Source organism: Neophocaena asiaeorientalis, unplaced genomic scaffold, assembly GCF_003031525.2.
Source record: "Neophocaena asiaeorientalis asiaeorientalis breed wild unplaced genomic scaffold, Neophocaena_asiaeorientalis_V1.1 scaffold225, whole genome shotgun sequence".
Lineage (NCBI taxonomy): Eukaryota > Metazoa > Chordata > Mammalia > Artiodactyla > Phocoenidae > Neophocaena > Neophocaena asiaeorientalis.
This window is the reverse complement of record NW_020172364.1, coordinates 4,887,312-5,028,870: the sequence shown is the minus strand read 5'-3', so window position 1 is coordinate 5,028,870 and position 141,559 is coordinate 4,887,312. Positions and strand designations below refer to the sequence as shown.

Here is a 141,559-nt window from a genome sequence, read left to right as displayed (position 1 = left end):
TTTTTTTTTGTTTTCCTTTAAAAAAAAAAAAAAAAAAAAAAAAAAAAACTGGTACCAAGTGGTTACCAGAAAATGGCATGATCTTCAAGAAAAGAAAAATTTTCCTGGTGGATATTTCCTCTCACCCCAACATCCTTGAGGTGAAAAGATTGAGAACTTTTGGTTGGTTGGTTGGCTTTTAACTTAGAGAACCATCCGTGCATGGAAGGTGTTAATGATAGAGGATGTCATTGAATTGCTGTGTGGGGTTTGCTGTCATCACACTGCTACCACCAGGCATTAAGGTAATGATCATAAACTTACGAGGACTAAGCAATTCCCACTCCCATCCACCCCATCAGCCTCCTGGAGCTTCCACCCCCAGTTACATATACTTCCTGGAATTAGACCATCTGGGAATAATTTCTATTATGACAGTTTTCAAACATACAGAAAAGTAGAGCCATACGTATAATGAGAACCCATAGACCCATCACTTAGATTCAACAGTTGTTATCGTTTTGCCATATTTGCTTCATCTTTTCTTCTACTGGAATACTTTAAATTATAGATGTCATGACACCTCACACCAAAATATTACATATACATCATTACGGGGGATCCCTTCTTAAGTGTTAAACGTTGTGTGTATCATCCATGTTGCTGAAGGAAGATTTGAGGGTGTTGTGCATCTGAGCTCAGTCATTTCTCAGCTGACTGAATGCAGTTGTCACAAGTAGATGTTAACCAGGACATTGCTGTGTCACTGATAGGAGAAAGTTTTGGGTGGAACCCAAGGAAGATCTTAGCTGTATTCAAAACATTCCTGATTGATCTGGAAAGAGAAAGGTAAACAGCATGTTAACTACATTCTCAAAAGACACTAAATCGGGGAGTGTTATAAGCACTGATGATGCCAGAGAGGAAACGCAAAGCACTTGAATGTACCTGAAGGATGCGTGTTCTTATTTTTGAAATAAATATTGTTTAAAACAGTAGGAGTGGGCTTCCCTGGTGGCGCAGTGGTTGAGAGTCCGCCTGCCGATGCAGGGGACGCGGGTTTGTGCCCCGGTCCAGGAAGATCCCACATGCCGCGGAGTGGCTGGGCCTGTGAGCCATGGCCGCTGAGCCTGCGTGTCCGGAGCCTGTGTTCCACAAAGGGAGAGGCCACAACAGAGAGACGCCTGCGTACCGCAAAAAACGAAACAAAACAAAAAAACAACAGTAGGAGTTACAGGAAGACTAGGCACAGTACTAGTTGGGACAAATAAAACAGTAACATCATATCTGCAGGTTCGTTTAAAAACCATATAAAACCCGGTTCTGGTTATTGCCCCCACCGCATGAAGACGAGGAAGCTAGACTGGGGGAGCGGACAGCTGCTGAGGTGTACAGACAGGCCCTCCCCCTCCGCTGGGGCAACTGAACTGGAGCTGTGTCAAGCCCCGAGAGACCATCTGGGAGGCCCACTTCGCAGGGCGAGCTATCATTTTCAATGGGCAAAGTGTAAGCGGAGCAGGTAACGTTCCACGTGCTCTGTGCTCGGCTTCTGGGGTCAGGGCAGGCTGACTGCAGACGTTCTGGACAAGATAGTGGGCAAGGTGGTTGGTTGGCTTGCTTTCAAAAGTGACTCTGCCCAACCAAAGGGAGGACCGTAAAATGAATGACAGCAGGTTTCAGAATATTCAGCCCATCTCAGTCAATGAATGAAATGAGTTATTATTTAAGAACAGCCTAGGTGGCAGCAACAACTGGAAAGCAAGGCCTGGTATTCACCCAAGGCCTGATTCCCAGCCTGTGGCCGGTGGACCTAACTGAGCACCCATCCAACTTCCCAAACGTCAGGAAGAAACGCTCTCTCATCTCTACCCCCAGTGCACTGCTGCAGACCTCTGACTCATTAAACACCCCAGCCCACCACACCATCTCCCAACACCATGGGGCTCGTAAGACCAAGTACCACCTTCTCCTTTCCTGACACTGCTGCCATGAGGAGTGAGAGTTGGTGTTGACTAAGACGGGAATGAAGATTGTTTTCATCCTCCTGCTAGTGGGAACATGTTTTCTTCCCGGAGCACCCACTCTTTTGAAGAACACAGTCTCTTCTGAGCTCCTTCATCCAGCCTAACCCCCGGCACCCTGAAGCCCAGGACCCACTGATGGGCGTGAAAACACATGAGCTCCCTGGGGCTTGGAGAAGAGCTCTTGACAGGCCTTCCTGGAGACGACAGCGGGCCGGGTCTGCACACCCCTGCTGCCTCCTCTGGGCAACATGACTTGCCTTTTCTCTGTCTGCGGAACCAGAGGCCTGTCTATACTGCTGTTTGTGAGTCATTTGGTAGCAGGGAAGAGGAAGCACAGGGTCCCATCCTGTATCCCAGTGCTCAAAATGGACACGGTCTCCTGAGGGGGAGTAACAGAGACAAAGTTCACTTGCATATGTTGAGTCCTCTTCCCAGTGGCCGCTGCCCTTTCCTCGGCTCTTTTCCGTGATAAGCCCATCCTGCTTGGGATCTCAACAGAGGAGCAAAGAGAGAAATAAAATGGGATTGGAGGACAGAAGGCTTTTTTTTTTTTTTTAACATCTTTATTGGAGTATAACTGCTTTATACTGTATAACAGTTTCTACTGTATAACAAAGTGAATCAGTTATACATATATCCCCATATCTCTTCCCTCTTGCGTCTCCCTCCCTCCCACCCTCCCTGTCCCACCCCTCTAGGTGGGCACAAAGCACCGAGCTGATCTCCCTGGACGGAAGCCTTCTTGATGACTCGAAGGATGCCAGCTCAAGTGTTCCTTCTGAGATGTTTTTGAGCAGGGTCTGGGGCAGAGGGAGAGAAAATAGATGGGAATTCCTGTCTTCCCCCAAAGGGATGAAAATAAGGGGATTTATGGAAATCTGTCAGATGTCCCCAGAGGCAGGCCGTCTGCAGGAAATTGCTTATGCCTCCACATGGCTTGGGAAGAACTCCCATCCTTGCCCAGCCTCCATGTTCTTGAGGGAGGAGAGAAACTTTTGGGAACTGCACTCTGGAGACTCAGAGACACGAGAGGAGACAGAGAAAGCAAGGGAGGGCCAGGAGCCCAACCTCCAAATCCAGTGGATGTTTCACATGGCTCCCACGAGGAGGAGGGAAGATTTTAGGTCAGGGTTTGGTTCTTCTGTGGCCATCAAGGAAAAGAAAGGGACGGGGAGGGCCTCCAGCAGTAACGCGTTCCACGGGGCTGCCTCAGTTACTCCAGGCCGTCCAGGCCCGGTTAGCCGGAGGCAAAGCCAGAGAAGGCCGGGGCCTCAGCCTGTCTCCTTCAGAGCTTCACAGGCCACGACCCAAGGGCATCTCCTCCCCACGCAGCCTCAGGCGGGGAAGAGCGCTCTCCTACCTCTGCTCAGCTCTGCACTGCTCCTCTCGTGGGCCAGCTCCCTTTCCTACCCCGACACCAGTTAGCAGCAGGGACTTGGGCAAGTCAAATTATATCTCAGGTTTTCCACCTGTAAAATGGGGCTAGAGGACTCCCCTGGTGGCGCAGTGATTGGGAGTCTGCCTGCCGATGCAGGGGACACGGGTTCGTGCCCCGGTCTGGGAAGATCCCACATGCCACGCAGCGGCTGGGCCCGTGAGCCATGGCCGCTGGGCCTGCGCGTCCAGAGCCTGTGTTCCGCAACGGGAGAGGCCACAGCAGTGAGAGGCCTGCGTATCACAAAAAAAAAAAAAAAAAATGGGGCTAGAGAGGATGGTTAATGCATCTATTCATGTATTCATCAATAAGAAGTTTGTGATTAAATAATGTCTATTTGCTAAGCAGGTACATTAACCTCTTAACATGCTTCAGTGCAGTTCTCTTATTTTTCTCCACTTTTTCCCATCACATTCTGCTTTTCTCAACCTCCACCCACCCCCAGGGTCCGCTGCTTCTACTTTTGCTTCTTCCTTTTATCCTCATGATGTTTCTCTTCATTTTTCCCCCCGTGATTCTATTTTTAGAGTGTTTCTACATGAAATTGGAGGGTCAGAGGGATCATAGGAGATACCTACCTGCTTTGTTATCTCCAGGCAAGTCTGTGCTTAAAAGATCAAAGGACATAGTCCAGAGCCCAGTCTCAGGATGCATTTCAGTGTCTCACAGCTTCTCTCGTCCTCAGTGTCTCACTTACCCCCTGTTCAACACTACACTCCTTTTCCTCTTTACCTTTTGAGTCACATCTCAGCTGTAAAGCACCTTTGTGGGGACAGAACTGTTGGGACGTTTAACCCAAAATGACATAGTTCAACATCCTAGACCATAAGTATATTAGTTTCAGTGTAAAAACAACAGAATCAGGAACAAGAAAGGACAAGAGGCCATGGCAGTTAAGAGGGTTTGAATTCTATTAAAATCAACAAAAAGAGAACAAATAAGCAAAATCCCACAAGCATAACCCTTCTGGAGTCACAATTTGATAGACTATCTCAATTGATCTGAAAAGTCCATTGAGCGGGGAGTTGTGGAATCATAGGCCCCTCTTGCTGGAAAAGCCCTTCCTTAGATATCGTTGAGTCCAACCTTTCACACCAAGTTGGTAGCTCGCGTGGCATAATGTCTGTGCTCTGCTGATGGTCGTTGAATAATAGGTGGTGGTCATTCAGCCTTGGTTCCTACGTCACCATATACAGAATTCCTCTCCAAAGCCATTTCCCCAGGCCCTTAGGTAGGGAGCAGGCCAGGTCAATGCTTGGACAGGGCCTGGTGCCCCAGAATGTGCCCCTTTTGATCTATTTGAACCTGCCAAGGTAGCTTCTGGTCTTGATAGAGGCCATGTGCTCTAACGGGCAGGTCACCTGACAAGGAAGCAGATTTCAAAACCTGCAGCATCTTTTTTTTTTCCTTCTCCAGATGGCAAGAGGCAGGAGATTCAACTAAAGAGAGAAGAGGATCTGACAGCAGGTTGCTGACCCAGCGTACAGCACAGCTGCCCTCTCCTGTAGAATGGGAAGAAGTCACCTTGTGTGCCACTCTGTACCGTCATCCTCAATGCTCGGTAGAGACCTCAGAGGAAGGATTATTGTTAGCAAGTAACCATAATTCCAAGAAGCCACCACCTGTTAAGGAGGTTCTGATGGATGCTTTTCTCTCTCTGCAGAAAACAAGACCCTTCTATCTTGGAAAAATCTGGCAAATGTTCCATCGAGGCTGCTGAGGAAGGAAGCTATGGTGGTTTGAAGGAAGAAACCCTGCCTGGAAAACAAGAGCAACACGGGGAGGGGGCTGCAGTCCTGTCTCAGCCATGTGGCCTTGGACATGTCCTGTAGCATTCTGGGACCTCTCTTTCTCCATCTATCACACAAGGGGGGCTCTGAAGACCTTCCCATTTCACCAAACTTGCCTTCACCTGGAGTAAACGCTGCCATCCTTGTTCTCGTGGGTCTTCCACCGGCCCCAAGGCTCCCCTCAGCCCTGCTGACCCCAGAGGGCTACTCCTAGCCCCTCAGCCGAGAATCTACTTTCCTTCCCTTTTGAGGATTGATAGTGCTCAGAAATCAGCTGATTTGGGGGACCAACATGGAAAAGAAACACTACAAGGAAACTCTTTGATAAGCCCTCCACGTATACAGACATCTACGCACACACACACACAAATACAGACACACATACCCAATCGGTGAAGTGTAAACCTTTTCCCTTCTGTGTATCAGACCTCTTTTACCCTTTCTAACTGCCAGTGTATTCGGAGAAAATTCAGTTCCACCAACAGAAAAGCACTGCTTCCTCTTAGGGAACTTAGCCAAACCTCCGTGTTTGGGGGTGACTCTGGGCTCAGGTTGAATGAAGCTATAGGTTCTAACACCCCTCAACTGCAGCCCCTAAATGCAGACTCTACCAGCTGAGACTGAGGCAGCAACGAGCTAGACAGTGCCAGGGCCCAGATCCCTCCCTCCAGGCTCGTCCACCTCCACTGCCCACACGCCCACCCATAGATATGTTGTTCTGTAATGGTGGGTGCCTGCTCCAGCCTGCCTGTCTGCCTGCCTAGAGTGCCGTGGACTTGTTCTGTAACGTACGGTGTGTGTGTATGTCTGACTCTGTGGTTTACTGCAAATAAAAATGGTAGCAGATGGCTGGCCTCTGACCTCCTGGTGGGTTGTTTTTCATGCCGTGGCTTGAGAAATCAGGATTGTCTGGTCAGCCAAGAGCACTGGAGCTGTGCATGTTTCTCTAGACTATTCTGTAGCCTCTCCACAGTTGCCCACTGCTGGGGGAGCCGGGTACCACTGATATGCCAAGACAGGGAAGAAGGGAAACTCTATTGCCACTTTCCTGAGATTGAAGGAGGGGGAGAGGAAGCCAGAAATTCTATTAAAGAAGCACCTGCTAAACGTTTTATGTCACAATGTCACTGACATCTGAAGAGTCCCTTACGAAGTGGTTAGCATTTTATAGATTAGGAAACGATGCAGAAAAAGGGATGCACTTGCTCAACAAGTAACACAATAAGTATCCTAGTTCTGTCTCTCTCATACCCCCAGATTCAGGTTCTTGCCTCTAAACTAGTGTTTCTCCAAGTGTGGCCCATGGACTGCTTACCATCAGAAACGTTTGGGAGTCCAGATTCCTGCACCCCACTCAGATCTCCTGAATCACAATCTCTGAGAGTAGGACCCTGAGACTTGACATTTATAACCTGGGACTCTTGATAGATCCCTGTGCCTCCGAAAGCTGGAGAACCATTGTACCACACCTGCTAGAGGGCAGGACCACTCTGGGAGGAGCCTGCAGAAGAGCACACTTAGACAGAAGAGACCAGGAGAGGAAGCTGGTCTGCAATGAAAGGGCGAAGGGGAAGCGAGGCCGTGGACTCCACATCAGAGTTGGCTGCCCCTCGCCCCAGAACTCAGACCCCAAGAACAAGTCCCTCAGCTGGTCTCCAGGTGGAGGCTGTCCTGAGCCAAGGGTCCAAGGTCACACCTGGATGCGGCTGGGCAAGGAGGTGCAGGTCCAACACAGCAGCCTCGGGGACTGGGCGCTGCCCGGGGCAGCAGCCCCCGAGGATGGAGCCGAGGACGCTTGTCAGCTGCTCACCACAGGCTCCTGCTGCCTTCTCAGCCCCCATCTCCCCGCCCAGCCTGGCCTCACTGGCCACTCCCCAGGGTTTGAAGAGCCATTGCTGTCTGCTCTCCAGGCTCTTCCTGCCACGAAAGCCCTGGAACTCACACCTGGAACCCTCAGTCTTCTCCATGTCCCTGCTGTCATCCTCGGGGCTGGGCATGGACTCCAACCTCAGGGAACCTACGCAAAATGTTACTCACTCCTACCCATTCCCTCCCCCTTCCACCTGGATCTACGGAGTTCTATTTTGTGCCTCTGAGTCTAGATGGAGGTTTCTGAAATGTTGGTTAGGATGTTTGAGGCAGGGCCACTGTGAGACAGATGCATAATTGCTACTTGGGGGCAGAAGGAAATGCTGGAAATAGCTTAGCTGCCCACTCAGCTGGGGAGATTCAGCTATCACCCTCCCAGCTGAAACACTAACTATGCATGAAAAATATTTTCCTCAAGAAAACGGCTTTTCTAGAGGCAAGAATTCAAGAAAACCCCTCTTGGACAGAATTTCATGTTACCAAATCAGCAAAACACTGAAATTATGAATCTGGAAAGTTGTTTATGATACTGAATTCTTATAGTGAGAGTTTTCTTGAATCTCTGTAGCTAACAAAAGAATTGGGTAAAGGAGGAAAATGCTGGTGCATTCAAGAACAAAGGCCTTAAGCAGTTGTGTTTGTGTTTTAAACAATAGTGAAGAATGAGCCATTTGCTTTTAACATTTACAAGATTTTCTAACACAGGGGACCATGTTCCTGCTCCTTCCCCCACGTAACAGGTTACTGTGTGCCCTTAAAAGTAACAAAACTGACTTTGTTTTTAGGTGTTCTTCCCTCCTACTTTCCATTAAACCAGACTATCACATATTATTCAGAAATATTTCTGAATCTAAAACTCTAAAGCCATTCACAGGGCGGGGGACAAAAAGTCAAAAGGCAGCAAAAAGTGGTGATGGAAGCAGCAAAGAAAGATCCGCGAGATCAGAAGGACATGGTCATGGTTTCAGAACGGGAGGGCTCCCAGAGGGCACTTAGCCCTTCCTCCAGCCAGAGCCAGATTCCCCAGCACCGCATCTGTCTGTGCACACCCACATCTGCTTGAAGATTTCCGCTGATGGGCAGCCCACCACCTTCCCAGGAAGCCCATTTGGGAGTGGTTTTCTGAGCCTTAGATAGGCTCCTCTTGCACCCAAATCCGCCGGCCATTCACTCCCATCGTTGGGCCCTGACTTGGCCACTAGCGACACAAAACAAATCTCTCCTCTCTTCTCCAGGACAGCTTTCAGATATTTGGAAACAGCTCCCTTGTCCTAACTCTTTATTTTTTTTCCCTCCAGACTAAACATCCTCTAAATCCTTGAATCATCCCTTATATGTCATGACTCCCAGACCCTAAGCTATTCTTGCAACTTTCTGTGGAGCGACTGACAACAGTTCGCCAAGGTCCCTCTTAAACTGTGATTCCCAGGACTGAACACAGCACAGAAACAGGTGGACAAGTGCAGAGCTGCATCCTCGCTCTGGATGCCATGTTAGCTTTCTTTGGCACCTGTATCACCCTGCTAATTCATCCTGCTCTCACAGCAGACATCTCCTATCCTCTAATGAGTGCTAATAACGACCATGGGTGTGGTGCTTCACAGATCACAAAGTCCTTTCAGAAACATGGTCTCTTTTACTCCTCACTACAGCCCAGTGAAGTTGATTAAAGATGAGGAAACTAAGGTTTTTCCAAAGCCATATGGCCAGGCTCAAGCCAAATCCAGGCTCCTCTAAACACACCCATGTTGTCTTCTCTCTTGAACCTCTGTTAAGGCCAAGAAAGTCTCCCTGGCTTCATTTGTTAATGTCTATTCAAAATCTCTCTTCTTTTTTTTTTTTCTGTTCCACTTTGTCCTGTTAATTTCTTCCCTTCCTTTATCCTATCTCCATCTTTTGACTCCCATTTCTGCCACCCCTGACATTAAAGGGAAGACACCAAGTCAGAGAGAGAAGGCAGCAGAAGAGGACGAAGTGTCAAACAGGGAGAGCCTTTGGGAGGGAGGAGCTGGAAGGGAGCATCTCAGAGAAGAATGGGTAATGTGGGGTGGCAGATGCATGTTGAACAGGGATATTGGGAGAGTGGGTTCCCGGTCCCACCCAGCTTGGCTGGCTCTGTTACCCAAGGCCAGCCACCTAGCCTCTCAAAGCCTCACTTTCTGAGAAGCAAGCATCTCCGTGAGACTAGTCAATTCCCAAGACCTTTCCTGGTTTTATGACTCTAATAGGTAAAAAAGACCTTATCGTTAATCCAACAGTTCCTCTTTTCTTTCAACTCAATGAAGATATTGAACATCAGACCCAACGTACTGCACATGACTTTCCTCTGCTAAAATAAAGGAAAGCAAAGATGGCTTGGGGTCATGGCAATAAGCAACATTTATTTCATCTGATTGCCAGCCCTGGTTTTTACTGGGGGGAGGGGAGAGAAGGATTACAACAGCTACCTCTCAAGAAGTAGGACCCAAAGACTAAGGAATCCTCAGGGGGGCTGAACTAGAGGCTCTGGAGCTGTCGCCTGACACCCTCCACATCAGAGGACTGAGGGTCCCACAATGAACATCCCTCTCCACAGTGGCCACTTAGATGATGTGGAAAAGGAAAGAAACTCCTACTTGGTAAGCAACTCTTGTGTGCCTTCCTGGGGCAGTCACGTGGTAAGTGTTCTTAGATTGTTGCACTAAGGAAATATCATCCCATGTCTTTATTCTTCCAGAGTGGAGCCGTTCAATCGAAATATAATGTGAGCCACATCTGTAAGTTTAAATTTCCTAATAGGCACGTAAGAGGAGTAAAGAGGAACAGGTGAAATTCACTTTAATCAAATATTTTATTTAGCTCAGCATATCCCAAATATTGGGTTGGCCAAAAAGTTTGTTCGGGTTTTTCATGTTACAGAAAACCTGAACGGACTTTTTGGCCAGCCCAATATTATCATTTCAACCTGTACTCAATACAAAAATTATTCATGAGTTACTTAACATTATTTTTTTCATACTAAGTCTTCAAAATCCAGTATTTATTTTACATTGGCAGCACTAGCCTGGGGTCAGTGGCTACCAGGTTGGACAGAGAAGCTCCCATAGCATCTGGTGCCTCCCCATCACAGCACTTCTCAAACTACATCGCAATTGCCTGTTTCATGGTCTGCACTATCCATCAGACTGGAACTCTGAGAGGCCAGGGATTGTGAAGTTAACTGATATGTTCCCAGCTCAGTGCTTAACATGAATATAACAGGCCCTTGAATATTTGCCAAGGAAGGAAGGAATACAAGCTCACATACCCAATCAGTACAGGGAAGAGCTTGGGTCTGAAACCATGTCCATCTGATGACAAAATGCACCATCACCTCACTATATCATGCTGCCACCTAAACTTCAGGAAGCATTATAAAAAGAGTGTGGTCTTTTATGCCAAACAGACAGGTTCAAGCTTCAGCTAGGAGACCAGTGATGGGGAACTCACTACAGAAGTTATCAGAGTGATTTTGCGCTAGTGACCTTAGTTCTCTTAGCCCTAATTTTCTCATCTCTAAAATGAGGATGATGGTATTTACCTCTCAGAGAACTATGAAGAGGACATGTATCTTGCAAATATTAGACTTTCTATAAATGTTAGTATCTTTTCCTTGTCTAATTAAATGGAAATAAAACATTTAAACCTGGCCAAGGTTTAATCATGCAGCAGCTTTGACCCTATCTAGAAAGGGGAAAGTAATGAAAAGCAAACCAAAATTTGAGAAAGGGAGCCAGCTCCTACCATCTGCCTCCTTGTTTGTTCTTTAAAAAGCTCCACAAAATGCAGATCCTAGCCCAGGCAGCCCGTGAATTGTGAGGGTGCTGGAGATCCCCTTGCTCTGCTGGCAGGTAGCTACACACTGCCTGATTTCTAACCTTTGCCTCCGGGATCCTAGCATTTAACTCTCCTCTGCCCCGAGCCCAGTAGAATCCACCTTCGCTATCCTGAGGTCTCGCGAGACTGGAAACCGTAAGAAGCACCCGCGGTGCAGCAGTGCAGGTTGAGAAGGGGCCCGGTGAACGCTCGGAGATTCAGTCAGGAGGCCTGACTTCTAGCTGGGGTCCGACCTTCAGGGAAGGAAAAGACTCCTTTAACCCAAGATCCTAGCAGGAGCTTAGGACGAGGGACAGTTGGTGTGTGCCAACTGATCATTGTCTTGATCAGAAAGCATTTATCAAAACTAAACCCTCCCTCCTAGCGTAGTTCCTACCACCCACCCTCCCCTGGCACATGCCCCCCAGAGCTGTCCCATCTCCGTGGCTCCGTCCTCTGCCTGCCGGGCCCTCCTCCTTCTCCCCGTCTGCACTTGCCAGTAGACCTTCCCTCTCTCAGCCCTACCAAGACCGAGGACAACGCACGCACATGCGCGCGCGCGCACACACACACACCTTACCATACACATATACCCCACCCATCTTTTTTCTACCCACCCCACTTTGCCTAAGTCTTTCCTACCTCATTTCTACCACCAGCATGATCAACATGCACACATGCACACACGCATACATAGCACCTCCACTACCACACACTCACACCCACGTTCACTACCACCACTTACTACGGACATAGGCTTACTCCCGTTAACATGCGCGCACACACACACACACACACACACACACACAGAGGCACATACACATCACAACCTTCCGCTTGTCCTCCCACCCTTACACATATACACACAGAATAATCACCCACCTCAGAGCATTTGATCTCCTGAGTTCTGAAGACTTTTATCTTTCTCACCTAGATTAGAGTCATTCATATACAAACACCTCTTATCTCCTCTACTTGACTATGAGCCCTTGAGGACAGAATCTGTTTCTCTTTTTATTTCTGTAACCAGCACAGTGCTTGGTTCATGGGTGGGACTCACTGATTATTTCTGAATGAATCGAGGAATCAATATGGGTCTCTATGGCCTAAGTGAGCCAATAGGGGAGAACCAACTGTGTAGGCCCTGGGGGCTGGGGGGGGCTGTCTTTGGTGGCCGGTCCTGCCTGATCCTGTTCCACTGCTTCAATTTCATTCCAAGGGAAATATTTGCTCTGGGAACAAATAAAATGTGAATATGTTCTAATCTGTTGCAAAGATACACAGAGCCTTCAGCCTGACGCTTAGCTCTCTGAGGGCACTTCATAGAACTGTGAAAATAAAATGTCCAGGGTGGGAGCAGGAAAAGCGTAACTCTTTCCTCCTGAGAGAGAAGAGCAGATGAAGCCAGGATGGTAAGTTGCCCCTGGAATATCTCTAAATAAAACCTCCTGGGGCCTGTCAGCATCCCATACATGACAGGTGATCAAGATTTTCTGTCCTATCATTCTGCAGATTCAGAAGTGCCTGGGATCTGAAAACACACCAACACACTCCCATCAGAAATCTTTTCTTGATGTCCATGGTGAGCTAATGGAGAAATCTACCTCCCAGGAATGCGTGGGAGTTGAACCAAACTTTCTCCAGCTCCCTGGCCCACTGAAGCTAGCCTTCCGCCCACCCAAGCATCACATGCCCTGTATCTGTGTGCCTACGTTTTAGCAAACATGCAGCACTGTTGGAGAAGTCAGAAATATAAAAATTCCTAGTGGCAGAAAATTCGGAAGAGATCTTTGTATTTTGTTTGTTTCCTACTAAGGAATTCTTAGAAGTTCAGAACCTTCCATAATAAGCTGTCATCAGATACAGTTGTTTCCGAATAAGGCCTCAGCTTTGATTGCAGGGTTTTAAAGTGTCTGAGGGAGGAACGCAATGTTTCAGCCTTCTCTTAGCCCAGCCCTGTCCCCCACCAGGCTGGGGGGTGCGGGCGTGGGAAGCACAGCGTTGAACTATCAGTTATGAAAACCCAGTATGAAAACCCAGTGTGTGCAAATTAAACCATTTATTAAATGCCTGAAGAGAGATCGCTTAAGATCCCTGCAGTGGATTCTGAAAATATAACCCAGGACTCCCCCTTCATTTCCGTATCCTGTTAAGCGTGAGTCTTCTGGGTTGGGCTGTCCTGAGGACAGGCACATCTATTTAGAATTCTGGGTCAAGAACATGCCTTAGCAACTCCTCAGGGCTCAGCCTCAGCCACTACTTCCTTCCCCTTACTTGGTGTTCAGTTCCTCTCAACAAACTGCAGGTGAGCCATGACGGTGTCCTCATCCACCTCAGTTTGTAAGTGAGGAATCTGAGACTCAGAGAGGCCAAGCAACTTGCCCTGAGAGAGCTCAGCTCGAGTCAGAATTCTGATTTGCTGACCCCAAAGCTCCTTCCCCGGGGACCGCTTCACCAAGGGAACTGGCCTGCACAGAAGACAATGTCTGCCTATTCCTACCAGTTTTTATTCAAAGCAACTGCTACTCTCTACTCATTAGATCCTCTATCTTTTAACACATGTAATTTAAAAGCCAAGCAATACTAACCCAATCAATTCAAATGACTTTTTGAAAACCTCTATGTTTCCTTTGAAATCTGTCTTTTAGATTCCCCCATTACCAAGTGGAACTGCAAGACCTCCCTGATGTTGATAACACCCCTGTGCTCTGAGTTTTATTGCCTCTCCCAGGAGCCAGATGGATGCCTCTGGCCCAGCCCTTCCTTTGCCTGACAGCTGTCATTCACAATGGGAGGGAGCCTTTGACCCTCATCTGAGATAGGCAACAAAGTATGGCCAGATTTCCAACAGTCACACCTATACTCACACACACACACACACACACACACACACACACACACACACAATGTTCATGGTAGTGTTGTTTCTAACCTCAAAAAATTGGAAACAGCCTAATATCCAACAGCAGGGAAACAAGTAAATGATGTTATAGCCATAAGAAGGTACATTAGGCAAAACTTAAAAATGGAATTTATGAAGAATGTTTAATGCCCTGGGGGACATGTCTATGATATCATGCTAGGTAAAATGCAAAGTTATGTTAAAAAAAAATCTCCATTATGAAAAACAGTGCCCCCCCCCCACCAAAAAAAGACAGGGAAAAAATATGTTTAAATGTCAACAGTATTCATTTCTAGAATTATGGGTATCTGTTCATTTATTTATTTATTTATTTTTGGCGGTACGCGGGCCTCTCACTGCTGTGGTCTCTCCAGACACACAGGCTCAGCGGCCATGGCTCACGGGCCCAGCCGCTCCGCGGCATGTGGGATCTTCCCGGACCGGGGCACGAACCCACGTCCCCTGCATTAGCAGGCAGACTCTCAATCACTGCGCCACCAGGGAAGCCCTGTTCATTTATTTTTAATTGTCTTTTGTATTTTCCTAATTGTACACAATGGGTATATAATGATTTTATAATCTGTAATGTTTTAAAAACTTTTCAAAGATGAAATTCCCAGTTTGGGTGAATTAAGAAAACGCATTTAAAAAATTAAAAACAATTTGAGGGAAACTACTAAGAAGGCGAGTATTAAATATCCAAAATTCCTCTGATTGGAATTAGGCCATAAATTTAAAAAAAATTTAAGTATCATGATAGATACGCATGACTGCCTGTTGAAAAGAACAAATTCTACTTCTGATCCCCACTCCCTTAACAAGTAATAATGTACCAAGTCTTTAAAAATAACAAATGTAACAGTGTGCAGGATTCTGTTACATGTCAACGGTGGACTTGGGTGGAAAACAGCTTGAATTGACCTCTACAATTCATGGTCAGGCTTGATGAAGGGCCCCTGGAAGAAATACCTGGTGTGGGGGTGTGGGGGCAGGGAGGCAGGGGGAGGAGCAAACACGAGCCTCCTCCCCAACCTGGCGTGTGCTTAATCACTTACTCACTGAAGGGATTTAGACCTCCTTTCTTCCTCCTCTCTGCCAGCCAGCAGAGGCAGAAAGCAGCAGCAGAAGGGTGTGCTGGGCTGATGCCAGTCATTCTGAGGCACTCAGCACCAGCAGCCCATAGACAGCCTTCCCCATCCTTCCTGTGGACTCCGTCCTGTTTATTTGCACTTTGGAGTGATCTGGCCCTGGACAAGAAGGCATCTAACAGATGCTTTTCTGATCCCCCTATCTCTTCATCTGAAAGCTGCATGATTTTCCTCTCACCTCTCTGCTCTGATGGCTTCAAGCCACCCTTCACCCATTTGATTTGTCTTCTGCAGATTTCCCCTCTCCACTTGCCCCTCCCCTACTCCAGAACTACATACCTTGGCTCCCTCTTGCTCAAGGAATCAGATCCAGATTCCTCAGATCACCAACACACAGTCCCTACCCAACTCCCTCCAAACCCTCCTCTGCCCTCCACCTCCCCCACCCTCCCTACCACCCACCCCTGCATCCAGCCCAGCCCTCCAGTACGGCAGGCTGCATTTCAGTGGCCCTCAGAAGTCCCATCCAATGGAAAGAAATGTTCCTTTACTAAAATGGAATAATGGAGTCTTGTCCAAATTGTGCTCAAAGATACAATTTTCCCCAACGTTAAGTTTTCTCCCATCAACTTTTGTTAAACCTTTGGCACCAGCAGCTCTGCCTAGCGCTAGTGAGAGCCTACAGATGGCAAAGCAAAAAAACAAGTCCCTGGTGAAAATTCATGGAAAAGCCTCAGGAAGAGCCCATCACATGTCTTCAACAGCTTGTTTATTTCACAGACATGTGCTCATGCTTGTGGTTTTATACGTACATGTAAAATAAATTACCATTTTCTACTAATAAAATTGTTATTGGTTCATGTGATAGAATTATATACCACATGATTTTGTGGTAGTATTTTTAATGATTATTTTTTGAATTTTTTTATTTATTTTTTTATACAGCAGGTTCTTATTAGTTATCCATTTTATACACATCAGTGTATACATGTCAATCCCAATCACCCAATTCATCACACCACCACCACCCCTGCCCCCACCGTTTTCCCCCTTTGGTGTCCGTACGTTTGTTCTCTACATCTGTGTCTCAGTTTCTGCCCTGCAAACCGGTTCATCTGTACCATTTTTCTAGGTGTGGTAGTCTTTAAAAAAAAAATCTTCGTGGTCTGCTAAGAAAATTATGATTGCTATGAGCCAGGACACCTGGGTGACTTTACAAACCATTGCTTCAGACACATGACACCCGTTTTCCGCCAACATATCACACACTCAGGCACATTTGTGCCTTTATCACCCTGTTCCGCCTATGATCTCTAAACCCCTCTGCATTCCGCAAGGTCCCATTCAAACAGCACAGCCTTCATGAAGGCTTTCTGCCCTCTGTCCTGCGATACAACCCGGCTCCCATAGTTCCTCCAGAAATCAATGAAGAAGGAACACTAGACATCAGAGAAAAGTAGTTAAGAAGAAAGCGCTAAGTGAAATCTACAAGGGAGGAAATAATACATTGAGAAGTAAAATGTTGGGAACTCTTTAATTTACCAGGGTTGGTGGAGGCGGATACTGAAAGAATCAGTAGGGGTCATGAAAGGTTAGCACCTAGTGGCTGCAGTCATACAGAGAAGAGGGGAGGGAGAAGATGTATTATGTTTTTACTCTATGCCAGACATTCCGTTATGTGCTTTTTGAATATTGTATTTATTCCTCCTCAGAAACCTTAAGGTTTGCATTATCTCTATTCTACAAATGATAAGACTGAGTCTCAGAGAGATTGAATTTGCCCAAATTCACCCACTGAGCAAGTGGCAGCGCCATAAGGGAAATCCAGGTTCACTGACCACACCTACTAGGCACTGGATATCGTCACTCAGGCTGTCACTGAACAATCCAGCAGCTCTGTGAGGCAGGAGTTGTGATTCCCGTTTTTCGAGTAGGAGACTGATGTGCAGAGAAGTGAAATGGGCTGCCAACAGTCACGTAGTTATGATACCGACCAGGGTTCTTGGCCTTCGGCAATCAAGAGAAATTGACTAGAGTCCTTCCGCAATCAAGAGAAATTGACTAGAGTCCGGACAAGAAATTCCGGCAAGGCTCTATTGGGGTCCCTGCTGCAGCAGACGGGAAGCAAAAACAAGTAATCGGTTCCCTTGCTCACTCCCCAAGGGGGTTGGCGAGCTGGTCCCTTATATGGGGCAAGGGTAGGGGTGGGTCCCGGGGTCGGGCCAGAGGGGGAGCTTAGGTGATCTGCCCACACCTTTGGTGGTGTTGAGTGCAGGGGGCATGCACAGTATGCTGCTTTTGCTCCTGACACCCTGTTTTTGCTTCCAGATCTACAGAAGCAGCAGTTGGGGTCTTTTTGGTCTTTTTGTATCTTGTGTGAAGAATTTGCCCCAACTGTGTGTGCACGCTGTTATCTTTAGTCCCTTATGGTTTCTTTGTATTTTGTTGCTCGAGGAGACATTTGTCCAGGTGCAAGCACTGCAGCAGAGGGTCCCAGATCCCAGCCTGTGTCAGTTAGTAGTGATGGAGGTGAGCTAAGAAGTGGGTGTTTGGCTTCATGTTCAACCTTGATTCACCACACAAGGAGTGCAGATGTAACTTAGTAACTGCAAGAGAAGGCTGTGAATCTGGGAAGCAGGGGGAGGTAGTTTAACCCACTGAAGATCTTTGAATAAATCAAGAACTGGTTCCAGAAGGGAGGCTATAGAGCTATTACCATATTACCATATGGATTACCTCGTTACCATTTACATTTGCAAGGTGTACACATAGTTGTAAATGAATGCTGCCTGCATTCCTGTCAGGATGCGTGGGTTGGAAAGGATAAAACATGGATCCCGTAATGAGAAAGTACATCTTGTCATTGAAGCCAGTTTAACATATAGGGAGGAAGAGGAAGGCCATATTTAGCTTTTATATTCTATTGTGGCTGAGACAACCTTGTCAGGACAAACCCTGAGGTCAGTTTCTTGGTTCAAGATGAACATTCCTAGGTGGGAAGGTCCAGCTGAAACCCAGATAAATATCCGAAGCAATTAGGTTATGGAGAAAGGAGGAACAAGAGTGAAGAAAGGTGCTTCCCTGGTGGCGCAGTGGTTGGGAGTCCGCCTGCCGATGCAGGGGACACGGGTTCGTGCCCCGGTCCGGGAAGATCCCACATGCTGCGGAGCAGCTGGGCCCGTGAGCCATGGCCGCTGAGCCTGCGCGTCCGGAGCCTGTGCTCCGCAACGGGAGAGGCCACAACAGTGAGCAGCCTGCGTACCGCAAAAAAAAAAAAAAAAAAAAAAAAAAGTGAGGAAAGATTTCAAAGGTAGTTCAAGTCAAAGGGCACATGAAATCCTCCCAACCAGGATGCTACATGATGAAGAAAATTCCTCAGTGGTCAGACTGAAATGTTGATCTTTCTTGCCTGCTTGAAGGATATGGTCTGGGTGCCCTGGAGTCTATCCCAGAAAGCTGGCCACACTTAGGAGGAGCGGGCAGGCCCAAGGAGAAACAGAAAGCTGTTCAAGATTGCCAGCCCAATGGGCAAGGGGGCACCTGTCGGGGAGGATGTGGGTTGAACAAGTCGATGAGGAGGCTGATCCCCTCCTTCTGAACAAGGCCTGGATTTCCAAAATGCAAATGGGAGATTGGGGTGTTCTGGTGCAGTATGAATTGCTCTGGGTTGCTAAGGGCCGTGATGAGGCTGTAGGGTCCCACCAAGTTCCATGCCACCCCAGATCTGGCTGAAATGAAAGGCAGTGTCCCAGGGCCCAGGTGTTGCTGCTAAGAAAATGCAGCACCTCTCTCAGCCCACAACCTGAGCTATGGCAGAGCCCAGGTCACATGCTTCTCAGTCCTCGCCTACCAGGCGGGCAGGCCGAAGCAGGCCATACATAAAAACAAATCCACCAAGAAAGGGTAACCCAGCCACCCCCTTTCTCGAGCAGAGGGTTTGCTCTTCAGTAGAAATCACTTGCATACTCACATGTTCATTCATCCTTTGGTGACCTCTTGCTAAGTGCCAGGTGCTATGTTTGGGGCTGGGTAATTCAGACAGGCGTCCAAAGGGTCCCTATTAGAGGAATTTGTCCCATGGGTGACCCGACACATGAACAATGTGATATATGCTGTAATGGAGGGCAATACAGAGGTATGATGTTGGAAGCAGTCTTCGTGTGCCTTTTGGTTGATATCTGTAAGCATCTATGAGGTGTATCCCATGATTCTAAAGTGTGAATGATCGCCCCTCGAATGACTATATAAGACGCCTGACACCCTGTCCCCAAGTATCCATTCTAGCCCCCTCTCAGTCACATCTTCCGGCCTGACCCTCCAGGGACCGCAAGGCCTCGGTGTGTGTGAACACTGTTCTCTCTGCCTGGAAGGCCCTTCCCTCCTCACTCTGCCCAGCAAAGTCCTAGTAATTAATCACTCAAGGGTTGGCCCAAATGTCAAGCCTCTTTGGTGCCTTCCTTGACCCGAACAGGATGTACTCACTGCTCCTTCGTTTGTACTCCCAGAACCCATTTACAGGCCTCGGTTACGACACCTGTAAACATTGTATAATAGCTATTTGTTCCTGTGCCTTTCACCCACCTCCCACCAGACAGGGAGCTCTTCTCGGACAAGCCCCACGCGGAGGACACCGGCCACTCAACAAATGTTTTTGGACGTGGAAATGAAATTTACGGCTGTGTAAACTCCCGTGCGTCTTACCTTAATGAGGTAAGGGCCTATTAAAAGTGATAGCCCAGCCTAGTCTAACAGGTGGGAAGGGCCGTTTGCCTTTCGTGGCCAAACACTCTCATCCACTTATTACCTGGCCTCTACAGTGCTATGGGTGGCGGGAGCAAGGGCAGGGGGCAGAAAAACAGTGTGGTAAAGTCCAATTCGTGTTTTTTTAAAGGCTATAATGCATGTACTTAGATATGATTGTCTAGGCAGTAGAACATATTGAGAAACTGTTAATAGTGCATGATTCTGAAGAATGGGTAGGGCTAGGAGGTGATGTGGGGTGTTTATTTTCCATTCTGTACCTTTCTGTGATCTTGAGATTTTTGTCATGAGTCTCTGCCACTTTTCAAAGAAATAAGACAAGAAAATGAATTCTGTGACTATATCTTAAGTGAACAATGAAAATCAGGTTGCAGTTTACCAAAGGACATATACTAGAGTCTCACTAGAGTGTTCAAAGCAACGTCATTAATAATAGCAAAAAAATGGAAACTGCCCAAATGTCCATTAACAATTAAATGGAAAAATCAGTTGTAATATATTCATACAGTGGGACACTGTACAGCGAAGAGAATAAACAAAACACAAGTACACACTACAAAATGGATGTCTTCCAAACATAATGTTGAAGAAGCCAGTTACAAAAGAGTATGTACTGTATGCTTCCATCTGTATAATATACAAAACCAGGCAAAATTGATCTGTGATGCTGGAAGCCCAGATGGTGACTGCCCTTGTAGAGCAGGGGGAGGGGCAGTCACTAGACTAGAGGAGGGGATGAGGGGTCCTTTGAGGGCGTGAGCTGAAAATGTTCTGTAATCTGGATGCTAGATGCACAGAGGAGCTTGCTTTGTGAGAATTCATCAAGCTCCACACTTATGATTTGTTTACTTTCCAGTATGTATGTTGTTCTTCAGTAAAAAGTAAACAAACACGCGAAATAAGCCACAAATTAGATGCCTGAGCATTCGCTTACATCAAGCGGATAATCCCTCTTAAGAGTCAGATGCCGAACTTCTAGCCTTCCTAGATACCCAGCGATGGCCCAGCAGCGGGAGATGGCCTCTAAACCATGGTCCCTGATGGTTTTAGGAGCACCTGCGTCCCGCCAGAGGCAGAGCCTGACTGCAGAGCACCTGGCACCTCTGTGCTGCCGAGCAGCCAGAGCTTTCCTGGGACGAGATGCTGTGCTCAAAGTCTACCTTTCCGGCCAAGTAGTTTGGCTTTTTAATGGGCGAGAAGGCAAAAAAGGGAGAGGAACAGGGGTGCGGAGAGGTTTTCAGGTGGGCTCTGGTTTAAATGGAAGCTGCCCTATGTCCCAGAGGTTGGGGGCCAGAGACAGACTATTCGCAAGAATCTAGGTGGGGAAAGGTCGGCAGAAGCCACCTACTTGTGTTAAACACACTGATTGTTTGGCTTCAGGTGGCAATAGGCGGGAAGACTGCCGCAGGGTGAACGGGCGGGCTGGACGCCCCATCTGAAGCCTTGTGATAGAATCCACACGGGTGGAGCATTTCACCTGAGGGCTCTATTACCAGTTGGGCAGAGTTGATCTTCCCTTTGTCCAACTCCAAATAAATACAGCCCCCTTCACAGGCCTGACAGAGCCCGAGCCGGGGTGGGCACTCAAAAACCAAGCCAATAGCTGAAAAAGCCACCACCCGCTCTCCAGCTGCCACCATGAAGCGGGCCCGTGAGAGAACGCACCTCCCAGCCCTACCATCCCCTCAGCCTGCTCGCCCAGTAGGATGGTGGGGCAACGCCACAAGCCTTTCACAGCTGGAGGAGGGCAAGTTCTAGGTTACCCTGCTACTCAGATTTCAGGGGCTCAAATCTGAGCACATCCAAGCAAGGGTTAACCCCTGGCCATAGGAAACTCTCCACTAATGGCACAGAAGGAAGCAAAAAGAGGACTCCGAAAGGTCAAAATAGATTTTGTCAAGTCTACACATTCAAGTTCATCCACTTCCTCATCGGAGGGGCCCTTTAGCTCTCACTCAGAACCCGTGAACGCCCGTTTCAAACTCCCTTGGTTTGTTGATTTCCAAGCACGTGGTACTCGGAGGCAGAAAATCCCAGCGAACATGAGGGGCTGCTGGAAAAGCATGTTCTTAATGTATTGAGAAGCTCCGCTTGACAACCTACTATGGAAAAGGAGCCGGAAAACTCTAAAGATCAGACATGGGATCCCCCAGAAGCCCAGCAACCTGAGGCTCTTTCATGCAGGGACCCTTCACGGGCCTCAGAGGTAGAGCAGTATGCTGATGGGTGACGTGCTCAAGGAACAGGCAGCTCTGTCCTGCATGGCCGGACCCAAGGTCTAGAAGGCTCGGGAGAGGCTGCAGAGTCACCAGGGAGCAGTAAAGATCCTGTTCTGGAGCTGGACTCCTTTCTGAAGGCAATAAGAAGCCATGGGAAGTTTCCAAAGATTTTCACCCTACGGTTCTGGTAAGTGTTGGGGCTTAAGGAAGAAATTCCTCAGCAGTCAGGAATCTAAATATAACATGTGCCCCCAAGTTTTCTTGATAGTGGATGTTTTATAAAATCTAAGAATTGAGAATTAGGAGAAAGAGGTAGGAGAGAGGGTGTCCTCAAGCTCAGGAAATGAGCCGGGAAAGAATGAGGCCCCACTAGGCCAGTGGGTCACAGGGTCAACCTATTGGATCAGAGGCTTGGCTTCTTCCTTCCTGACTGTGAAGCCTCAGACATGGTTTTTTAAATCTCACTTTGACCCTCTGTTTTCACATCTGCAAAGTGGGTATTATCACCACCTCCAAGAAGGAATGGGAGCACTAAATGACAATGTATGTGAAGTATATTAGCACAGAGCCTGGCATCTAGGGGATGCTCAGTACAGGTCATTTCTAGTCTCTTTCTGACATGGCTCTAATGAAGACAAATTCGAGCTGGCCCAAGATAATAATTCAGAAATCTGCCTGGATTTGCTGGAGCACGTTCCCAAGGAAGCCCAGTGACTCTCAGGGGAATGGCAAGGAAGCAGCCAGAGCCCCAAAGGCAAGATGAGGGAAACCGACAGAGTTGGAAGATGGCTGGAGCTAAGACTTCATAGTAAAGTGTTTCGGAGCAAGGACTCTGTACAAGATCTGCGATGGGCTCCTGACTCCAACTCTTACTGGCTATGCGATCTTCAGCAAGTTACTTAACTTCTCTGTGCCTCATTTTCATCATGCATGAAATAGGGATAATAATGGTACCTACATCACAGGGTTGTTAGGAGAATCAAGGGGGTTAGTATAGGCAAAGCCCCTAAATGGCCTGGTACAGCAACATGACTTTTTGGTGTCAGCTACTGTCACTAAGCACACACACCTTCTCTGGAGCTGAGACAGCCCAGCAGAGTGGTTACTGGCAGGACTCTGGAGGGGGTCCCGGGGGTACAGTCTCCCTCTGACTGTGTGCTAGCCATGTAGCTATTTATGTAACCTCCCTGCACCTAACCTTCCTCATCTGTGAGAAGTGTAGGTGATAATAATAGTACCTCCCTCAGAGGGCTGTTGTTGGGACTAAACGTGCTAATACATGTGAAGTGTTTGGAAAAGCGTCTGGCTCATATTAAGCACTCAGTAAATGTCAGCTATTATTACTCCCTGACTACAAAGAACCCTGAAGACAATATGGCACCTATTCGTTTAAAGAGACGTTGAATCGAAAAGATTTTCTTTTCTTGCCTCAGTTTTTAGGGTATTTATATCTGAATTTTACAAAGGAAGGTGTGCCAACCAGATAGAATCCTTTATCCCTTGAAGACAAGAAAAACGCTGCTGCGCCTCTTTGAAGCAGTCCTCGAGTCCCTTCCCCTGTATTATACAAGAATGGGAAAGGACCACCCCCGCCAGGGTCATGTAGCCCACACCCTCACCTCCAGACAGGGCCACACTCCCTGCAGCATTTCGATCAGAGGAAGGGGAGGCACTGTCCCACTGTGAGAGAGACCAAGATCACCATGCTGCCACATTTCCCACTGCCATCTTGGTGATAGCTCAAGGCAGGGTTACCTGAGTTATACTTTAACTTGCTTTTGGGGTTTTAGGGGGAGACTTTAAAAGCAGTCCTCTAAAGGGAAACAGAAGCTTTCAGGTTGGGGGCAAGGGACTTGTTTTTCTATCCTTCTGTGTTATTCCTCTGAAAACACATTGCAAATCGAAGAACAAGGAGCTAGTTATCCTACTGTGATTGAGTTTTGCTGTTGCCAGAGAACAAAGGCTAGATTGACACGAGATGAACGTTCCAGAGGGCTGGTCTCTCTTTTTGTTATCTTTTCCAGTCCCGTTTCTCTCCTGAAGGAGAGGGAATGGTACATCAGAACAGAGGCTGGACAAATCCTCCAATGTCAGTAATGTTCTTAGGAGGAAAGACTCGGTGTACTAAACAAAGAACTTCTAAATACCGACCCTTAACTCTTTTTAAAGGCAAAGATAATTCAAGAAGACGGGGAGTGGGATGGGGATGGGAGCGGGGGAGGTAAGTCACTAAGAAGGAGAAGCAGAAGAAAAGAAGGAAGAGGTGTAGAAAAAAAAACACATCATAAACACTTAACAGTAAGGAACAAACTCTGGGCCCAGGCATCAGTCTGGCAAGGTAGTTCATCATGAGTTACACCCTCACATTTCACAGCAGAGGCAAGGTGCCTGGGCCCAGGGCCTGAACCCCTGTCCAACACGAGTCATATTCTCAGAGCTGGAGCAATCCTCTGAGTTCATCTACGCCACCCAGTGCAGTAGTATCTCTGCACTAAATCTTTCTGCATAAATGCTTCTTGTGACAGGAGGCTCATTACTAGCAGCAGTATTCCTTTTGGGGCCACTCCAAACATTCCAAAGTTCTTCCGAACCTGATACTGAGCTAAAAATCTGCCTCCCTGTGACTTCAACCAGTTCTGCCCTCTACCATCTGGGGTTCAAATGATATTTCCTGGTGGTTTCCTGAGCAACAAAGGCACATGCTAAGTCAGCCACTTATGGGCTCTGGAGCCTGCCTGCCTTAGTGCTTATCCAGGTTCAGAAACCTACAAGCTGTGCAACTATTGGCAAGTTACTTAATCTCTCTGTGCCTCTGTTTCTTGTCTATAAAGTGCAGATATTAACAGTAGAGACCACTTCAGTTCTATTCTTATGAGGACTAGATGAGATAATCTGTAGAGAATTGTACCTGGCATGAACAGGTTATACATTAAGTAAACTTCAGCCGTTGAAATGGTACAATAGATGGTGGGCTCCTCCAAGACAAAGACTGGATCTTACTCATCTCTGTAACTTTTTTGCTGAGCACAGGGTTTGGCCGAGTATTGAGCACAAAATAAAACATTTATTTTACTGAATGACTAAATAAATAAATGACTAAAGTACTAAATGACTAAATAACATTACCGAATGACTAAATAATTAATTGGCAAGAGCTTTACTCTGATGTAAATCCCTCTATGATCTGGTGTCTGTGACAATCTTCTCATAAAAACCCCTCCCTCAACTCCTCCCCTCCCCCCAACTAAGCTGCTATTTATTACTACTTAATCCAGAAATATCAGCTTTTCTTCCCAAGGTGGGATGGAGAGCCTTGGCTCAAGGCAAAGGTCATCCAAGTCACACTCCAGGCCTCAAGTTCAACCCCATGGAGGAAGTCGCTGTGACGTGTCCTGCACTGTTTCCCTATAGCCAGTGTGATGATGCACCAGGGTTTATGTGGCCCCATGGGCTGCAGGCCTACCAGGCTGAGGCCTGAAGACAGATTGAAGCGAAGAGGAATTCAAAACCTCTTCTGGGAAACTAGATCAGAGAGCAGGATGAGATGGGATGAGGTGGGGTAGGATGGGGGCAGACAAGCTGGGGAGGAGGAGGACTGGGGAGCTAATCTGGGCCCTGAGTCTAGCCCGGGAGACAGCCCTCAGCAACACACTGGGAGCACAACTGGGCTAGGGCTGTACTCTAGCCACCAAACAGAAGTAAGTGGCACTACCTGGAGAGGCACTAAGGGAAAACTCCACTGGAGCTGGGGTAGGTAGCAAATTGCTCTCCTAGGAAATTAAATATCATGGAACTGCTTGTTAAAAGTTCAGAGCGCTTTCCCACCCACCCGCTCATGCCCACCCCACTCTCTTGCAAAGTCTCATGCGTGGTCAGCACTGGGCCTCCGAACTCCCGGTTTCCTTTGGTGAATTCCAAAATTTCTTGGCTATAAACGACACACCAAGAACCCATAAGTGGAAGCAGAAAAGAAAGTGGGCAAATTTTTCCTTAAAAATTTTTTCCCAGAAAGCCACACTGCATTCCCCATGGTGGTGGTGTGAGGCAGCCCCAGAGTTGCCTGGGGCTCCCTTTTCTAGGCGCACTCCCCTGATACTTGGCGTCTTTCTTCCCCACCGCCGGCACACGGGGGTGAACGGCAGGGCACACGAACAGAACGAGAACATAAGAGCTCCCTCACAAGCCCCAGCATCCCGGGGGAGAGCACAGAGCTGCCCCACGGCCTTGCAGGAGGGGGCAGAGGGGGCGGAGAGGGGAGAGGACTGCTTATTTGTTTCCTGGAACACCCTGTTAAGAATCTCAGCAATTGCAGTTAGTGCCCGGTCGTTTGGCAAGCGGAGTAGCTTCTCGTCGTTCCCAGCTGCACGGGATCTAATTCGCAAACACACCATCTTGCATTCAACACTTAAATGGAAAACAGCAGCCCCGGGAGGGAGGCAGGCGATCTAACTCTGCAAGCCCGTTTCGGAGGGCTTTATGTTTCTATTTCTAGGTCTGCGGACTGGTTGGTGCAGTCCTCGGAGAGGATTTCTTTGAGCGCCGACCCTCCCTCTTCTCGGATCCAAAACCCACTCTGGCGGTTATAAACCGCAATTAGACGTGGGGAGAAAACGGGATTTGGTTGGGCCTTGGCCGGCCAGTATAAAATAGTAACTAAAATCTGTTTGAGAGCTCAGATTCTAAAGGGAGATGCTGCTAATTCTTCCCCCACTGGAAACCTAGTTAAAGGAAATTAAGGCCTCTCTTAAAGGTATCTAAGATTAGAGCGCTTGGTTTCCGTTTTCTGTGTTTCTATGGGCCGAACGCCCAGGTCGGTCAGCGAGTTTCTCTCCGGGTGGAATGACGGATTCCTGTCGCCCGAATTCTAAAATGATAAATTCGCTTGGTGCTGCAGCTGCAAACGACTGGCGCCCAGCGGCCCAGTCCTGGCAGTGGTGTTGCTGGGGCGGGGGGGCGGGGAGAGAAGTAGGGGTGAATGGGGAAGGGAAAAGAGCCAAGCCTCGGTAAAAAGTTGGGAGAGCTGCAGGGAAGGAAGGAACTGCGGCTCCTCGAGGCCCTCGGCCCCTTTAAGTTCTTCACTGACTCAGCTAAGCTTCCCCCTCAGGTCGCGTTTTTTATGAATGAAAAACGTCCTTACATTCATTATATAAACAAGCCTGTGCTGATTGGCCAATGGGCCCCGGTGCATAAATTATGTAAAACAGACCCCTGAGAGGTGGGGAAGGACGCGCTGTTGACCAATGGGGACCGGAGTTGATGGGGCGGCTTGGCTGGATTTGCCCGCAGACAGGGTAAACAAGAGGTGATGGACAGCCGCTGGAGCGGCCTCGGGCCAATGGGAACGCTACTGGGCTATAGCCGCGGGCCAATAGCAGAGGGCGGAGCGGCAGGCCGCTGGGGGCCGGGCCAGCGCTCCAGCCTGGTTGGCAGCTGCGGCGCAGAGTCCAGCGGCTGGTGCGCGGAGCAGTTCAACGTCCCCGTAGCGGTTCGGCCCAGCCATTAGCCTAGGCGCCCAGGCCCGGTGCGCGCGTGCGTGAGCGCGCCTGCGCCCCGGGGCCGCTGCAAGGGGAGGAGAGCCGCTGCCTCAGGTGAGGGGGCGTCGAGGAGACAAGGGGGCTTAGGAGGGGGTGTCCAGGAAGGGCCCAGCCGTCGAGAGTTCACTGGCTGATTCAGAATCCTCAGAGTCTGGGTGCACTTTCCATTGGGGTTGGGTCCCCTTCCCTCCCGAGGCTGACCACCCCCTCCTCCCGCGGCCAGGTCCGGTTCGGTTCCTGGGAGGCGTCGGGCGGGGGCGGCTAACGGTTCCGGAGCTAGCGGAGAGCGGGTTTCCGCACGTCGCGGGGGAGGCGAGCGGGAGCGCGAGGTGCGGAGGCTCCCGGGTGGAGATGGAGGGGCGGGGAGTTGCGGGCTTTAGTCTCTGGAGACCTGAGAGCCCCGAGGGGACTTGGAGGCTCGCGAGAAGAGGCACTCGGCAGATCTTTGCTGGGGGGAGGAGGGGGGCTGAAGCAGCGTAGGGGGAACGTTTGAGAGTGATGCACCCCCACCCCAGCACCTGGAGGGGTTAAGTGACATAGGCATGTGCAGCCTCCGGGGTTGGGGGTCGGCCAGGAACTTATGAAGGCCTTGCAAGTTTCAGGATGTGGAAAGCGGACACCCAATCCCCCCACTCCCACCCGCAGCAGACTGAGGGCGTCAGGCTGCATGGCGATTCTCGAGAAATAGGAGAGCATCAGAACCGCGGCCTGGGGATGGTGGAAAAGAAAAAAAATGGGTGCGGAGGGCGGGGGATGGAGAGATGCTGGAGCCTCGCGCTGGATTTGGGATCTGACCGCATTTTCAGAGGGGAGGGGACCTCTGGGGGAGCCGAAATCCTGATTGTGGAGGGGTGCCAAAGAGAGATGTTTGGAAGGGTGTTTTTTTTGGGGGGGGGGGGCCGATTGGAGGCGGTTGGTAGCGCCTGGCGCCGCAGCTCGTTTTTATGAATGTGGGTGACTTTATGAATGAAGTGGGTTTCTTGCGTTGGCTCGCCGCTCCCTGCGGCTTTTTTTTCTTTCCCTTTTTGTGAATGAAGCATTGAGCTTTCTTCCTAGGACGCTGGGGTGAGGGGCCTGCGTCGGAGGCTGGGCGAGCTTTGGGAGTGGGGGCGGGGGCGCATCTGAAGGAGTTTTCTTGAATGGAGAAGGCTGGGAATTGGGTGGAAGTGTGTCTTGTTTTGTGAATGGGGCCCAGTGAGAGGGATCCAGTTACAGCCTTTACCTGATGTGGCGGCCGCGGCTCTCTCTCATTCATAAAACCGGGCCCGCTGCGCGCCGCGGGGGAGGGGCCTCGATCGCGCCGCTGCGCTGTGTTAAAGTTTTTCCTGGGGGCCCCGGGAAGGGGGGGGGCACAAAGGAAGTGGTTTAAACTCCTGGATGAACTCGAGCCTTCCCTTCAGGCTTTAAAAAAAATTACACTTTGAACACGATTTTTCTAGCCCTTGAACTTTGAGAGCTGCGTTAAAGATCCTTGATCCCTCTTTTGGGTTCGCTCCTTTCTTTCATTTAATTTTTTTAAAGGTATTTTTGCTTTTCATGGTGAAGTATTTTTGCAACGTATTTCATCATGAGACTCTGAAAATATCTCCCCCTCCGATCTCCTACCCGTTGTCCCCTTCTCCCAATAGACATTTACAGAATTTCTAAGGCCACGATTTATTTTATCTGACAGATTTTTGAAGGCTGCAGAGAACTCATTTTCTTGCCCCTCAGCTCACTGCTGATGCGCCTCAGGTTTTGTTTACCGTTTGGTGACATTTGGGAAGGAAGCTTTATTCTGAACGTTTTAGCGCTGTTTGGAAGGCACGCAGGCAGGCTAGCCGAAGTGTTTTTCTAGGAAGTTATGAAGTGTGCAGTTTTGTCCCTCTCCCTCTTTCTCTTTGACTTGGGAAATATCTTATTACTTGGACCGAAGTGCTGAGAGGAGGCTGGCCGTGAAGGGTTTCCTCGTATCCTGCTAACTTACAAAAATTGGATATGTTTCACACAGTGTGAAAAACAAATTGGATGGAATTGCCCACTGAGAAAAAGTTCCCTATCTAAAATTTGTATACAAGTTAAAGAAAAGATTTATCCTGAAGTGTTTCGCATTGCTTAGAGCTGGGATGAGTGAAATGAATGTTTCCCCCATTTTGTTGACTTAACTGCGTTTTTGTTTGAAGAATAAAACAGTGTTCGGGAAAATGGCACTTTAATAAAATTGTTAGTTTATACCTCTCAAATTAGAAAAAGTTCCTCCTCTCCATTCTGACCCCCAACCTCCCTTCCTAGCCCCAACACTTGACAGTGCTGAAACAAGTTTAATTTTATTTTTTGGTCATATTTGAGAAAAAATGATTTCATTATAATAAACTCATTTTTCTTTCCATGGATCTTTTGCTTTTAATGCTTTTTAAAGATCTGTGGTAGAGATGCATTTAAAATATGTGCAGTGGAATTTAGTTAACTTTATGCATTACTTTTCATAGCTACTTTATTCTTTAAGAAGTTGGAGATATCACAGACATCTCTGTAAGTTGCCACGGAGTCGGTGACATTTACAGACACTCCAGCTGTTTGGACAGAAGGTTTAAGTTTTAATAAAAAGCTGTGTGTGAAGTTAGGTATACCACCACTGATGGTTGTATTCCTGGAACTATTTTTAGTGTTTTACCACTGACCTACAAAATACTTTTAGAAACAGTATGTATGTCAGATTCTTAATTGCAAATAATTTGGAATGCTTAAACGCAGTTTTTCTCCTTCCTGTCACTGTACTGTCAAAAATTAAATTATGTCTAAAAAAAAAAAACCCTAACACTACAAACGCCCTGGGGAATATTCTTATGGAGAGAATCTTGAAATCGCCCTTTTTAATGAAAATAAGGTTGTTTTTTTTTTTTTTGGTAGGGGACAGGTAGTAGTAAACCTATAATTTTAATGATTAAATAAAAAGAGAGAGAAAAAGATTAAAAGACTGACTAGGTGAATGGATTTGGCACTAAGTACACCATGAATCTTTGATGCCCTTAATCAAGCCCAGCGTTAGTCTGTAAAGCTTACACCTTGAAGTGGGCTTTAATTACCTCAGAGAAAGATAGTGATTTTGCACAGGCCCTAAAAGGACAAGCAATATAAAATTACTTCATTTCTCTTTCTTCCCCCCTCTCGGTTAAAATCTCCCAAATTCGTATTACAGGAGGACCCCTTTCCCCCCAGAAATTACTCAATGCTGAGACCTTCCAAAGTGACATTAGAGACATTGGAAGCACCATGGATGGTTTTTATGATCAACAAGTCCCTTTTATGGTCCCAGGGGTAAGTTTATGTGGCTTTTGGTTTGTTTTGTCTTCCCTCTTCGAACATGAGTCTTCTCCTTATTGGTTTATGGCACAACCCCCTTTGGACCCCTTTCTTACACTTGAGTCTTCACTGTCTGTTGGCCTCTTTCAGAAATCTCGGTCAGAGGAGAGTAGAGGGCGGCCTGTGATTGACAGAAAGAGGAAGTTTTTGGACACAGATCTGGCTCATGATTCTGAAGGTAGTGAAGCTTTCCCCTCTGTTGTGGCTTGTTCACATGGCCCCCTGCAAAAGCTGCATGCAGCCAGCTCTTCCCTCTTCTCCCTAGCAGAAGAATTCTCCTCATTCTGGTGTCTTCTGTTTTCAATTCCAGAGTTGTTTCAGGATCTCAGTCAACTTCAAGAGGCTTGGTTAGCTGAAGGCAAGTTTCTTGGCTGTCCTATTTTCCACATAAAACATTTTACTGTGCTTTTTAATAAAACTTAAAGGTCTAAAATAAAAATCTCTTTTCCAGCACAAGTTCCTGATGACGAACAGTTTGTCCCAGATTTTCAGTCTGATAACTGTAAGTACCTTTCTGGTGGTGGCACATGTGTTCTAAAATTTTTTGGTCTTGGATCATCCAAGTCTAGAATACTCTTTCCAGTTGTAGCCAGCATATTTGGACAGTGGAATGTGTTTGGTTTCTTTTAATAATTCAAAGTTAATCCCCCTCCAAATTTGTTTCATTCCTTATGGAAATTATTTCTAAAGTGCTTTTACTGTATTGCAGGTGAGATTTACTGAACATGATTTTATCTTAAAATGTCTTTTTGCCTAAGAATTTTGCAAGGCTTCAAGATCCAAATGATAAATTAATTGAAATATATAAGTTGTTGGACCAAGCATCCATAAATCAGTCATCCTTTTACAGTGGTTTTTTGGGGTTTGTTTTATAAATTAAATCCTTGATGCAAATCATGAGCCTGACTTTTTTTTTCTTTTAAAGGTGCAGAAAATAGTTAATGGAAGATTCCAGTTAATTGTTGCTTCACCAAACATGTTGTCAATTTTGTTTCTAGTTCAAAGTTGACAAAAGGTGGTCACAGAGTGACCTGATTTACACTTATTTTTCATGTAGTTGTCAGGACTTTATCATTCAGAGAAGAGTAAAAACTTTCTTAAAATGGTCTTTAAGCGCTCATATCACTGAGATAACAAATGCAGTGGGAGCTCAAAAGGCGGCTCTTGGTGCTGGCACAGGCACAGTTCGCATTACACTGATCTTTTGGGGCTGTCCTCAACAGGTCTGGGAGATTTTATGGTCCAGGAAGCGCTATCAAGGACAAAGCTGGCTGATGAAATTTGAGCAGCACAGGGCAGCTCTAGAGAGCATTAGTTACTGGCGAATGAGCAGGTTTAAGAGAGGCCTGGAGAAAAATGCTGCCTCTCTTGAGAGTTGCATCATAGAGAAATTCGTGTCTTAGTCATAGTTTATAATAGCAAGCACCTGAGCCAGGCAAGGATTCGATTTCTCATTTTGCACCAACACATTCTTCCCAGCTTTGTTTTATCTCGTGTGTGTGTGTGTAAAATGCCACTGGGAGAGAGCATATCCTTTGGTGTAAGTAAAAGTTGGGTGTTCTAAATCAATAAATGAAAGACCAGAGGTACCAGCTAATCTTTAATGATAGGCCTCGTATTCAAGGTACAGTGCTGGGAAACTTTGAAAGGGAACAAACTGTAACCCACAGATGCATGGTTACCTTAGCTTTGTCACAGCTTGCTGTGAATGCTTTCGATAGGAGAGTAAATGCGTGTTAATTATTGCCCTCTGATTGCTTTCAAGTGATTGGGAAGCTTGCCACTAAAAGACTAAATAAAGATAACCTAAATTGTGTGTGTGTGTGTGTGTGTGTGTGTGTGTGTTTGCAAGATAAAAGACAGGATTTGTAATCCTACTTTGTTCCGTGCTGACAATTTGGCCCAGCCTTTCCGGTTCTTGCTCAGAGCAGCATAAACTGCAGTCTGGGAGGTGGCTTTCTTGGCAGAGGTAATGCTTTTATGACACTTGTTTCTCTGTAACCCAAAAGAGTTAAAAGGAGGGTGAGATGACTGCATTCAGGTTGATTTCATGTGCTGAATCAAAGGTATGTTCTTTAGAGAAAGATGTCAGCAAACAGGATTTATATTTGGAGAGATATTTATCTGCAGGAAGAAGCTAAAGTGAAGGAATCAATAAATGTGTTTTGGCTCCTTAGAAATAATTCCTGCTCAGCAAATAGAATGTGCTAACTTCTTTAATTAAAGTGCCATACCTAAAATGGAGCTGCTTTGGGAGATGTTTCTGCTTACCAAGTGTGATGTGTTTCTTACTTTGTTTGCTTTTTGCTTTAACTTCTTAAGGTTGAGCTTTTCTGTCTTTTAAGGATAAAGCAGATGGTTGAGCAGCCTCAAAAAGTCTCTTAATAATTCTTTCCCCCTCTCTGACTCTTATTTCTGGAGGTGGAGCTTCAAGAAGGATAGATTCAAATAGAGGTTAGGCAGGAACACAAATGTGGGGAGGTGTATCCTTGAGCCATTTATCCTTGCTGTTACATGTGTAACTGCTTTGACTGCAGTTGAGACAGGCAGTGTGGACTCATGGGAGCTGGCAGAGCCCAGGGCTGGGCAGACTCTATGTGAGTGCATCTCACAACCTCCTGCTGAGGATCAGCTTCCACTCCAGTCACCTTCTGGAAGAGCCCATGATTGTTCCAGGGGAGGGGGGAGAATCTCATTTAAATTTAATGAAATCTTATGAACTGGTTTGAATCACCCGATCAATGAACTATAAACCAAACTCACACTTGCTAGGTAAAGCAAACCTCTTCCTTAGGGTAGCAGAAACGTTTGTGTCTTCAGATATTCTTCTGTGGCCTGCCACAAGTAGTAGTCTACCTTTCCTGTTGCTGATGATTTAATTTTCCATCTTGTATGTGTGAGAGTTTTTGTGTGTGTGAGAGAAAAAGAAATACCAAGTAATGTGGGCAACGCTTTATTTTAGAACGTCAGGTTTGAAGATTATGGCTTACCTTTTTTTGATAAACACTGTAAGCTCAACTTCTAAAGAGATTATATTTTGTAAATTTTCTAGATTTGGGTTCCTATCCATAGACATCCATCTATAAGTGTGATTTAAAGAAATGAAACCACTGTTCTTATAAGTCTTATAGAAATGCCCAGCCTACTTCTGGTTGTATAGATTTCCCCTTAACGTCACAAATTCAGACATTAGTAAAGTATCCCCCACCTGGAAACTCCTAAAGGTCACATTCAAGGGAATAGAAGGTTTAACCTGTAGACATAGGGGTTCTGCCAATGCTGTCCATCGTCCCTTGATCCTGATGAATAATCCTGAAGATCCCAGATTGTTTGAGCTAGAGGTCCCTTGTAGAGATGGTCTTGCCTAACCCTTTCATTTTACTAAAGGGTCTTGCCTAACCCTTTCATTTTACTTATGACAAGGTCCGGATAGCTGGGGAGACTGACTAGTGATTGGGGGCAAGTGGGAGGGGTTAAGTGAAATGAGGGGGGAAAATGTATAAAATCATATCCTTGAAGAAGCTCTCACAAAGCTGCAGAGCCAGGGAGCACTGTCACGCTCAGGGCTGCTCAGGGCTCCCCCTCATTATTCCAAATACCTGGAGCTGGCCCTCAAGAAGGCCTGGGAGAGTGCTGGCTGCCCAGTCTAACCCACAGTTCTCTCCATTCTACAATCCCAAGAAACCAATTCAATATCTTGGTGCTTTGAGTTTTTTCATGTAGGATTTGGAAGAAAGAGAAGTTATAAAACGGAAAAATTATGAAACACATGTTTTCTAGAAGACATTAGTGTGTATACAGATAAAACTACGAATATATATCCTGTATATTATAAATGTGTGTATAGCTACATGTGCCTTAACACACAGAACTACCAAACCACAGAATCTGGGTCAGCAGATAGATGTGTACTACACATTTTTACTACACATTTTCACAGAATTAGCTGCAAATCAAAACCATGGATAAGAATGGAACTCAAAGTGCTTAGATTTGGGGCAGGGGTGGGTAGTCGACATTCATTTTTCTGAGCTGACTGTTTGGGCACCTTAGGGTAATTACTAGATTTTAGCATATATAAATGGGTTTTTTTTAATGCAGATTTCAGTTCTGATTTTTAAAAATCTCACTCATTTGTTTGAATTGTGACTGTTTTATCTGTCGGCATTTTGAATAACTAAAATATTTTATGCTGGGGAGAAGGTGTGGTAAAATCTTATTTTAAAAGATGGTCTCTGTACCAAATATAATTTGAAGAATTGTTTTAAAATCTGAATGACCTTATTTTCCCCTGGAAGTGTTCTTTTTAGATCTGTGCTTCAAAAAGAATGGACCGACTGGAGGAAGTAAGGGTAATTTCCTAAGGACTGGCTAATTAACTGATAAAAATCGACATTTCATAAATACATTGCAATAGATGACTGGGGAAATAGGATTAACTGTTATGGCAGCCCTTGAGCCTAAAATACATTGATCTTAATCCTGTTTCTATATGACATTATTCATCTGGTTTTTTTGTTTGTTTGTTTACTGCATAGGAGGTTGATATGGGAGAGGGAGTGCTTTCCTTTGGGAGAGGGCACGTGATTTTGGCCCCAGACATGATGTAGCAAAACTGTACATTTACTTGCTCTGTGTCCTTGGGCCATTTCTATATGAAAGGAGCATCCTAAAGTCTTTTTGTTATAGAAGGTAAGAGAGAAAACAGTAGGCACTTTAAAAATAAGAGGCTTGAGGGAATCAAGACTATCATTTTATCCTTATCCAGAGCCGGTAGCTCTGAAGGTAGGGAGAAGAAACAAGCATGCTAAAGCGAGAGGATGAAAACTGGAGGTTATTTGACTCCAAGTTTTACAAACTTTTCAAAGTCTTTGTTAGCTATCCCACTCACCCTTACCACTGAGAAGGGACTAAATGATTTGAAATCCTTCCTGTTTTGATAGCCTCCAAGATCCCTAAGATGCTGGACTCCTAAGGACCCAAGACGTAGTGTTCCCATTTATCAAACAGAGCCATATGTTTACACGAAATCTCTTTTCATCTGACTTTAATTCAGTTAGGCTTATTAAAAACAATAGATTTTTTTCCTCTTCCTCTTCTATGTCTCTCTGCTCTCAGTCCTCTAATAAAACCCAGTATCCTTTCCAATCATTTGTGTTTGGCGCAAAAGACTTGGAATGGGGAATTACATCTGCATCTGCCGGGTACTGGGCAGATCACTTTTGTAGATTCCAGAGGTAACAAAATCCTGGCATCAATCAAGAAATTACAGTCTATCCCTTGTTTTTCAGCGTTCTTCGGCTTTATAAGATGAAGACATGGGTAGACTGGTAAAGCTGAGGATTTGTACTATCTACCATTTCAACCATCTAGTAGTATCATTGTTTTAATTTCAATCCTAGAAAAAAATACGACCTGGTGGGGTAGGTGGGGTGTGTAATTCTCTACCCAGAGACTCTTCCCTCCACGTGTTTCTGCAGTTTTCATGGTGGTAAAGCACATCCGGGCCCAGAGGCTGACAGCCCCCTCTCGGGCACATGGCTGCCCTTGAGGCAGCTTGGGCCCCATCTGTGCCCTGGCACACAGTGCTTCTCCGCTTGGAATCCAGGGAGCTCAGAGTCTTGTCATGTTGCAGCTCCCAGCTCTTGGACAAGTGCCAGGCATGTTGATGCCAGTACCGGATTAGGTTTCTTTTTTAAAAATTCATTTTGTGAACTCATCAAGCTCATTTAACAGAGGCTTTGGTCGTCAGTTTCTATCATTGTCCCATCCCTCTAAGAGGCTCAGCTTAAAATAAAGGAGAGACAAGACACTAAGCCCCGAGTGTGTCAGTGGGTGGATGCCCGCACAGGGGTGTGTGTGTGTGTAATCACAAGGTAAGTACACCTTTGGGCTTGGCAGGTAAATGACAGATGTTAGCAACTCAGATGTTAGAGCCCCCTCATGAAGGAGGCTCCCCTGCCTAACAGAAAGAAACATCTAGAGGAAAGTTGTAGCCAAGGGTGAAGATTCCAGGGAGCAGGATAAGGTCTAGCTGTTAAAAGGCCAGGAGTTTTGAGTCTGATCTGCAGAGCACTCCAGGCGTTGAATGGAGAGTCTGTAGTTAGAAAGATGCAGAGAAGTGCTTCCGGTGTCACTATCTCAGTTCACTGGCTGTGGGAATGGGGGCAGGCAGTGAGAAGAGGTCCACATAAGACATTTGAAAATAGTCCAATATGTTTCGAAAAAGAAGGAAAACCCATGTGCTAAAATTTATCTTTCCTAAAGTAGTATATTCTTCCTTGAAATAAAGTCTAGTTGTCACACTGGCTTCATAAGATCTCCCTTAGGGTGATATTGAAGGCCTGAGAAGAATAGAAACCCAACCAGTTTTTAGCCTTGTACTTTGCGTTGTCCTTGGAGTAGATTTCACTCCCACCCCCGCCCCCAGATCTCCTGCCCTTCGCTTTTGATGTCTCCTGAGCATGCCCGGTGGGTATTATAAACTTTTCAGGCCGGATGCAAAGCCAGGAAAAGGAACTGTGAAACTGTTCATAATAGGTAGCTCGACCCCTCCCCCTCTGCAGCCAGAATCTAGTAGTGGGTGTCTCCAGAGACCCACACCCTTGGGGAGGAAGCCAGGTGGCTCCCGATACAGCTATTGGCAGTGAATGGAAAAGCAAGGAGTCTGGAAAGGCTGGCTTCCATAGGGAGCTGTCCTCTAATGCAAACCAGTTCGTCCCTGAGGGCAGGAGAAATACCGCTGAAGTCTGTTTCTCTCAGCTGGTAGCTACAGTCAGAGTCTGAAGTGGGCCGCACAAGACAGATTTCTTTTGCCAGAGGGCACTTGCCGACCTCACTTGGAGCTGACTTGCACACCCTTGCGGATTTCAGCCAGCGTCTTGGCCATCTGAATCTTAGGGAGTTGCAGAGCACGCCTGCAGGGTCTGAATTTCTTACATAAACACAGCGCGCTGGGCGAGCAGGCGTCCCTGCGGCGACAGCTGGTCTCTGCTCCGTCGGCCCTAGCGAGCCGAGCGGCTGAGTCCCCCCCACCCCCACCCCGGCCTGAATGGAGCATTCCAAATTGGTTGTGAATGGAGGGCCGGGCTCCCTTGCAGACTTTTTCAATGAATAACCAGACCCCATTGTGCAGGCTGTGGAAAAACAACCAACTCAAACAACACTGGGACTGTTAGAAATATGCTGGTGATTGGCAGTTTGGAGAACCTCCAAAATTAGTTTCCTTTGGCTTCCCTGTTGCTCCCTGTTCTCCAAGCCTGGGCTTAATGGGGTTTGAGTTTTCTTTTAAGTGCTGACTTTAACCCTCCAACTGCCAGGCTGGGGGGCCTGGGCTTAGGCAAAGGGCTGCTACTGACCCATGGGCCCGCCCCCTCCCCTTGCTTAGTCTCCCATTTTAGACTGTAGCTGTCTAAAGGGAGTGATAATAGGAGAGGGTGGTTTAGCTTCCCTGGAGAGAGAGGTGTTGAGACTTGATCTGAGGATATTACCCTTTTATCTCTTGGTTCCCGTGGAGCTGTGGCTTTATCTCCCCACTGAAGAGTCCTGCCTGCTCTTCTACTCCAGTCTTTACTCCAGGCCTGAAGAACGGGTGTTTTTCTGTTATAGCACTTTTACTTAACATTTTAACATGGGAGGGACCTAGCTGTAATTTCTCGACTCCTTGGCCTTCTCTCTCCCGTTTAATTTCCCACTGTAGTCAGATACCTGTCATTTTAAAATGACCCTTCCCAGACTGGTCCTCAGCTATGGGGGAGCCTCACTATGGCAGCAACCCTCCCATGGGGTACTCATCAAATGCCTTTTCTCCTTAACATCCCAGGAAGTACCAGAAAGAACCCAGCCTCTGAGGAACCCCAACACCAGAGTGGCCTCCTCACCCCCAAACTAGGCCAGGTTCTAGGGGTACCCTTGCCTCAGTATCGCCCACCCTAAACATCTTCCAGCCTCTTGGCTAACAGCTCACAGCCATACCCCCCTCCTTCCCCACCTCAAAGGGCTGTGTGGGCTAGACCAGGGCCGTATGATAAGCATAAAAAGGACAATCCGTTAAAAAAACAAAACTTAATAGTAATGATCTGGTGCCATTTCCTCAGGGTTTTAAATTAAGAGTTCTTCTTAGTCCCTGCTCGTCATCCTCACCACCTAACAAGGCTGTTTGCATTTGTCCTTTTGCTGTAAGGATTTTTTTTTTTCCTGTAATGTTTCCTTTGCTGTAAATTGGTCTTGCAAGAGTGTCTTCCCTTCCCTATTAAAAAAAGAACAGGCCTGGGCAGATTGTCCTTTTGTGAGAGAGTTTGAAACCTCTCAGGAGGTAACCCTAGATATGGGCTGTGTAAGAGGATGCTGGTAGTTGTGCTTCTCCAGAGGGGCTGAGGAGGACTTGGCTTACATAAACACTTCTCAGCTGAGTGCCTGGAAATGCTTTGTAATTGCCTGAAAGGGCACTTAACGAGGGTCTTTTATACTTTTCCCATAGAAAAGGTAGAATAGAAGAGGGGGGATGTCTCTTCTACTTGGCTGCCCACAGTAAAGATCAGATCCTGGAAGTCCTACCCCAAGTTTCCTATCTGAATTTTAATAGAGAATAATTCAGTAGGGATAATGTCACTGTGCTGAGGGTACCTCAGCAGAGTCAGAACATTTCTGCTTCTCCTCAGCTTCGTTCTCTTTTCTTTCCTTCCCCACCAGCCTGGGATCTTATTTCTTGGGGAATAAAGAGAAAACAGCAGCGTAGGGCTTTAATGTATTCTGTATTTTGACATATTAAACAAGGTCCCTGCTTTCCAATTTCCATTCCTGTCGAAACAAGAAGCAAACAGTTTCTCTTAGGCTCTAAGTGTGTCCAAAAGCAGAGAACCCCTGTCACGTGTTTCTTCACGTCTGCCTGAGCTGTAGCATGGTGCTCTGTGTGCAGCCGACACTTGGGGAGTGTGTTTTGCACACCACGGCTCTCTGTTCTGTTCCCTCCCCGCCCTGTTGCTCAGCAGGCCCCAACGCCAGCCTCCAGCCTGCAGGGAAGTAAGTTTGTAATGTGAGTTCTGAAAGCCCCTGGGATGACCTTAGTGATAGATAGAAAAATACTAGCTAGGGCTATTTCTCATTTTCTGATTCCTCTCTTAAACACATACACTAGCCAGGTCTACCCAGGCTGCATCTAGACTTTGTGTGGCTAATGCTGTTCTCCAGTAAAACTGTATGTGTGAGGGGACAAGTCACAGTTTAGGTACCCTTGACACACTTGGTGCGTTTCTGCTCTTAGGAACGTTGGGGTTATAAATAGAAGGGAATGGTTCTCTCCTACGAGAAGCCTATTTCTCTAGGGTTTGAGTTTTCTCCCGTCAGACTTTTAAGATGAACTTTAAACTTGAAGGTAAAATTTTCCACCGTGATTAAATCCCACTTCAAATATTCTTGTTGCTTTAATGCCAGTTTAGATGAAAATCAAATAAACTGGGAATAAATTATAGAAGGGGTGTAAGGTTTGGTCTTGCATTTTTTTCCATTCAGGACGAATGTGCTGTTTCCCCCTTTCCTGATGGTGTGTTCCGCTGTGAGCAGCCCTTCGTGGTAGAATTTGCTGTGGCTGACGGAAAGCCCACAGTGGGGGGAGCCAGCCTTTCACCTCTAACCGAACCCGAGTTGGGAGAACAGGGCCCTGTTTAGGCCTCTCTCTCAATGGTAAAAGTTAAGCAAGTAAGTTGTCTATCATATTAGTTTCTCTGTGGCCTAGAGTTTTGGGATGTGACACTGATGCAATTAGAAATATTCATTCTGTATAAAATATTTTCATGGCAGAGCCCCGTATTATAATACACAAGCCCTACCTCAGAGTTGGGCCAGATCTTTTCTAAGCTCCTTTTTCTCCCTTTCATTTCTAACTCTTATATTCAAGGCCTCTGGGTTTCCATTTTTGGAATTCTAAAATAACAATCCTAAATTGTTAGGATGAATGAGTCCCTGAAAGAAAATGAACTGCACAAATCCAAGCTGTTTCAAGAATAATACTAAAGTGTGAAGAGAGTGTGAACTTGAAGTAAATCTGAAACTAGTTCATCTGGGTCAAAAAAAAAACAAACCCAAAACCTCTCTACTACCATTGGCATTAAATTATCTTCCTTATTTGAGAAACCAGTTTTCTATTTAGAAATGACTATTTGAAAGATGCAGTTTCAATAAGAGGTAGCTGTTCCGTGATAGGCCCTCTTTCTGACCTGCAGTTCCCCTCTGAGTCAGGACATTCCTGATTTAGTACATTCAGCCAAGGTGGGTTCCTCTTACTAACATGACCACTTCTTTTGGGAGGAGAAAGAAAGCATTAATACAAAGAATCTTTTTCCTTCTAATTTAGCCAGACTTAGAATAGAGGCCCTTAAAAAAATCGCCTGTCATTATTGTTAGTACTGGTAGAGGTGAAGAAAGGATAAGGCCAATGTCCTATAAATTCCATTTAGCAACTGCTCTTCCTAGTTGATGACCAAGGACATGACCAGCCAACCTCTTTACCCTGGCAAACTTGCCACTGGGCCATAGGTCCCCCTTGAGGACTCTTTGGCCCCTAAGCCCTCCCTGTGTATAGGCCCATCACCCTGACCTCTTCCCAGCACCTGCCCAGCCTTTCCAGCCCCTTGTTGCAGAAGAGGCAAATAGATGGCCTTGAGGACCACTTCTCTTCCTAGCCAAAGCTATCCTTGCTCTGTCTGCGCTTTAGGACCTGGGCATCACCCTTGTCTCGGGTCACGTTTTCTCCTCTCCGGAGGCAGAGTAAAGAGGTAGGGGAAGCCTGGAGCACCCCCTGGAGGCTAGAGTGCCGCCCGCATTTTGAGTGGTCAGCCTGGGTGGTACTGTTCTACCTTTTGGGTTGCAAGTGTACATTATACACTGACCTGCCAAACTGATTTCCATGGGCAAAATTTAGTTTTTCATCTTCTGCCCAATAATATTTCAGCTGGTGATTTGATTTTGAGATACCGTGTCCTGGTTGTGCCACCAGTGGCTGCCATTGCTGGAAGAGGCAGTGGAAGAGGGGGCAGGGGAGGGAGGAAACTTTTTGTGGGATGATACCATGGAGCTGGGCCTAGCAGAAGCAAACCTCCAAATCACCCACCTCCCCTCCCCATTCTATGAAGTTACTAGGTAATATAAACATTCTAGTTCATATAAGGCCCCAGCAGTGTAAGAATGCCCCCAATAAAGCCCTTTCCTATAAAGTATAACCCCCTTGTCCAGTCAGTCCCTCTTTTCCACAGAGAAATTTAAATCCCTTTTTAAGTGTAAAACCACCATTTTCATCTCTTCCTGCTTTTACCCTAGCCAGAAGGGCTTTGTTTGGGGGTCTAAAGAAAGCTACAACCTCGGGGCCCCTTAAGCTGGAGCTTTGGCTTCTTCGGAGCTGGATTTCTCCATTGTTGAATCTATCTTGTGTCATATATTCCACATTCCAGGGAGCAGTAAGAGCATAAAATACCATAACACCAGGCCCATCCAAACAAAATTTAGCAACATTTCACTTTCCAGAGCCAGTGTGAACACTGCAGCTTCTTGTCATCGAAGCACCAACCTCACATACAGCCAGCCTTTCCCCCCTGAGAAAGCAGCATTCTACAAGCCCAATACTTGATCTGGGGCACAACCTAGACCCATGTTGCTCTTGTCAGCTCGAGTCCATAACAGAGATTTAGGGTCATCCTAGGTAAACAAAATGGAAGAGAGGCCTACAGAGCATGGCCTCATGGTTTTAACTTCTTCATGGTATCAATTCTGTTGTCTAATTTACAACCCAGGTGGGAGACATTCTATCAATAACTCTAATTCCTGTCTCCTGGGAGAAATTCCACTGCCTTTGCAGGTGACCTCTCAGAAGTTTCAGATACCACTCTCTACTAATGCTATTTATACCTTTTCAAAGTTGGGCCAGTTTTTTTTTAAGCTCCTTTCCTCCCTTTAATTTCTAAACTCTTGTATTCAAGACCTCTTGGTTTCCATTTTCAGAATTCTGAAGTGATCTTCTCATGTCCCTGCTAACAGTTTGTCTGCCACTCCATTTGTGCATTGAGAGGGGTCTCTCTGGAAACAGTCTCCATACCACCTTTTTAAAAATTTTTAAATTTTATATTGGAGCATAGTTGATTAACAGTGTTGTATTAGTTTCAGGTATACAGCAGAGTGATTCAGTTGTACATATACATGCATCTATTCTCTTTCAAATTCTTTTCCCATTTAGGCTGTTACGGAGTATTGAGCAGAGTTCCCTGTGCTATATAGTAGGTCCTTATTGGTTATCCATTTTAAATATAGCAGTGTGTACATGTCAATCCCAATCTCCCAATCCACATCATCTTTCAAGTAAGTGCCTATCATTTTTTATAGGAACTCGCCAAAAAATATTCCTGGGCTTGCATCCCCCAAAGTTTCCAGCTGTAGAATTCCAAATACTTGATATAACCTCATTTACTCTTATGAGTAAGAAAGGTGTTTTCTTCCCTCACCTCTTTTCCCACTGTAGCAAGACTCTAGTTTGGCTCTAGTTTTGTAGGTTATTATTTCACTCTGGTATTACCCAGCCATCTTCATGCAGGGTCATCAAGATTTGAATCTCGCTCTTGGGCTGGTCCTGTTCCAATACCAATGTAATTATAACCCTATTTGTTGGATCTGACGGTCTTTTCCCATAGTCCATGTCATGATAAGTTCAAAGGCTTTTTTCTTGAGCTGATTATGTTACCCCAAGTTTCTAGCTCTAAATCATGAAAAACAGAGTGGGTTTTTTTGTCCACACACCAATTCCTGAAGCCTCTCTTCTGCTGACTGTAGGTTTTTCCCGCTGCTTGGGAGAAATCTGATTCCTGGAGCCAGATGTTCCAGGAACTAGTTTTATCAGTTCCTAATTTGGCTCCTACGTTATTTATTGTACGGAAGATGATATTGGCCATCCATATAGAGAAGACTTCTTTAATTGTTAATTGATGAATTCTGCTACTTCCTGGTTGATCTTACGTCCTGGGGCCCTGAAATATATCACCAGGGTGATAGTCAGTCCTTTGGTCCTTACTGAGAAACAGGACAAGTAAGGAAAGAATAAGCTGGAAAAATCAACATATCCCCCCACCACCATGATTAGTCTCCAATCTAAAACCCTGAATACTATCCCTGTTACTCATCATCATAAACCTTGTAGTTCTATTTGATTTCTTAAACTATGTGAATTTATTAGTGTGATGAAAACAAGTTACTTTAAATAAATAAAATCTTGAATACTGCCACTGTGACAATTGTGAAGAGATCTTTCCCTATACCTACTGATACCAGATCTATCCCAGAACAGAAGCCTTGCTTTCTCCACGTAGGACTTTGCCCAGGACAAATGCAGCTATTCTTGCCATTTGAGATTCAGAATGAACCTGCCCTGAAATCTCAGCCCCTGTATGTGGTATGCTCACCCAGATGTTGGCTGTACCAGATGTTTATCATATTTCCCATGAGTTATGTGGAAAGCCTGTTTCCGTACCAGAGTCCTGCTGCCATTCTTGATTCCCAAAATGTAAATGCACAGGGGATTCTCCAAACCAACAAACTTGAACACAATTTAGGTCTCCAGCTCCACACTCCTTTCTGATCTCTTAGCCTAATAAGCTAGGTTGGACCAGTTGTAGCTCCCAGAAACTCTTGTGCCTTTTTCCTCAAGGCTCAGGGCACCAAAAGTCCAGGCAACCCATTTCAAGCTTCCTCTCCTGGCCCTGGCCCTGCTCAGGCTTTATGGGCAGAAGGAGCCAAACCAGCTACTTGGAGGGAAGAATGAAGGAGAACCTCGAGGAAGAGAACTTTAATTCCTTTTAATTCTGCCAGCCTTCACAGCTTGATGATGGCTGCATTGTGCCCTTCTGAGGACTCGGGATGAAATCTAATGAGTTGTTCATCTGTTCCGGTAGTGTTCTAAATCTGTTGTGCATATACATTCACAAGGAGTGGACAGTCTCCATTTTTTTTCTTCCAAAAATGCTTTGTGATCTTGAGTTGAGCTTATGTTTTAGTTCCTGTTATATGTGTATTAATATGTATATGGAACTACTGATCAATTCTACTTTTGTTAATATTTTGTACTTGTGTAATTGCTGTCTTTTTACCCAGGCCATAGTAGAGGTGGCACTGGGCAGTAGTCATGGTGATAGCAGTGGCAGTTTTAATTTTGCCCTCTCTTGGGTGTTCCCTTCTCCTTTCTAAGTGGGCCAGGGCCAAAAACATATTTGAGAATCACTGGCTTAGATGTTAAGAGTATGACAACATTTGTCCTTGTGTAATTTTAGATTCCCAGGGCTATATTATCCAAACATGGTAAAGGTACGGTATAAACAGGGCAGTCTCCTTCCAGTTTCGTAATAGGCTAGGGGTGACTTCTGTCGTGTGTAAATGCATGGTTTTGAAGTTCTTAGCACGTCTACTGACCTGTTAGTCAACCATAAGATAATTTTTTTCTCCAAGTATCTTGGAGGAGATGAGATATAATAGCTGTTTTATCGATTTATTTTTAAAACATATTGCTACATTTACTTCATTTCTCTGTGTATAGATATTTTTTTTTCCAAGTTATTGGAAAGTAAGTTGCAGGCATTATGACATTTCACCCCCAGATACTTTAGCGTGCATCTCCGAAGGACATTCTTCTACATAGTCAAGAAAATTAACTTTTATTCAGTAATATTCCCCAGCTGTCTTTTATAACTGATATTGACATTGTTATTGATACAGGATTTGATTAAGAATCATACATTATGTTTATTGTTATGCCTCTTTTATCTTCAATCTATAACAATCTGCCTACCTTGCCGCCTCCCCCCAATAACACTGACCTTTTTTAAGAAATGAAATTGAGTTATTTGTAATGAGGTGGATGGACCTAGAGTCTGTTATACAGAGTGAAGTAAGTCAGAAAGAGAAAAACAAATACCGTATGCTAACGCATATATATGGAATCTAAAAAAAGAAAAAAACAAAACAGTACTGGGCTTCCCTGGTGGCGCAGTGGTTGAGAGTCCGCCTGCCGATGCAGGGGACACGGGTTCATGCCCCGGTCCGGGAAGATCCCACATGCCACGGAGCGGCTAGGCCCGTGAGCCATGGCCACTGAGCCTGCGTGTCCGAAGCCTGTGCTCCGCAATGGGAGAGGCCACAACACTGAGAGGCCCGCGTACAAAAAAAAAAAAAAAAACGGTACTGATGAACCTAGTTGCAGGGCAGGAATAAAGAGGTAGACATAGAAAATGGACTTGACATGGGGTGGGAGGGCAAAGCTGGGGCGAAGTGAGAGTAGCATCGACATATATACACTACTGAATGTAAAATAGTTGGCTGGTGGGAAGCAGCAGCATAGCACGGGGAGATCTGCTCCGTGCTTTGCGATGACCTAGAGGCGGGTAGGATAGGGAGGATGGGAGGGGAGGCTCAAGAGGAAGGGGATATGGGGACGTGTATGCCTATGCCTGATTCGCTTTGTTGTGCAACAGAAACTAACACAGTACTGTGAAGCAATTCTACTCCAATACAGATTAAAAAATAAAAACGGACTTTTTTTGAAGGGTCCTGGCCAGTTGTTTCGTAGTTGTTGACTTTTTTAGGGTACATTTTTAAAGGATATGTAGAAATGCAAACAACATACAGAAATGCTGACCTTAGGCCTGGAAATTCCCTGTGTTTTCTCACCTCTCATATCCATGTTATAATGTTGACATCTAAACACTGGTAGAAGAACAGAGTGAGTCAGATGGAGAGAGACTGTGCATGTTTACTTAGTTACATGCATGTTTAGTTCCTGGAGAGAACTAAACATGCATGTAACTAAGTAAATGAATCCCTCAAAAGGAGAGGGCTTTTGAGGGATTCATTACAATTTTTTAGCAAAGCTTACTAAATAGTTGATTTTACTATTTATGGATGATTTTTTGCTGTATTCAATTTTTGAATTTATGTTTACAAAGGTTAGCTGTATCAGATATTAAAGAAGATGGCACCGTCCCCCAGATCTCCACCAATTCTGCTTTGAGTACTTGTGCCCCTTAACTAAATTTGATAACATTTCAAATTTTTATTTTTGGAAACTGTCTCCAGGCAAAATCAATGTTAACCATCCATTCAAACGGGTTTGAGCATGTCTCTTATTTGGTTTAGAAATCTAAAAGGCATCTCCTTTTCCAGATACTTTTTTTATGTGCCAGAACATGTCCACTTATCTCATCTCCCTTAAACCTCTTTGGTTCCCAGAACAGGGTATTATCTCCTGTCCTTGTCATTTGCTATAGCAATTGCAAAGAATATTGAGATTAGGAATATATTTTATGCTTGAAATGAATTTCTAATCTACTCAGGCCTAAAATAAAGACATATTTCTGACCCCTTCTAGTAGTATGGTAGAACTTAAAGTAAGCCTCAGCCTGCCTACCCCTTTTTTCTTACTCACTAGCTATCTATGCTTTGTCTCAGAATTTGTCCAAAACAGGCCTGCACTAAGGAAAGGTAGCAGTATGTTGGAAAGTAAGCCTTTTGGTTTCGTTGTGCACAGAACTCGAGGGACACTGCACCTGCTGACTTAAAGCCCTCTGGTCTTTGCCAACTGGGTACCCTGACAAGTTAAGAGTCATCAGGGGAGAAGAGGCCACACCTGCTCCTTCCAGACGGCTTTTGCATTTCTGTTTTGCCAGTGTCATTTTTAAGTTCATATGTCCCTCTGCCCTCTTTCCTTGAGTTCTACTGACAGCCACAGTCAAAGAGCAGTACAGGCAGGTGTCTCGGGCTTCCCCCCACCATCATTCTTTTTTTTTTTTTTTGCGGTACGCGGGCCTCTCACTGCCATGGCCTCTCCCGTTGCGGAGCACAGGCTCCAGACGCGCAGGCTCAGTGGCCATGGCTCACGGGCCCAGCCACTCCGCGGCATATGGGATCTTCCCGGACCGGGGCACGAATCTGCGTCCCCTGCATCAGCAGGCAGACTCTCAACCACTGCGCCACCAGGGAAACCCCACCACCATCATTCTTGAACTAAACAGTATGTATTCCATACTATGGAGGGAAATGAAGCAGGATGGTAGTGGCCTAAGACAGGAACAGTGACCCAAAGCTGGTGGCACAGGGAGTAGTAAGCTTAGGAATGGACCTTCCCTTTAGGATTATGGCTCTGGAATCCTGAGAAGTCTCTCAGCCATGACTGTGTACATCCACACCACATTTGTTCACGAGTGCTGTGAGCGGCTCTGGATACACGGGCTGGCCACCTGGAACATAGCCTCATGGACATGCCATTTGGAGGCAGGTGTTGGTGTTCTGGTCAACCTTCCATGTATGGTAAGAAGATCGTCCCTGTCAGTCGTGACCAAATAAGGTCCTATCCTGAGGTCATGCCTGCACAGCTGATTTGGGAAAGATGAGTCTGTTCCAGATGCAAGTAATGAAACTGAAGAAGGTGGAGAGGAAAACCCCAAAACAAAATCAGAACCGCGGCACCTAACAGAAAGCAGGCAGAGCCTGTGTGTGATGCAGGAGAAGTAGGATGGTCTTAGTCTCTCTCCCGCGCAGACCGCAGTATAACTGACTGGCAATTTCTTTAACACTCAGTGACTACATAAACGCTGTATGTATTCACAACAAAGGCTGTGGCGAATTGAAATTTTGATGATCACGAAACACCAAAGGAAAGGCTTATTATTAGACAAGGTGGTTTTTGTCTTTCTGAAAAAAATTCCTTTTGACTCAAACTGTCGTGCATGATAACATTCAACAAAAGTGTTTTCCTTTGTTTTGATCCTCTGTGCTGTAATAGTGAAGTTCACTGCCAGCACTGGCATGGGGTAGCTGCCTTGGACAGAATCCACAGGCCTGTACTTGTGGGCAGGAAACAGATTTTGTCAGCAGAGGGAATTATTATTTCTCTTGAATAGACTAGTTTGTCTATTTTTTTTTTCTATTTTGAAACAGTGGGGTTATATCTTTTTGAAAGACTGCTTCTACACCATCACAGAAGGAAGATTTTCTAAAGTTTGAGAAATCTTAGTATTAACTCAGTGATGCTATTTGACCAGGACAGGGCTCTGTTTTTTTTTTTTTTTAAATAGGAACAATTGAAATAACACATAGCAATCATAAGAGTACAGCTTGATACATTTTTATACTGTATAAGCCTTTAGATCAAGACCTAGAACTTATCAAAATACAAGGAGACTCCATGTGCTCCCTGAACAGGCACCACCCCCAGACTCAGGAGTAACCTCCATCCTGACTTTAAACACTGTAGAGTAATTTTGTTTCCTTCTGAATGTTATTGTAAATGGGCTTATGTAGTGTCTGGCTTTTTTTGTTGTGTCTGGCTTTTATTTATGAGCCTGTGTTGTTAAGTGTGATTGTAATTTCTTCATTCTTATTTCTGTGTAGTATTGAAATTTTGTTTGAGATTACATTGAGCCTATACATAAATTTGGGAAGAACTGATATCTTTACAGTATCAACCTTCCAACCTATGAACATAATATATTCTTCATTTATTGAGAGTTCTTTGATTTTCCTCAGGGTTTTATAGTTTTCAGTTTAGATATCTTGCATGTCTTTTATTAGGTGTGTTCCTAGGTATTTGATGTTATCTGTTGCTATTGTAAATGTATTTTTTGAATGTCACATTGTTTTAGTTACTGTGTATATAAATCGTTCTTTTTATGTATTGGTCTTATAGCCAATGATCTTGGTAAATTAGCTTATTGATTATTATACTTTGTGGATTCTTTAACATTTTCTGTGTACCCAACCAGGCCATCTGTGAATAATGAGAGTTATATTTTTCTTTCTACTCTTTTTGCCTTTTATTCATTTTTCTTAACTTACTGCACTGGCTAGGATCAGGCTTGATTTTTGATCACTGTGTCAGATAGAAAAATATTCCAAGGAGTTCCCTAGTAAGAAAAGCAACTGTGAAGTTAAGTTGGTTGATCTGTGAACATCGTATCTAAATTTTAGATGGTATTATGATGGTCTACAAAGCAGCACATTGTACTTTGTAATGCATGCCCACAGATACGGACTTAGATCTTGTCAGCCAGCCACCTTGTCTTTCCTACCCTTGACAAGCAGAGACTCTCATATATTTGTGCATGGATCCTTAACAAAGTTCTTATAGTCAAATAGGGGTCCAGACAGCTCACTCAAAGTGTTCTTGCCTCAGAGGTGGCATTAAGAGGGAATGTCAAGAAGCAGTTTCAGGAGGGGTGGGGCATTTGGGGTGCGAGATGGTATCCATGGCAACAGTGTGGCATCTGGCTGATCAGTGACTGACTGTAGAAGATGCCAGGCCTTCCAAAGTGCCTGCAGCTATCTGAATGAGAAGATTTTGATCAGCAGGATATAGAAGGGAGAATGAGATCTTCTAGATGAAATACTAGGTTGGGAGGCAAGGACTGTAAGAAGTAGAGGCCACTGGAGTCAAGAGATGTTAGTTGCCAGTAGGAGTGAGGCAGGGATCCTGGGTATTTTGGTGGCCTAGAGATGGGGAAGGTGTAAGCCCTTGAGTGGATTCAGGTGTATCAGGTGTGCCTCCAGCTGGCGAGTGCAGAGTAAACATGAGGACACAGACCCTGATAATTGGCAAATAGTATTCCTTCATCTTCTTCTCTGGTGTTGTCTTCTTTCTCGACCTCTTTCTGTATTTCTTTTAATCCCTTTTTTTTTTTTTTTTAATCCCTTTTTGATGTAATCTTTTTCTCTCAGATTCCCTCTGGGAAGCAATGTGATGGAATGACTAGCAACTGTTTGGGACAGTATCCTGATCACTTATAGCTGTGAGACTGTGGCGGATTACTTACCTTTTGATTCTTGATCTTCTCATCTCTAAAATGGAGACAGTGAAAGTAGCTTTCTCACTGGGCTGGGAAGATTGAATAAAATAATGTATATAAACAAACTGGCCAAAGCCAATGATAAGGGATCTGTCTGGCTCCCTCTCTCTTGGTCTACCTGGTTCTTTTCCAGAGGTGTTAGTTCTTATCCATTGTTCCTTTGTTCTAGAGCACTTTCTCTCAACCAGATGTAATGTGGTATTTTTGTTGTTTTCATTGAAAACAAAGTCTATGTCCTCTATTTTTGATGTACAAAGTGGGTGAGTGCAGTATCTCCCATTGCTGTCAAAGTGGTAGATCACTGAAATGACAGTGGGGGGCTCTTGCCTCCTTTCCCCTCCAATATCAGAAGCTCCAAGACCTTGAGCAATTCCTTTAACTCCTCTGGGCCTCAGGGTCCTTATCGCTAAATGTAAGGGCCTGAATTAAGTGGATCGTGAGGCCCCAGTCCAACTCTAATTACACCTGTGGGAAGATGCTAAAAGTCAGACCTCTCACTAAATTATGCATGCCCTGAAGAAAGGACTGCCATGTCTGTTTTGTTTACTGTCGTATCCCCAACACCTTCAGGATGCCTGACCCATGGAAGATGTTCAATAAATGAATGATTGGATGAATGAATGAAAGAAATGTTTACAAGGAAGGCGGCCCACGTTTGTCAGGAATTGTTCTCAGGGCACTGTTGGCTTTATGGGCCCATCTTCTATAACTGAGCTTAAGCTCAAATTTTCTAACTGTAGAAAATGTTTATCAACTCAAATAGTCAAGTAGCATCTCTTTTCAAACTTCCTAAGGAGTTCATGCTCCTCTTTGTTTTTGTGTGTCGTTTTTTGCGGTATGCGGGCCTCTCACTGTTGTGGCCTCTCCCGTTGCGGAGCACAGGCTCTGGACGCGCAGGCTCAGCGGCCATGGCTCACGGGCCCAGCCGCTCCGCAGCATGTGGGATCTTCCTGGACCGGGGCACGAACCCGTGTCCCCTGCATCGGCAGGCGGACTCTGAACCACTGCGCCACCAGGGAAGCTCTATGCTCCTCTTTTAATTGCAATTCATTGCCGTGATTTATAGTCCTCAGTCTCTGTCATCGTTTAGTAAGTTGCCCACGCGAAGGTAAATACTCTGTTTTTGAAAGCACAGTGTATAATTATACAACATCATAGCACCATCTGCAAGGTGCTGTGCCATTTTCTTTATTTCTGAAGGCAGCATCATATATCTCATTTTACAAAGAGGGAACAGGCTGAAAGCAAGGAGCATTCCTTGGACTTCTAAGTTCCTGCTTAAAATACACGACTAGCTCTGACTAGTGCATACCACCGTCAGGCACCTTCATACATCCTCTGGCCCAGCAGTCCCTTTGGAGACCAAGCCTTCGTCGTAACCCCTCACAGGGCCCCTACTGGCTTTCCTGTCAGTGATCTGTGAAACTTCTAATTCTCGCTCCTGCTCTGTACCACTCTCCTCTCCCTCCTTCGAATGGTTGATTCCTGAGGGAAAGAATATTTATGACTAACATCGTGTCTAGCCTTGAAGGGTAAATGTGGTCCCTGCCTTCAGGGTTAAGAACTAATTGGAAATATAACCCATTCAATCACTTATTATCGTAGTTGATTCAGGCTGCTATAGTACCACAGACTGGGGAGCTAACAAACAACAGAAATTTATTTCTCACTGTTCTGGAGGCTGGAAGTTTGAGATCATGGTGCCAGCATGGTTGGGTGAGGGCTCGCCTCCAGGTCACAGACTTGTGTCCTCAGATAGCTGTGCCCTTGTGACCTAATCACCTCCCCAAAGCCCCTCCCCCTAATATCACATAGGGCATTAGGATTTCAACATATGAATCTTGGGGGTCACAAACATTTGGACCGTAGCACTCATCAGCTATTTCTTGAGCTCCTCCTTTGGTTAGAGAACATAAGATTCCAGGTATAGGACAGTTTGGTGTGGTGGAAGATACCATACAATCAAAAGCCAAAACGGTGTAGTACGCACTAAGATACTGTGTAGATTTGAGGGAATCAGGACATCCAGTTAGCCAAAAGCTTAGATTCTCTTTCCAAATGGGTAAATACTATTCCTGAAGACATTATGAAAGTTTGCTTTCTGGGAAGCTTTGGTTTACCCTCTGGTGTTAGTCCTGTCAGCAGAGCTGGTAACTTTTATAACAATATTGTGAAAATGTCAAAACATTTCTAAAACCTGAAGTGAGAAAATTGAATCATGCCATAACTTGTTTACTCTCCAAACTTCGGTAAAACAGTGATTATAAATGATTTTCTTTAGATAAAGTCAGAAAAGTACTTTCCAGGATATGTAACTTCTGTTTACGCTGGGGCATCATCACTTTCCCTCATTACCTTGCCAAAACTTTTATGGCAGAAGACTGGTAAGAGGAGAAGCAATGACACAGGGGCAGTGCCGTGAACCACCAGAGCATCCACTGCTTTGGAGAAATGGTTTTCTGTGTCAAGTCGTCGATTCTCCCTTCTCGTTTACTAACAACATTCTAACAACAACAAGCTTAGCCATTTTCTGTGTCTGAATGTCTGAAAACATTTGATAGCAATTGAGGGTTGGCTGCCATGATGTCACCATCAAAAAATCACAAGAGAGACTCTAATGACTTCTAAATATAATCTGCCAGTTCTGAACTTACTTTGCATGTTCGGGAAAAGCAGTTGGCATTATGTAGAAAAGGAATAATGAAAACCTGCCCTTGCCAGTCAGTCCCTGGCAGGACTTTGCTTTATAAACTTGTCATCTGTGATCTAGTCCTCAGTCTCATTTGTTCACTTCTGAGTCCAGAATTCAGGGGTTGGAGGAGGCACCTGAGAAACCAGTTGGTGGGAAGATTGTTCAGTCTTACCAGACAGGAAAGGGATGATCCTTTAGCTAATTCTCCCTAATAGAATCACTAAGAAAACCAATCTCCTGGAAGATGGCTTAGAAGTAAAGATTGAATGGAACGGAAAACTTTAGTGGGTCACCAGAGCACTAAGCTCTGTTAGCTATTTAATGAGAATTTGGATCCAGTGGAGAACAGCTGGCAGGAAAGCTTAACTCGTTCCCCTCCCTCTCCTTCCCAGATGCTGGACAGAGAGTAGCAATGCTAGCCCGTAGCTAGAAGACAACCCTTACGATGCAGCATCTTTAGAGTTTGCCCTTCTACTTTGGGTGAAACGCCCTGTCTAAAATGAGTTAGCTCCTAGATACGGCAGAAAAGACAAAACTGGTTGGGTTTTGCCACTGCATGTAGGTCACCTTGGTTTGAAAAACTCTTACTCCTCTGCCCTCTCAGAATCACGTATGGAACGTGCAGTCAACTTCTAAACATAAAGCAACAGCTCTGTATGCTATCAATTTAGGAAAAGTAATTGGCACCATCTGTGAAGGATTGGTTATGAGAGCCTGCCCTTCGTGGCCGGGTACTAGGAGACGCATGGAGCTGACACGAGCACAGAGGTTTCCAGGCCTCCTCCTGGAGAAGTACGCAGTTAACCTCTCCTCGGTTGTGGTTTGGTCCATCGTTGTATTCCTTTGCTTTTAAAAATTTTGAAATGCCCCTAAAGTTGCATATTTCTTACTCAGAGCTAATATTTAGTTGCTTGAGGAAGGACTTTGAAAAATCATGTGTTTTTTTGAAAGTCGTATATTTAATTTGTATATATGCCTCTGTATTTTGCCACAGGAATTTTGAGCCTTTGATAAGCTAACGTGTAATGTCTACCAGTATCTTTTGGGTGTTGTTTTGTCCTTTTCAGAAACAAAATTGTTCTTATCTGCAATCCTTGTTATTCTATCACACCTGCATTTTTCTTGAAGAAACATCACCTACAGGTTCTTTAAGGGCCTCAGAGCTGCTAGGAAGCAGACCCAACACCAAAGAAGTTTGGTGAAAACAGACTTGGCTAATGTAAAGTGTCAGATGATGATTTCTGACTTTAAAGAACGTTTCATTGGTTTTAGATGGTAGGCTCTGTGTTAAGGGTTGGGCTTTCTCTGGCATGTGATTTGACACGAGTTTCAAGAACAATCAGCTAGTATAGGGTTTGCAGAAGGAAGCATTGTGCTCCCTGTTAATCAGCTGTCCTCTGTTCCTCCCTCATCCCTCTTCTGATTTTAGTGGTGCTTCATGCCCCACCTCCAACCAAGATCAAACGGGAGCTGCACAGCCCCTCCTCTGAGCTGTCGTCCTGTAGCCATGAACAGGCTCTCGGTGCTAATTATGGAGAAAAGTGCCTCTACAACTATTGGTAAGTGGAGCCAGAGGAAGGCTGGCCAGGAAGTGGCCGGCACGCTGATTGCTTACAGTATTACTCAGCAGATGCTCAGTGTAGCGCACCCCATCTTTCATGGCAATGTAATGATCCTCTAGGTGTAGCCAGTCCAAATGTGGCTTTGTCTGCACGTAAAATGCAGAACTGTTAAATCGGCTCTCGGGGGGGACTGAGTTCATGGGGTACTGAGCCCTCCTAAGGGAAAGAACCTTGAATGCTGGGATATTTGATCTGTGGCTTCGAGGGAGGGAATATATGCTTCTCCATGTCTATCATATGTTAATGTGAACTTTAAGCACCAAAGAAGTAATCTTCAAATCAGAATATATGAAAAAGTCCCCATGCTTGTGCCCTTTACTTAAGAATATCCAGGCCCCAGGAATGAAGCTTTAATTTTAAATCATTCTTTGCTCTGGAAGATAAACACAGGCCTGCCTGAAAGGGGGAGGAGAAGAGTTGTTAAGTGATGTTACAGCAGAAATTCATCTTCAATAAAGAATCTAATTCCTGGGAACCCTGGAATTCTTGGAGAGGGGGGCCAGAAAACTCCTCCCAAGGCATACTTTCTCCCCTCATCTGTCCACCCCTGCCCACGCATACATGGAGAATTCTTTTAGAAAAGGGGAAAAAGGAAACCGGAAGCAGAGGCTAAAATTATCTTTGAGAAGAATCACTAGAAGTGTTAAACAAGTCCCTGTGACGCAGTGTGTTTGTCACTTTGCAGGGGTACAAATATTCCCTCGGGCTGCCAGCAATTTAACTATGTTAATGCTGTCATTTCCTGGCAACCGTGGGCTGCAAGCTGGACCTGGTGACCATGCTAATGGCTTCATTGCAGCTAAATGGTTCCTTCTCTTTTTCTGTTTACAGTGCCTATGATAGGAAGCCTCCCTCTGGGTTCAAGCCATTAACCCCTCCTACCACCCCCCTGTCGCCTACCCATCAGAATTCCCTATTTCCCCCACCTCAGGCAACTCTGCCCACCTCGGCACATGCCCCTGCTGCTGGCCCAGTACCAGGTGTGGGCCCCACCCCCAGCCCTCATTCACTTCCAGAACCTGGACCGCAGCAGCAAACCTTTGCGGTCCCCCGGCCGCCACATCAGCCCCTGCAGATGCCAAAGATGATGCCTGAAAACCAGTATCCATCAGAACAGAGGTGGGTGCCTATCTGGGCTTCCTTTACTGCCTCCTTCCCCCTCCCCTTTACCTCCCAGGAAGCGGGGAAGCAGTTCGTCATATTTACCAGGTACCTATAAAGATCTCATTCCATTGAGGCATCTTGTGATGTTACTACTAATAATATGAATAGGACCTGTTTATATATCACCCTGTACCTGAGGTACTGCACATGGGTTATAGACATTACAGCGTCCTTGTGAGGTAGGTAGGGGAGAGGTAGCTGGTACTCTCCCCATGGCAGAGGCAGAGGAAGAGGGGCCTGCTCAGGATGCACAGTCCGTTGACCATGGCTCCTCATTGGATGCCGCCTGCTAGAATGGCACTTTGGTTTATCCTACCCATAAATATTTTATTACCATTTTACTTACATATTAGGGAAGATTGCTGAGTTATAGGAGGTATTATTACTCATTTGATTTTTAACACATTTTTACAGTAGGGGATTACCCAAGGACCTTATTTATAATTTTTCACTTTTGAGATAGAGATCTCGACTTCACTCCAGGTAGTTCTACATTCTTAATAAGGAAATTGAGGCATCAGGAATAACTTGTCTGAAGTCATTCATTCTCAGAAAAACTAAGATGTAAAAGGAATCTACTCTGCAAACACCAAACTTAACCTCTTAGGTCCCAGCCTTCAAAGTCCATTATCTGCAGTATTCTAGAACTTTGAATGCTTGTCACCTTCCTTTATACAGGATATTCTGCGGACCTGTCTTTTTTTTATTTCAAGTCCCCCTGGGATGAGGAGATAACATAGGGGGTAGTTGTCTGTGGTTACCAAGGGCTGCCAGGTGGTGACCATTGTTTGTCCTTTCTGTCTTTCTTGCTCTGCATAGGTGGGTGTAGGGGAGAGGACAGGAGAGGAAGGATGTATGAGTGTTTCTTCCCCCGGCCTGGTCCAACCCAGATGCCTGCCGGTATTTAATTGGAGGTCTCTTTCTTTATTTCTAGATGAAATGCAGAAAAGCAAGTGCTCTTGTCTGGTTCCAATTCCCTTCCCCCTTTGCTGTGAAAGTCACCATAGAGAACTATATAACTTGTCTGGTTAGTGTTTATTCACCTGCTGAAGCCAGGGGGCCACAAACGCCAGTAATACACGAGGCCTGAGGGGAGAGTGTTGACTGGGGGCTGGCTCGGTGGTGGGCCTTGGTTTCCACAGGGAGCTCATCTAAAGGAGGCAGCTACCATGAAGCTTTTGCTAGTTCTTGCCTTGTATTAATAGTCTTATAGTTTTTCAAAATTTGGATTTTTATGTAGAAATTCCAGGTTTGTTTGAGGTTTTTTTGTTTTGTTTTAAGCTGGCAACTAACTCATTTAAAACAGCAGTAACACTCTGCAGACTAAACAAAACCTCTCTGTGGGCAGAATCACCCTTAGGCCTGCAAGCTTGTGAACTCGAGCCTGGATGCCATTTTTATTTCAATAATTTTTCTGGTTTTATGTTTTTAAACAGTATCTTTCTGATTTTCTGCAGGGATTATTAATTGAAGAGGAGGGTTGGGGTGGGGTATATGTTTGGTATTTGAAATAATTAGCAGACTTTATCTTTATTACACCATATAGAAAGGAAAATTACTTCGTGTTGAGTCTGTTTTATTCCTGTTTCCTCCCAATCTCTGTTTCTTATCCAGGGACCTGTGTAAATAGATGGTGTCAATGGCTAACTAAACTGGGGGAGAAATCCCCTAGTTCTGCTGTGGTTATTCATCCCCTTGCAGCCCTGGCAGGCAGGGAGCCTTAGTCTCAGTGATGAAGTAGGTTTGCCTCCTCCCAAAAGGAGGACATTTGATCCCTGAGATTTGAGTGTCTGTCCTCAGGTGTCCAAAGGCAGGAGCCAGAAAGTAGGTATTTCTTTTGAGGGGTGATTCCTCCCTGAAATCTGCTTGTCCACCTTGCACTCACTTCACCTTACCCTCTGCCTTTAGGAATGGTGGGTCTGAAATAAAAAGACCTCACACACACGGGAGTGATAGAGATCCTTGAGAGAATTGGGGTGAAGGGCAGGCGCCTGGAGAGGTGAAATACAAGCAAGACTGGGCGCTTAGGCTTCTACCCCAGACCACTATAGTCTCCAAGCTGAGGGTGCAGGAGTCCCCATGGGGGGCTATTAATAATGCAGATTTCTTGCTCTACCCCAGAGATGGAGTTGTGGTTCTGGGGCAGGACCTGGAAATATTATTGTCACACTTTGGGACATCATGGTGCCACCCTCTCTTCTACCCCCACACCTACTCCAACACATTTTTTTTTCTTTTTAAGCAGCAAGTACCCAATACTCTGAATTTTGTTCTTCTTGCCCTTGTCTGTTATTAATGAGATTTGATATCTGTGTGATGCAGAATACATCAAAAACATGACAATTGATTTTGCTTGTAGATACTGGATAGCGTGCAGAAAATGAGACAAACTAAAATCCCTAGTCTGATTTTGTAAAAGTAATAGGAGTTGTAGTCATGTATGATTACAAGCTTAATAATTACACATTCAATAACTCATGCCTGCCTGAAAGTGGGGCAGATTAGTTTGTAACTGTAGCTTGTTCTTTGCTGACTTTTAATTTAAATTAGAGGGAATATTGCTTCAAAACTAACCCCATAACAGAAATGTGATATTTTGCAGGACAGAAGGAAATATAGTCTTATTTGAGCTTTTTTTTTTTTTTTAACAGCTCTGTAACCAAGGCAGAGTTAAAAAAAAAAAAAACAACCCATTTTACAGATAAGGAAAAAAAAATCAGACCTCAGAGCATCTAAAGGACTTCCTAAAGGACACATAGCCAAATACAGGGTCCTACATTTAGAAGCCAAAACATTAACATATAAGTACACCATTTTGGTTATGCTTGCGGGAGGGAGGTTGCTAACAATCTACTGAAAGCTGAGTAAGGGACCTTGAGAAATCCATTTCGACCTTGAATTTTATCCATCTCTTTATCTCCTAAACTACCAGAACTTTATCCATCTCTTAAACTACAAAATCCTACTTAATTCCCACATCACTTAGGTAAGCCCACGTTGTAACACCTATATTTTCTGTTTTGCTCACCAAAGTGCCTTATTTCTTCAGTTGAATAGAGCAAACTCTTTCAGGTTTAAAAAATCATGACTTAGACCCCTTTCTTTAGACCGCATTTAGCTCAGTATCTTGTCTTCAATGTTTATTGATAGCGATTGTTTGCTAAGATTATACTTTAAGCAAGTAAAATATAATCCAATCAAGAGTACATTCTTAATGTTTTGTATAATCTTAGTATATAATTCTTTACAACTCAAAATTCGTTTTTAGAAGATAAATACTGTGTTGGAAAGCCGTGATTTATGTTCGTTATTTCCTCCCCTCAAGGAGGAGAAAAAAAAACATGTAATTTGGCATGTTCAGACATGTTCCATTTATCCTTAAAGAGCAGCTGCTCCTTGAAGAGGAGAAGTGCTTCTCATGCAGCTTTTCCACTCTCACAGGAGTTTTCACTGTGCTGTTTACGAGGTTTACATGTGCTGGGTGGAGGAACTTAGAAAATATTCCTATGTTATGCCCATAGTCCTGGCCAGATACGTTTTCATCTTTACTATTCCATTTGTCATTCCATCTCAAGTTGAGTCCCCACAATTCAACTGAAGAGGCTCCACTAAGAAAAGCATCATCTAAGAATTTTGGAATACACTGCTGTCGCACTTAACGTGACATCAAGAAGCAAAAACTCAAGAAAAGACAAAATTTAAGGAGATACCCCTGATGGTGGAAAAATCCTCTGCTTCTTGATGCTTCCTAAGGGCATCAGTATCGCAATAGGCTATCACACTGAAATCGATAGTCAGAACCCAGTCCCCAGAGTCATCAAGAAAGGGTCTGTTGTGTGCCACACAATCTAAAGGAGTGAATGGCCTGGTTGAGAAGGTTCCCTCAGTGGTTATGATCGAAACTTCATAGCTTAAAGGATGAGCCTACATTTTCTAGAATTGTGATTTAATAGAAAACTATTCCCTAAAGATGCTAGATTAAGAGATGTAATATATGCAAGTTTTTCTCTTGCTTCCACTTCCTCTCTTAAAGTCCATCCCTAATAAATTGCTATTCATTTTTGTCCTTCATATTTCATAGTTTTTAGAGAGGGAAGAACTTGACAGTGAGTCACACCTGTAGCCTGGCTGACGCATGCCTCTCCATGCACTCCTGTTAACAGCGTGTTATATGTGGCAGCACAAATTCACTTTAGGATCCAAAACTGAGCTTCATAGGTGCTTAATGGAACCTTCTTTGACGGACTGAATAATGTACTTCTAATGGTTCGAGTATGGGGTGTTTTTTTTGGTTCTGAATCTTAAAAAGGCTTGTTTTCTGCATTTCCCCATGTTTACTATAGGTTTTGGGGGGGGTGGGGGTTGCTTTTGGTTTTGTTTTTTCTTTTTTACCTTTTATCAAGCTGAAGGAAATTTCCTTCTTTCCCTAGTGTACTGACTTGGCCTCTCACCGTTGTGGCCTCTCCCGTTGCGGAGCACAGGCTCTGGACGCGCAGGCTCAGCGGCCATGGCTCACGGGCCCAGCCGCTCTGTGGCATGTGGGACCTTCCCGGACCGGGACATGAACCCGTGTCCCCTGCATCGGCAGGCGGACTCTCAACCACTGTGCCACCAGGGAAGCCCCTGTACTGACATTTTTTAATATGACTACATACTGAGTCTTATCAAACACTTTTTCTGCCTCTATTGAGAGGATCAAACAAATTTTCTCCTTTAATTTTTCAATGTTATGAATTACATTGAGTTATATGAAGCCAACCTCATATACTTGTGATAAGGCAAAATTATTTGTTATATATTATCATTTATACATTGCTGGGCTAGGTTTTCCAGCATATATTTAGGACTTCTGCATTTGTATTTATGATTGAGAATAATGTATACTTTCTCTTTCTTATATTGTCCTTGTTGGGTTTTAGCATTGAGGTTATACTCACCAAATGAGTAGAGGGTATTCTCCTTTCTACATATTCCAGAATAGCTCGTGTGAATTTGGGGGTTTTCATTCCTTGAATTTTTGGAAGAATTTATCAGTAAAACCATTTGGGCCTGATGTTTTCTTTGTGGGAAGATTTTTAAATTACTGGTTGCTTCAGTGTCTTCACCTTTTATGGTCTTGCTCTGGGGATTCCTATTTAATTGAGTGAACTTAATAATTTTTCTAGGAATTTTTCTGTTCTACGAGTTTTAAAATTAATTGGCATAAAGCTGTTAGTAATGTTCTTTTAACAATCTCTATGGCATCTGTTTATCCATTTTTCATTGTTGATGCTATTTATCTAGACCTTCTTAGTCTTAGCAGATTATATCACTCATCTTTTCAACAAATCAACTCTGGCTTTGCTCATTCTTTCTGTTGGACGTTTTCTATTTCATTGATTTGTGCTCCTACTAAAATGTTTTACTCTATTTTCTTTGCTTATTCTGTTTTTTCTAACTTCTTTGGTTGGATGATTTGCTCATTAATTTTTTTAGCTTTCTTTATACTATAACCATATAACCAAATAAAGGTTCTCCTAAGGCTGGGGTGACCATACATTCAGTTTTTCCTGGGTCACTTATGGTTTATGAAAGTAATTGCTAATAGCTTCCCTTTTCACTCCTCAAAATATCATGGTTGGGACAATCAATTATTTGATCTCCCTTTCCAAGTCCTGCTTTAGCTGTATCCCACAGGGTCTGATTTGTGGCATTTAAAAAATTCAGTTCCAAGTGTTTTCTATTATTTCTTCAATCCTGGAGTTCTTAAAATAGATATTTCTTGATTTCTAAACATATGGGAGTTTTCTAGCTGCCTGGACTATATGACTGTTATTTAAATGTCAGAAAGAGGGTATTTAAATACAATTATAGAAACAACTGTACAAATAGTATAGGCCAATGGCTCTGGAGTTGGACAGACTAACAGCCAAAGATTGAATCCCAGCTCTGCTACTTCCTATCTAGGAATTTTGGAATACACTGCTCTCTCACTTACGTCTCTCCTATCTGTGTGACCTCAGGCAGGCATTTAACTTTTCTAAGCTTTGGTTTCTTCATCTGAAAATGGGAAAATACTAGATCATTGGGTGAATTAGATGAAGTCACATTGGCACAGGGAAAGTACTCAATAAATGTTTCCATGACAATTTTATTTCAAAAATCACTTTTATGGGGCTTCCCTGGTGGCACAGTGGTTGAGAGTCCGCCTGCCGATGCAGGGGACACGGGTTCGTGCCCCGGTCCGGGAAGATCCCACATGCCGCGCAGCGGCTGGGCCCGTGAGCCATGGCCGCTGAGCCTGCGCGTCCAGAGCCTGTGCTCCGCAACGGGAGAGGCCACAACAGTGAGAGGCCCACGTACCGCAAAAGAAAAAAAAAAAAAAATCACTTTTATGTTCCATAAAGAAAACTATCCTAAAGGAATCTTCCTTAAATGATGTAGATACTACAACAGAAACTTTAGTTGGTTCACTGTTTCATATTAAGTTTTAAAAATGTAGACCTCCCTGTATCTCTAAATCTTTTCATCATTAGACTTACTAATGTTGTACACGTAAAACTAATACTTTCACCATCTAATCTCCTGGTAACATCTTGTATTTACATCACCTTTTTTCTTCCATGTTAGATCTTGAGAAATCAGACAAATATCTAGGCCTTTAAAGGACATATTTTGTTCGTCATCTCTTTATGTTTTACCGTAGTTTAGATAGGCCAATTTGAGTTTAGGCCAATTTGAGTTTAAGCAATGCCAACAGGCCTCACAGAGTCCTGAGAGCTGTTTCAGAGTTCTTTGGTGGGCTTTTTAGGGACAATGTGTGGGTTTTGTTTTGCAGCAGTACCTGGCTCTTGGTATATGTCAGGAAAATCAATATTATGTGAAGTTAGGTGGTACATTACCACCCGGAATAAAAGTCAGCATTCTCTTTCTGAGACAGGAGAGTGAGTAGGCAGCTAGGAGACTCTTACTTTGTGTGGAGGAAAGTCTTCTCCCAGTTCCTTAAGATCTTCCCTTACATTTGCATACTTTCTGAATTTAGCTTACTGTGGGGGTCAGGGTGGCATGGGGAGTTGATGGGGACATTCGAAGGTAACATAAAATCAAGAACTCGGCAGCGTGCTGGGCCCTGTCTCACACAGTATCTTATGTAATCTTTACGACAGATCTTTGGGACAAGTAACCCGACTGTCCTTATTTTCCTGATGAGCAAACTGAGGCTTAGAGCATTTACATAACTAACCCAAGGTCACACAGCTAGTAAGGGGTAGAGATAGGATTTCAACCCAATGTGTTCTGACTTCGCAGCCAGAGCCTCTTACCCAGCTATGCTGCTTCTCTATTTTCTATCTTCTCTTAGCTTTAACGGAAATATTAAGTACGCGGTGGTGGTTTCTTAGCCAATTTTCTGTATCATCTCCCGGCTAGCCTCTGAACTGTCACTCTACTTCACCTGGCACCCATAGCCAGCCACTGTGTAGCCTTCGTTGAATCCACACTTTTCTCCTTTTTTCTCTAAGGATTGTGTTTACTCTATGTGTTGGCAGCAGAAACCGAAAAGGAAATGCAGAAAAAGCATCTAACGGTTTTCATAATGTAAACCAAATGTTGGTAGCGTGGGTGAGCTCTTGGGAGGAAAGGCGCTATATAAATCTGACAAATAAATAAATAACTGATTCTTTAAATAAACTGGTACTGAAAAAAGCCTTAATCTGTAACCTATTGAATTTAGGCTTGCTCAGTAGTCAGAAGTCTCCTTTTGCTCACCAACTGTGAGCTCACTATGGTCTGAAATCTGTTGGGATCACTGGGTGAGGGGGTGGTGGAAGGGGGGAGTGGTTATCAGGAGGAAGAAAGAGGTCTGTTAGGAACCAAGCCACCCCTCCATTGAAAATGATTGCCTGCCTCAGTAAACAAGAGGCATCTCTGTCATAGCTGTGCTATGTATACAACACATTCTTAGATACTTCAGAAGGATTGCAGAAAGGGGAAGGGGGTTCAAATGAAGGTCAGTGAGTAAAGTTCACAGAATGTATTTGAGGACAAGAACTGAATTACTTTACTAATCTCTGCAAATAAAAGCCATTATCGGCAGCAAGCTCTGAGAGAATCTTTCTTCCAAATATGTTGGTTTTGTGACCTACCCTTAAGCTCCCCTTTGCCACTCCCGCTCCCTCAAAACAAACTAGGACAAAACAATCCCAGTTATAGAATCTGTTCTGCAGATCCCAGGCCTGTAAGCTTCATGCATCCTTAAAGTTATGCTGGGGGAGGGGATGAGGGTTTCTGGCTGGTGCCCACCTGGAAGTACCTTTTCCTGAGGGGGCCATAGCAGGCCAACTCTAGAGTTTCATTCTGGAAAGTGAGAAGATGAGCGCTGAGCGGAAGTGCAGTGATTGGGCCTGCCAGCTGCACAGGCTCTGGTTACAGAACTGAGCGGTTTGGTGCCGTCTCAGAGCCATCAAGGAAGTGATTTGTGGAGGTTGCTTTGGAAGGTGCTAGGAAGGTTGCAGAGCGGGGAAGGGAGAGAACATGGAAAGTGGGTGCCCTCGTTACTGTTCCTGCTAGCATAAACTTTGGGTACTTTATTTTAAAAAGCCCTAAAGAGTATCTTCACTTTCTTTTCTGCCCACTTCTTCAGAATTTGCGTTAAAAAAAAATCAGGTGCAGCATGCTTCTGGTGCCTGTATTCTAAATGTCAAGCCTAAACCCAAGTTTCAAATTTACACTTCAAAGACCACAGAAGGGTTTCCTTAAATAACAGCAACCTTGAAAATTGCGCTCCTGGTGACAATCCACTGTAATGCATTCAGTGCCCACTGAACCTTACAGAGTTCATAAAACTTGTTTAAATAATTGGCCAGGCCGATTCTGATGCTTTTGGTGTCTGGGAGAAAAGGATAAATATATATAAAATAGTTTGGTGATCTTCATGTTATAAAATGGTCTTGTGGTGCTGCTTTTAGTTAAGATAGTAAAGACTCACAGAGTGAGCCATGCTATACCCTGATCTAAACAGTGTTTTATCTGCACACAAATCTCTTCAGTTTAAGATTTTAAGTCTTGTTGTTCTAGGAATCTATTGGCCACCTGTTGTCACAGATTGATTCTGATCAAATTCAAATTATTTGATTAAAACTATTAATAGGATCAAACTAAAAGTAGAGAGTAAGACCTTAATATTAAGGGTTCCATTGTTGACTTTTAAAACTTACTTTTTTGATTACTAATGAAGTTAAACTTTTTGTCTATGACCATTTACATCCCTTCTTTAGTGATTTCCCCGTTTATGTTCTTTACCCATTTTTTCTGTTGGCGTGTCCATCTTTTATTGATTTTTTAAAAGCCCTTTATATCAACAGTGTTAACATTACTGTATCTGTTAGAGATTTTTCCTCAGTTTGTTTAATTTGGGGCCTTGTTTCTGGTATTTTCTGACTATTATAGATTTTTTTTCCCCCAGTTTATCGTTTTTCTTTAGGTTTCTTTTGTTTATTGACTTACAGAAATTTATACAAGGAGATATATCCATATTTATCTTCATGATTTCTGCTGTTGGTATGATGTATTGAAAGGTTTTTCCTCACTCCAAGATATGTTTTCACATATATTTACTATCGTGGTTTCACATTGAAATCTTTATATGAAAATTTTGGCATGTGGTATAAAACAGGGATCTTTTTCCCCTCTTATTTGAAATGCTAACCTTAACAAGTAGCATATTCTGGAATATGCTTGACAGTTTGTGACTTCTCGTTGGATTCCTTAGACATGCCTTTCATTCTTTGTATTTCTATTATTGTGGCTTTATAATATTTGTCAGTCTAATAGATCATTCTTTCTTAATCTTTTAAAGTTTAGAATCATTTTGTCAAGTTGGTTGGGAAGGAATTGCTTTTACAGAATAATTTTCAGTGAGTGAACACCTTCCAGGTTCTAAATATTTTCTTTCATTAGATCGGTTGCTTAGAAAATAGTTTTAAGATTTTATTCTTGTATAGCCTACACATTTCCTGATTTTTCCTAGGGATTTTATGGCTTTGATTGCTATTACATATAGGCTTGTTTTTTTTTTTAACTACGTTTTCTAACTGGTTAACTTCTGGTTAAATACTCCTCTGTCTTTAAAAATTAATTCTGTCTACAGGTTAGAAAATGAATGAACCAGTGAACAAACATAACATGTTAGTGATATTTGCAAATAATTGGTTTTATATATTCAGATACGTAATCTGGCCCAACTATACACATAGACTGTGCATGAAATAAAAATGCATGGAAAATAAGATGCTACCATGTCATTCATTGTTTTATTTATTTATTTTTTTGGCCAGTCCCTGACTCAGGAGGTTTGAAATGTGTGATATAATTTTGGGAAGAGGATAAGGTATCCAGAAATAAGCATTAATAAGTACTTTGCAAATAATTCCATTAATCTGGACTTCTAATCCTCAGTGCTATATCACAGTAGGTATTCATCCTGTTCTTACTTAACAATGTAACTACTACTTTCTTCTTGCAGATTTCAGAGACAACTGTCTGAACCCTGCCACCCCTTCCCTCCTCAGTCAGGAGTTCCTGGAGATAATCGCCCCAATTACCACCGGCAAATGTCAGAACCTATCGTCCCTGCACCCCCCCCACCCCCTCAGGGATTCAAACAAGAATACCATGACCCACTCTATGAACATGGGGTCCCAGGCATGCCGGGCCCCCCAACACATGGATTCCAGTCACCAATGGGAATCAAGCAGGAGCCCCGGGATTACTGCGTTGATTCAGGTAAGCATAAAATCATGCCGTTCCTTTCTTCAGTCTCTCATTCATCTGTCAGGTTGTTACTGTCTTCTATGTGCAGGGCTTTGGGGAGTAGTTTTATAAAATTTGCCCTCAAAGAACTTAGGAGCTAGTAAAGCAAACATGTCTATGCATAACTGAATACAAAACAAAACAGAAAAGCCATGCAAATGGTAGGAAGAGCAGTAGGCATTCAGAAGTGGTGCACAGTACATCTGAGTCCAAGCCTGAAGATTGCCGCCATCCAGTCTTGGTGATGTCCTTTCTTAAGACCGGTTATCTTTCGAGTCACTGGACACAGGGGATATTATTTCTGCATTTTAGGCCTGCCTCTGGTTTTGTGGCTTTCTTTTTGAATACAGTGACCCATTAAACTCCCAATACAAATATAAGAGAGTCCACATGTAGGATGGGATTCTTTCTATTCTTGAAATGAGTGGTGTTCTGAGAAATTGCCTGGTCTGTCGTGGCTGTATAGGATGCTGGGTACGCCATGGAAAAGTTTGTCCTGTTAGTTGCTTCATAGGAGTCGCTGCTCTGTTGCAGTACTTTCATCTGGGAAAATTCCTGTGTCCTTCAGCTGTTGCCAGTGTACAGGGAGAGGTATAACATGTTAGAACACGTATGGTTTGCTTTTGGGTTACCTCTTATCTAGAAACTTAAACGTAAAGAAGTTTAAGCTGGCCTTGGGAGTCCTCTCCACCCTCACCCGAACACTCATTCACTGACTACATATCTTATAGGCCAGGCTTATTAAATGAGATCATTATGGGAAAGGAGAGTGGGAATTTTGCAGCTTGCACATTTAGAAACTCTTTCCTCTTCTTCATTTACCCTTATTTTAAAAATGACACTTTTTTGCTCCTTTTTTTTTGCAGTTGGTGCTAAAGGAATTTGAGGGTGGTGGGTCAGTTATCAACCTTTCCTGTGTGTGCTTTCCTTGAAGATCCTGGGGAGGGGGTGGGGCAGTATGTACTCAGTGGCTTTTGCAAATGGAATAGGATATAGAATTTTCTCTTGGCCTTCCGAGATAATACATAGATTGCTCAATTCAGGCAGAAATTGGTTATGGGAAAGCCTGGGGAGGTAGGCAGAAGGGAGACATCTGTTGGTTTATGATGGAAAAATTACCAAGTATAGGTATCAATAGCTTATAAAATGTCCACTGGCATTCCTCCTGAAGGCTCTGATGTATCTTTCTCAGGAGCAGGCATGACCAGCAGCATTTTCCCTTTGGGACTGACATCTTAATCGGTCCTATGAGTCTTTCACCCCATCCCACTCCCTTAAAGCAAGACACCCAGCAGATGTTACTGTATCTACAGTGCTTTGATCTGAGAGGTGTTCCCAGGGTGAAGCCTCATCCCACATGGGCACAGCTCAGCTCACTGCCTTCTGTCTCGATGGACACCTTGATAACATGGTGTCTGAAGAAGAGATCGCTTCAGCATGGGTTCCATTCTAACAGTAATAACGTGGGAGAAATGTGCTTGCCAAGCTGCAGTTCCTCACTCCTGCCCATTCTTGTCCTAGCTTCATCACTTCCCATCCCCCTCATCTCTTTGACCTAAAAATACCCTCACTTCTTGGAGCAGAAATGGATATGACCATCAGCAGTAAAGGAGAGCAAGCTGGGGAAGCTCTAAAGTGACCTTCCTGCCCCTCCAAACCCCAAAGCCCCTGAGTCAGGACAGGCAGAAGGCCACGCTGGCCTTTTGAAAGCCATTTTCTTTTTCTGCCGTTAACTCTCTCACGAGGTTTGACGTTAACTAGTTTCTAAAATGAGCAAGTTATGAGAGTATTTTTTCCTCCCAGTTCTCTTGATTGCGAGTCGAGTCCTCCGTTCAGATGGTGGTACATAGTGTTTCCCACGCTGCTCACTAGAGTGGTACCCCTTTTCCAAGACAAGGCCAAAAAGACATGACCTTGGAGCAGGAGAAGGTTTAGGGGCTTTCCTGCAGTGCTGCAGTTGGACCGATGTGCTGATTCGGCTGCAGGAGTGTGTGTGTCTGTTTCTCTTTCAGAAGTGCCTAACTGCCAGTCGTCCTACATGAGAGGGGGCTACTTCTCCAGTAGCCATGAAGGTAAGTAGCTCTTTAAAAGATAATAATATTCAAGGAAGCTTAAAGTTGCACAGTTTCCGGGCTAAGATGTGAGATCGTAGTTTAAACCTTCCTTAGCTCGTGAACACGAGAGTTCACTTATCGTGATCCCCAGCTATCTCGCACACAGGGTTTGAGGCATGCTCTTGACCTGTGAGGGCTGCCATCCTTTTCCATAGTAATGACCCTAACTTTTAAGAGGAAAACACGAACCCGTCTGGTTTCCACCCTTCCATACAAGGAGGTTACGTATACATAGCTGTAGATAACACTATCACCTAAACTGGCACTTAGGAACTATGTCACGACTTGAGATGGTACCTTCAAGAGTTCTCTTCTGAACGCTGAAACAGGGAGGGATTTCTCTCTTAGAACACATTCCCCAGAAGGATGTCCTGTTTTCTGTCCTATACATCTCTCCATAAATACCTAGAGCAGTGTGATTCCCCAAACCTACAGCATCAGTCAGCTTCACCTGGGACTTGTTAGAAAAGCAGATTCTCAGGGCCCACCCCAGACCTGCTGAATCAGAGTGTCCAGGGGAGGGGCCCAGCACTGTGTTCCAACAAGCCCTCCAGGCAATTGTGACACGCACTGACCTGAGAACTACGACTGCAGAGTCATGAGGCTCAGCTTAGGCTGAACATTAGAATCCCCTGGGGAACTGTTAAAACTTCTGGTGTCCAGGCTTCACCCAGAGCAATTAAATCAGAGATTCTCAGGTAGGACTCAGGCGTTAGTAGTTTGTAAAGCTTCCTGGGTGATTCTCATGTGTCCCAGGGTGACAACCACTGTTCTAGAGTTTTAGAGAAAGGTTGAAAGAGCCGGTAAGATAGCACTGTGAAGCATTGGCTGGTTATTGTGAGTGATTGTTTCACAAGAGCGGTCTCTATGGGTGGCTGCCTCCCACTGACTTGGTTAGAGGGGAGACCCAGTGTGGCTGCCACGGGCACCCGGGGATATTCCGAGTGTCCAGCCCTGGGAAGGAAGGGCAGTCTACTGGACCTCTGGCCGTGATCGGCACAGCTGTGTGGGGCTCTCTTCCAGGTTCCCGAATGTTTCTATAGCAGCAGTTGATGTCTGCAGCAGGCGAACTAGAAGGGAGTGAGGGAAGAGAGGGAGGAAAACACTTTGCATGATTACATCATTTAGAAAGGAGCATGCTCTTAAAGGAAATATTTTTAGTAAGGCATCGGGCTGCTTGCTACACACAGAATATCTGCGAGCTTGTGTTTTTCCCCCACTTCTTCCCTGACCCCATACACATTGAAGAAATTAGTTTCAAAGAGATCTGCATTCTTAATTGCTCTCAATTACCCTGACATGGTTTTTCTCTCCTCCTTATACGGGCTTGACCACAGATGCCCGTGAAATAGTGAGACAAGTGTTTCTGATTGGCATCTGTGATTACTAAGACAGCCATCCTGCCTTAGCGTTCACCTGGAATCTTTGCATGCTGTTTTGAATCTTTCATTTCCACTTTGTCCCTCAAACAGGTTCTTCCTTCCTGCCACCTTTATTTGAGTGATTAGATGGTTGTGGCCACAACTGATGTAACTGCTGTGCAAATTCAACTGACTTAAATTTCACTTAAACCAACAGCATCTTCCAGATGTTTTAGAGAACCACACGTGGCAATGACTAGAAACCACAAAGTACACCAAAACGAAACTCATGGGCAGGGCTTCATCTGATTAGTTTGAAAAACCAAACCTAGAATTTAATCTAGATTTACATTTTTTTCCCTATATACTGTGAACTGTGAATGTATTTTCTTTACCTTAGAGGAAGAAAAGCTCTAAAAATAAAATGGCAATTTTGACATGTGTGTAAACTTTGTAGTTTATTTATAATGACTTTATAATAAGGCTGTTAAAACATCACTGGAATAGCAAAATCCATGTGGAAAGTCAGGAAATACGTAGCTTCCTGGTAGCCAAGGCAAAAAGCATGAAGCATGATGGATTATGTAATTCTTGTTAATATAAAGTATAATAGTTTGTCATAAGTCAGTTTCCTAGTACCAACTTGGAAAATAAATTATAGGAGTCCCTGAATCCCTAACTTAAAAGTTAGTATTGCGTTCTTAAATCTTTTAATGGAAACTATAGATTCCCTCATATTTATTCAAATATTTATTGAGCACTTATGTACCAGGTGCTATAAGGAGGCTAAGATATTCAGGATATGTCCTTTTACTAAAGGAATTTAGAATCCATGACAGAATATAAGAAAAAGCTCTCATATTATCCAGTTAATCTCTTAATAGCACTTAACACAATGTACAAGTACTTACTGTCTTAATTTCTTACAATTATCATGTATTGCACACTTATGTACCAGGAGCTATTCTTAGCTCTCTATTGTAAAGATAAATCGGTCAGTGGAACAGAATATGTATCAACTCATTAAATTCTCACAAGCCTATAAGGTGGGAATTATTATCTTCCCCAGTCTTCAGATGAGGAAATTAACTTGAGAGAAATTAATTAACTTGTTCAAGGTCACACAGTTAACCTAGGTCTATCAGTCTGGCTCCAGGGCCCACACTTTCCACACTACACCATGTCTCTCTTTTTCCCTACTTTGTTGTCTGTCTCCACCAGTTGGGATGCAGGCTCCACGAGAGCAAGCACGGAGTCTGTATTCTTCTATCTACCCCCTCCTAGCACAGTGCCTGGCATAAATATTTATTGGATTAAATACTAAATAAAATATACTTCCTTTGTAGTTAAGCAGAGAAATAATGCTTGGAGCTGAGGAAACAAAAATGAGTAATACAGAACCTTAAAACAGTCTGTTTCCTCCAGGTTGGGCAGTGTTTTCCCAACCCCGGGCCTCTTTAAAATTGTGCTGATCCTGCCAAGGAGAACTTGACCTGGGCTGATTGTGAAGAAAAAGAACAGATTCTTTCTTGGCACCTTTACCCAGGGATTTTAAGTCAGAGCAAATCCCTCTCAAAATCTAATGCTAGCCCTTCACTGCAGAGCAGCCTCCTCTGCCCTCCCCCTACCACGTACCTGACACTCATACGACTGGACCCCACGCCAGACGAACTGATCAGAGAACCGAGCACAGGGAGTACCACTGAGCAGACAGGAGCTCCTGGTGCTTCCTCTTGAGAAGTGTGCGGGTAGAGGAGAGTATGCCGGAGCACTCGCCCCGTGGAACAGGCTGGACCGCAGGCAAGGGTGTGGTCCCATCACTCCTGTCTACTAACTGGCTTTGGCTTGAGCCGCTGGCCTTGTCAGGGTGCCTGGTGACCTGGTGGTCAGCGTTGAATGCATATTAAGGGTTGGTGGGTTTAGGATGCCAGGCCATCCTTCTTGACACCTTCCACTTTTTGCCCTGCCTTCCTTTCATTTCCACTTACGTGTGTTGTTGGACCAGTCAATTCCCCTTTGTTTCCTTGTCTATACAGTGAATAAGTTTTACTGACAGAAAGTCTCTTCAGATTCCTTCCACAGTGTCTGGAGGTGATAATACCTCCAACTCTTTGAAATTATTGCTTGTCACAATCCTCCACAGGCCCAAGCCTTTACTCACTTGGCATTGTTCTCTACCCTCCAAGCTTTTTCATGACTGAATGAGGTGTGTGGGCAGCCTAGACAAGCAGTAAGAAAGGTTGAAATTAATATTTGCTAAAAGGAAAACGGCTAGACCACATATAGATCAACCAGATCCACCCGGTAAGGCCAACTGAAATAGATGAGATGTCTTTTCAGATACAAAGGCTTAGTCACGGACACACTGATCCATGCAGACCTTGTAAGCAAGATGCAAAGGAACGTACAGGTGACTCAGTGCCTCCCTACAGTCTCAGCTCTGATAGCAGGAACTGAGGCTGTTCTGACTGAAGCGCAGGTGATTGCATCAGAACAGAACGTCTAAGTCCTGGTGAAGTTGAAGTTCCCTCCAAAATTCAGTCTGGCATAGGTAGAGCACTTGATCAGGCTGAGGACCTGAAATGGTAGAATCCTATTTTAGTCCTTAAATCCAGAGTTTTCAGAGAACACAATTTGTTAAGCAACATGTTCTTTCTAAATTCTTCTTCAGGTTTTTCATATGAGAAGGATCCCCGGTTGTACTTTGACGACACCTGTGTTGTTCCTGAGAGACTGGAAGGTAAGTAGCCACATCCAGTTTGTTGGGAAGCTGGAAAGTTCAAGATGTCAGAGTACGTTCATCGGTCTTGATGCCAAATTAGTGTTTGACCAAATCAGCTGTGAGAAGCTTGAGACTAAAGTACCACGTATGTGTCTTTGTCTCAAACAGGCAAAGTCAAACAAGAGCCCACCATGTATCGGGAGGGGCCCCCTTACCAGAGGCGAGGTTCCCTTCAGCTGTGGCAGTTCCTGGTTACCCTTCTTGACGACCCAGCCAATGCCCACTTCATTGCCTGGACAGGCCGAGGCATGGAGTTCAAGCTGATAGAACCAGAGGAGGTAAGCGTTGGAAGCTGGGATCAAGTGATTTGATTTGTTGATGTTTGTTCCTGTTCTCCATTGAGCCTTTTTACGGTGTTAAATATGCTCTTCCTTCTCATTCAGATTCTAGCCTGGCCAATGGGCTTGGCAGTGCCTTTTCTATTAATAGGACAACTTACAATTCACAGACAGGCAGAGTTCTCCGCTGCAGAATATATAAAATGTATTAGTAACACTTCTGCAAACTCTGGGGAGGGAGGCCATGAAGACTTGCATTCTAATAGGGTCTGCTCTCTCTGTTGGAAAGTCTTTTTCAAGTGTTCTTTCAGTGATACCAACTTGTTTTGGTGTCAACCCTCATATGTCATAGCCTATACCAGAGGTTACATGAACAGATTTTAAGACATTTTGGTAATATATTATAGGTTGCAACTACCCCACTGTGTATTTCAAATGGCTCTAACCTAGAGAAATAAAATTATCAGAGATGGGTCAATCTTAGAAAGTTAGATTTTTTTTTTTTAAATGTAGTATCACAGTGGTTGAGAGAGGACACAAACCTTCATTATTTTGTTAATAGAAAGAAGAAACATTGCTACTGTCTGTTTGCCCAGACTCTTGACAGAAAGGCCAATGGACAGAACCAATACCATTTCTTCAAAAGGGGAGGACATCATGGAACTCCTCCTTTCCTGAATATTGCAAAGTAAATTAAATCAGGCTCTGAGTTTGGCATATTTCAAAAGGGGTTGTTTTATGTTTGTTTGTTTTGGTTTTATGGCCACGCCACACGGCTTATGGGATCGTAGTTCCCTCAGCAGTGAGAGCTCGGAATCCTAACCCCTGGACTGCCAGGGAATTCCCAAAGGGGTTGATTTGATTTCTATTTGATTTAGAATCTAGAGAGATTATAAATAGAAAAGAAATAACTTCCCTGAAAATACGACATATGCTTCTTTTGGTAGCATATACTTAGGTGTTACATATTAAACCAGCAGAGCAAAATGTATCTTTGGGTTGGGTGTGATTGGAATGGGACCAATGCTCTTGGAAGGAGTTTGAACAGGGACTGCAGTTGTAGATGTTGTTCCATCAATTCCAGGGCTCACTTTAGCACACCAGGGGGACAGGTGGGTATGGGGGTTAACAGCAGGAGATTTAGAAGAAGAAAGTAGCCTGAAAGTTAAGATGAGCAAAGGAGAATGTGTGGATTGGAGACTTAAGGAGAATCCTGACTGATAGGAGAGGAAGGCAGGCTTCATTAAAGGCAGTTGGAGAAGATATATGTATGATGTTCCCTATCTTGCATCATTCACAAAAAAATAGAAATATGTCAACACCTCATATTGTAAACGGTTTCTGTTAAGAGTCAGTCTACCTTCAAAGCCAGAGTTTGGTACTGCCGTGTTTTCCTAAGGGTGTCTTTTTGGCTAAGTCGTGTTTAGAAGTGGAGCCTGTGTTTGTGGCTTCCAGCCACACTGGAGAGCATCCGCCCTGCATTCTTTTCCTCATAACGTGGCCTGGTTTATGTGAGGCTTGAGGAAAGCATGTCGCCCAGACTCACTAAGGCTTTTTGAAAGTCAGTCTGTCCCGTGGGCAGCCCTTATTGATTTATCTCATTGCAAACAGGAGCTTTTATTACTTTATTGCCACTGCCTCTGGCCTAAGCACAGGCTGTATAGCTGCAGGTAAACCTGGTTATGACCCTTTGTAAAGCTGTTATTGAATCTGCTGCTCTCCTACCAGTGGTAAAGAAAATGATGAACAGATGGCCAAGGGCCCCCGGCTTTCTTAATAACGAAGCTAATACTAAGCCAGAATGCTCACATAAATGCCAAGCGGCCAAGTCACAGGGGAGGCCTGTGGTGGCCTTGAGCCTCCCTCAGCTGGTTGGACAGCTTTGTTTCTTCGGGAAGTACTTCTTTCCGCCGCACCTTGAAATCCCCGAGCATTCCATGAACTCCGAATATTCCATTCTCTTAACCCAGGATCAGCTCTGTCCCACATGTGCACTTTGGCCTCTGGACACGCAGCATTTGAATTTTTTCGCTCTCTAATCCTTGTATAACTTGGAGGGCCCTACTCTTGTTACTGTCAGGAAGATACCAACTCCTCGAAAAAGCTGTAAGAAGTTGTCATGGGGGAAGCTTGAAGGGTGAAGCGGAGGAGGAAGCTGTTTGGGCCGTAATTGTAGGCAGCTGTGTGGCTGAGTAGTGCACTCTGGGTAATTATCCATAATATCCATTACACTGTGCATGGAAATTGTGGTTTGGGAACTGCTTTTGGCAGGCCTCCTAATCAAATGTCTTTTGATTGTCTTCCAGCTTAGCACCCTCTCAATTATGACTGACTCGGCTTTAATCTGGAGCCATTTTAACTGTGAATCTGCATTAATGAATATTTTGGGGGGTAGGGTTGTTTGTTGAACATGTGGCAGATAACTGATGCCGTGGGGAGGTTTAAAAGGACGGGCTGCTAGAAAGAGCCGCTCCCTGCGCTGCGGCTGCTCTCTCTTAAAAAGGGAGGAAGAGACGTGAGGTTTTCTTGTTTGTTTGTTTTTAAAACTCCTTCGGCCTCCGTCCTCAAGATGCATGCTACCAAAGTAACGAATGTGAAAGATGAAAGAAAGGAGGAGCTGGTAGCTAGCTATTGCCTGCTCCCCTCCCCCAAGGAACGGGACAGCCCTAATTCCCAGCTGCTCTGCAGTTGTGCTGCATCATGATTGCTGCAGAAGGAGCAGCCCTGGTGAGGGCTACTGAATCAGAGGGCCCTGGCCCAAGAGGATGAGTCAGTAACTATGGCTACCAGAGCTGCTCTGAAGTCTGTGCGTACATAAAACCTCTCTCCAGCAAGCTACTGCATATGCACGTGACAGCAAAGAGAGGTCACGGCTGAAGTTGAAAAATACTCACGAATTGTTTTCCACCACTGACTATAGTAAAATGATGAGGCTGGGCTTCTTTTAAGGGTCCCTGCATCACTTGTGTCTGACAGCAGTTCAAGTACAGTTTCATGGTGTCATTTCTTCTGAACAGGTAAAAGGACACGTATTGACTTAACAGGTTCTTTCTTACCCCTATTTCTGTTGGTTTAAAAATAGAAATTGGTTAAAAATAGAAGTTGGTTAAAAATTGAAATTGGTTAAAAACTGGTTAAAAATAGAAATTGATTAAAAATTGGTTTTATCTTCTCGGGACTTCCCTGGCGGTCCAGTAGTTAAGACTCCACGCTTCCACTCCAGGGGACACCATTTGATCCCTGGTCGGGGAACTAAGATCCTGCATGCTGCTTGGTGCAGCCAAAAATAATAATAGTAAAATAAAATGTTTGTCTTCTTTAACCAGGGGATGTATTTTTGGTTCATTTTGTCTTTTGGGCCATTTCAAAGAGTTGAACGGGTGCAATGTGGAGAAAGGGGGAGAGCCAGGGATAATCGTGTGTGCCGTGGGGCACAAAGCAAACGAATGGAAATTTAACTTTCACACAGTGTCTTGCAAGGCAGAGTGGAATCGTGGCTATTGAATTACTGTAATATAATTAGGACAGATGCATTCTTCCTTACTTACCAGATTATTTTTGGTATTTATTAAAGGTCATCTTAGAATCCTGAATTCAGAAGATGTTGTTTTCATTCTGCCCCAAATACTTTTAAAGAATACTTCAAGTGAAATGTGGTTTTATGATCCACCTTTTCCACTTGCAGTCTCCCTACTTCTCATTCCATGTTTTTCATCTTTTTTTTTTTTTAAATAAAAAGGAATGTAGTTATTTTGGTTTTTTAAGTTTCTAAAACTGCCCCAAAATGTTCAAAACATGATCCCTGGTTTGCATACATTTAAAGACCTCATGTTTCCAAGGTTATTCTTCTCTCACCTCGACAGTCATCCTTATAATAAGTAGGATTTGGGATGCTGAGATACTTGAGAACAGAAATTGCTTGGCTGTCCTGCTGAACTCCACTAGGAAGTTTTCTTGCTATAAGGTCTCTTTGCCCAAACCTCCAATTACACCCCCCCGTCACTGCACCTCAGAGGTGGACCAAGTTGGATATAATGCACTTCAGAACTGTTTGGGAAGCCCTGTTAATTTTTCATTAAGTGGATAATGGTGCTACATGTTTTAATGTCCATTCTGCAAGTCTGCTGGGAGCAGGGGATTGGATGGCAGCAGGCTGAAATGATCCAATTCCCCTTTACTCCATGAGCTGCTATAAGTAAACATCTACCAGCCCCTCTCCAATCTTATTAGAATTGAACTTTTGCTCTGCTGGCCCATTAGCAACTCACCAGTGTGTTTCTAATGTTTCAGGAATGACCATTCTAATTATTCCTTATTGACTGCTACAGAAACCATAGCACTTAATGGCAACATGCTAATGGTCTATGGGTATTGGTCGATAATTCATATGTGGAGAAACAGTAGAGAGCCTGCTTCCTCTGGGATGCTAGCCGAGCCCTCTGCAATCTTAAAGTGCTAGGATTTTTCCACCTCTAGGTCTCACCTCTTAGCATTTGACTGAATCATCACCTTTGCTGAATGTTTGGTCTTGAGGGAATACAGTGCTTTTCCTTCCAGGTCAGAGAAATGGGTCACTGACCAAAGCAGTCAGGTTCTAGAACTGGCTCTCCTGGGATTGGGAGAAAACCACTAAGCCCAGGGAGTGAGTTTCCATTGCTCTCCTGTCTCTTCAGGTCGCTCGGCGTTGGGGCATTCAGAAGAACCGGCCAGCCATGAACTACGACAAGCTCAGCCGATCTCTACGCTATTACTATGAAAAGGGCATCATGCAGAAGGTGAGCGATTACTAGAGACACTTAGACCACTCTGACCACTCTCAAAGAAAATGTCAAGGGCTTCTGAAATAAAACTGTATGTGATGACTGGAAGGACATGTTAGCCTCGTAAGTAATTCTGTGATAGGAAAAACATCTTGGAAAAACTTAAGTTAAATGAGATAATAAGGAGCACCTTTAATGCTGTTGGGTACGTGAAAGCCAAAGGTTGTGTATGGAAGACACTGTAGGAAAATTAGGCTCCTCTGCTTTAAACTGTCTCTACTTACAAAAACATCCAGACATTTAGGCCAACTATTATATCCATAAAGGAGCAAGTGAGGGAATCGACTTGAAGGTCTCCCCTCCCATGAGAGCTTAGGCGAAGTCTTCAGTTGAAACACCGAGACCTCCAAATATGTTGGTTTAATACTCCCAAAAGTGTTAGGGCAGTAAAAAAAAAAAAAAAAATCATATTTCTCTTTTAGAACCTTAAAAACTGGAACTCAAGTTAAAAACCCAAGGTTTGCAAAACGGCAGAATCACCTGGTAGCAGGTAGCAGAAAAAAGGATGAAGTGTAATTTTGAGGAAGCCAATACAAAATCCTTATTGCGATAGGTGGTGAAGTAAAATCCTGTGGATAGGCAGAAGATGAGAATGGAAAATCTTTGATTGGTTTTTCTTAGCCATCAGATTTTATACTGTACTCGTGCCCAGATTCTAGCATTTACACATTTAAGCAGTCTACATGGTAGATGCCAAGATGCACTCAGAAGTATATGGTCATTGCCGCTGAGAACTTGTCTACGCTGAAGCCAGGCTTATCTTTCTCAGAGGCAGGTGGTAATATGACCCCATATTCCTCTCATCTCCTTAAAAAATATTAAAACAGGGCTTCCCTGGTGGCGCGGTGGTTGAGAGTCCGCCTGCCGATGCAGGGGACACGGGTTCGTGCCCCGGTCCGGGAAGATCCCACATGCCGCGGAGCGGCTGGGCCCGTGAGCCATGGCCGCTGAGCCTGCGCGTCTGGAGCCTGTGCTCCACAACAAGAGAGGCCACAGCAGTGAGAGGCCCGCGTACCGCAAAAAAAAAAAAAAAAATTAAAACAGCTTTTCATGGATGGTCTTCTGGATAAGATCCAGACTTTTTAATGCTTCATACAGGCTCAAGGCACCATTAAACCCTCATTTCCTCACTTGTACTTGGCTGCTTTCACTAGCACAGCCATCTTTCTCTTAATATATTTGTTTACCGAACAATACATATCACATTCATGTAAGTTATCTAGCATACTATGAAATGAAAAAATACCCATTAAACTACCGTCCTACCGAAGAACACTCCTAACGCCTTCATTGCCTGGCCAGCCCCTACTTGTTTTCTCAGTAAATCACCTCTTTACTCCAAGAATCTGAAGTTCTCAGGCTGAGTTACATGGTCCCTCTTCTGCTTCTGAGAGCACCTGGGCTCATCTCCATCACTTCCCCTACTGTCCGTATTGTAAGTTACTCCCTGGCTTGTCAGTATCTGCTACAGGAGTATCAGCTCCTTTGGGGCAGGAATGAGGGTTTGACTTCAGTGCTTGTCACAGAGTGAATAGATACTCTAGGATGGGTGGTCACCCCACCCAACTTCCGCCCTTTTTTAAAGGGTTAAATTCAGTGGGGTTTTAATACGTGCACAGGGTAGTGCAGCCGTCACCACAATCCGTTTGAGAACATTTTATCACCTTAAAAAGAAACTCTGAACCCATTATCAGTCACTGCCTTTTCCCCCTCAAACTTCACACACACTCTCTCCCCTTTTAGTTTTAACATTATCAGGTAGAATCCTAAACTCAGGAAGGAGGGCCATTACTCCTTTGCTGTTCCCAACTCCAGATCCAGCCTGAGGGAATGTAATCAAGACACAGTTAACTTGAACTAATGGCAACGAGTTGTCCCTATGAACTTGTTCCTAGGTTTTCTAAGGAAGTAGGAGAGAATTTTCTGAGAATAAAACAGGCAAAAAGTACAGGAAGGCACAGGAATGAGACTTGGGGGGCTCAGATCCAGCACTGCATTTATGCCTTAAGGAAAGTCAACCTTCCAAAGCCTGTTTCCAGTAAAAATGTAGATAATAGTCCCTAATCTAATCTCAAAGGGTAATATATGTGAAAACATTCTAGAAATAGTAATGTGCTATCCAGTGTAAGAGATCATTGTTATATTTATTACATGACCCATGAGTAAATGAGAACTAAATAAAAGAGGAGTGGTAGCATGCCCGTCTAGGGAAGGACTTAGAAAAGCAGTAGTCCCATACCCTCGGTTTTTGAAAGGGAAGATTGAGGTTGAGAGCTTGAGACTTGTTAGCGACTGAGCCAAGGCTGGGAGCCAGCCACTCCTGGCTTATGAGCTGGTATCATTGCCACTATGTCCTCCTACTTCCCTCTTCCACATACGTGAGCTGACTCTTGGGCCGGGGAAGGAGAGATTTAACAACCCAAACAGGGATGATTGATTGTATACATCTGCCACCCTTAATCAAGACCATTTGGTTCTTGTAATATTATAATGCATAAAATTCATATAAAGGTAGTCATCAGTTCCTTCAGTGTAGCAGAACCATGGAATGAATAATGTAAAACTGCAGGTAAGCCAAAACACGGTTCTGTTTGGTTTTGGAACAAACTTAAAATTCCCACACAGCTCTCTGAATTCCTAGCCCTTCAGAGCAAAGCTGTCCTGGGAAAACTGTAAACTTTGGAGGGAACTGAACACATGGTCTGACTCCTGCATCTTTCAATCCTTATATCTTCTTGTAATATCAGGCACCAACCTCAGCATAACCATTGTTTCTAGGCTGTGAGTAAAACACAGTGAGGATTTTCTTTTAAAAGAACCTAATATGAGTTTGAAATTCAGATATTCTTTTCAACTGCTAAGCTGTGGTGTCAACAAAACACTTGGCAGGTAACAGGTTCCTACAGTTTATCAAAATAAATCTGAATGATTTGGATAATCAGCTACCAATGAGCCTCTTGGTCCCTGGCTCCCTGAGAGCTTGGTGACTTACAAATATCTCATCCTTCCCTTGGTGCCCTGGCCCCGGCCCACGCCCTGTTCCAGCTGGGCCTCATAAGGTGTGTTTTCTCTCTTCAGGTGGCTGGGGAACGATACGTCTACAAGTTTGTCTGCGACCCCGATGCCCTTTTCTCCATGGCCTTCCCCGACAACCAACGTCCGTTCCTGAAAGCGGAGTCTGAGTGCCACCTCAGCGAGGAGGACACCCTGCCACTGACCCACTTTGAAGACAACCCTGCTTACCTCCTGGATGTGGACCGCTGCAGCAGCCTCCCCTATGCCGAAGGCTTTGCTTACTAAGTTTCCAAGCGGCTGAGCGGCCAAACCCTAGAGCTAGCAGTTCCCATTCAGGCAAACGAGGGCAGTGGTTTTGTTTGTGTTTCTGGCTGTTCCCAAAGCTTGCCCTTTGAGTATTATCTGGAGAACCCAAGCTGTCTCTGGATCGGCACCCTTAAAGACAGATACCTTGGTGGGGGAGTGGGAACAGGGAGGGGCAGAAAACCACCAAAAGGCTGGTGCCTCAACTCTGAACCTGACAAGGTTTCTGGGAAAGCAATTGAAATGGAGCCTCCTTCCCATGGACAATATATGCAAAGCAATACCTTGTTCAGGTTAGTACCCACAAACCAGGACAGAGTGTGTGACAATCTGCATTGATCATGGACTACTAAATGCCTTTACGTAGAAGGGCTCTGATTTGCACAATTTATTGAAAAAGATGTCACAAACCCATAGAAGAGGAGGTAGGCAAAGTTAGGGAGGCTCAAACCATGAAGGGTTACAAATATATCTTAAAACTCAGAGAGCTCTTCCAGCTTAATCTGAAATGTTTCCTCTTGGTCTGGAAAGAAGGGGAAAAAGGATGAACAGCTGTTACCCACTCCATGGTTCTCAAATAAAATAAACCATTGCTACCCTTGGGAACCTTCTGGCCATGTGGTCACCAAGTAGAGCAAGCCCCCTTTCTCTTCCCAGTCACATGGCTGTGTGTGTGGATGGCTTTAATTTTAGGAGAAGGGTGATTAACACTTTTGACAGTATTTTGTTTTGCTTTGATTCGGGGGATTGTTTTGTTTTGGTGGTTGTTTTGGAAAAACAGTTTATAAACTGATTTTTGTAGTTTTGGTATTTAAAGCAAAAAAAAACAAACCTTTTGGTAACTGCACTGCGCCCTTTAAACAGGGCAGTGCCAATTTATGAAGACGCTGCAGCTTGAAAGGGGCTTTGCTGGGGGCGTCCCCTTAGCCGAGTACAAGCCCTCTTTTATTGCCTGCTTTGTGCTTTCTGCACCAGACAGCCTGATGGAACATTTGCACCTGAGTTGTACATTTTTGAGGTGTGCAGGGCAGCCTGGACACACCGTTTAGATTCTATGTGTATAGTCCCCCATGTTCCCTCACATGCCCTCTCTGGAAAGCATATGTACATAATACATGTCATGTCCATTTGAAACCTGGTCACCTGGTGAAAACCCTAGGTAGGGATTCTTCCCTGGGCATGACTGATGACAATTTCCATATCAGTTTGTTTTGTTTTCCTGTTCCTTTAATTTTTGGACTTGAAACCCTGCATATGATTCAATAGGGTTTGAGACTTACGTGCGACACTGACAGGTAAAGCAGTACTAGCATCTTAGTTTCCTGCCACTTTAAAAAAGGTTTTCTCCGATTGCTGTATTATATTGGGAACGTTTTAAATAACCCAGCTAAAGCTATATGAAAGTTAAGCTCAAAGTAGTGGAGAAAGAATTAGAAAGTGGTAGCACCTTGCTGCCTGCTGATAGGATTCTGTGCTTCCCCTGACACCTAGCACACAAAGAATGAATATGCTACTCTTCATATGCGAAGGACAGTGCTTTGAGTTGTTTCTCTATTGATGGAACTGCTCTGTAGTCTCAAACAGTCCCCCTGGTGACCAGGAGCACATTTGTGAAGAGGGTCACAGAGATAAGGGGTGCATTTTATAGCTATGGAAGTACAAGATTTTCCTCTCTTGGAAGCTAATTAGCCCACAAAGGTATTGAACCTGTAGCTTGGGCCTTAATTAGCCTTGTATTCTAATCAAAGGACTTTCCAAACTGGTATTTATAGCTTTCTAACCTACACATAGTCTATACATAGATGCATATTTTACCCCCAGCTGGCTAGAGGTTAATTTGTTGTAAATGCTGTATAGGATTTGTTTTTTCCTTTCTTTACTTATCCGGGTTTGGGTTTTGTTGGGTTTTTTTTTTTTTTTTTTTGATGGATTTATGCTGTCTTAGCAAGTATTGAAAAGAATCCTCTGTAGCCTGAGCTCCCCTCCCCTGCTGTAGCCACGTGGCCTGTGCTGTCTCGGGACACAGGATGGCAGCATCACCGTTGCTTTCCCATCGGATTCATGCACCTCCCTGATGGTTTTGTTTCTTTGTTCTTGTTTTTGCTTCTTTCCAGAGTGTGGAAAGTCTACAGTGCAGAAAGGCTTTAACCTGCCAGTTGATTTGAAATACTTTCCCCTGCGCAGGGCCGTTTGCATCCTGCCAAGCTGCGTTATATTCTGTACTGTGTACAATAAAGAAGTTTGCTTTCAGTTTACCGAATGCCTGAAACCCACCTCTTTCTTGCCCTCAGTGGTCTAATCTTGAGGCAAGCAGAAGCCACCTGGCATCGTTCTTCCCCCTCTCAGCTGTTTAGCCTTAGGCCTGTGGAAGTTGATAGTTTGTGTACAACTGCCCCATCGCCTCATCTCTTAAGCTCTGACCATTTGACCCAAGAGAGTAGGAGAGTAGAAAGCAGAGGGGGTTTCGCAGCCAATGGTGAGCAGACACCACCCCCTCTCCTTGAACCCACCTACTTGCCAACTTTCAGTCAACTTTTTTTTTTTTTTTTTTTTTGCGGTACGCGGGCCTCTCACTGTTGAGGCTCTCCGTTGCGAGCACAGGCTCCGGACGCGCAGGCCCAGCGGCCACGGCTCACGGGCCCAGCCACTCCGAGGCAAGTGGTATCTTCCCAGACCGGGGCACGAACCCGTGTCCCCTGCATCGGCAGGCGGACTCTCAACCACTGCACCACCAGGGAAGCCCTTAGTCTACTTTTTTGAAAGCATAGCTCACGCTTGGGCCCTGGGTTGCATGTAAAAGATCACTAACTAGGCTAGGACTTTGAGTTCCAAGATACATCCCACTCAGCCCCTTAGATGGATTCTTGGAAAACCAGACAGAAGTTAAGACCACCCATTCCCTAGTTTTCCCTCCCAAAAGGTTTGACCTTAAGGAGTAGAAATTTTACTAATAGTTCCCTCAAAAACAACAACTTAGGAAGGCTTATGGCTGTTTGTTTATTCCAGCCATAGAGCAATAAAAACCTTTCTTCCGAGTTTGAACCATGTTACCGAACCAGGTTCATTCTATCCCCCAGCAAGCCAAAATGCTGAGACACCGAGGTTTGCAGCAGGAAGAGGGCCTAATAGGAAAGCAGCAAAGAGAGGAAACAAGAAATCAAGTCTGAAAACTGCCCCCTACGAGCTAAGGGGCGGGGATATTTATAGGTTTAGGAATCAAGCGTCAGGGCCGACTGAGGCATGGGGAGCATGGGGAAAGGTGATTGGAAAAAGGTGCGGGAATCGAGGTTCTGCTATTATAGGCCTCTGCACATCTTGAGGGTGGAGTTTTCAGCCCTCTGTGTCGAAAGGTCACCCAGCGGACACCGCGCATGCCCAGTTGGAGGGTCCGTGCTCCTGTCCAGTCTTAACCAGCCCAGCTCCAACTAGATACAGCTGACTCCAAGTTCCCGAAAATATCTCAGGCAAACATTGTTAAGGCCACGTGCTCCTTGGAGGACATGGCAGGTCTTAAAACAATGTTGATTAGAGAATGCAGGTGAAATGAATTTAACTCATGATTTCCAGAATACATATATCACTTGGGAAAAGTTTGCAGGGCTCTCTGCAGTATTAGGCCTTTTAGTGTTCTCATTTCACCCTTTTTCTGCACCTTAATTTGGGCTTTTCAAGACTCCTGTTACAGTAGAGAAATGAGTAGATCTTTTTTTCAAGCCTATAACAGAAGGCTTTCTGTGAATTTATCTGCTGTATTTCTTTCACTGTTTTACAAGCCCTAAGTGTAGAAACATCTGAGCCTGAATTGGTGCACAGCCGCTTGAATCGAAGCTTGTGAGGAATGAATGTCTGCCACATAAACCCATTGGCTTCGACAGATTAAGAGATGCTTGGGGAGAAGGCAAGGGAGCCAGGACAAAGCAAGCTCTGCCACTCAGCTTCACCATGATAAGACTTTGACAATCAGCTCCCTATTATTCATGGGCTCATTATCCCCCTGGGCCCATATCCAAATCGTTAACCTAATGCAGGAGGTCACCAAACACTGGGCCTCCCTTCTCCTGTTGGGCACTAGGATAAGAAAGCCCAGAAAATGTGAAGTTTACTCTTCATCGAGGTCCCCTTTCTCGAGCCAAGTCAAGGAAACAATGCTTTTTCAGTTGTTAGATGACAAAGAAGTAGTGTGAGGGCAAAAGAATGCAGTTTTGAGAGCCAGAGTATGTGCAGAATCTAAATTGTAGTGCAGCTGGGACAAATGTAAACTAATGTGGGAGAAAAACACTCACGTACGCAGACAGTTGGAAACCTTGGAGAGACAGTCCGTTGCCCGGTGGTACAGGTGGCTGGGGCTTAGTGTGTGGCTTCTAAAACACAAGCAAAAGGAAAAGAAGCTGGAAAATCATCAGTTTTATCGCATATACAATGTAAGCATTGATCTTATTCAGCACAAGTGTATTGTACTTAGCGGGATGGGGGTGAAAGAGGCACACAGACAAGCCACTGTGTCCTTCTGATCCCAGCAAAGACACCAGTGTCCCATTCGGAAGGGGCCCCTTGAATGACCAGCCTTTACTTAGCTCCTCCAATTTAAGAGCTGGCTCTACACCCAGGCCTTGTTGACCTTGGCAGTGGACCTCAGATAGCTAACGTTTGGATAGCACTTCACGGTTTACACAGTACATTTTCATCTGCATTATCTTTTTGGCAGACTTTCTTAAATGGTAACACTTTGCTGAAATTGAATCTGAAAATATTCACGGCTGTTAGCCTCCAAAATTACTTTTTTGGAATGTTCTCAGTGGCTACTGTGGAAAGAGGACTGGACACTGGGAGGTGGAACATTGGGGCTCTGGCCCCAGTTCAGGGATTGATTGGATTTGACTAGATGATCTCAGAGGGCCATCCTGGCCTAACCTCCTACAGCAGTGAGGGCACTGATGAATTGTTACTTCCCGAATCTCTTAGGAAGTAAAGGAGGAAGGAGTTCCTTGGAAATTCAAAGGGTGTGTGTGCGTGCGCGTGCGCGCGTGTGTGTGTGAGTGTGTAGGCAGATTTAACAGTTAACATCATTCTCACCTTTGAGCAAGCTCTGAAGATTGCTCAGTCCCACCATTAAAGGCATGTTTGTTGATTCCCTAAGCATCCACAGAGCACCTACTAGATGCCAGACACTGCTGGATACTGAAAATAGAGGTTTAGGATGGCATTTTCAAATAAATTCCTGTTCTTGACCTTGTAAATGTTTAAATGCTCTACTCTCCAGCTCCTACTTCAACACTACTGGCATTGTCTTAGTCTGACCACATTGACCAGAGGCCAAGGAGGCTGGGGCATTTATCTACCAATTAATTCCCCTACTGGTTGAGGATCAACCCCAGGGAGGATAACACTCCAATGTACTTCCTACCAGGAAGAAAAGAAGAGCAGGTATCAGTGTGCTGGGCACTGCTGGCAGGAGACCTGGAGTAGACATCATGGTGTTCGCTATGACCACCTTTAACACTAGCAGGGCTCTCCTGCGTGACCTGGCTTCTTTGTCTCCATACTTAAGGTGGGTGATTCTTTGCTTCCATCATTCCATTAACAAACATATATCAAACATCTATTGTTCGTGAGACACCGTGATAGACGTTTCCGCAGGGGGTGGGGAGAGGGACCTCGCAGTGAAACCCACCCTCCCCTTAGCTCACAGGCTAGTGGGAGAAACATTTGTCTGCATGAAACTAGAATACAAGTTATAGCATACTGAGTATTACTCACCCAATGAATAGTGCCTGTTCTATGCCAGGTACTGCTCTAGGATCAGTGGAGGGGAAAAAATAGATATAAATCTTTGCTGAGGATCTTACATCTGGGGAAGGGAGCAAAAAAACAAATGAAACAAATAAATGATAGTATTCATTAGATGATGTTAAGTACCACGGAGAAAAATTAAGCAGGAAAGGGATATGCTGAGTGATGGGGATGGGGGTTGCAATTTTAAATAGGAGGGTCAGGGAAGACCTCACAGTTGAGCAAAGACTTGACAATAAATACAGAAGTAGCCAGATGGTTATCTGAAGGAAAAACATGTAGCCAGAGGAAAGAGCAAGGCCGTGAGACTTTGAACATGCTTGGACTATTTATGGAATAGCTAGGCCTGTGACAATGGGTCAGAGGGAGTGAGACAGGGCACAGTAAGAGAGAAAGTCAGAAAAGTAATTGGGGACGTATCATCTAGGGCCCTGTAGGTTTTTTAAGGACTCTGGCATTTACTCTGTCAGTGTTTAGCTGTTAGAGGTCTTGAGCAGAGAAGTGACATAATCTGATTTATATTTCAAAGGATCACTGGCTGCTGAGTTGAAATCAATTGCAGGGGAGTAAGGGAGGAAGCAAGACCAAGGAGTAGACTATTGCAGTAATCCAGGTGGAGCGAGATGGTAGTCTGGACCAGGGCATGAGGAGGTCATATTCCGGATATATTTTTAGGTAGAGCCAATAGGTTTTGGATTGTAGAGTGAGAGGAAGAAAGGAGTCAGTTCCGACTCCAAGGTTTTTGGCCTGAGTACAGGGAAGCGTGAGGTTGCCATTTACTGAGATAGAAAAGCCTGAGGAAGACAAATGGAGGGTGGGAGGAGGGGAAGAAGAGGCACTGTGTTTTAGACAAAATAACTTTGAGATGCCTGTTAGAAATCCAAATGGTAATGTCGACTTGGATATACAAGTCTGGAGTTTAGGGGAGAGATCCAGGCTGGAGAGAGAAATTAGGAGTCATCAGTATGTAAGAGAGTATTTAAAGCTGAGACTGGATGAGATCACTAAGGGAATAGGTCTAGGGAGAAAAAAGAAAGCCCTGAGACGCTCCAAGATTAAGAGGTTGGGGAGATGAAGAACAGAGGAGACTGCAAAAGAGTGTCTGGTGAAGTAGGGGTAACCAGGAGGATATTTCCAGGAGACAGATCAACAGGTACTTCTGATGTGTCAAGTAGGGTGAGGATGGGCACTGAGTTGGCAACAGTGGAGGCAACAGTGGAGGTCACGGGTAACTCGCACAAGCCATTTCCATGGAGTGAGAGAGATAATAGATAGAACTGATTGATACTACTGGAATCCAAGGGAGGTTTGTGTTTACTCTCAGCTGGGGACAGGGATCAGAGAAAGCTCCATGGATTCCAAAATCCTGGGTTTGGGTTCAGCCCAGTCTCTCTCACTAAGCCCTTCCATTCTCAGATTCTCAAAATCTGAGAGAGGCTTAGGAATCCCGGCCAGGTATCCCGCCCAGAAGGTATAGGGTGATCCATTTGAGGATAAAGAAGAGGTGAGGATGCTGTTAACCAACACCTTTCCCATCCCTATGAGATTCTCTTCTTGTTTTGTGCTCTTAAATTTCTTTTTTTGAAATGTTAAGTGTTTTTTAAATAACTTTTTTTCATATTACACAATTAGCATATGTTCTTTGTAGAAAAACAGAAAAAGACATAGCCCAAATTTAAAACTACTCTGAAAACTCAACATGGAGATCACAGTTAACACTTTACTTCATTTCAGATGTCTTTTCTCTGTACTGTTATTCAAATGTGGTTATACTATATATTGTACGTAGTTTTGAAATTTATTTTTTAACAATATATTTTGAACATCTTTCCATATCATGAAATATTCTCCTACAATACCTGCCTGCATGCTATCCCAAAGTACGTATGTAATGTGACATATTTAAGCAGTCCCCTTTACTGGAGGTTAAGGCACCACAAATATATATACAGAACCAAGCCAAGTGATCTTCATCCCCCAAAATCAAATAAACAAAAAATAATAATTTGGGCTTTTCCTAGTGCTTCTAATTAGCAGCCAACTCCTATCAATTTTACCATCTAAATATTTCTCAGACCCATCTCCGTCATCACTGCCATAACCAATTCGCCATCATCTCTCACCTGGGCTGTTGCAATCACCACCTAACAGGTCTCACCACGTCCACTCTTATCCCACTCCCACCCCTTCTCCACATTGTAATCAGAGTGATTCTTTTTTAAGCTGAAGTCATTCCCCTTCTTGAGACTTTAATGATACCCACCAGAACACCTAAAATTTAAAAAGACTAACAACACCAAATGTTGGCAAGGATGCAATGCTTGTGGGACTATAAAACAGTACAACCACTCTGGAAAACTGTTTGACAATTTCTCTTATTTCTAGAAATAAGTAATATTTTGAGTTTTTAAAATGCTTTTCTGAACACACATTTCCAGTATCTGGTACAGTGAACCAAATGTCCATTTTTGTGTAACTCATGAAGTAGTGGTTTCACCTATGCCATCTCCCTCGCCAAAGTATTAAAACCATTTGACATTGTTCTTCTAAGTCTTCACAACAGCCCTGTGAAGTAGGTGGTATTGGCCCCATTCTACAGATGGGGAGGTCTAGGCACAGAAAGTTTTAGTGGCTCCTCGAAAGCCACATGGCGTGACAGTGTGGCAGTGCTCCAGTGTTTGGCAATTTCTTATCAAAGTAAATACATATACTCTATGATCCAGCAATTTCAATTTTAAGTATTTATGCATGAGAGAGATAAACATGTGTTCACAAAAAGACCTCTGCAAGAACATTTATATAAGCTTTATTCACACTAGCCAACAAAACAACCCAAATGTCCATCAACAGGAGATCAGATAAACAAGGTGTGGTAACCATAGAACAGAATACTCCTCAGCGATAAAAAAAAATACACTGCCTCCAAGTCCATCCCTAACCTCCAACCAGCTCAACCTCCACACATACTTTAATCCCAATTCCGAGGTCTCCGCAGGTGAAGACAATCTACTAATCCAGCAAATAAGTGAATAATTTTTTAAAATTAATTTACTATTTTTTATTTTTAGTTGCATTGGGTCTTCCTTGCTGCACGCAGGCTTTCTCTAGTTGTGGCGAGCCTGCGCACTCTTCCTTGCGGTGCACGGGCTTCAGTAGTTGTGGCACGTGGGCTCAGTAGTTGTGGTTTGTGGACTCTAGAGTGCAGGCTCAGTAGTCATGGTGCATGGGCTTAGTTGCTCCGCAGCAGGTGGGATCTTCCTGAACCAGGGCTCGCACCCGTGTCCCCTTCATTGGCAGGCAGATTCTTAACCACTGTGCCACCAGGGAAGTCCTAAGTGAATAATTTTAATTGCCTGACCTTCCTAGATATGTTCTTTTCTACCATTGTATACTTTTTCAGCACTCACTATCTTTTTTTCATAGCACGTCTCATAATTCTGAATTATTCACTTATTTGAAAGATTAGTTGATTGTCTTCCCCAATAGACTATAAATTCCATGAAGGCAGGACCATATCTATTTTGCTACTGCTTTCTCTCCAACACAGAGTAGATGACCGTAAAATATCTATTGAACAAGTAAATACAGTAATATGCATCTTTATTCATATATGACTTTCAGGATAAATTCCTAGAGGATAGATTGTTTGGGCAAAGTGTAGGCACATTTTAAGGTTATTTATGTGAACTGCAAAAGACCCACCAAAAAGATTGTATTAATTTGTACCTGTATCAGTAGGGGACTACCTGGTTCTTACAACCTCTGTCTACACTGGGCATTATTTACATTTACACATCTATTTACCATTCCTGTCTCGTCTTTCTTTATTCATATGTTATTTATTGAGCACCTGTTACATACCATGTACCAAGGTGGATGAATTAGATCAGTAGTTTTCACATTTTTTGCTTACATACCCTCTAAAAGAATTTTGAAAAACAAGGCACCCTTTAGCACTATTTTAAGTTAACATTTAATATTTTCCATCACATCGTTAAAAGTTGAAAAGTATATAATTTCCAATATACACCAGCAATGAAATTACCACCATCACTAAATTACCACCATTAACTATCACCAAAATACAGAATCTCTTCCTTAACAGAATTTTGTCATTCCTTTTTATTCTTGAATCCATATTTCCATGTGTTCCCACCCCCCAAATTTTATCCCAATATATTTTTATGCTTGGAAGTCTTTATCCTGTTTTTATATCTTACTTATCATATTTGTACACAACAAATTATTTTAAATAATTTCCTTTGATGATAAGGCTTTACAAGTTAAATATTATTCTGTATTGAGAGATTATTATAACTATTAGTTCATAATTGATCAAGACAACATAAATATATAGCCAAATCTGATGTATAATTGTGAAACAGAAAAAGTAAAAATTTATCAGAAATAAATCTCTCAATGATCTCATCAGAATGGGAGTGTTGTTTTTTCCATTTGTTCATTGCAAGAATGAGATAGGGTTTAGCATCAATTCTATTCCTGATTTTCAATTTCAAGTAAGTGCTAAGAAATATCATGTGACAGAGTGCTAGCAGTCCACCAAAGTCATTTTTCTTCTTCTCTCTTGGTAATAAGATTGCAGCCAGATATCTGGCTGGACTACATTCCCCAGCATCCCTTGTAGTTGGCGGTGCCGGTTGTCAATTTATTGCCTCTCAGCTCAAATTTGTCCTTTTTGTTTGCTCTGTGAAATGGATCTGGGCCCTTTAAACATCTTTCCTTTGCTAGATGGCACTGAAGCTTTGTCAGTAGAGGGCACTGGTGTGACATTAAAGGAGAAGAGGGTTTACTTCCTAGATCCTGTGTGCAGACTGCTGATGTGACCACAGCTTCTCCAGTGTCCAGCTACTGCAGTGCACAGCAGTCAGCTTCCAGCAGTTTTCTCTGGCACCACTTATCTTGGGTGATTTTGTAGCAGAGTGCCTCTGCCCCCTGCCATGCTCATAGCTTCTCCAGCGCCTGTGAGGGCTCCTGCAATGCACAGTAGCCAGCAGCACCCAGCAACGAACAGCTCCCCTGGCATCATACCCTCCCAGGCAGTTTTGTAGCAAAGTGCCTTGAGCAGTTTTCTGTGGCATCCAAAAGGGTGGATTTCCATCAAGTTCCACCAGCCAGACATTCCTCTGCCTTTCAATGAGCCATAGCCATGATGTCTACTGCAGTTTTACATTGTCCAAGCCCTGCACATTCCAAAAAAAGCTTGGCCTTTGCCTGGCTCCTGGGAATTAACCTCTAAGTCCTTGGAATATTCTGCTTGAGAAGGGTAACTTTGTTTAACTAGGACCTTGGGCCATGCTGGCAGTCTATGCTAACAATGTGATTTATGTGGAGAGTGAGGGGAGGCCTTGGACCTCACAGTATCAACTGACCTCTGGAAGGGCTGGAGACTGAGTAAGTAAGGTCACACATGTGGGCAGTGAGCCTTGGACAGCAAGGCTCAGGTGAGGTTCCCTCATTGGCAGTACTTTATAAATGTTTTCACACATCGTTGCTGAGAGAATTAAATTCTGTCCATATGACTCCACTGGGAGAGGACAAGTGGAAGCTTGTATCTGGTCTCCCCTGGATTCTGCCCTAGTGCCTTTTTCCTTGCTGATTTTAATCTATATACTTTCACTCTCATAAACCATAACCCTGAGTACAACAGGTTTTCTGAGTTCTTTGAGTCCTTCTCACAAATCATTGAACCTGAGTGTGATTTCGAGGGCCCTCAAATACACCTCGCCAACAAGGGTGACTCAGCCCTGAGGGTGGAGAAGGAGGGACGCTTCCATGGGCACCCTATCTCAGCTCTGTGAGTAGTATCTGTTCTTTATCTGCTATTGCTTTACTTCTGAACTGCCAATCTCTTGTTATTCCAATCTCCTGTTACAGTTAATAAATTCTTCCTATTCAGATTACTTCATGGTTTCTCTCGACTGGACCCAGATAGTTATAGTGGTCATGTCACTTTGTTCTCACTGAGGGACAATAACGTGTGCTATTTCTGGGCTAGGGCTATTAAGAAAGCATGTGTACTTCCTCCATGCTCTCCTCCAGTTGGAGAAGCCAGGGTCTCTGATTCACCACATGCAGAACGCCTGCCAATTAAGAAATAACCTTGGTGATGTTTGAACCATGTTTGAGTCCATTTGTAACAGCAGTTTAACCAACCCCAACCAATATACCTTGTTCACTTAAACAAGTACTTAGGAATGGAAGGAGTTGGAAGGAGTTGTGTGTATGTGTTTTTTAATAGAAATGCCATTCCATTCTTGGAAGTCTTTTCAAGTTATATGCCAAAATTCACATACTGATCTTTCATCAGAAATTATTTTAAATGATCTATCAACTAACAGCTCCTTAGGTCTATTGACAACAATTTAACTTACAAAAGTAAAAATTACCAGTTACTAGAATCTAATCATTTTCTCAATTTCTCATGAGTATACCAAAAAAGTTTTACCAAGACTTAGCTACCAAATGCCTCTACATCAGTGGTTTTTTCAAAGTGTGGATTTCAGACAAGCCGCGTTAGCATCATCTGGCAACTTGTTAGAAATGCAAAGTCTCAGGCCCCACCCCAGGCCTGCTGAATCAGAAACTCTGGGGGTGGGACCAGCGGTCTGTGTTTTACCAGCGAGACCTCCAGGTGTTTCTGATGCATGCTCAAGTTTGAGAATCACTGCTGCCCATTATGTCTGTGATTCTTTCACCTGGACTTGTACCTAATAGTACTTATAGGAAACTGATAGTTTCCAAAAGTTGAAATATGGATTTCAACATATCTTTGCCATTTGTTTTAGGTATCTGTTAGTGCACGACACTATTACCACAAACACGGTGGCTTAAAGCGGCACACATTTATTTTCTCCCAATTTCTGCGGGTCAGGAGTCCAGGCATGACTTAACTGGCTCTTCTACTTCAGGGTCTCCCACGGCTGCAATCAAGGTGTCAGCTGGGACAGAAGTCTCATCTGAGGCACAACGGGGACAGGATCCACTTCTAAATTCACGTGGTTGTTGGCAGCATTTAGTTCTTTGCTGTCTGCCAGCTAGGGGCCACCCTCAGCTCCTTGCCACACGGGTCTTCCCAGTATGGCCACTTGCTTCTTCAACACAAGGGAAAGAGTCTCTCCTAACAAAACTGGTGCTACAACCTCATCTAACATAATCACATTAACACAATCACTCAATCCCATCATCTTTGCTGTATTCTCTTGGTCAGAAGCAATCCCAAGGTCCCACACCCACTCAAGGGGGCGGGGGAGGATGACACACAGGCAGGAATCCTAGGAAACAGGGATCATGGGTGCCACTTCATACTCTGCCATATTACTCAATATTTTTAGTTTAAATGCTTTTGTTTTATCGCATGCTTTACCTCTATTTTATCAAAACTTCAGAGGTTCCATTTAGATCATTCAGTACTAAACATTCTGAAAAATGTTTACTAGGACACCTCTGGCAAAGCTGGGCCTCATGTTCAAACCTATCATCCAAACCTGACTATGTACTACTTTTTGTCAGAGTCTGATGTCATTTTTCAAATCAAATAAATGTGTTAGGAAAAATTTTAAGAAACAATATAAAAGCTTGGAATAATATATTTTGTAGCGCATAATGTAAGAAAGATTACTAAAAGCAGTCAGGTCAAAATCAAACTGATGCAGAGCAAATATAATTAATCATATTGGAGTTATCAAAACAAGATGATAACAGGAGTATTCATTATCTTCTAATTACCCAGTGTGATATGTGGCTAAAGTTATCAATTATTATTAACGGGATGGCTATTACTGAAGGCAAGTAATGTGTACTTCACACTTCAGTCAATGTGTGTTCGTGTGAATATTGTGGAATATTCTAGTGGAAAGCTTTTGGGGATAATGCAATAAAATAATGCATTAAAAAGCCAAAATAGCTCCATTTATTTCATTAGACATTATGATTAAATTTCCCATGTATTTAATTAAAAAGAAAGGTATATATGTTGCAAAACTAGCTAGTCTGGCAGCTAGCATATAATTTTACTTTTTGTTAATAGGAGCTGGAAAACCTTATAAGCTGAAATAAAATGCGTATGACTATAATCGTAATGCACATTGCACAATATGATTTGACAAAATAGGTTTTAACTGTTTAATCAAATGATGCGCACCAAATTGCAAGCACGTGAGATTTTTATATAGAATACATTTTTGTGTGCTTCTATGAAAGGTACTTTATTTCCTTTGCAAATTTGTTTTTTTATTTCAAGTCTATGAAAAGCTGTAAGAATCATATAATGAACACATGTGAATATTTAAGTTCATCTGTCCTCCTGCCTATGTATGTACTTTTCAATGAAAAGTGAAAAGTGCAAGCTCTTGAGTGAAAGGACATTCTCTGAGCCTATTGTCTAGTAGGAAGTCTCACAAGCTGAATTTGATGATTTCTCATGATTGCGTTCAGGTTAAACATTTTTGACGGGACTGCTACTTAATGTGTTATTGTGTGCTTCCTAGCACATCACCTCAAGAGGCACGTGATGTCAATTTGCCCCGATGTAACTGATGTTGAGTTCGGTCACTTGGTTAACTCAGAGATGTCAAAAAGTACTTTTTCCCTACTCGTAATTAATAAGCAGCCCATTCCTCAGCTAAATTTCGCCTAATTGTTTTATCATCTTCTGAAAATCTTGCCTGAATAAATAAATATACCCATTGGCCATTGTCCAATGTTGATTTTCTGGCATGCCTTGAAAGATGAGTAGATCCAGAAAACTTTGCAGATACATTTTTAAAAATTAGCATCCTTAATCTGCATTGCTTCAGTTGTTAGAAAGGCTACTCCGTCCCGTTAGTGAGTGTTGAGAATAGGAATGAGTGTTGACAATAGCTGAAAAGAATTCCCTCTTTCTTAGGTCAGGTCCCCCAGAAGTAGAGCCTGAGATTGGGATTTGCACAAGTGACTTATTGGGAAGTATTCTCAGGAGAGGAGGAGTAAAGGCAGTAGGAAAGGGCGTGGGAGAAAGCTAAGCAAGAATGCTCTAGAACACAGTCTCACTTTGAGAAAAGAGAATTGGCCTTTTTTAATGCCACGCCCACCAGTCAGTCATTAGCAGCGTCTGGGGTGGCCAGGGGGCATAGCCTCCATGGTGGGAGGCCTCCTATTTGGTCAAGAATGATTCTCTGAAGAAGGGGGTAGCCAAAAACAGTTACCAGCCAACACTCGCAGCAACATTCAAATTCAAAATGTTTTTAAACATTGAGCTAACTAAACAAAAGTTATCTGAAAACAAATTTCCTCTAATTTATGAAACTTAGAACAGAAATAGGTCAATGGAACAGATTAGAGGGATATGCTCATATCAGAATTTTATATATGATAAAAAACATTATTTCAAGTTAGCGGATTTTTTTTCATTTAGAGGGTCTTCTGTTAGCAAGTGAAAACTCCAGCTGTATATGTGTAAATTGGCTCAGATCACTGACAAGTCCACGGGTAAGACACAGTTGGATCCAGAGGCTCAGATAATTTCATCAGTACCTAGTCTCCATCACACACACTCTGCTTTTCATTGGGTTAGTTTCATTCTTGGGCTACACATGGTGGTAGTCCCTGAAAGCCCAGGCTTGTACTTTTACAGCTTCAAGTCCAACAGTAAAAGACTATCTCTTCTGAAATAATACCAATAAGAGTCTCAATGCTGAGTCATCTCGATCGTCTAGCTTGGGTCATGCCCCAGCCCTGAACCAATAACCATGGCCAGGGAAATGATACCAACGTTGATTTATATACCCAACCCTGGAGCAGGAGCTAGCGTCAGTTCCAAACAAATCGTATGGACTGAAAGGTGGTTCCCCGAGGAAAATCGAGGGCCTGTTATTAAAAGAAGAGTCAAAGGACTCTGGGCAGGAGGCAGATAAAACAGATGTTTCCTATAAACTGATTATTCAGTAAAGATGCTTAGACATCTGATAAGCCATCTGAAAAGACTAAGGTTGGGGAGTGAAGGGAGGCACCTACTTACTCTTTACATCAAAATAAATTCCAGATGATTTAAAAAAATTTTTATGTAAAAAACAAAACCACAAAACTAATGGAAGAAAGCATGACTAAATAATTTTAAAAGCTGAGAGTAAAGATAGCCTATTTAAGCATGACCCAAAACACGGAAACCATAGTGGATAATATTGATAAAATTTGACCACGTAAAACCTTAAAAGCTTTTGTACATCAAAAAATCATACTGAATGAGATAAGAAAGATCCACAATGAAGATATAATAGTTATGAAAATCTATACACCAAGTAATATAACAACCATTACATACCATAAATTATAAAAGATACAAGAAGAAATAGACACAAACACATTAGTAGGAAAATTTACCTCTCTCAGTGATGACAGGTCAAGTGGATAAACAATGATAGATAAGATCATATATATACATAATTATTAGTAAGGAAGTCTGATAGATAAAATTTCAACTCTGTACCCTGAAAAAAAGAATACTTTCTCCAGCCCCCGCAAGGGCCCATGAAACATTCACAAAACTCAACTAAGTGTTAGGCTGTAAGAAAGCATTCTCAGATCAATGTATAATAAAACCAGTAACAATAAGAAAATCAGAAAATAAAGACACTTCCACCTTCAGAAAATAAAAAGAATGTTAAAGTTCTGTCTTAAACATTTCTTAGGCTTAAGGGAGAATAACAACTAAGTGTGTAATCTATCTAGAAACAATAATAATGAAAACAACATATCAGAACCTAGAGTTAAAGCAATGTGCAGAGGAGATTCCATACCTTTATTTGTACTGATAGAGAAGATAGAAGAGAAATTAATTTAAGCATATGACTCCAAAATTATAAAAAGAACAACAAAATAAAGAATAGAAAAGTAGAAAGAAAAAGAATAAACCAATGTGTTAGGAAACTGAAAATAGTAGAAATAAGAATAAATCAAGATGAAATGAATAAAAGAAAAAATAATAAAGTAGCTTAAAATTTAACCAATCTTATCAAGAAAAAAAAGTGTATGGCACATAGAATGACCTCCTGAAGATGTCCACACTCTAATCCCTAGAACCTGTGAATATGTTACCTTCCATGGCAAAAGGAACTTTGCAGATGTGATTGGGGTGAAGGACATGAGGATAGGGGGAGTTATCCAGGTGGATTCAACCTAACCCATGAGTCCTTAAAATCAGAGAACCTTTCCTGGTTGAGGCCAGAGAGAGAGGTAACAATGGGTGATGGGTCAGAGAGACATGTGAGACTTTGTCCTGCCATTACTGGCTTGAAGATGAAAAGAAGAGACCATAAGCCAAGGAATGCAGGCAGCCGCTAGAAACTGGAAAATGCAAAGAATCTGCTTCTCTCCTAGAGCCTCCAGAAAGGAACACAGCCCTGTGGACATCCTGATTTTTAGCCTGATGACGCCCAAGTTGGACGTCTGACCTACTGAAATATAAGATAATAAGCCACTATGTTTGTGGTAATTTGTTACAGCAGAAAAACAACAACAACAACAAAACTGATACAATGAGAAAGTGAAACTTCACAAAATAAGAAATGACAAGGGAGAAATCAACCAAGCATTAGAGAAAATTTAAAAATCATGAAACTAATTTGTTAATTCTATGCAGATAACTTTGGAAACCTGAATGAAATGAATACATTTCTAGGAGAATACAATTCTCTAAAATCAACCCCAGAACAGATATAAGATAAAAATAGACCAATTTCCAGAAAAGGAGGTGAGAAATTTATCAGAGAGCTACTCCCTCAAAAAGCAGCACACTCACAGAATTTCACAGGGAATTTTTACCAGCCATTCGAGGTGATAATGCCAATGTTATTTAAACTGTTCCACAGCTTAGGAAAAAAAAAAAGAAACCTTGTAAATGTTTTTCATAATAAGAATATAATATCGATACACATAAATAACAAACTGAATACACAAAAGATATAAATAAATCTAATTTATAAATATGGGTGCAAAAATCATAAATAAAATATTAACAAATAGACCCAGCAGCAGTTTTTTTTAAATTTTTAATTAATTTATTTATTATTTTTGGCTGTATTGGGTCTTCGTTTCTGTGCGAGAGCTTTCTCTAGTCGCAGCAACTCTTCATCACGGTGCGCAGGCCTCTCATTGTCGCGGACTCTCTTGTTGCGGAGCACAGGCTCCAGACGTGCAGGCTCAGTAGTTGTGGCTCACGGGTCCAGTTGCTCCGCGGCATGTGGGATCTTCCCAGACCAGGGCTTGAACCTGTGTCCCCTGCATTGGCAGGCAGATTCTCAACCACTGCGCCACCAGGGAAGCCCCCAGCAGCAGTTTTAAAAAAATAATAATAAAGCCTGGGACTTCCCTGGTGGCACAGTGGTTAAGAATCCGCCTGCCAATGCAGGGGACACGGGTTCGAGCCCTGGTCCAGGAAGATCCCACATGCTGCCACAGAGCAGCTAAGCCCGTGCACCACAATTAGAGCCTGTGCTCTAGAGCCTGTGTGCCACAACTGCTGAGCTCACATACCGCAACTACTGAAGCCCATGTGTCTAGAGCCCGTGCTCCACAACAAGAGAAGCCACCACAATGAGAAGCCTGCACACCGCAGTGAAGGGTAGCCCCTGCTCGCCACCGCTAGAGAGAGCCCACGTGCAGCAACGAAGACCCAAAGCAGCCAAAAATTAATTAATTAATTAATTGACTTAAAAAATAAAGCCTATGTGTGTTTTACTCTTTTTTTTTTTTTTTTGCGGTACGCGGGCCTCTCACTGCTGTGGCCTCTCCCGTTGCGGAGCACAGGCTCCGGACGCGCAGGCTCAGCGGCCATGGCTCACGGGCCCAGCCGCTCCGCGGCATGTGGGATCCTCCCGGACCGGGGCACAAACCCGCGTCCCCTGCATCGGCAGGCGGACTCCCAACCACTGCGCCACCAGGGAAGCCCCGTGAGTTTTACTCTTAATGCATGGGTGGTTCAATGCTAGCAAATCTATCAGTATAATTTATATTAATAGACCTAAGAGGAAAAATAATATGATAGACACTGAAAAGGTATTTGACAAAAGTAAAAGAGCATGCATTTAAATCACTAATAAACGTAGAAGGAATGAAGGAATTAGAAACTCATCATTTGGCAACCATTATGGTAATATAATTAATTCAAGCTAAGAACCATCAGTGGGTGCTAAAATTAGTATGTGAAGAGTTTGAGGGCTAACAGGATATTTGCAAAGTCTCATGGTATCTCCCCAAAGATACTTACTAATTACAATGGACAAAGTAGAAACTTTATAGTGGAAAAACCTGTTAACACCACCAAGGGATGAACATTGATATCACCGATAATAGGACAAATCAACCTCCTGTGCCTCTTGGTCTGATGCACTGAGAAAACACAGCATCACTTTTGTGGTATTCCTCCCAAAGAAGTATTACCTTATTCAGATCATAAGGAAACGTCAGACAAACTTAAATTGAGGGATTTTCTACAAAAACAACCAAACCAAAAACAAACAAACAAACAAAAACCCCTGGCCACTACAGTTTTTAAAATGTCAGTGTCATGAAACACAAAGAAAAAACGGAGGAACTGTTCGATTTAAACAAAAAAACAAAAAACAAAAAAACTTCTAAAGAAGCATGACAGATGAATGCGAAGCATGATCTAGAATTTTCCTTTGCTATAAAGGACATTATTAGGACAGTGGGTAAATCTGAATACGTTCTGCAGATTAAATAATATGTTAATATTAATTTTCTTATTTTGATAATTGTACTTATATTTATAGAAAATTAAGTATTTAAGGGTAAAGGAGCATCCTATGTGCAACAGTTCAAGAAAATATATATAAGAATAAATCCATGTGTTAGAAAACACATTGGCAAAATAGTGGAAATAAGAAGAAATCAAAGACATAATGAAAGAAAGGGAAAAATAAAATATTTATAAATATAAACATGTGTATGCATTTATATTAAATTAGAGAGAGGAAGCAAATATAAAATGCAAACATTTGGGAAATCTGGGTGAAGAGTATGTGGGAATTCTTTGTACTATTTTTGTAATTCTTAAACAGCTTTGATTGTGATGAGGAAAGAGAGAGAAGTTGGTCAAAGGTTGGGGTTTTTGGGGGGTTGTTTTTTTTTTTTTGGTTTTTTGAATGACAGAAACTTGAGCATACTTAAATACCAATGGGAAGATGTCGGTGGAGGGGACAGCATGAAGAATGGGGGAGAGAGAGCAAGAGGGTGAGAAAGAGAAAAAATGAAAGAGAATAGAGAGAATGAGGAAATGACTGTGACTGTGAAAATAATACACATTCCATACGTGTAGAATACATGTAGAATGCAGAACGGTTTATATAAATACAAACACAAATCACTCATGCTGTTAAGACTTAACCACCAAGGCTCACTGATGGAGGCATTTCAGGTGCAGGCAGGCTAAGGGGAGGCCGGGAGCACAGAGGCATGCAGGAGACTCCAGAGGGCCTCTAGGCCTACTCCCTCATTTCTTAGATGAGGAAACTAAGGCTTGGAGACATGAAGTTCTTTAGATTACAGAGTTAGTTAATGTCAAACACCATTTTCTAACCCCCAATTCAATGTTTTATAGGACCTATCACTGAAGTTGTCAACCAGGGGAGGTACTGTCCCCTTGAAGCCATAGCAGATGTGTAGGAGCCTTTTTGATTGTCATAAGACAAGGGGATGCTACTGCCATTTAATGGATGGGGAACAGATGTTAAACTTGCTACAGTGGCCAGGAAGACCTGAACAATGAAAAGATCACTGTCCAAAACACCAAATGCCCTTCTGTCAGGAAAACTTCCAGGAGCTGTGCCTAGAAATCTGACTTCTGGGATCAAGGTCCAGCCCACCATTACTGAGCTATGTGACTGGGCAAGTCACCAATCCTCATTCATCTTGAAAATGAGCATTTTATACCTGATGGAAATTCACATCCTCAGTCTTTAACTTGCCCAAATTCTGTCATCACATGTGCTTGGCCCCTCAGAGAAGGCCAACAGTGGCCATGAGCTGATTCTGCCAATGACACACAGGTATAGACAGAGTAAATCCCCAAACCCTCCACTTTGTAACCTCCTTGGGCTGGGCTGGTTCACAGATTCACTAAGCTAGGCATCTAGCATCTTAGATGGTAACTGTGCTCTTGTTTGTAAAACTCTTTTTAGGTACAAAGCATTTTCACCTGCATGATTTCATTCAATCCTCCCATTAACCTCTTGACATATTATTTCTACAACTCCACTTTAATAAATGAGAGAAACTAGATTCAGAATACAAATGATTTGCCTGAGATAACTAGGTCAGTAATTGAAAGATGGAGCTGGGACGAAGCCTTGTCTCCTGAGGCCAAATTCAGAGCTCTTTTCAGGTCCACTCCCCACTGCCCCCCATTTCCTTGTGGACAAGTGCCAGTCTTGGACCCGCTCCCTTTGGTCAGGCTGGGCAACAACCTCTCTTCTCCATCCTCCTTCTCTCAGACCAGATCAGAAATCAACTAAAGAACAAACAAGAGGACCACAGGCTTGTTCTCAGCTTCCTTACAAAACAGCTTTCTGACACCAGTGATGAGATGCACAGCTGATTTGAAAGGTAGTCAGCTCTGTAACTAGGGGTGTTTAAGGAGACATTGGAGGACTCTCCAGCAAAGATGTGGTAGGGGAAATTCCTGATTTGCAAACTAAAAAGGTCTCTGAGGTCCCTCCAAATTTGAAGCAGAGGCCTCTGTGCTTAGGAAGACAGCATGGTTCGGAAGCTGGCTGGGCAAAGACCCAGGCTGTGGAATAGAGACAAGTCTGGAGAAGGAGAGAAAGAAAAAAATCTGAGAGAGACTGTGAAGACGAAAGCAGATTCTTATCTTCCAAGAAAGAGCCTGGAGCCCCAACAGGGATGGGGAGACAAACTGGGTTGATGCCTAAGGAGAAAGCTAGGGGAAATGTCAGTATTTCTCAAATAGTCTTGCCCAGAAAACGTGTCCACAAACACCCAGCCAGACATCACTGCCTACAACTCAGGCAACAAAGACCAGAAACAGAGGAGCAATCTCCTGAGAGAAAAGCACTTGAATTGAGTTAAAAATATATTAAATTCACAATCAATCAAAAATGCTAACAGCTCAGGGAATATCTTTGGATTAGACTTCTTGCATTTCCCTGAGAATAAGTGGTAAGGGATTTTTTTTAAAGCATTACCTGAATCAACATGCAGGGGTGGAGGGTGGGGAGGACAAGCCTTCAGTGGGAAATCTGCATTTCATCTTTCAGCTGGAGCCATGTTTTGAATGCAATTCTAGGAGGAGTTCTGGGGACTACTGCTTTTCTTACAATGGAAACCAGGTCCAGAATGTATCTTGGCCGACTAAAGTAATAAACAGTTTCAGGTGAAAAAAGAATTCACATTTACAGTATACTACAGAATGCCCTTTTCCCAAAATCCTTTAGAAATCTCGTTCAAGTCCTCTTTTCAACCAAGGGTACAAAGACTTTAATAAGTTTAGAAGAAATGGTTTTAAAATAACTCCTTTTCTTAAACTTGTAAAACACTGAGAAAATACAGATGTACCAAGAGAAGAAAATAAACATTACATGTTTCTCCACCACCCAAAAATATGCATTTTGGTATGTTTACTAGATTTTTAAAATTTTAGGTTTTTGAATAGTTCAAAATCAAAGTGATATTAAAAAGATATTCCTTAAGAAGTGTTGTCTCCACCCCTCCTCCCTCTATCATGTTTCTCGCCCACTCCCACCCTCTTAGGTGAACACTTTTGGCCGTTTGTGTATCCTTCTGTTGTTCCTTAATGAAGATACAAATACAAGCATAAATTCTTATTTTACACCTTTCTTACTGTAAAAGGCAGCATGTTACATGCACTGCATCTAGCATTTTGCACTTGACAATATATCCTAGTTCAAGTTTTTTCATGTGTTTATGCAAACATTTTAGTTTTTTACTAAAATGGAATCATACTTTTGTAATTTGCTTTTTTCACTTAAGAATTTTTATGGAAATGTTTGCATATCATCAAATATTCTACAGCATGATTTTTAACGGCTATGATGTCAGGAAAAAGCCCTGGTTTACTAATATGGCTATTTTTTGCCTCTCCCAGGATAATCTCTAGAATAATAAAGAAAAATGCTCTGGCCCCTGGAGTCAAGAGGCTTATGGATGTGTTCCAGCTCAACCAGTTACTAGCTGTGTGCACAGAGGTAAGACTGAGGCTGTGAACATCAGTTACCAACACTCACTCCTTCTCACCCACAATAATGCCATCCTGGCCTCTAACCCAGGCATGAGTGAAGATTAAATGAGACGATGCATAGGAAAAGACTATTCAATGTGAGGCAACAAGGTTTTAAAATATTGATATAGCTACACTGTATACACATGCATACACCCGTGCCTGCACAAGTATCAGCATTTTTTTTTCTTTTTTTTTTTTGCGGTACGCGGGCCTCTCACTGTTGTGGCCTCTCCCGTTGCGGAGCACAGGCTCTGGACGCGCAGGCTCAGCGGCCATGGCTCACGGGCCCAGCCGCTCCACGGCATGTGGGATCTTCCCGGACCGGGGCACGAACCCGTGTCCCCTGCATCGGCAGGCGGACTCTCAACCACTGCGCCACCAGGGAAGCCCAGTATCAGCATTTTAATAAGGAACTCTTTCAGTTACTATTTTATGTTTTTTCAATAAACATGTTTTGCCAAAATGTGAGTCTTCGAAAAACATTTTTCTTTTTACATATTTAATGTATATGCATTATAGAGAAATTAGGGGGGAAAAGGAGAAAATTGAAATAATCTGTAATTTATTTATAAAAATCCTTCCAAATTTTTCATATATAGACATTCATGAATGCATGTGTACACACACACAGACACACACACACACATAATTTACAAAACTGGGCTCATGTTGTTTATTTTGTTTTGTAATCTCCTCTTCCCCCTCAATAATATACTATAACTATTGTTTCATATTACCAAATATAACTTTATTGTTATTATTAGCTACTTTGAATTCTATTGTATTAATGAATATACCACACTTTGTCTAACCAATCCACTTTTCCTGGAAATTTAGATTCTTTTGAGATTTTTATTATTATATGTGATGCTATACTGGACAACTTTATAGCCAAATATTCACATTCATTGAAGAAGTCAATTTAGAACAAGTGCTGCATGTTTTTTTATTCACTGAACAACTGTTCTTGAGCACCTACTATTCACTGTAAACTGTCAAGGTGCTAGAGTTACAAAGATGAATCTGGCACAGGAACTGTTACTCTAGGAAAGGATACTGAAAGAATCACAATTACATTTTTGGCCTCATTGAATCCCCTAGATGTCCTGATGTCCCTGGCAGGCCCTTTCACAACCCTGTCTTACTAATACAGCCACGCTACTCCCTTACCAGAAATGACCCTTTCTCTGCCTGGCATACTTCTACTCATATGTCAAGACCCAATCCAAATATCCCTTTCTCTATGAAGCCTTCCCTGACCCCTCAAGAAAGAATAAGTCTCCCCTGAAGAATTTTATGGCCCCAGAGCTCCTGTTGCATTCCATTGCTAATCATCCGTGTACCTCCCTATCTTATCACTTTCTCTGCAGTGTAGGTTCCTTGGAGTTGAAGACTTTGTCTTACTTATTATTTCCAGCTATGCCCAGCAAGATGCCTAACACATAGGCAGTGTTGTCACTGAATGTTTATTGAATGAATCACTAGTACCATGTGCTTAGTAAAATAACAAATACAACAACTGAAGTTACATTATTGGCAAAGCAAGGATCTTATCTTAACAAAGGCCTGTGGTCAGCAACCTGTTTAAGGGAAGGCTCAGCTGTCCTGGCCCATGGGATGGCCAGGTTTTCCCATGTACATATTTCGGCATTCTTTTTCTTGACCCTGTTGAAGATCTAGACTTCATTCCTAAGTGTCTTGGCTCGCTTATGCAGCCAAGGGGCACCATGGGCTCACCAGGTCTAAGATTTTTATAATCAGGGGAATGTTTAAAAAGAAAAATATGCAAAATTATGAATATCAAATTAGGTATAAAAATTATATTTATATCAACCAAGGAAAGAAATCACAAGTTACAAATTTTAAAATCTGACCAACATCACAAAACCTGTAACTGCCTCACACACCTCTGTAATACTTTTTTTTAAACTTTGAATTTTATGTTATTTATTTTTTATACAGCAGGTTCTTATTATTTATCTTATTATTTATGTATTTTATACATATTAGTGTATATATGTCAATCCCAATCTCCCAATTCCTCCCACCACCAACCCTGCTGCTTTCCCCCCTTGCTGTCCATACGTTTGTTCTCTACATCTGTGTCTCTATTTCTGCCTTGCAAAGCAGTCCATTTGTACCATTTTTCTAGGTTCCACATATATGAGTTAATATACGATATTTGTTTTTCTCTTTCTGACTTACTTCACTCTATATGACAGTCTCTAGATCCATCCACGTCTCTACAAATGACCCAATTTTGTTCCTTCTTACGGCTGAACAATATTCCATGTTCTTTATCCATTCTGTTGATGGGCATTTAGGTTGCTTCCATGACCTGGCTATTGTAAATAGTGCTGCAATGAACATTGGGGTGCATGTGTCTTTTTGAATTATGGTTTTCTCTGGTTATATGCCCAGTAGTGGGATTGCAGAGTCATATGGTAATTCTATTTTTAGTTTTTTAAGGAACCTCCATACTGTTCTCCATAGTGACTGTATCAATTTATATTCCCACCAACAGAGCAAGAGTGTTCCCTTTTCTCCACATCCTCTCCAGCATTTGTTGTTTGTAGATTTTCTGATGATGCCCATTCTAACTGGTGTGAGGTGATACCTCGTAGTTTTGATTTGCATTTCTCTAATAATTAGTGATGGTGAGCAGCTTTTCACGTGCTTTTTGGCCATCTGTATGTCTTCTTTGGAGAAATGTCTATTTAGGTCTTCTGCCCATTTTTGGATTGGGTTGTTTGTTTCTTTGATATTGAGCTGCATGAGCTGTTTATATATTTTGGAGATTAATCCTTTGCCCATTGATTCGTTTGCAAATATTTTCTCCCATTCCGAGGGTTGTCTTTTCGGCTTGTTTGTAGTTTCCTGCTGTGCAAAAGCTTTAAGTTTCATTAGGTCCCATTTGTTTATTTTTTTTTTAATTTCCATTACTGTAGGAGGTGGACCAAAAAAGATCTTGCTGTGATTTAGGTCAAAGAGCGTTCTTTGTAGTCCTCTCCCTCTTTTTCTTGATGAGTCTGGCTAAAGGTTGATCAATTTTGTTTACCTTCTCAGAGAACCAGCTTTTAGCTTTATTCATCTTTGCTATTGTTTTCTTTGTTTCTATTTCATTTATTTCTGCTCTGATTTTATGATTTCTTTCCTTCTACTAACTTTGGGTTTTATTTTTTCTTATTTCTCTAGTTCCTTTAAGTGTAATGTTAGATTGTTTATTTGAGATTTTTCTTGTTTCTTGCGGTAGGATTGTATTGCTATAAACTTTCCTCTTAGAACAGTTTTTGCTGCCTCCCATAGATTTTGGGTCGTCGTGTTTTCATTGTCATTTGTCCTTCCTTGGGTTTATCCTGCCTGGGATTATCTGCGCTTCCTGAACTTGGGTGGCTATTTCCTTTCCCATGTTAGGGAAGTTTTCGACTATAATCTCTTCAAATATTTTCTTGGGTCCTTTCTCTCTCTCTTTTCCTTCTGGGACCCCTATGATGCGAATATTGTTGCATTTAATGTTGTCCTAGAGGTCTCTTAGGCTCTCTTCATTTCTTTTCATTCTTTTTTCTTTATTCTGTTCCACAGCAGTGAATTCCACCGTTCTGTCTTCCAGGTCACTTATCCGTTCTTCTCCCTCAGTTATTCTGCTATTGATTCCTTCTAGTGTATTTTTCATTTCATTTATTGTATTGTTCATCTCTGTTTGTTTGTTCAGCACTTAGTTGTGATTTCGGTGCTCTCACAAGAGGGAGTGAACACACATCCTTCTACTCCGCAATCTTGAACCAATCTCCCTGTAATACTTTTTAAAATTTTTAATTATTCTGAGAAAAATATACATTAACCCGAAATTCAGGAGTACACAAGAACAATTCAAATACACTTTAAATGGCTACAATCTGGCAGGAAATATGCATGATGAGCCTGTAGCAAGTTGTTATGCCAGAGAGTAAAGAAGTACTAAAAAAAAAGATGGTCATCTATAACAGCCGACAGGAAAAGCTCCCAATGGCCAAAGCTGGAACAATTTGAGTAAAAAAAATAAATAAAGGAGTGTTAGATTATAACCTAAAGTATAAAATATATATCCAGAGTCCATATTGATATAAATAAATGATTGAATAAATAGAAAGGAAGGAAGGGAGGGAGGGAGGGAGGGGTGGAGGGAGAGAGGAAGAAAGAAAGGGAGGAAGGGAGGAAGGAAAGAAAGAACAAAGAAAAGAGAGAAAACTTCCAAGTAGAAGAATTCCAAATAATTTATGTAGATAACACTCCCTCAAGCAAGGTTACCTAACTACCCATCCCTTAAGGTTGGGCTGCACATAGCAATTCCTTTCCAAAGAATACAGTAGGAAAAGGGCAGGGATGGAAAGAGTAACCATACAGTGTAGGAATGTAACAAACACTACTTCAGCCAGTTGATCTCGGTCAACATTAACAGTGATAAGTCATGTTGATAGTACATACCCTTGATATGATGTGATGAGAATGACACTTTACCTCTGTGGCTTTCCTCCCCCAGACTCATAACCCCAACCTAACCATGAGAAAAACAGACAAATTCCAATAGAGGGGAATCCTATAAAAATCTGACCCGTACTCCTCAAAACTGGTCAAAGCCTTCAAAAGAAGGAAAATTTGAGAAAATATCACAACATTGAAGAGTGTTAAGGCTACATGACAACTAATGTAGTGTGTCATGGATGGGATCCTGAAACAGAAAAAGGACATTAGGTAAAAACTAAGGAAATCTGAATAAAGTATGAACTTTAGTTAATGATAATGTATCAATACTGGTTCATTAATTATAATAAATATACCTTACTCATGTAAAAAATTAATAGTAGGGGAAAACTGGGTACAAGGTATGTGGGAACTCTGTACTGTCTTAACAACTTTCCTGTAAATCTAAAACTGTTCTAAAAAATAAAGTCTAGTAGGAAAAATGGCTATAGTGTTGTATTGAACTCCATAAATGTGTAATTAAATTATTCTTAAACTTAAATTATACTTATTAATCAACATGTGTTGGCGTTTTATCATGAGAACGCTTGTTCTTAGGCCATCTTGCTGCATCAGGAGAAATTTTCCAGTTTTTTTTGTCTACAACAACCAGACTTAATAGTAAATGACAAGTTTCCATATCCTACCTGGAAGTATATATTTTAAAATTAACAGATAAAAATGAGGGCCTGGAGCCCAGTAAATTGGCCCTCATCTCCCCAACCGGCCACGGCATCCAAGGGGCTGCCCACGGCTCCAAGGAGTAAGTTTGATCATTCGTTCAACAAATATTTGTGTTGCTAGGGGATACAGTCGTAAACAAAAGAGACAAGACCTCTGCCTTCAGCAAGAGGTGGCCTGAAACCCTGGGCTGGTCCTCAATCATGGCTGGATTTAAAATCACCTGGGAGTATTTTTTTTAATGCCAATGCCTTGGCTTCTCCCCAGCATCTCCGACGGTGGGACCCAGGAGTGTGTATGCTTTAAAAGCTCCACCAAGAGACTCCAAAGTATAACCAGGATTGAGAAACGTTGACTAAACGATCTAAGAACAATCTGCTCTAAAATGAGTGTTCTGTGATCTTGGTCGTCATGGAAAAAGGAGGAGAAAAGGGCTGAAGTCCAGACCCTGGGAGTGTCCCCTCCCCCAGAGGGAGTCCGGGGGAGAAAAGGAGCGGGGGTGGCAGAGGTTCCTCAGCTGAAAGCAAGACTGGCGCTGGGAGAAGTGGGGGCGGGGCGGAGCCGAGGAGCAGTGGTGCGTAGCAGCCCACGCATTTCCTCGTTTTAGAACAAATCAGCTCTTTTCAGACATATATACTGAAGAAGCCTCCTCCTGGAATTTTCCAGACAGAGCTGAGGACTACTCCCAGCATAAAAGCATCAAGCCTGGATTTGGCTTATCTTGGTAGGTACGAAGAATATCAAGACTGGAAGGTCCTTAAGGGGGCGCCATTCTCCCTCTCCCACCCCCGCCCCCGCCCCAACATGCACACATGTCAATACTGTTAGTGCCACAAGCTGTATGTCTCACAGCAAGTTTTCCTGGTGCATCCTAACATACCATGTAGATATTTGATCTGCCTTTTGGCATTTTTGCCACCGCAACCAAGTACTCTGTTTAAGGAGAAGCCTAGAAAACATGTCTGAGGGATAAAGAACGGGAAGACCCGGTGGCCTAGAGTTAAACAACTTCGCACGCCATTAAAAACTTATAGGGAAGGTGTGACTCTCCCACTTTACAGAGGAGGAAACTGTGCCTTAAAGAGTCAGATGTCTTCTCCAGGGTCGTTTAGCACCGGATAAGCTAGGATTTACTTCATCTGCACAACGACTCTATGAGGGAGGTATTATCATCCCTGTTTTCAGATGAGGAAACATAGGTAGGAAGATGGTGGGCAGCTGCGTTAGACATTCACGTTGGTCTCCTACTCCAAGGTCAGTGCTCGGGGGTGTCAAGCTGCCTGTTGATCTGGGAGGCACTGTGCTCTCCCAACCCACCCGGTCCACACCAGGAGGGGCTCTGGAGAGCTCGCTGTACTATCTTTGCAATTTTTCTGAAAATGTAAACATATTCCAAAACAAGTTAATTTTAAAACAGCAAATATTCAGTCTTATTGCTCTCAAACGTTTTGCATGCAGGAAACAAGATAAAATTGTTTTCAAATATTAGTTTTTTTCATTTTTACCCATTTGCAATACCTATTTCTATATATGTTTTATAATGTCCATAAGATACCAATACAGTAGCACATATCCAAGTTGTATTCATTTATTGGAGCTGCTGTAACAAAGTACCACAAACTGCATAGCTTGAAACAACAGAAATTTATTGTCTCACAGTTCTGAATGCTGGAAGTGTGAAGTCAAGGCATGGGCAGGGCCATGCTGTCTTTAAAGGCTGGAGGGGAGAACCCGTTCCATGACTTTTCTCTTTGCCTCTGGTGTCTCCTCTTTGGTGGTCTTCGGCTTCTAGATGCATACCTCCAATCTCTGCCTCCATTGTCACATGGCCTTTTCCCTGTGTGTCTCTCTCTCTGTATCTTCTCTTCTTATAAGAACACCAGTCATATTGGATTATGGGCCCACCCTACTACTACATGAGCTTAGCTTAACTTACATCTTTTGTTTTTTTTTTTTTAAATGTATTTATTTATTTATTTGGCTGCGTTGGGTCTTTCGTTGCTGCACGCAGGCTTTCTCTAGTTGCAGCGAGCGGGGGCTACTCTTTGTTGTGGAGCACGGGCTTCTCATTGCAGTGGCTTCTATTTGTTGTGGAGTACGAACTCTTGGCTGTATCAATTTACATTCCCACCAACAGTGCAAGAGTGTTCCCTTGGCAGGAGGATTCTTAACCACTGCGCCACCAGGGAAGTCCCTTAACTTATATCTTTACTACATCTGCAACAACCCTATTTCCAAATAAGGTCAAATTCTGAGGTTCTAGGAAAGACATGAATTTTGGCAGACGTTAGCCAATCCAATATAGTCTGCCCTCTGGCCTCTCCAAATTCACATCTGTCCCATGTACAAAATATATTCACCTGATCCCAACATCCCCAAAAGTTATAAGTCATTCTAGCATCTAAGTCCAATATCTCATCTAAATATCATCAATTCAAAAAGTCAAAAATTTCATCATCTAAATCACTTATGGGTGAGACTTGGAATATGGTACCTCCTGGAGCAAAATTCCTCTCTATCTGTGGACTTGTGAAACCAGAAAACAAGTTATGTCCTTCCAAAATACAATGGTGGGTCAGGCATGGGATGGATAGTCCCAGTCTAAAAGGAGAAAGAGGAAGGGAAAAAGGGGCTCACGGGCCCCAAGCAAGCCTGAAACCCAGTGTACAAGTCTAGGTGATGGCCTAGGTATACTAATCTAGTCTTGCTATTTTTATATTTGTTTAAAATTTTCCAAAATTAAAAAAAAAATAAAGGGAAAAGAAGCTCCTTTTTTCCTGCTATTAAAAAGTGCAGGCTTATTGCAGCAAAAAAAAAAAAAAAAAATACAACCAAGCAAACAATAAATAAATCACTCCTAATTCCATGACCAAGAAGTAATCCACTGTTAACATTTGGTATGTTTCCACATATACATCGAATTTATTTTTCATATTTTATCACTTTTCTACATTGTATCTGTGCTACACTTGTGAGAAAAGGAAAATGATATTTGTTACATATAGGATCTAACTACTTTGGCCAAGCAGTCTGTGACCCATGCCACGTATTTCCTAGCCGTTGTTACAAATAGCCTTGTTGGAAGAGGTGGTTGCAATTTCAGGTGATATCCAGCCACCAGCCACCAGCCACCGATCACCGCTACTGAGATCTGTTGGGATGGGGAAGATTTCTTGGAATGAAAAGTTACCTTTTTCAGATCAAAGTCCTGGGTTTTTTAAGCTTTCAGTACAGTGACTTGCATTCTTTCTTTCCTTCTCTGGCTGACTATGATGGAGGCTCTAAAGAAATTAAACTCTGAAATATGTCATCACAAAATATTGTGGAGGGAGAGGATCACAGAAATAATTCTTTGAGCTAAGGTATCTACAGCTGTCAGAATCTGTAGAGCTGTTTATTTTTGTTTTCAAGTATCGACTAAACTTCTAGGACTGTGCCTCAATTCTGGGAGGGATACTACTCCGACAAATAAATGTAAATTAAAAAGAAATATCCCTACCCTGACTAGACACAAACTAGGATTGGATTAAACTGGTTGATAATACAATGTGGAAAACTATTCAAGACACCTCATAAAATTCCATGTGCATATTTGTATCTCCAAACACTCAATAAATTCCCTGTTTTGAGTTGGGGTTTGGTAATAACACTGAAGTTCAACTATTTAATAAAATGTTTTATTTTTCTTTAAAAATAAATAAAATCACAGTTAAATGTAACAATCCCAGCAACCTAGCATCAATCACCTCCCCTTCCGTCAGACCACACACCCTTCACCCACAACTGTTTTTATTAACTGGGATACCATCCACCTCTGGGTAACTTTATGAAACATGTTTTGGCTTGGAGCACAGAAAATCCACTTAGACATTAATAGTGAAGCTGCAAGTTATGTGATTCATTCACAAGAGTAACAACAGTACGCTGTGATTTTTTTTTCCAGCATTTTTCCCTTAATTTTATTGGCTAATAAAATCCAAACACTGGAAACTTTTGCCCAGAAAGCGGCGCCAAAGGAAATCATCTCCCCAACCAGACCCCCAGGGACTCTCCACGTAGGACCTGAGTCTTGGGTGAGGCCCCAGGGGAGAGAGGGAGACCCGTGCTCCCACAGATAGGCCTCCCCAAGGGTCAGCCAGAGGTTTGCCTTCTGCCTTCCTGACTGAAGGAGGAAAACTCGGGACTCCCTCTGGTTCTAGAAATTCAAAAGGGCAGTATCAAATTCAAAAGGGCTATGGAGCATTCCTTCAATTTTTTCACTCAAACATTCTTTTTCTTCCAAACCTCAACAAGCAATTTTGAGCAAATATTATGTAACAGATTCTATCTAAGGTGTTGGGCATATAGAAAGGAGCTCGCAGTTTAATAGGAGAGAGAGACATGTAAACCAGTAATTGCAGCGCAACCTGGTAGGTACCAGAATGAGATAGAAAGAAAGTACACGAAGCTCAGGGTGAATTTGGCACACACTCAGTTAAACTAAGATTTAAAAAGGAAAACACCTGGCCAGTATAACTGTTTGTAAAAGTGATTATCAAAGGGCTACTTTTTATACTATATAAAAGTGGGTAAAATAGATATAAGAACATCACCTCAACCGCATTAGACAAACGGGAACGGACAAAAATAGGCAATTAACACAACAATAACAACAAAAGTAAGGAACAAGCAGTTTGAAAAGATCCTCTATTTTATTAGTCTTCAGAGACACAAAAACGAAAACAAAAATGTATAAAATCCAATTCTCAGAAGTCTACAGAAAGATTGAAACTTCATTTAATCCAGTAGCAATGCAAATGTCTACAAACTTCTTGGAAGACAGTTGGGCAATATGACACAAGTCAAAATAATAACCATATTTTTAAAACCAAGGCTCTCAATTCCACAGAATTTATCCTAAGGAAATAATTGTAATGAAGGAAAAAACTATATGTATAAAGATGTTTGTCACTGTTACTTGTAGCGTTATTACATATTATTGTCACTGTTATTTACCTTAGGGATAAACTGGTTATAACATACATACCTAATGTAAGGGAACTGTTTTAGTAGAGTACACAAAATAATGATAAAGGCTCTGTAGTAACATGAGAAATGGTTTACTTCTTGATATAAAATTTAATAAAAGGAAAACACTGTATATAATAATAAATATAACTCCAGCCTCCAGATCCTGCTAGACTCCAGCATCAAAAACCCTCAGCTAAAACAGGTTTCAAAATGGTTTAGGAAACTTTCAGATAGATTACCCCATAGTCAGAGTTAATGAGCCCTTCTCTTTTATGCTTCTTTCTTCCTTAGCCACCTCCCACTCTTGTCATCCCCTGCTTGCTTTATTCCATTTTAAGATTCTTTTTTACCTCTCTGTCTCCCTCCCTTTGAGGGTAAAAACTATATCCTAGTCGTTTTTGTAACCACCTACCCCTTCTCCAGCCACCAACAAATTCAATAAAGTCATGTTTGTCTAATTTACTTAACAATGTACACACGTGTATGAGAGAGAAGGCAGAGAAACGACAATCATTTTGTTAGGCTGGTGGAACTGAGCATTTAAAATTTTTTTCTTTTATATTTTGTTTTACCACTTTTTTTTTTAATGATAGAACCCCAATTTCCTGGGCGGGGTTTCACTGTGCTATCTGAAATCAGGCTCTAGACATTTATGTCCCATATGAGCAAGCAAGCTTGTCTGGAAAAATAAGTCGATAAACAAGCCAAGACGTTTCTGATAAAAAGTAAGGAAGGGGCCTATTTCTGTAGAGATGATAACTTCTTTAAAGCTACAGTGATCATGTGACTGAGAAAGACGTCAGCGATCTGGGCACCTATCTGAGTGTGACTGTAGTTGTATCATCACTGGAATAGGCCTGACTTTAAGACACACACAGAGCACATACATCTAAGTGTGCAGTAGTGCTGGACGCCAACACACTTCACTGTGAGCCTTGATGAGGCTGAAGGGCCAAGCTTGGCAGAGTACTGTGGGACAGACCTTGGACATGACTCAAGTTCATAGAGAGGCATCATTTATTTCCTTTTTCCTCTTGTCAGTAATTCTCCAAAATGCTCCAGTTTTATGATATGGCTTTTAAAGGAATTAAACTTGAATAGCACAAAATTGTATAATTATGTTAGAATTCAATTGCAATTACTAACAGATCCAAGTCTGCCACATCATTATTAAGTAATAATGATGATGTTGATAATAATGATAGCTAACATCTGTAGTCTGGTTACCATGTGCCAAATACGGTGCCAAACAATTGGGAAGATGATTAGGCCTACCAGACTGATAGTTCATGTGTGCCACTCTTTAGCATAAATAAAATTCTAGGAAATTCAGGTGAGCCACAGTTTGGAGGCAGATGAGTCACATTCGGGTCCCAGAATACATATTGGATGCATAGGCCCTAGAGAGGTGCCCACATCCCCACAGGCAACAATGGGAAGGAGCTGAATTTCTGAGGTTCTCTTCAGACAAGGCATGCACTTTCTAGTTCACCATAGTCCCCACAGCTCCCTATTGGGCTGACACCCAGCCTCCTTCTTTCATTTACATAGTTTACCTGTCTCCTGTGCATTTCATTTTTCAATCCCTCCATTTAGATATTATGACTGCAAGTCAGGCATCGGCCACAAAATGGTACAATGCTTTTAGGTAGACATAAAGCTAAAAGGGACACTAACAATCGTATAGCCTGATTGTTTTTCCAAACTTTTTATAGTAGTGAAGTATTTTTTCTAACGAAGTCTTGCACAAAGACCTGATCTCTAAAACAGGGGCTGTTCTGGCTGAGGGTGGGGAAAACCCCAAGAAAGAACCAACCTGCTTTGTTACTTTTATTCCCTACCCTTCTCCCCTGTACCCTTGGAGGGCCGCTTAACACTTTAGGGGTGCTGGCAACAGTCCAGCCTCCTCGTTACGAAGCAGAGGGCACAAATAAGTGAAGCCACCTGTCCTCAGTCACACAGCTAGTTAGTGGTAGAGACCCCAGGTCTCTGTTAAATGATTCATGGTTTGACAGTTTCTTCCACTAAAAAGTTGTTGAGGGCTTCCCTGGTGGCGCAGTGGTTGAGAGTCCGCCTGCCGATGCAAGGGACACGGGTTTGTGCCCCGGTCCGGGAGGATCCCACATGCCGCGGAGCGGCTGGGCCTGTGAGCCATGGCCGCTGAGCCTGCGCGTCCGGAGCCTGTGCTCCGCAACGGCAGAGGCCACAACAGTGAGAGGCCCGCATACCGCAAAAATAAAAAAATTAAATTTTAAAAAACGTTGTTGAATTTGAACAAAGTACAATGATGATTGAATAATAATTACCCATCTGCTTCTTTTTTCAAGCCTTCTTGTTACTCCATGTCACATACCAGCAGTTACCTTTATTAGCAAAGTTTTAAACTAGTCAAGCATAGAATTGTGAAAGCACATGGTCTTAGAGCTGAAAGAAATATTGGAAGTTTTTTTCATCCCACCCCCTCATCCTACAGACCAGGAAAATGAGGAATTGCTTGAAACCAATTCCTCCCCTTAAGTGTTCCAAGTTACCATCCTGTTCAGTATATCCAGGACTGTTATATCTTGACTTGATGGTAGAAGCCAGAACTTTCTATTTTAACCAGTTTCTCTACGAAAATAATGAAGTTAAGATATAAAGTTGTGATTTCTTTCTCTTTGTAATTTTCTTCAATCTTTGAAACACACTCTTCCCAGCTGGGCATTCAAGTATCTCTTTACTCCAGAAAACGCATTTACAAACTCATGGGAAGATTGTTTCAGACTGAACTTTTCCAAGAGAATTTGAGTCACACTATCTGTGGTCAAAGGGCTTTTATTTTTAAATTTCCAATTCAGCACATTGTAGACCAGTAATTTTAAAATACAATAAAATTCAATTAATAGACAAGAGAAATTTTTGACTCACAAAATACAAACTTTTTTATTATTAGATGCTAAGCATAAAATTAGTCTATCAAATTTCTATAACAGTTTCTAAATGCCTACTTTCTATTCCTGTACTCACCCCATCATGAACCAGTAACAAATATTTCATGGACACGTCTTGGAGCTACTTTGAGGAGCTCCAGAGTAAATCGCCATCCAAGTGTTGCCGGATACAGGGCATGTCAGTAAGGCTGCTCATGTGAACCAGGTACTGCTCCCCATCTTTTAATCCCAGCCCCAGTCAGCCACTTTGAGAATGTGGTTATGGTCCTCAAAGGTCTGAGTCATGGTCTCTGTACGCCTCAGGGGGAAAGACAAGTACACAACCTTCTGATTGCACCACCTGGGACAGAGTAGGGCAGGGTTCAGGTCATGGCAGGCTTCCAAAATGGACTAAGGAATCTGGGGATTTCATCACAAAAGTAATGGGAAGCTAACACACTCGAGTCATATTTGGGTATAAGAAAGATAGTTTTGCCTGCAATGTGGAGCATGGTTTAGAGGGAAATGAAACCGATTAGAAGGCTTTCTGCAGTTGTTTCGGGAAGAGTTGATATGGCCTGAACTCAGGTAATAGCAGTAGGGTTTCAAGAGCAATTTAGGGACTTGGTTATTGATTGAATGTAGGTGATGAAGGGCAGGTGTAACTGAGCAGGACGCCATGGGGCCTTCCCAGGGCAGACCCCTCCCCAGATTGTCTTCTTTAGCTCTTCTCTGAAGTACCTAAATAATAGTATCTGATACACATTTCCTGAGTTGTTTTACAGCTGGGAAAACTCCCACCAAAAGGAAGACGTAAACTACTTGATGACCATGAACACTTAGCTCCCAGGCCTATGGGAACCTGAGGATTGATAATGGTAACCCCTGTGACACTGCCCTGTTACCAATCAGAGAATTGTGCATGAGCTGATCACATACCCTGGGACTTCCCTCCCTCATCTGGCCTTTAAACATGCTTTGCTAAAACCCATCAGAGAGTTTGAGCGTTTTGAGCACTAGCTGCCCTGGACTCCTTGCTTGGTGCCCTGCAATAAACGCTGCACTTTCCTTTACCACAACCCGGGGTCGGTAGATCGGCTTTACTGCGCACGGGCGAGCAGACCCAAGTTTGGTTCCGTAAGACAGAGAGAAGTCAAAAATGACACTCAGGCTTTGGCTTGAATGACCTGATGGCTGGTGGTGCTATTCACTAAGATGGGAAGCCCAGAAGGAGGAGGGTGTTGAAAACAATGAATTCAGCTCCTGACAGCCTGTGTGGGAGATTTCCTGACCCTCTGCTATGGCTCCTGGTGGTCACTAAACTGAAATGCCCTACACTTATATTCAGTAATCAAATCTCAACCATAAAAAGGCTTTGCGACCATAAAAGAGCTTATTAAGAACGTTGAAGCAATATGGGAAACATTTATTAAGTAATGTTAGGTAAAGTTTAAAAAAATACAAATTAAAACAACGTAAAGTTCTTCCCCTATTAAACTGGCAAAAAAAAATTTTTTTAATTAAAATGCCCAAAGCTGGCAAGGATGTGGGAAAACTGGCACTCTTACACATTACTGGTGGCAGTATAAATTGGTACAAACCTTTTAAAAGAAATTTGGCAAAATGCATCAAGAACCATAAAAGAGTTTGTATCCTGTGATCCTGTAATTCCACTTCTGGAAATCTATTCCAAGGAAATAACTCAAAATGTGGGAGAAAGCGCTTCATACGCAGAGATGTTTACCACAGCAGAAACTGGAAAGAACCAAAATGTCTAATAACAGGAGATTGGTTAAATAAGTTATGATAAATTTCTTTGTTGACCTCTTGTACATAATGAAACTGTTCAGTAATGAAGATGAATGCTTGTGCTATAATGTAAAGTATATATGTATAAAATATATCTGCTATTATCCCAATTATGTAAATAATTTCCGTAGGAAAAAATACTAGAAGAAAATGATCATAATGATTGGGTTAGGGTGGTGAATCCATGGATGACTTCTAAAGTTTTTTTAAATGCATTTCCTCAAAGCTATTGTAAATGGTCAAAATGTTTATATAATAGAAACCATAGTGTACTAGGAATAAAACTGCTAAGTGAGAAAAGCAAAATAGAAAATTTTTGTGTTAGTACAAAAAAAAGAATATGTATGCTTTCTCATGAACCAAGAATGAAAAAGACCATAGGTAAAAGCAAACAGTTGATTTGTTTGGGCGAAGGATTTTTAAAATTCTTTATTGTAATTACAGTATGATTTGTGAACTTATATTCATTTCAACCAATCTAACCAATCTTGAAGATTCATCTCAAAGACCTCCTCTTTTCTTAAGGCTTTCCTCATCTTCTGATCAAACATTATTGTTTCTTCTTTGAACCACCATGGTGTTTGGTTTTAGTCGTTGTGTGATTGTGGCCCAGTAGTTCTCAAACTTGTATGTGCATCAAAACACCTGGTGGTCATTGCTGGGCCTCACCCCCAGAGTTTCTGATTCAGGAGATCTGTGTGAAGTCTAAGACTTTGCATTTCTGACAATTTCCCTGGGATGCGCATACTGTTAGTCTGGGGACCACACTTTGAGAAACCTTGTAGGAGTAGATGCAGATGTAATAGCATCCCCACCCCCAGGAGCATTGCCTATTCTATTCCTAATTCAACCCCTACCCCAGACTGATTAATCCAAGACTAGAGACAATTCACACAAGCTGTGCCCTTCAGACTATATCATGCCCCTGGGAACAGAATTGGTACAAAGGGCAAACCAGCTGCCCATGCCAGACCAATCAGAACCCTCCACCATGATTTTTCAAACATAGAACCATTTAGATGTATGTGTGGAGCCTTCCTACAGTGGAGTATAGTCAGCATTGGAAAGAAACCCAGATGAAATACAGAGTCTCAAAGGTGTTTGTCTGAGCCTATACTAATTTGGACACTTTTAGCTGAAAGTAGTAGACATTGAACTCAAACCATGAACAAAATAAATATCAAAATTTTAAAAATTGTCTCATATAACCTAATATAAGGTGGGCTCTAGGACTGGCTGATCCAGTCACAGAACAATTTCACCAAAACCTAGGTTTTTTCCATCCCTCTGCTCTTACTACTTGGATATTATGATTGGCACAGACTAATCATGGGGGTAGAAGATTAAAGAATGTAATGTAAAGTTAAACAGGCAAAAGCAGTGAGTACAACCAGCACAGCCTCAAGCTATGTCATGGAGTCATTCACAAAGATCTCCACAGAACCCAGGAGCTCTCCTTCTAGAAAATTTATTGTTCAACTCTTCCTTTGATCCTGTGACCCCTACCCCAGTACACTTCCACTTATTATTAGGTTTGTTTTTGGTATTGTTTTTGCTTTATTTGCCTTGGGTTGCTGTTCATTCCAATCAGATCACTAACTATTATCTAAGTCAACCTTGGAGTATCTCATTTTTTGTCACCAGTTTCCATTCACCCTCTAGGTAACCATAGCCCTATTCCCCTCTCCAACTTGCAAGCCTATGGCTTCGCCTGGGGTCCTACCTTTGGCTCAAAGATGGAGCATGTAATCTAGACAGAAGCTCATCAGCACGCCATCTCTTCTCCCTGACCTTCAATGGGTAGAGAAATGGGCATGTTTCCTGTTTATAGCCAGTGATGCATTATGAGGCTTTTGCTAGGAATCCTGGTAAGGAAATTTTCCTCTATTTTCCATTAGACATGAGCCAGATAGGTAGCCCCAGTAGCTGCTAGGAACCATCTTGCGACCATAAGGGTAAAGCCTGTCTGAGAAGGGCATCAACCCAAAAAGAGAAAAACTGGACCCCGAGCCCCTTGCCCCTGTTGTGCCTACTCTTTCTCTTTGCTTAAGTCAGATGGAAGCAGCATTTTCATCACTTACAAACAAAAATGTCCTAACTGATAAATCCTCTTCCCCACTCCTCCAGCTGCAATTAGATCGTGTGAGAGCAGAGACTGGAACTTATCTGCAGTTGTGTTCCTGGCAGCCGTATTAGTGCGAGACACACAGCAGGTACTGAAGGAGAGTTTCTTGGATGGGCTTGAGGCTGCCTTCACAAGACATTTCTAATAGAATCCCAGGGCTCAGAGTAACTAGAAGAGCCTTTTTCCCTTCCCTGGGCAGGTACTAATGCAAGGCTAGGACCCTTCCTGAGTCATCAACAGAGATGCACAGGTTTTAGTCACAAGGGAAGCTACAGTGTGGGTTATGACTGCGTGGTCAACTTGGAGGCTCCAGTTGGAACAGTAGAGGCCAGTTTCACCCATCTCATCGCTCCACTACCACCCAAAGTAGACCCTGAAATGCAGAGCTTTACACAAGAGCTGTTTATTTTGCAGCTAAGCAAGAGGCGCTGCTTATATATTTTGCATGAGGGCCGAATGTTAAACCTGAGCTCAAGGACCCCAGGACTGCCATGCACCTAAAAAAAAGGTAGTTTCTTCCATTTAAGCCAGACTCCTGTTGTTTCCCAGAACCTGTCAGGATTCCCACTTTCCAACAGACCTGCATTCTGGCAGAGCCTGGAGCTAAGAGCAGAGAGAATTATTGGAACAAGCTTGATCTCTCTTGGATGTCAATGAACAATCTCACAGCCCTCTCCTTTGGGCTCTGACCTAAGACTCTCCCAGCCTGTTTGCAAGAGGCTAAGGGCCTCTCAATTTCCAACATCTCCATGACCCATCTGAAATGCACAACACCCGAAGAACTTAACTTTCTAAAAACACACTAGCCCAGGGCTTCCCTGGTGGCGCAGTGGTTGAGAGCCCGCCTGCCAATGCAGGGGACGTGGGTTCGTGCCCTGGTCCGGGAAGATCCCACATGCCACGGAGTGGCTGGGCCCGTAAGGCATGGCCGCTGAGCCTGCGCGTCTGGAGCCTGTGCTCCACAACAGCAGAGGCCGCAACAGTGAGAGGCCCATGTACTGAAAAAGAAAAAAAAAAAACAAAACAAAACACACTAGCCTGGAAGGAAGAGCTCAGCCTCTTCTTTCGGGGAAGGACGTTTAGGTGACTATTCTTGAGAGAGCAGAACAGCAAGCTTTGTCCTCAGCATCTTAGCACTGTGGGGCCCTGGGTTGCTTTAACTCCTGCCTTTGCTGCTAGGAGATGGGTCAGCTTGATCATACCAATATGGTAATTGAGAAGATGAGAACAGAAGTGATGAAACTGTGGCACTTTTGCTGGTTGGTATGACAGCTGATTGAACCCCAGGGCCCCTGTGTCCCACTTCTGCAGATCCCACTGTTAGCAGGAGATGATCAGAATATACAAGTCTCACCATTTAGACCCTCTGTGACCTGGACCCTTTTCGCTCTTCAGCCCCATCTCTCCCTATGACCCCATGGTCCATACTCTAGTGACACTTTTCTTTATTTCATTAAAGTATAATTGATTTACAGTATTGTGTTAGTTTCAGGTACACAGCAAAGTGATTTTTTATACACATATATTCTTTTTTTTCAATTCTTTTCTTATAATTAGTTCATTGTAAGATATTGAATATAGTTCCCTGTGCTGTAACAGTAAATCCTTGTTGTTTATTTTATATACGGTAGCGTGCATCTGTTAATCTCATACTCCTAATTTATCCCCTCCCCCCCGCTTTGGTAAGCATAAATTTGTTTTCTATGTCTGTGAGACTGTTTCTGTTTTGTAAATCAGTTCGTTTGTACTATTTTTTAGATTCCACATATAAGTGATATCATGTAATATTTGTCTGACTTACTTCATTTAGTATGATAATCTCTAGGTCCGTCCATGTTGGCATTATTTCATTCTTTTTATGGCTGAGTAATATTCCATTGTGTATATATATATATATATATATATATGTACCACATCTTCTTTATCCACTCATCTGTCGATGGACACTTAGGTTGCTTCCATGTTTTGGCTATTACAATAGTGTTCATAGTGCTGCTATGAACATTGGGGTGCATGTATCTTTTCGAATTAGAGCTTTCATCTTTTCCAGTGATAACCTTCTTGGAGTTGACCACTTAAAGCAAGTTGCATCACTGTTCCATGCCTTTCCTCATGCTGTTCCTCTGCCCAGATTGTCCTCCAACCTCTATCCTATTCAGATCTCTATGCATCCAAAACTCTCATCTTTCAAAGTCCAGCTCAAATGCCTTCATCTTCTCTGTCAATATCTCTGTCCTTCTTCATCTGACCCCTTTCCCCACCCTACCAGTAATCTGCAGTCCTGAATGCTCATGGTAGCTTGAGGCTGTGTTATTTAGACTCACAGTCTTTGCCTAACTCCTATACATTCTTTAATGTTCAGTCCAGGTATCACCTCCTTTAAGAAACCTATCCTGATGCTCCAAGGCTTGACTGAGCGCCCCATCAAGCTTCTGCCTGGTCTTGAAATTATGTGTGTGTCTCTCCCCCACTATCCGGGAGGACCCCCATGGCAGGGACAGAGTCACAGTCATGTGCGTGTGCCCAGAGTCCAACACAGGGTTTGCAACATAATGGGGATCAGTTCCAGGAGCTTAACTGGGCTGGAGTACCTGTCAGCTGGGACACTGTCTTGGAGACAGACACATTCTCAGTGAGCAGTAACCCAGGGTCAACGAGAAGGCATTTACCCAGTAAACGGCACTGCTCTGGCGATGTGAGCCTGACACAGCCAAAAACTCAGTCTACTGCTCTGGCTCCTCCCTGGCATCGTGGGAGTTTGTCCCATCAGCTTTCAAAAATTCAAATAAAGTAGCATACGCTGAACAAGGCACTAGGTGGGGGTGCGGGAGACATAAACAAGGCTTAGTCCAGTCTCAAGGTCACCTAGTGGCACACACGGACAAGTGCAGTACACAGGTCTGCAGTACACAGCAGAGATGAGGTGGCGTCAGCTCTGCCTGCAGGAGCTGAGAAAGGCTTTGCAGAAGGAGGCGTCTTTGAACTGGGTCCTGGAGGCTGAGGGGGGAATCCAGGCAAAGCTGGGAACTAGGGTAGAGCCATCCAGGCAGAGGCGCCAGCCCAGGCAAAAGGCTGGAAGGTACGGTACTGGCAAGTCGGTGGGATATAGCACATATGTACCTGGCTGGTGTAGGTAGAGGCTCCGTGGAGGATGAGGGATGAGATGAGGACAGGGGGTGGTTTGGGGCCTGCGTGGGGGAAGGAGAGGGGCCTTGAGCACTCACCTAAAGGTGAAGCTTTTGTTTGATAAGCACCGGGGGGGCTTGACTGTTTTTAAGCAGAGGACTAGAAACTGGCAGCCGTGTTTAGAGTGAACAAGAGGGACAAGGAGGCGTATTAGAAAGTATCGCTGTTGTTGGTAAGGATGATGAGGACGAGGACAGGGGCTGTGCTAGAGAAGGAGAGGAAGGGATGGTTTAAGAGATGTCATGGGGGTGGAATCACAAGGAGCCAGGCCCGTTCAGCATCCTGAATCCTTCCAAATCCTTTCTACACACCTACCCCCTCAGACCCCCACTCCCAGCTTCCCAGCAACCTTCTTCCCTCCTTGGCTGTTAGATTCTAAGGCAAGGAGATTCCAAATGCTGACTACATCTTCCTTGGCCCATCTCAGCTTTTGGCAAATAAACTGGTGTCGTTCCCCAGAAAGCTTTTCTCGAACTTCGTAAAGTTAGCAAAGAGGAGAAGTGTTAACAGTATATCTGTTGAGTCTCAAATTCTAAACCCAGCCCTAACACTAACCCAGCTTTTTCGCTCCCTGAAGTTCTGCCAAAATCAAAAGAGAAGGTCTGTGCCAGGCACAAGTAATTTCAGCTGAACAAGCACTCGGAGGGTCACAGAGCGCTGCTGTGCTCGCAAAACGCTCTGCTGCTTCAGAACGGGCTTTGGGCAGCTGGTGGCGGTGCATGTGGGCGACATGGTCAAAAGGAGCATGAAAAGTATTTTTCTTTGGTAAATAAATATTCCACTGTTGATGCTGATTAAATCCGAAGCTCCAAGAAGACAGCTGCCTTTCATTTATTAAAAAGTAGAGGGAGAGAGAAGGCACGATTTTGGACGGCCTTCTTCTAGTGAGAGACAAAAACCATTTAGCCCCAGCAGCTGGAGAAAAGTCAAGGTTTGGGAGACAGGCAATGCACATTCTTGTGTGTCTAATCCTTTTAAAGCACTATTGCATTTAATCCCCACAGTCGTCCAATAAGGCTGATGGTATTGTGCCCATTCACAGATGAGAGAGCTGAGGTTTAGAAAGATGAAGTCATGTGCCCAAGGGAATATAAAAGCAAATGTTGTTATAATGAAGTGCAGGCTGTATAGAAATATTCTTACTTTGGGAAACACGAGGAAAAAATGATGTCAGTTCCCTTACATTTGCATAGGATTCTCGAGTTTGCAAAGCACGCTCACATACAGTGTTCTCACGTCATATTCAGAAAGGCCCTGGGAGGAGGACAGTAATATTCCCATTGTAGAGAAGAGGGAACCAAGTGTCAGGGAGAAGAAGGGGGTCCACAGCTGGGAGCTGGGACTTGAACACAGAACTGAGTAGAGACTCAGCTCTTTTTCCATAGAGGGAGGCTCTGTAAAAGATAAGGGGTTTGATAAGAAAGAGAAGGGCATTCCCAGGAGAGAGCGGACCAGGGGGAAAGCCCCAAGGGAGAATTTAGGGCGTGAGGTAGAAAGTCCAAGATCCACAGAGTTACACTGACACGCAGTGGTGTTGTGGTCATGTGTCAGGCCTGGAGCCACACCACTGGGATTTGAACCCAGATTCTGCCATTTAGGCCACCCATGCCTCAGTTTCCTTATCTGTAACTGGTGATAGTAATAGCGCCTCCCTCATGGAAAACGCTGTGAAAGTGGACACGGGAGAAGCACTCAGAAGAGGGCCTGAGGCATATAGAATCATAATGAAGTTTTGCTATTGTGCTATTGTTATGACTGCTGCCGTTACTACTTCTGCCATCAGAGAGTCCTGGGGATAAGGCTGGGCTGAAGAGGGAGGGCTTAGGATCTCAAGGTGCAGAGTTTGAACCTTGTTTTTTCAGGCTGCTACAACAAAGTACCGTAGCCTGGATGGCTTATAAACAACAGAAATTTATTTCTCACGGTTCCGGAGGCTAGAAGTCTGAGATCAGGGTGCCAGCAGGGTCAGGCTTTGGTGAGAGCCCTCTTCTGGGTTGCAGACTGCTGTCTTCTCGTTGTGTCCTCACATAACAGAAATAGGGCAAGAGAGCTTTCTGGGGTCTCTTTTACAAAGGCAATAATCCCGTTCCTGAGGGCTCCACCCTCATGACCTACTCACCTCCCAAAGGCCCCACCTCCTAATAATAGCACATTGAGGGTTAGGGTTTCCACATATGAATTTTGAGGGGACATATTCAACCCCAGTGCAAAATGCTCCCGAAGGAGTGAAAGTAATAGGAGGCCAATTGTAGTTAAAACAGGGTAAAAAGTGTTGTTTTAGGAGGATGAGTCTGGCAGGAGTGCGCAGGCCTCCCTGACACCTTTCCCCATCTGGACTAGGAGCCCCTCTGAGGACTTCTTTAGCAACCTGTCCATCACCGCACTCACCCCAAGGCACTGTAATTGCCTGACAATTACTTGCCTCCCCAAAGGGACCACATCTGTCTTACTCACTGGTAGATCTTGTGTCCAATACATTGTCTGGCACTTAGTGGGTGCTCAATAAATACTTTTCTGATGAGTGAATAATAAATGAATGTGGGATGATAGTTTGAAGAGGAAAGAGTCTAGGGGAGACCAGCCAATGGCAGATGCAAGAGTCAGATGCAAGATGCTGTCTTAGGATGGAGGCAGAGGGAGTAAGAAATGCAAGAGGCAAGTGGGAAAAAGGACAGATAGGGCTTTGTGAATGACAGACTATGGGAGTTTATGGGAAAGGAAGGGTCAATGTTGACCCCAATCCTGGACTCCTGGACACTGGCAATGGCCCTTTAGAAATGGGAAGAAAGAAAGGAGAAACTGGCTTGTAAGAGAAGATTTGCCCTTGCTGAGCTTCATAAAATTTGCTGGTGAGGACTTCCCTGGTGGTGCAGTGGTTAAGAATCCGCCTGCCAATGCAGGAGACGCTGGTTCAAGCCCTGGTCCGGGAAGATCCCACGTGCCACAGAGCAACTAAGCCCCTGTACCACAACTACTGAGCCTGCGCTCTAGAGCCCTCGAGCCACAACTACTGAGCCCGTGCACCACAACTACTGAAGCCTGTGTGCCTAGAGCCCGTGCTCTGCAACAAGAGAAGCCACCGCAATGAGAAGCCCGCACACCACAATGAAGAGTAGCCCCCGCTCACTGCAACTAGAGAGAGCCCATGCGCAGCAACGAAGACCCGAGGCAGCCAAAAAAAAAAAACAAAACAAAAAACGTTGCTGGTGAGGAAAATGGAGTAATACAGTACTATTGTGAGAGGGACTGGCTGGAGATGGGAATTTGGGAAGAACCCGTTTGGTAACCCTCAATGAGTGCCTCTTCTCTGGGAAAGGAGTGAGCACCAGGAGGCAGGCGGGATGGACAGTCAGAGGAGGCTTAGAGCAGAGAGGAAACAGGTAGATGGCAATAAGGTGCTTGGATGTAACGTCATTCCCAGCCTGTCAGTTTTGCCTCAGGCAGCCCCATCCACCTGATGGAGCTGGCTTTCCAGCCAACCCGTGGCCCTGCTCTGACACTGACCTCCACCCTACCTCCTCACACTGCCCATCCTTGCTCTTCCCTTCCCTTGGGTGGTCATTCCACCTTTTCCCTGCTTCACAAAGGAAAACATAAACAAAATACAAGCAAGAAGACGGCACATTCGCCAAGTGTCCTAAGAACAGAAAGGCAGCTCTTAGCTCTTGGGGAGCACTTACTCCCCTCTTCCTTTCTTCCTCAATCCGTACTTTGCCCAAGACCTGCCAATGGAAGAATGACATCAGAAAGGAAGGCCATTTCATATCAGAAAGCCAACTTAGCTTAAAGTGAAGCGCAAAAAGAACAACCATTTCATTTTTGTTTTGTTTTCTTGAAACATTTTATTACAGTCATGGCTACTGCGAACCCACGACTTCTCATTTCTTCACTTCTGCAGGAAAACTGCAGCTGCTGGGGCTCAAGAGAGTGGAAGCACAGAGCCATTTCTGCATGTTTCTGCCTCCCCCTGGTAGGTAGATAATCAGGGAAAAGAAAACTAATGCTCGTCTCACTATGGGACAATGGGGAAAATCTACTTTGGAGTCAAATAATCTTTTTTTTATTGAAGTATAGTTGATTTACAATATTGTGTTAGTTTCAGGTGTACAGCAAAGAGATTCAGTCATAATAATTTTTTTCAGATTACTTTCCATTATAGGTTATTATACTATATTGATTATAGTTCCCTGTGCTATACAATAAATTCTTGTCGCTTACCTATTTTATGCATAGTAGTTTGTACATGTTAATCCCATACTCCTAATTTATCCCTCCACTCCCTCCGTTGCCCCTTTGGTAACTTTAAGTTTTTTTCCTATGGCTGTGAGTCTGTTTCTGTTTTGTGTATAGATTCATTTGTATTATTTTTTAGATTCCACATGAGTGATATCAAATAATATTTGTCTTTCTCTGTCTGACTTACTTCACTTAGTGTGATATCCTCTAAGTCTATCCATGTTGCTGCAAATGGAAATATTTCATTCTTTTTTTAATGGCTGAGTAATATTCCATTGTATACATATGCCATATCTTCTTAAGCCAATCAGCTGTTGATGTGCACTTGGGTTGTTTTCATGTCTTGGCTATTGTAAATAGTGCTGTTATGAACATGGGGATGCATGTATCTTTTTGAATTAGTGTTTTCATTTTTCCTGGCTACATACCCAGGAGTGGGATTACTGGATCATATGCTAATTCTTTTTTTATTTTTTTAAGGAACCTCCACACTGTTCTCCACAGTGGCTGCACCAATTTACATTCCCACCAGTAGTGTAGGAGGGTTCCCTTTCCTCCACACCCTCTCCAGCATTTATTATTTGTACACTTTTTGATGATAGCCATTCTGATTGGTGTGAGGTGATACCTCATTGTAGTTTTGATTTGCATTTCTCTAATAATTAGTGATGTTGAGCAGCTTTTCATGTGCCTCTTGGCCATCTGTATGTCTTCTTTGGAGAAATGTCTATTTAGGTCTTCTACCCATTTTTCCACCAGGGAAGCCCTTCTACCCATTTTTTGATTGGGTTGTTTGGTTTGGTTTTTTTTTTTGATATTGAGGTGTATGAGCTATTTGTATATTTTGGATATTAACCCCTTGTTGGTTGCATCATTTGCAAATATTTTCTCCCATTCTGTACATTGTCTTTTCATTTTATTAATGATTTCCTTTGCCATGCAAAAGCTTTTAAGTTTGAGGAGGTCCCATTTGTTTATTTTTACTTTTATTTCTTTTGCCTTGGGAGACCCATCTAAGAAAATATTGCTAAGATTTATGTCAGAGAATGTTTTACCTATATTCTCTCCTAGGAGTTTTATGGTGTCATGTCTTGTATTTCGGTCTTTAAACCATCTTGAGTGTATTTCTGTAGATCGTGTGAGGGTGTGTTCTAATTTCATTGATTTACACATAGCTGTCCAGATTTCCCAACACCACTTGCTGAAGAGACTGTCTTTTCAGTCATTGTATGCTCTTGCCTCCTTCCTTGTAGATTAATTGACCAAAGGTGAGTGAGTCCGGAGTCAAATAATCTTGGGTGTGCTCTGTAACTACTGGCCGACTCATTACCTCACAGAGCTGGTCCCCTCATTGATCAAATACAGCTGATAGGGCTTCCCTGGTGGCACAGTGGTTGAGAGTCCGCCTGCCGATGCAGGGGATAAAACCCCCCACAGCTGATAATGACTCTAACCTCCCAAGATGATATGATGAGGAGGTAACATAGTCAAGTACTTTGCTCCATGTAGGTGCTCCCTGAAGACCTACTCCTGGTGGTCCTTGATGTTTCTCACAGGAACCTCCCAGCCTCTGCTATCTGCAGGCCTCTAGGGGATCCACAGAGGAGGGCTGAACTAGGGGCCCACTCCCAAGGGAGCTTTTCTTTCTTTTTTTTTTTTTTGAGCAAAGACCTGGAGAAGCTCTGGCAATAAAATCCCCCCTTTCCTTGCTACTGCTCCTCATTCTTGAGGGGCACTGAAGGGCAAAGTTCTGTCTTTTTTTTTCAATATATTTATTTATTTATTTATGGCTGCGTTGGGTCTCTGTTGCTGCACGTGGGCTTTCTCTAGTTGCGGTGAGCGGGAGCTACTCTTCATTGTGGTGCACGGGCTTCTCATTGCGGTGGCTTCTCTTGTGGAGCACAGGCTCTAGGAGTGCAGGCTTCAGTAGTTGTGGCTCACGGGCTCAGTAGTTGTGGCTCACGGGCTTCAGTAGTTGTGGCTCGTGAGCTCTAGAGCACAGGCTCAGTAGTTGTGGTGCACGGGGTTAGTTGCTCTGTGGCATGTGGGACCAGGACCAGGGCTCGAACCCGTGTCCCCTGCATTGGCAGGCGGATTCTTAACCACTGCGCCACCAGGGAAGTCCCCAAGGGAGCTTTACACCTAGTGATTTCCAAGAATTTTCACTTTATTACACATTTTTTCAGGCTTCAGCCTGACTTGACTAAAATGTAAAGAAACCTCACATATTTGGGTGGCCAGAGCAGCATGCCTTCCTTCCTAGGCTTATCACATTCTGTCAGCCCAAGTTGAACACCATCTCCAAACAAATGTCTATTTCTGGCCAAACGAAGGCCCCAGAAAAGACTGAACTGTCTACCTCATCAATGGTGCACTTGCTTGGAAAATATCCAAGCATGTTGGAGTCCCGGCCAGCCAAAAGCACCCAAGCCACTTTGGGAGAGAGCTGGCGGAAGTGAGGGCTCTGATTTTCATGTTAAATCCCCATTTGGCCTTGGAAATGTTAAAAATAAACTTTCACCTGCATCTGATTTTCCTCTTTGTCACTGCAACCATTGTCTGTTTGAACAAAGAGGTAGCAAGAGCCTCTTTGAGCAGTTCACAGAGTTCAAGCCAGGGCCCAAATTGGAAGGACACAGATGTTAATGAACAAGGGGACCAAGCAAGAGTGCTACTGGGAATGGAAAAACTTCCCCAGAATTGTCAGGCCCCATGCTGCTCTGCCAGCAGCCCCACCTGGCTCTCGGGAGAAAGACCCGGGAGCTGCCTGTGCCTTTCCCCTGCCTGCAACTTGATGTTAGAACAAGATTCTGGTGAGTCATTCATTACTCTCTTTCATCCCACTTGCTTTCATTTTGGAGGCACCCATCAGATTTGGGGGTGGGCGGCCTGGTTAAAATAAGATATGAAATCACAAATGAGGACTACACTGTTTATTGGTTCCCTTGGAAGCAATATGTTGTTATAAAAAGAGCCTGGGCTTGGGAACTGGATAAACCTGGGTTCAATTTCTTTCATTTTCAGTTGTGTGACCTTGGGCAAATTACTTCTCTGAGCTTAGGTTTGCTTCTCTATAAAACGGGCATTAAAAATGCCATATTGGTAAAAGCAATGCTAGCAGCTGTGATAAACACACACACACAGTTAATTGGCTCTAACGTTATGGAAGTTTATTTCTGATGTGTCTAAAGTCTAGAACAGATGTTCCTGATCTGTGGGCTGCTCTCCTCCAAGAGGGGAGATAGGTGACTGGGTCCTTTCTTTGTCCGACTTCACCATTTTCTAAACATGGCTTTCAAGGTCACCAGGCTTGTAGATGTCAATCCAAAGGTAGGAGGGAGATGATGTAGGACAGTGGCAAGTGGAAGAGTTTTCTGCTGGGCCTTCTGCTGGAAGTCCCACATCACTTCCACTCACGGGCTAGTGTCTATATCACAGTCTATATCACATGGCTGCAATGAGTTACAAAGAACACTTGTGCCCAGGAAGATGAGGAGACAGGTTTGATAAACATCTAGCAAGTCTTTGCCACGTACACCAACTTTTCAGGGAGATAATAAGGCTTAAATGAGATGATGATTATGAAACAGTGTGGCTCTCAACAAACGTTGATTCCTTTCTTCTTTCTCTTCCCCCACGGCCAAACTTTTGCTGGAAGCAATAAGGGAATGATTCATTTGTAATGACACACAAATAGGACCAGCTGCTGCCAAGAAGCTCCCTGACCCCCGCAGCCCTCGCCTGACATTTTCCCCATTGCCAAAGCAGGGGACCCCGGAGTCTTGTTCTTGCCCCTTCCTCTCATGATCAAGCCCTCTACCTGCTGTCCTTACAGCCTCACCTGGTACCTCTCCTTCCACAAAATGGGAAGATTCAACTGTTAAACCCTAAAGTCAGAAAACCATCATGTTAGGAACAGCTGAGGCAACTGATGTTCGGTGGCATGTGTTTCTGCTGAATTCTATTCTTAATGCCTGTACTTGAGTCATGCAGGCTCTCACTGCCATGGTTTCCACCATCCCGTATTGTGGTACCTCCGGCTGCTTCATAAATTTACCTGCCTGGCTCTTGGAAACATTTGGATTTGATGCCCACAAGACCTCCTGGGGGCTCCCTAGGTTTCCATGCTGGGCTTCCATACTCAAGCCCACCAAACCTATCCTGGATGCCTTCACAGAGTCAGCCATTCAGACCTCATGGCTTTTGCCTGTACCCCAGGTCATACCTTGACTCTGCTTTCTCTTTCTGCACAAATACACTTTTGGTTTTTTTGTTTGTTTTTTTTTGGCCATGCCGTGTGCCATGCAGGATCATATAGCTCCCTGACCGGGGATCAAATCTGTGCCCCTGCAGTGGAAGCACAGAGTCCTAACCACTGGACTGCCAGGGATTTTTTTTTTTTTTTTTTTTTTTTGCGGTACGGGGGCCTCTCACTGTTGTGGCTTCTCCCGTTAAGGAGCACAGGCTCCAGATGCGCAGGCTCAGCGGCCATGGCTCATGGGCCCAGCCGCTCTGTGGCACGTGGGATCCTCCCAGACCGGGCCATGAACCCATGTCCCCTGCATCAGCAGGCGGACTCTCAGCCACTGCGCCACCAGGGAAGCCCACTTTTGAGATACCCTTTTCATGACTTCCCCAAGTACTGCCTTGTCCTCACTCTGATATTAGTTTCGATATTCTCTCAGGTGTACATCTGGGAGAAAGGGTTAGCAAGAAACACCTTATTGAAACTTGTGGCTTCACAGCATATGAGTAGATGTAGTTTCACCAGTGTTGGAGGGTTGATCTTTACACAGTGTTGCAGGTTAGCATTTCTACAGAGTTTCTAAGAGAAAAATATGTCCCAAATTCCGAACAACTGAACTCTGAATGAATTTGATGACCCAGTCCTTTCATAAGTTGAGAATTGCATTGATCAAAGTTCTGATATGGTAGAAAGCTCACAGACTTTGCAGACACACAGACTTGAATTTAAATCCTGGCTCTGCCACCTAGTAATAGTGTGACTTTGGGCAAATTACCTAAACCCTCTGAAGTATGTTCCTTTATCTGTCAAATAAGAAGATAATCTTGTTTAGAGTGTTGGTACAAAGATTTAGTGAAAGTATGTACATAGAGCTCCTATCATAGTGGCTGGCACATAGTAAATAACAATTATTATAGTTGCCAAAACATGAGGAAGAGTTAAGATCATCTATGGTATTTGTTAAACTTTAAAAGTAACTTCTTTACATAAAATTTCAATATCTAATTAACATATTTTTATTATGGAAACCTGGAGGAAAGGGGAAACATAAAAGGAGAAAGTAGAAGCCAACCAAAATCTCACCATTCAATGAAAACCACTTTTAACATCTTGGTGGTTTTCCTCTCAATATTTTCCTATGTACTTGTGTACTTTACACAATTTTAATTAACCTAGATACAACGTTATTTTACATCCAACATTTTCCACTTGAAACATAATAAGCTTTTTTCAGTAAAATTACTTACAAATTCTAGTTTTAAAGAATTTAAAATTTAAGGGAACTTTAAAACGATTCAGTAATTTAGTTATCCATTCCTTTAATGCTGAACATTTAGGTTATTTCCATGTTTTTACTCTCATGAGTAGCAACACTTCCATATAAAATCCTGGAAATTTTATTTTTATCAATGTTTGTGTTTATTTACTTAAAATAGCTTCCTAGAAGTACTGCCAAGTTAAAGGGTGTGCACGTTTTTAGTCCTCTTGCAACAGTTAGTTGAGTATCCCTTCAGAAACACTCTAACTTATATTCTGGGGTGTTTTAAAGTTTATGCTCTTGCCTTCCTGTTCACTTCTGCGAGGAGTCCAGGAGTTGGCTCGGTTGCCGCGGAACTTTGGAGAGTGCACAGTGTTTGGCCCAGCAGGCCCCGAATTCCTTTTGGGGAATTGTCTCTGCTCTTTGTGCAGTTTGGTGGGACATCAGAGTCTGAAGTGTCCCCTGGGCGGGAGAAAGGAGGCGGGTGGAGAAGCCGGGGGCGGGAGCGCTGTCCCCAGGCTCCGCCCCCTCGCTACCAGTCCGAAGCGGAGCTCTGTGCTCCTGGGCTGGGGGCCTGGGGCCCCGTTTCCATGGAAGACTCACCCTTGGCCTGAGGGGACCCTTTGTGGTCCCAGTGCTGGAGCCTCTGGATAATACGTTGGCTCTTCCTTTCCTTTTGTTAATCCCACATCAGGCACAGAGAAGGCCCTTAATCCCACAATGCCAGGCTCAGGAAAGGTACCCAGCACTTGTTTGTTGAAATGACGGTGGAGGGTGACTGAGAGATCCTGAGAAAGGCTGAAGGGCTGTAATATGCACCACATAACTGTCTCCTGGAGACTTGTTCCCGAAGAAGGCCCCTGGAAAGATGGTTTTTTGGAGACTTTAGTCAGCCATCTTCTCGGTCTGCCGGCTTTCTGAATAAAGTTGTTATTCCTTGCCTCAAAAAAAAAAAAAAAGAAGGCCTCTGGAGAAATCCCGGTGGATGAGGTTGCAGCGACCCTTTCTCATGCTAGATGCTAGGCTCGTCCTGCCATCTAGTGGTGGGCAGAGGGAGATGGCAGGGACCAGACCCCCGGCAGAGGGCGAGATGAACCTGCCGTCCAGGAAGCCACGGGTGGGTGGCAGGTCAGGGGGAGACCCAGAGCATCTTGTGAGCACCTCAGAACTAAGGGTGATATACGAAGGAGGCGAAGACAGGAGTTATTCTCAATAATAATTATAGCTACTGTTTATTGAGTACTTTTTATCTGCTAAAGACTGTCCAAAGTGCTTTTTACACTTTTACTCTTGTAGCCCTCCCAGCACACCTTGCGAGGATGGGGAAACTGAAATCCAGAAAAGTCAAGACACTCGCCCAAATTCACACAACTAGTCAGTGGCACAGACAGGAATCAAATTCAGCATCCTCTGACTTCATAGCTAACGTTTCTAGGAACATTTCTAGAATCAGAGAGAGATACCTCCTTCTGCATCCCTTCTGTTCCGTCACCTCTACCCTCACCCCCACCCAACCCATTCCCTGGACCACAGAGGGTGATCGCATTCCCTGTGGCGCACAGCCCATTTCCACCTGCTGTGCTTCTTGTGGGTCCCCAAGTCTCTACCCTGAGCAACTCGGAAGGGAAGCTTTTCTCTCCCTAGGCCTGGAGATTGTAGGGGGAGAAAAGAGAGGGCAGTGGTGGACTCCCCCGTCTTTTCTTTTAAAATGTTAAAATGTTTTAGACCAACTTTAACAGTTCTTTTCCCCTTATTGGTTGTGTGAGATGGAGATGCAAACTAGGCCCCTAAAATGCACTCATTTCAGATCAGCTGCTTCTAAAGTTTGCTTCTAAACCCAGGAAGGGTTTCTTGTGCTTTCCAGGAACAATAGTGGGGCTGTCCCAGGGCTACCCTAGCCTTGTCCCAAAGGCTGAAAGAACCAACCTGCCACCCAGTGAACATACAAGGGGGCCAGGGGATGCGCAGGCCTACAGGCAGGCCCATTTAGGGGATGCTGAGGTTTATTTAGGAAACAGCAGCCATCCTTCCTGCCTGGCCCACCCAGAAGAGTAATAAACCACCTATTTTTAGTTTAGGGTTTTGTTTTTCTTTTCCCGTTTTAGAAATTTATCCAGACCCGTTTCCCAGGGTTGAGAGCTTGAGCCAGATAGAGTCGGGGGATAAGGAGAGTGCCTTTTGGAAAGGAGTGTGGTCCTCAAATTGACAGTAATTTCCCCTCAAGGACCAAATTTGTCTGCAATCACCTCAACATCATTCATTCAACAAATACCACTTGATACCTTAAGACACAAAAAGGCTGATGTTTGGCATTGCTGAGCCTCCGCTCTGAGCCAGGTCCCGGGCCACTGTGTCCTCTCACACAGGCTCTGCCACCCTGTCGTTGCTCAGCCACGGCCAGCCCCATCCACTGCCTGCCCCAGAGTAGTAGGGACTCACCCCCTCTCCCGAAAGTGGACAGCCTCTTGCCCTTTCAGTATCAGTTGGTGGTTCTCACCACTCTCCAACCCATGCACCTGTTTATTTCCCTTTTCTTGAAACGGTATGATCAATAACTTTATTCACTCATTTAGTCAATCAACATTTATTGATCGCCTATCATGTGCCAGGCACTGGGATAAAGAGGGGGGCAAGTCTCTCACAGCCAAGAGGAAAATAAGTAAACAAGGCAATTACAGTATGGGGTAGAAAACACCAAGCCAGAGATATACAAATATACTATGGGAGCCCTTCCATCACCTTCTCTTTCCACTTCCCTACCGTTCCCCAGACACTGCCTCAAGCTCCTGGCCTTTACCCACTGCAGAGCCTCTGGGCTTCACTTGTAGCTAAGTGCACAATAGCCCCTCTTTCCCTGGCGTGACACAAAGCCGAACACAAACTGAAAAGGAGCCATGGCGGCCTTTGGAGAGTGGACCACTCCAATAAGAAAACACACAGAAGCAGAGGTGCTAAAAAGAAAGTTTGTGAAATGGATAAATGAGGGGTAGGTGAATGAAAAGATGAGTAATTGAATGATGATTTAATGAATGAATCAGAAATGAGCTGCTAACTTTGAAGCAAAACTGAATTTCAGTTTCCAACACTCGTGCAGTTCATTGAACACCATGTTTCCCAGAAAACTCTACACAGATTTTTACTTTAAGAAATTAAAATCACTTAAAACTTCACTGAGAATGTGACAATGCATTTGAAAAAGTCCTAGGAGTTGCCTAGGGCAGTTCCAGAGACAGGCCTCAGGATCACTTATGCAGGAGGAAGCTGAGTGCCCCCATCCCCACTGATTCATGTTAGGGAAGAAGCTCCAAGTTCCTCAGGCCAGAGCCTTCTGAGGCAATGGGCTGTTGGGGAGAGAGCTACCAAAGGTGACAGGCTGCGGGTTTCTCATTTAACCTAACAGGTGTACCATGCTTATAAGTAGCTGGAAATTTATATGTGGGTCAAATCACTATGTCAGATCAGCTCTGCAGTGTTCCCCGCCAGGGAAGCCTTTGGGGGTGTAAACCATTGTATTCTAACCTATCTGTTCTGTAAACATAGATGTTGTGCTATAAAGAGGACCAGGATCTGGGAGGAAGGACATTGTTTGCTCAGGGGCCTGTGCGAACAGCTTAAATGCCCTTCAAGGCTGACTGGTTCTTTGAGATGAACTGGCTGAAGCTTTTGACTTTGGGGTTCAGTCAGTGGGTGAGCTTGCTATCACAGTCTGGCTTCATTCGATAGAAATGACACATATTGGCCATTTCCTTCACTGCAGAAAATTCTAGCTTCTCGTAAGCTTCCAGGGTGATCTTTTAAGAACAAGTAAAATAAAAAAGAAGAAAAGAAAAAAACAGGAAATGTCATTGCCCTCATTTAAAACAGTTTGAGAAGAAATTATTCACTTTCATGATGATAGAGGTCCACAGTTCTTTAGCCTAACTCCAAGTCCCAAGAAACACGGAAGTTTTTTCGTAAGCAGTTTGGCAACATACTGACTTTTCTGAACTGATTTGGTGGCAAAACCTGATCTGAACTTATGGGAAGTTATTTATGGTCTTTAATTATCCCATTTAGTGGAAATAGTCATGTCTTTGTCTGCAGAGATATTGATGTGTTTGATTATAGGGTCCTGCCCCAGCCCCTGATGTTGATGTTACATAATATACATAGATATAACCTATCTAAAAGCTGAAAGATTCTGAAAGTAGAATTGTTTCTGACCCCAAGCACTTGGGATAAGGTATTATGGATCTGTATCTCCTTCATCTGACCAGCTTTCATATACATTTTCTCCTGGGATTCCCTCAGCAGCCCTCTGAGATCTTCTACCCATCCGGCCCTGCATGCAGCATCAAAGCACCGGGCTCTCCATCCTTCCCTCCTGACCCATGTCCCTTCCATCACCACTCCCTGCCTTGATTGGAAATGAGCATCTCGACTTCAGCCATCCCAGCCTCGGCCAGGGCCAGACACAACAAATGCTGCCCATCACACACCCACCTTCTATCACCCTCTACAAAACCCACCCCTTGAGTCCCTTCTGACACTAAATAGATCAATAGTTCTGCTGCCTGAATCAATCAGCTAAGACCATTTCTTTTTTTTTTTTGGCTGCACCACGTGGCATGCAGGGTCTTAGTTCCCCAAAGGGATGGAACCCATGCCCCCTGCAGTGGAAGCGCAGAGCCCTAACCACTGGACAGCCAGGGAATTCCTGCTAAGACCACTTCTAACTATTGGATCCAGTATAATCTGTCTTTAGCCCCCAGAGATAAACTCTAATCTCACTATTCCACCTGGCCTTAGAGAAATGTGACAGACGCAAACTCATATAAAACAATGATCGTCATATGCTATTTATAATAATGAAAAACCAAGACCAACCTGCAGCTCCAAAAACAGAGGAATGGTAAAATAAGTTATGGTACATCTACTCTAAAAATATTATGCAGTTACTAAAATTAATATTTTTGAAGAAGTTTAACAAAATAGAAAAATGCTCATAATATAATGTCAAGTGAAAAAGCTGGTTACAAAATTGTACATATCGTGTTGTTTTAATTTTATTACATATATACTGGAAAAAGACTAGAAGAAAATGTGTAAATCTTAACAGTTACTATCTCTGATAGATTAAACAATATGATTTTTATATTCTTTTTTATAATTTTGTGTATTTTCTTCAATAAGCATTTGTAATTTTTGAAATCAGAAAAAAATTTAAGTTTTAGTGAGTCTGGAAATAGAAGGCTATAAGAAAAGCATGGAAGATGACTTCTAAAATGTCTGTCTCCTTGAGTTACTCTCTCATCCTGTAACTTTGGTAACTAATATCCCTCAGTAAAATAAGGGATTCTTTTCTGCAGATCTTTGAAGGAAACAGATGTGTTCTGTTGTGTCTCACTTTCTGAGAGAACTGTGTTCCTTTTGGGGCTAGACAGGCAGTTTCAGCCAGATCAGAGTTTCTGGTGGGAGTTTGTTCTGGGGGAGAGGGGAGTAGTCACTGAAATAATTAGGCAAACAGCCTTCTTCTGATCAGACTGGGGAAAAGTCAGACTGCCAAGGCTGGGGCGCCACCTTGTGGCCACATGCATCCTCCGCCAGAGTAGCGTAGCCTGTAAGCATTTCCCCACTCCAGACCAGTGGGCAGTGGCTTCAAGTCAAACTAGTTACTAAGAACAGCATTAACCATTCTGTACAACTTCCAGCCTCTCAGCCCCTAAAACTTTGGGTGCCGGAGAAGTTTCTGCTGCATTGTGAAAAAGCTTGATGTACCAAAATCAGTCAGAAACCAGGTATGTGACTGAGAGATGCTTGGACAGACCTGAGCCTTCCCAAACAATGTCTACCCGGTCCTCTGAGAATGAACACATACACACCATATGCCCACACTCTTCACCTTCCTCCCCTTCTACTTTACAGAGTTCAGACTCCACAGACAAAAATGAATAGAAGACCCGAATTCAAAGGCACTGGGAGAAGGGTCAATCACTGAAAAGTAAATTTGCACCCGGGTATAAGAGACTTTGCAGACCTTCTCATCAAGTCCATCTTTTGAGTGGGTGGTGCCTTCTTAGGAGCTCCCCAGATGTGGTTTTATGGCTAAATTAACAACTACAATAGTTTCCCCCCCAAAAGATCTCTCAGCCTCCTCACAGCTCCCGTCCCTGAGGTGAACTGAGAATATAGATACCCCCTCAAGACTCAGGGCCCAAAAGTTGCAGAAGAAAACAAAAACCAACCCTCTATCCCTAACCCTAGGAAACATTCTAGAGCAAGGGTCAACAACCTTTTTCTTGAAGAGCTAGATATAAATATTTTAGGCCTTCCGGACATATGGTCTCTGTCACAACTACTCATCTCTACCACTGTATCCTGAAACCAGCCAGAGACATACATAAACAAAGGTATGGCTGTGTTCCAATAAATCTTAATTTACCAAAGCAGGCTGGAACCCTGTAAGGAAAAAGGGACTGTCTCTACTCTGGAGAGATGTTAGTGCTGGGTAGAGCCTTAGTAGTCATCCAAACCACCCTCCCCCTCCACAGATGGGACAACAGCAGCAGAGAGAGGCAAAGAGCCGTGTTAGTTAATGCCTGCTGGCTTGAGGGAAGGTATGGGTCTTCCTTTCAGCTGTGACGGTGTCTCTGCCTGGCAGACACAAACACATACTTCCTTCTCAGAAACACTGTTCTCTCTCCTTCCTCTTATCAACACCTGCTTGGAGAAATGGCTGGGAGCGCTCAGGATCATCCATTCCCCTCGCTTCTCTATAAAAGGTCTCTTGTAGCCATTCCAGCCTGATCGGTTACTGCAGGCTTACTAAGCGCCAGACCCAGGGCCAGGTCCCTCCTATGTCGGTCTCATTGCATCCTCACAACAAGCCTATGGCAGGTGTAATAGCCTTTTTTTTTTTTTAATTTTTGGCCACACCGCGTGGCTTGTGGGCCCTTAGTTCCCCGACCAGGGATCGA

At 43.6% G+C, this 141,559-nt stretch overlaps 2 protein-coding genes across 3 annotated transcripts in view; both read left to right on the top strand.

Moving 5' to 3' along the window:
* The window catches only part of DGKG (diacylglycerol kinase gamma), a 230,942-nt gene extending 224,868 nt beyond the window's left edge, over window positions 1–6,074 (top strand). Inside the window, exons 23-24 of one of the 2 annotated variants that reach the window (XR_003006270.1) lie at window positions 4,855–4,999; window positions 5,102–6,074. Coding sequence is in view for 1 of the 2 variants with exons in the window: in XM_024767827.1 (XP_024623595.1) it covers window positions 4,855–4,881 (27 nt within the window). In the remaining variant the exon portion in view is untranslated. Of the gene's footprint in view, window positions 1–4,854 lie in introns of both variants that reach the window. The other variant, XM_024767827.1, reaches the window with a different exon arrangement.
* A 21,266-nt stretch (window positions 6,075–27,340) lies between these two features.
* ETV5 (ETS variant transcription factor 5) lies at window positions 27,341–83,837 on the top strand. The gene is made up of 13 exons (XM_024768872.1): window positions 27,341–27,489; window positions 30,614–30,732; window positions 30,868–30,955; window positions 31,088–31,135; window positions 31,229–31,279; window positions 54,764–54,893; window positions 55,788–56,075; window positions 66,622–66,881; window positions 68,921–68,980; window positions 73,055–73,123; window positions 73,274–73,443; window positions 78,117–78,218; window positions 81,342–83,837. Exons 2-13 carry the CDS (start codon window positions 30,688–30,690, stop codon window positions 81,561–81,563), a joined length of 1,533 nt encoding a protein of 510 aa, XP_024624640.1. The 5' UTR covers window positions 27,341–27,489; window positions 30,614–30,687; the 3' UTR covers window positions 81,564–83,837.
* Window positions 83,838–141,559: the final 57,722 nt, after the last annotated feature.

Excerpts from the sequence above, each read along its gene's own strand:
- ETV5 (XM_024768872.1), top strand. The coding sequence starts at position 30,688 with ATGGATGGTTTTTATGATCAACAAGTCCCTTTTATGGTCCCAGGG. Across the intron at positions 31,280-54,763 it reads AGATTTTCAGTCTGATAACT|TGGTGCTTCATGCCCCACCT; the intron begins GTAAGTACCTTT and ends TTCTGATTTTAG. Across the intron at positions 56,076-66,621 it reads CAGTATCCATCAGAACAGAG|ATTTCAGAGACAACTGTCTG; the intron begins GTGGGTGCCTAT and ends TTCTTCTTGCAG.